This window comes from Melospiza georgiana, chromosome 8 (assembly GCF_028018845.1).
Source record: "Melospiza georgiana isolate bMelGeo1 chromosome 8, bMelGeo1.pri, whole genome shotgun sequence".
NCBI lineage: Eukaryota > Metazoa > Chordata > Aves > Passeriformes > Passerellidae > Melospiza > Melospiza georgiana.
In genome coordinates, this window is record NC_080437.1 from 19,102,102 (window position 1) to 19,216,037 (window position 113,936).

Sequence of the window (113,936 nt, forward strand, 5' to 3'; positions counted from 1 at the left end):
AAATATTTCATCTGATGCAAACAACAACTTCTTTCCATATCTGCTGTGGAAAACCACAATCATTAATTAAAGTGTGGTGCTGAGAACACACAAGTAGAAAACCCGCACATAATAAGGAAAACAGCTTACTAATTATCAGAAAAATCCCATCTATGGCAGTCAATAAGGTGATTCCAGAAAGCAGATAAAATGAGAAATACATTTTATCTTTAAGAATTTTTGGGGGCTCAGGAACAAGAGCAAGTTAGAACAAGAAGCAACTCCCTTGGATGATATCTCCCTGTGCCTTCTTGGTACCAATGCCATGGACATCCCTGCAGCTGGCTATGACCAGTCTGGGAGGAACAGACATCAGAGGGGCCCTCACTTCTCTGCTTGAGGAGGATGAATCAGAGGATTTAATCCAGTTATATATAAATATATAGATATACTTGTGTATTTATATCTATGGAGGTAGATTTAGATACAGATATATACAAGTGGTTATGCTTTCCTCTTCCTAAATGCTAGATTCATCTATAAGGGCCTGCTAGATTAATCTATAGGGACCCCTGAGTAACAGGCCTACTTTTCTGAACATCATTTAAGCAGTTCAGAAAAATTCCTGTACAGATACATCAGTTTCATAGCTCCCCCCATGGAATGAATGTTATGAACAAATTGAGAGTGGCTGATAACGGTGGAAATAGCAATTCTGCTTTAGAAAGAGGTAGAGATACTCACAAAATGAAGCCAAACCAAAGTTCTGTGAAATATCTACAAGGATGCCATGTAGCCCTGATAAACTTAGCATACACCTGGACTATGTATTGTTCCATGGTACATTTTCTCCACATGCTTTTGTCATTAACTGCCTAGTACTATTCTTTATGGATATTGTTTGCTCACTGTTCAGCAGTGCCAGAGAGAGCAGGACTCCAGATGCTGGAACACAATTAGATTTGCTAAATGTACTGTAGCAGAATTGGCCTCTGAAATTTCATGCTCAGAGGAAAGAAGGAGACAGAGTATCAGGGCTGCATCAAGGAAGGCTGATGTGGCTGGAGATCTGACACAGGAATGCTGGAGGAGACCCCCAAAGCATCCAGAGTGCAGCTGTAGTGCCACTGCTGTGACAATGCTGTCACTGCAGGGAAATGCTCAATTGCAGCCAGGGTTGGTTGGTAGAGGCCTTGCTGCCACCATAACCCCTTGCAGGAAGGAGTTATTTGGCCAGAGCAGAGAGGATTATTTCTTCATGCACTGTACCCCCTTGAAAGGCTTTGTCTCCGTGGAGCCCAGCTGTTTTGTAACCAGCTGCAGAGCAAGCAGCACAGTTCTCCTGTGCCTTCTCATAACAGGAGCATGGGCTGTGGGTGGGGAATGGGAACAAGGCTTTTTATTGCTCTCTGGGAGCTGGGACAGCCCCATGACGTGCCAGCTACAGTTTCTTTACCCTATCCCCTATCAACAACAAATGGGATTGGCCCATCGACAGCACTTTACTAGCAAAAGTTGGGACTACAGTACTTCCACACTGCTTCCCAATGTGGAATTTCCATTATTATGCACACCATACAAATATCCTTCTTCATTTCTCAAGACTTAATGGGCTGGGATCCTCACAGAGACTCTCTACAGACTATTGGTCAGTAGTTCCCACTGGGAAGTGAACCATGGCCAGATACAAACCAGCCAGCTCAAGCACCAGAAAGCCTTTTAATGAGGTGCTGAACCCAGACCACCTGAGGGAATTTGCATTGGCATCTTTGTCTTGCTGCTGCTGCGCTCACTCCAGGGTAGCTGCAGCATTGTCCCCTCTGTGCTGCAGTCTGGGCAGCTGCTGCTTAGCAGTTCCAGCCCCGCTGCACCTCTGGGCTTACATGCAACAGCAGGCACTGAGTGTAAGCCCAGATCCATGAATGTCTGCAGGGTTGGAATAGCCCAAGTCTGCTCCCACATCAGCTTACTAATAGTGAGCATTTTCATCCTGCAGTTTGGATACCATGTGGAAAAAACACGTGTGTAATAGGGCTCTAATGCAGCCCCATTCACCTCACCAAAATGGCCAGGACCTGACTAGAGAAGTTCATCATAAAAATCTGTCAAGTCCCAGATGACATAGCAAGATACTGGTAGCTGTCATTTCCTGATCCCTGGGCAGCAGAGCCCTGAGCAGTGTTTCAGAAGCTGTGATACAGCTGTTCTCTACTGATTTGAAGAAGAGAGCAGATGTTTATTTGCTAGCTTGCAAGCTCTGCCCAAACATTTGAATTGAGAGAACAAAAGTGGCCCAATATATCTTTAAATGTTTGGAAGGTGTGGAGGCAAGGCTGGCAAAGGAACGCTGCAGCTGAGGGGAACAGAACAGCTTCACAAATCCAAATATCCCTCAGGAAAAGGCCTGTCTGTTTCCTAATGGTTTTCCTCCTCTTTCTTTAATGCTTTGAACAGCAGTACAAATAAACATATGATAAATAAATTAAGGAAAAAACAGAAGGGTACAAGCCAGCCAAATAAATAATTTCAGCTTCTCTGTCTCCAGTAAGATAGGAAGAATCTTCTACTTCCTGCAAAGCTGGCCAGAAGCTCAAGATTTTTGTGGGCTGGTGCTTTCTCATGCCAAGCACAGCCTGCATGTCCTTTTCCATTGCCAGATTGGAAAGCCTGTCTCCTTCAGAGGTGCCTGGGTGCAGGGGAAATGTTGGGATATGGGTGCTGGTTCAAACTCATTGGTAAATAAAGCCTCTGAAAAGGAGGCTGGAAAAAAATAAGCAACACAAAATAAGAAGCAGCTCAAGCAACCCCTGATTTAAAAATCATTAACTGTGCACAACTGTCCAGCTTACACCATTCATTATATACATTCCAGTTCTATGTTTCTCTGCACCATAAGACATGAGAAATGCCAAAATATCCTATGTCCCTACTTCTGCTTTGCTTATTTCTCTAATGATGAAAGCTGTCTGCTAAGCTCTTGTAGATCACATCTGTAACAGCTGTTACCAGAAAAAAAATGAAAGAAACTGTACCGTATAAATGAAAAACTGTTTTCACATTTAGTTCACATGAGCTTGGACTTATTTTGATATTTAAACATTTTGTTTCTGTTAACATAGCACATGCCTGCAAATAAAAATATCTTTTTGCTCCCACTGCTTATCACAACTTAAGAAAGGCTCCAGAACAGCCACTGGACTAATTATGTAGCTGACCATAGCTTAAAACCAATTTTTATATAAAATACCAAAATTAGGTTATTCTGGTACAGCTGTTGGAAATATTCTGTTTGTGCTTTTTCCCAGGGCATGAAAAATTTGCAACTCTGATTTCTACCTTGATTTTTGATGATAAAGACCTGGGGAAAAAAAAAAATCACAGAAATCTGGCACTTCTGCAAACCCCTTTCCCACCTTTATTTCCACCTTTCTCAGTGCTCTTTCATTTCCCAGCTCTTTTCCTGAGTAACAGTGTGTCTCTTCCCCAGTCACAATCGAAGAACTTTGGTGTGCACCTTCCAAAAGAAAATTTCAACATCTGTCTCTGATGGAATGGAAAATCTGAGAAAACTGGTACTGGCTTCCTAAGATGAGGCAAAATTCTCTTCGGAGCCCTACAGAAATCTTGCCTCAGCAAGGAGAACAGGATTAGGCTCTATGTCTGTATTTTGTCTCTTTGTTTTTACTTGAGATCACACTCGTGCAGCACGGGGGTGTGCTGTGCTTCAGATACTTCACAGCTCTTTCCTGAAGTTGTTATTCCTCCCAAGTATCCCTAGAATTTGTATATTTATACAACAGCAGAGGGAGCCAGAACTTCAAAGTCAGACCATAATCATAGGGCAGAATTCATTGGCTAAGTTGAAGGGAGGGAAGGACAGAGGGCGGGATTCTCTATCCCGCGGGAGAGGGAGAGAGATGCTATCCAAATTACCTACAGAAACAACCAGCAGAGCTTCTCTCCTGGATTGCAAGGGCACAAAAGGTCTGGCTTCACTCCTACAACATTTCTGCTTGCTTCCAGATCAGAAATGTGCACCAACAGCAGAGATTCTCTCCATCAGTAACTGGTAAGAATTTTCTAAATTATCTATTTGAGATTGTCAAGACCTCACATCTCTTTATTAAAGTTATTTATCACCTGTTATTGTTGAAAAAGCAGATAGCTATGTTTGATTAATGAAGACTGTTTGACTTGTCATGAAAGGCCCAACTCTTGTATCTACTGAGTTAAACTTTGCAACCTTTTGGGGTGCAAGAGGGAGATGGCAGCTTCTTGGGGGCCTTTGCAGTTCAGTGTGCTCCCTGCCACCCTGTGGTGTGACACAAAGAACCTTCCTGGGTGCCTCTGGTTGCTGCAAAACACTTCTTATCTCCTAGTCCCTGAGATTTCTTGGTCCTCACGCAACCAAGGCAGCTTCAGACAGGACACAACACATCACTCTTCAGATACCCTGACTGACTGTCTGCTAAGGTGCCCATTGCAATGTTTTATAGATTCACCACTTTCTTTGGTAAAGATCATCTTTGTAAAATGTGGTTTTTTCTCTTGGATAGCAAACATGTCACAAAGGCCATTACTCTTAAGAAATCAAGAGCTAACTACCATTCTCCAGTCTGCTGATTTGCTGTTCACATTTTACCTTTGTGAGCTGGCTCCATGTCTTTGGTAAGGTTGTTATGAATTTAACCAGAAAATAAAAAGTTGGAGTAAATGCTTTTGTAAAACTTCCTTGCTTTGTACACGATCAGAGAAGATTAACTCATAACAGAATTTCATAAGCTCAAAAAGGTTTCCCTCAGAAAACATGCAGATGTGAGAGGAGGAAAAAGAATTCACTTTCCTTGGTATTTATGCCACCCTTTATGTTCTAGACTTGTAATATGTTAATATACACAGGTTTTTATACACCCTAATTATGCAGGTTCTAGAAATTTTTATCCTAAATAGCTTTTTCAATGACCTAAGACAGTTTGTACCAATATTTTTGCAATACAAAGCTAAAAAGAGGTAAAGAGTCCATCATTAACTTTCACTGTACTGGATCCCTTATGGATTTAACACTGTTGTGGGATGTCTGTGCAAACTCAGTGATGTTTCCTCTTCTAGTTAAGTGTTGCTTTCCTGGGGAGCTGTAATAATAGCCAAATGATTTTTAACTTTTCTTTAGTACGTAAGGCTAAACAGGCCAAATCTGCTTTACTGAGATAATGTCATTGGCAGCCAAAGGGGGATACCAATGTCAGTCTGTCCCCCCTACCTCAATATCTGTAATTTAAATTCTGACATTGTGTTGAACCTTTCCATTGCTCCTTTTTTATTTTTTCTTAGCAGACAACAGGCAGCTTTACTCCCAGTAATTGCTGTAACTCTTTAAGTGATACAATCACCACATGTCTTTAGGAATTGCTTCTCTCAGAATGTCTTATGGACTGAAAGCCACTTGTCTGAGCAATTAGTTAGGCTCTGGGGTAGATAAGCAAGTGCTTCTAAGTGTCAGATAGTGAAGCCAGACACTGCAGACATGTTTTTTTCTTTGATTAATGTCTGATGTGGAAATTGGCTTCCACTGTCCATCCCAGATGTGGAGACTGTTATTTGATTGCAGGCAGTGGATGATCATGATCAGCTTTGCAAAAATGACCCACCCTTTTCCAGGGGGTACATAGAGCCCAGCCTCTGTAGCAGCCCCCTGCTTTTTCCTGTCTCCAGGAAAAAAGTTTTTATAGGGGTTTTCATAGGATGTCTTCAAGTCCAGAGGTCTCTCAAAGGAGCAGTCATGTATTAACTACTTGAAGCCATAATGATCTAGCAGTCTCCTTGAAACCCACTGAGTGTTTTATTTTCTTCCCTGACTCATTTCTGCAGAATTCCCTTTCCTTTGAGAAATTTTTCAGGGAAATACAGAATAATGCCCTGGGGCAAGACTTTTGAGCTGACAAGTGATAATTTGGTTTCTTTTTTTTGAGACAAGCTGAGTGACATTTGTTACTTTAGAAGGCTGTGCTGTTCACCAAGACAAACGCTTCAAACTGCCTGCTCTTCCTTGCTTCCAGCACAAATGGAAGAGTGATAAATGTCTACAAAAGATGTATGTGGGGAACTGAACTTACATTAAGATTAATACTGAAAGCTCATTGTCTTCTTCCTTCTGTATCCTGTTAATTTGCTGCAGACTTTTGTGACACTTGCTTTTTAGAGAAGCTGTCCCATACTGCACTAACTAGAGAAGAAACTCTAATGAATATCTTAGTTTTTGTTACTGAACTCTTTCCCAATATTCATTAAGAGTCTGAACAGGATTCCTCTTCCTTCTTTAAAGACAAATGAGCAAAAAGCAAGCAAAAATCTCTCTCCCTCAACAAACAGATATATTTCTTAGTCCTACAAGCCAAGTAAATACTGCTTCATTTTCTGAGGAAAAAAGCTGTTTTTTCTTAGGCCATAATCTCATGGTTTCTGGGGTATCACCAAACCTTCAATACAATGAGGGGAATAACTAACACCCCTGTTCCCACTGCACTGGTGATTCAGTATATTAGCTCAGCTTTGATTCAAATGTCTAAACAGAATATACAGACATTGCTTTTTACTGGCTCTTGGTTTAGAATGAACTGAATGGCAACCAAACACCTTGAAAGCCAAACACATCACTTGGGTGTGCCTGCCCTTGAGGATCTGCCACCCAAGGATACCATACTAGGATGCATAAGTGCAAGGTTACTGCAATAGTTATTTTTGTTATCCTGGGACTGCTTTTTACATTATGGTTGCTGGAACAAGAGCCAAAGAGGACTACAGACACAGGTGATTTATGCATTGACTTTTCCCAAGACATCAGTTTGGCAGGTGGTTTAAAGCACCTCATGGCGCATCACAGGTTCCCCTGAGACACTGGACAACTCATGTCCCAACTCCCTCTCACAGTCCCCTTATCTGTGATAGGAAGGTGATAATTCCTCATTTACTTCTGGGCAGTACCATGACACTGAATGCCCAGGAAGTGCCTGCCATTCATCTGCTGTGGGATACCACAGAATGCAAGGTGATAAAAGAGAGGGAGCTCCTAACCCAACAACACACATTACAGAGATGTTCTTCATCCCCACCACACTTACCATCAGTGACCAACACAAAGCCACAGTCAGTCTTTGCTATTTCTCTTGGAAATGTGCTCCCTAAACCTATGGCACCTGACTTCTGCTTTTCAGGTGGCTCCACCACTCTCTCTTTCTTTCTTCAGCATTATTAGTTCTCCCTATTGCTTCAGCATGTCCAAAAGTGTCTGGGACCCTTGAGAAGGCTTACTCTGTGGACACAGATGTTTGTAATAACTGCACATATTTTCATATTTTTCAAGCAACAAAAGAGAACCATGTGTTTGTTGTTGATGATACTGTAGCTAGGGACATGAGGCTGGGACCTTAGTAAAAAGCTCACGTGTTTTGTTTACAGTAAAGTCTGTTTGTCCTGTCCAAGTGCCAGGACTTATCTCTTCTGACTGGTACAAAATAATATAGCAGGCTGCCCATCCCTTAGCTCTGTTTTGCTTGCAGCATCCCCACTGGCCAGCAATCATTAAAAACGATGGGGCTGGTTGAAGGTTTTTCATTCTATACCCATTTTTTTCACTGAAACAGACCACCATACCCTCCCCATCCATACATCACCACTACTGCCTCTTTTTCTTCCAGAAAGTGTATTGATCTGTCCACATGGATTGGGTAACAACACAAAAATGAGAGGGCAGGAGGAGTTATGCCTATATCCTCAATTTGGAAAATTTTCTTTGCCCCTCTTAATTAAGATTCAAACTACTGAGGGAATGAAAGACGATGAGAAAGTCACACGAGCAAAATACAGCAGCTCTTTCTATCTTGATTGCCTCAGATGGATACAGATAGATGACCGAAAGATAAAGAGAGAGAGAGAGTTAGATAAATCAACAGGTCTAGCAAAGTAACAAAAGAATTTACTGTACTAGTTAATTCAAGCATCCTTTTATTTACTGCACCTTATTGCTTTCTTTAGTTCCTGAGAGTCAACATCTCTAGAAAACAATAAAATTCATAATGGGAAAGACAAGGCAAAAGATATAGGATAGTGGGGGATTTTTGTACAGTACTGGTTATCTTTAGGCATGCAGTTGTTCAGCAATAAACGCTACTCCATTGAAGTGATAAGCTCACCACACCATGTTACTTATGTATTCATACCATAATTAGTTGTTTTTTTTCTGAATCTCAAACATTTTTCGCCACCCCAAAAACTTGTTTGAGTGATATTTAATCATTGAGGAAAGTGTCATGCAGTGGTTAAATAGTGTCATTCCCCAAATATTTATTTACTTTTCATACTACAAGCCCTTGATCAGCATGGAATTGCCTCTGGCCTGATGACAACTCAGAGTCAGATTTTTTTTCTTTGGTTCCTGGACACAGAGGATTTGGACATGAGGGTCAGGATTATAAAGTAGCCTTTGCTATGGCTCACAGGAGTCATCTGGGAGAGTCGAGGCAGTGCTGTGACTGAGATTTCCAAAAAGTATGCAGCGCAAATTAACTCCATGGGTTCGGCTCCCTGAATCCCACTGAAAGTCCCAGCTCGTGGCTTGCAGCAGTGAGTTTGAAGCAGACCTATCTTTGTACAGGAACACTCTCCAGCAGATAGAACATGCTTTTACAACAAATTTGTAAAAAAAAAAGGAAGTAAAATTATGCTGAGGGGGAATCAATAAAAATCTTCCCAGAAGGAATTAAAAGACACTATCAAAATCACTCACTCTTAAAGCCTAAATCAGGGAGCTGGACTGTATTTCTGATAAACCCTGTCATGGTCACATTCGGGGAGATATCAATGCTTTGTGGGCACTGGAGTTCATCCGGAATGAGGAAGCAAGTAATTTGGCTTGCAGTTCCCATGACCTATCACAGCTGTGTAGAAGCTGGAAAACGTTGAAATTATTTTGAATTATTTTAGACTTTTTAAAAATTTTCCCATGATATCCCTCCAGAGAATGAGCCTGAATGTTTGCAGGGTGATTGTCTTGCACAAATGTGAGTTCTGGCTGCAATTACAAATGCATTTCACAGAAGATATTTTAATGTTGGCTTTGTGCACCTAATATGCCTTGCACATTGATGTTTAGCACAGCTGAAGGTAAAAGCAGCCTCACAATGTCCTCTGCCCAGTTTTGGATCAGAACCTTGCAGAACCGGAATCACATGCAATTTTACTCTGGGTGGGTTTTGATCCGGTTTTGTTGTATCACCACTCTACTGCATTAGTGATGCTCAAGATACTGCACTGAGTGAAATAATGAAGTTAAGATGTTCTTAAATCCATGGTACAACCTCACAATGAATAAACATGGTCATAATTCAATAGAGTTGTACAGACTTTCATACCACAGTGTAGCAAAAGGCTCCATTTTATGATCTAATAAACTGTGTAAGAGGGAGCTGCAGAAAATACACAAAATCCCTGGCATTTGCTTCCCTATCTCCCTCCTTATCCTTTTGACTAACTTCTTGCAGCATAACTAAACAGATTTTTCCTTTTCCTTTCCTTTGCAGATATACCCAGACCTTCCACAGCCAGACAGAACAGATATAACACTTTTAGGCTGGCTCCAGAAGACTCAGACTGTGTTTGACTACCACCCTTTTGCATAAATATTTTGGGATTCAAGATGAATAAGACAAGGGCTGTAAATGATGTTTTTCATTTCCTGATCAGCAAGAACTGGAGCTCAAGCCGAAGCTTTCCTATGAACATTTCTAATCAGTGCATGAACATCACTGACCTTACTGTCTTTCTGGCCACCTCCTACAGCTTGGAGACTGTTCTGGGCATTGTGGGAAACATCTGTCTGATTGCTGTCATTGCCAGGCAGAAGGAAAAGGCAAATGTCACCAATATTCTGATTTCCAACTTAATAATTTCAGACTTGTTTATGTGTCTTGTCTGTCTGCCTTTCACTGTTGTTTACACCATGATGGACTACTGGATATTTGGAGAAGTCATGTGCAAAATGACCTCTTTCACTCAGTGCACAACTGTGACAGTGTCAATCCTTTCCCTTGTCCTTATTGCTCTGGAAAGACACCAGCTCATCATAAACCCAACTGGCTGGAGGCCAAATACCTCCCAAGCCTACCTAGGAATTGGAGTGATTTGGACTTTAGCATGCCTCATGTCCCTTCCCTTTTTGACCACATCCATCTTGTCTAACGAGTTGTATGAGCAGCTCTCACACTTCATGAATTTTTCCACTGATAAGGCAATATGTATCAACTCGTGGCCTTCTGAGCAGCACAAACTTATCTACACTACCACTTTACTGCTCTTGCAATACTGCATCCCTCTGTTCTTCATCATCCTCTGCTACCTGCGAATCTACTTACGCCTGCAGAAGAGGAAGGACATGTTTGAGAAGAGCGAGTACAGCAACCGAGCGGTCCAGCTGAGAAGGATAAACATCTTGCTAGCATCCATGGTTGCTGCTTTTGCTGTTTGCTGGCTACCCCTGCACGTTTTCAACACCATCGTGGACTGGAATTACAAAATCATTTCACCTTGCCACCACAACCTGATCTTCTCATTGTGCCACCTGGTAGCTATGGCTTCTACCTGTGTCAACCCTGTTATCTATGGTTTCCTAAACAGCAACTTCAAAAAAGAAGTGAAGTCACTGATTCTAAGCTGCCAGCATAATTCAGTAAATGCCTCAATGGAAGAATATGATCATTTGCCTTTATCCACCATGCAGACTGAAATTTCCAAGGGGTCACTGATGTTGAACTGCAGGCACAATTCTATCTAGGGAGCAGAAAACATTTCAGAAGGTTGCACTGACACCACATACCAACTATTACCTGTGGGTATATAAAGCAACAGGTGATGCCACAGCTGGGATGTGAACAGGAAGCAATCACTACCTGATTTTTGGAAGAACAAGCTAAGTAATGTTGTAAATGTTCACAGTTGCTGCTGTGGTGCACAAGCTTTTCATGTCACTGAGGTGGTACAGACACTGAGGAGACTGCTCTAAAGCAGCTGCTCTAAGATCAGTGACTAAGCTGTGACTGCACAGAGGCTGACATGGGTTCATCAGCAAAAGTCATCTCTACCATGGCTGCAGCAGAAAACCAGATTTCCAGTTTCATCACTGCAGGCTGCCAAAAGTTGTGTTGGAAAAGACTCTCTCAGTTTTCCAGTATTAGTAAGATTTTTATGCACAGCTGACACACCAGTGGAACAGAGATATGTAAATACCAATTTTTTTACCACCTCTCACAGCCCATTAAGTAACAGTAATCTTTCACATCTTCACATAAAACACTGCCTGTTTCTATGAAACTTCACTCTCTGCCATAGGCTTGAGAATAGTCATTGCCTCTGCAAGTAGGGACAAGGAACAGTGACCCCAGTATGTAAAGAAGACAGTCACTTATGAAGGATGGCAGCAAATGAAAATGCTATTTGATGGACTAAACTCAAAATGCATTGAGATGATACTTAGAACTGTTTTTAAGCACATGAAAAACAGTTGTAGATCTACATGGAAATGAATCAAGTTCCTGCTGCTGTCAATCACCAAGCTCTGCAATGCTACAGCTTCATGCCATGGTGGTACAAGATGGCCAGATTACAGGAGTTGTTCTAGGACTTGGTAGCAATATGACGTTCTGCTTCAGCATCTTCTTGGTACTTTAATTGCAAAGTATCTAATTCAGAAGGTCAGAATGAGCATGAAAACCTGTTTGTGGAAATCATGTGTTTCCAGAGTGGCTACACTTCCAAAGAAATAAACATATGCATGGAGAATTTGAGTTTTCTTAAAAAATAAGACCTGATGTCAGATATCAGTCCCACTCACTGGCAGCACAGGTGAAGCTGAAATTCCCACAAATAAAGAGAAGGTCAATGAAAATACACAGGTGGAATCCAGGTCAGGCTGAAGCCAAGCCATGCAGGTGGTACTGTCAATTGCTCTAGTAAAATGAAGGTCATATTTTTTTCACAACTGTGTTATTTGTCGCCTTCGTTCATAAGGCCTACAAACTGTAAACTGCTTTTAGCCTCCGGAGCCAGAGAAATTGCTCAGTGACTACTGAGAAACCAAGGCATGCCCAAGAAGGCCGTACTGAGGTACAGATTTAAAAAAACCAAAACAGGTAGCAAGTGCAAAAAGGAGATCAACCAGTTCAATGCTAATGAAATATTGAAGAATATTCTGTCCTGATTTGCCAAACTAACCTTAGCAGAAGACTGGACTGGGTGGTCAGCTGAGGTAATTTCCAATGTGAAATGTGCTTCGATAAGCAGTGATTACTTGTTGCAGTCAATAGGTTTACATGGAGCTGAAGATACCCAGTGTAAAGTTATGCAAGCAGCTAGAAATTCCTCAGCTGGCAGATCTCTGATCAGACAAATTGGTATAAAGACAGGTGAGGAAAAGTCATCTTCCCATGCTGTGAACTGAAGGAATATGGATGCTGAGCACAGTATCTGAGGACAAGAGCTAACCCCTATGTTATAAGGCAGCAAAAGCTATCCTATCTCCAGTTGGCAGAAATAAGTTAGCCCTTGCCATGAGCTGGGTGCACAGATTTCAGTGGTAAAACTTGAAGTTTGGCCTTGAATTCTTGTGTGCAGAATCTTACAGCAGAACCTTTTTTGATGCAGTTACCCCTGTAATTCTGGCCAGAACCTGTATATCTTAGTAAGAGACTTGGTGTGTGATTACCTTTTGTTTCTTACTCAAATATGTGGCAAGAGATTTTTACTTTTTTCAAATGGATTCCAGCTTTCTTTTATTTTCTTTATTACTTGCTATGCTATGCTGAGAAGTTGTTTCTCTTGATGAGTTTGCATGCAATGTGATTTCTAGACTGGACGTTGAGTCTATTTAAAAAACACAGAACAAGAGGACTCTTATATTAGCTGCATGTTGAAATTTGCTGCTGTAGCCAAAACCACCATGGGATGCTGATTAGCACAAAATACAGCAGCTCCTTCTAATCAGTGTGAGTTATAGCAAAACTGTGTTTTATTACTTCAGGGCTTAAATACTGTTTCAGCTTTGTCATTGTTTTGCATTTAGAATCAATTTAAGTAATCGAGTAATTCTGCCTGTTTTTCATACTTGTTAGAATTCCAGCATTTAGCCAGCTAAAGTGTCTGTAAAGCTATTGTAACAATACTCTGCTAAACACAAACACAGAATATTACCTGATACATGGTCTTAAGTATATAACTTTTCAAGCAACCAGTGTCTTAAATGGAAACACAATTACCTTAGCATTTGCACTTCCACAAGCCTGTCTTTGTCACTAGTTCTAAGTGAAAACTTTTGGTAAAGTGCTTAAAGTACAGCAGAGACCTGCCACTAGAGCTGTGCACTGGCATTGTGCACCAGATTAGAGTTCTTCCTGCAAAGGGTAGAAATATGAGCGAGATCTGATGCTGTTTAACTGTAACTCACATGGCCATTTGTTTCCATGAACACAAGTAGATACATAAAGCAAGCGGATCCAACTTTACAATAACACAGACAAACGCAAACGGATGTTATCTTCCTCTTGTGATTAAGCAAAGTGTCAAGTTTGGAGTCAACTGCTGTTTATTGCTAACTGACTTTGGACTGGATAAACTACAGGATTTAAACACTAAAAGGCACCAAACTGCACCCATACATCTAACTGCAAAAATGCAGATCGTCAGAACTCCCAGCCAGCTGCAGTCTATCCATCTACTTACTATCCTGAGATACATGTTTTTCAACCTCTAAAATTTCCTAAGTAACTAAATAAACTTTAAAGAAACAACAGAAAAATAAATATATCTAGGTACCAAAAGACTGAGCATGTGACAGGACAGGTGCCTGTACAAATTCTTCATTCTGTGCATACACCAAGGCTTATGCTGCTGTGCACAAATGCAGTAGAAGATAATACCCTGTTTATTAAGAACTTTTGTAGCAACTGTTCCCTCTTCCCTTTGAAGGCAAAGTCACAAGGCTGGGTGAAATTATGCCTGCATAATTGAAAGAGCCATTTTATTTGTCACTTTGAGGCTTTATGCAGCCAAGGGAGGCTAGGTTTCTTTGATCCCAGCAGAAGGCAACAGAACAGAAACAGCTTATATACCTCTTATCCATCTGTAAATAACAGATACTGTTAATGTGTAAGAAGCATTGAGCAGTTTTGTGTTCATTGTATACAGTGATAGTTTTGAATATACTCTTTAAAGTTCTGCTACTCAGTCACAAAAGCAATGATGAAAAATAAGCAGGAGTTGGGCAAATCATAAATTCCTAGAATTTTAAGACCTTACACTGCCTTTTTTTAAAAAAAAAGTTTTTCATAATCTTGCCTCCTGTGACACATTATAAGAAGACAGTAACATTTTCAGAGCAAGAGAACAACTTATTCTGTGATATGAATAGCACACTACAGGGAATCTTATAAAAACAAATAAAGTAATGTTGTCTGTGTCACTTCTCTGTGCCTGCTTCTGTAAAATGATGTAATACTCTTCCTAGTATAAAATACTTCAGATTTAGTCCTCAACTAGTTTTTATCAAGAGAAAACAAGTGTATGGTGCAATAAGAGCCACTGATGTGTGAAGGATTAATAATTTGACACATTATTCCAAAGGACAATGGTGCGGTGCAGCCAGCAATGGAAGACAGGCAAGTACCAAAAATTCAACATGGAACACTGGAATATTCTGATGCCAGAACTCAAATGAGTTCTTCATAGACTTTTCAGATTGCACAAGAAGCTGAGTCCTCTATGGCACAGTGTCCTGAACCCCAACCAGAACCACAGCCAGAAAGTAACTAACACTGCTGGGATGAAAACCAATGTGGGATATTTAACAATTTTACTGAACTTCATGAAATGCTTTGACTGGGTTAAAAGTATTGGTAAATTTCTCTGAGTGGGTTACCTGGCTTGACAGAAAGTAAACCAAGGTATCAGAAATGACTGCAGATTGTGCTATAACCATGTGTGGTTTATTACACTTGCACACACAGGGGAAGAGTGCAATAGCAGGGTCTGCCTGCCTGGACTGGTGGTGTGTGGCATGAGCTGCCACAGGGGTTGGCAGCAGTGCTGTGACAGCCACCAGTCACATCTGCATCATAAAAATCTTACTCTGGGTTTGCTGTGTGCGAGCACAGAGTGCACACACATCTGAGGTCTGACACTGGGTGAGAGATTATTGTGAAATAAGATGTCATACACTGAGGACCACTCCAGAGATCCTTTTGCTTTGACCCAAGGGTCTTCTCACAAGATCACCTGGCATTTCATTTTACAGGCCATTCTCTTCAAGTTTCTTATCAATCAAACACTGGCCTGATTTTCATACCAGTACTGATTTCAATGTAAATTGTTGATGTTTAGTATCATGTGTCATCTGAGTTTATTTTGTACGAACATCAAAATCCACAGAGCTTTTTATGCTCTTTCCTCCCTTTCTCAGTTTGTTCTATAAAGTCACTTATTTGAACTCAGCAAGTCATGAGTAGAATAAGCCTGAGATTTATACTTCTGTACTATGCCTTTCCTGCCAGACCATGCTCATTAGGCCTTAATCAGAATTGTTTTGTTGTCCTTCCAATAAATGCTTATATGAAGCCCAGTAGCAGCACAGAGATTTTATGATGGAAACCAGTGTTGAAATTTAATTCCAGAGATGTCTACCTTTTGTTTTTTTCTTTATAGAACTTTAGTTGATGACATCCACCATCCCTTTGTAAAACAAAAATACTCAGTTAAATAGTGCTATAGTAGTCATCATTTATAATAGGAAGTATTTTGTTCTATAGAAATTGCAACCCAGATTACCAGATATAATACTAAAAAAATAGCCATGATACACATAAAATGATGGCATAATAGTAGTATGAATAAGTACTTTTAGAGGAATATCACAAGATGCAAACTGACAGTAGAAAGATGGAGTTTCAGTCAAAAGGTGTGCTAACAGAGAACATGGAACTTGCACTGTAAAACAGGACTAGGATTTGTTCTGTCCTTTGAATATAGTAAACTTCATGATTTACTGTGTCCCTTATCCAGTCCATGGGAATATGAATCCTCCCTGTTGGGAGCTAGTGGGCAAGTACTTCATCATCCATAAGTACTTGTCTTGATTCCGTTTCTACAAGGGGATTGCATGGAAAATGCACTTGTCCAATGCCATGCCTTTAGTAAGGTAATGAGCATTGATTCATCTGGTTGATAGGCTGACTTAATGACTAAAATTAATTACATGCACCACATATTTCTTTATATTAAAGATAGATTGTAGAAAAGTTCCTGACATCCTAAAGACCAATATAACCACTTTCTGAAAGACCCTGCACAGCAGAGAGCTGGAAACCACAGGAAAGTTATGGTCTTCTCAACGTGTACATTAAACTCAAAGGAATTTACACAGTCAAGCAAAGGCTTTTGTTTAAACTCACAAATACAGAGACTGCTCCAGGAGCATAATGCACATGTACCCCCAGGGCTATGTTTTGGGAAGGCTCCCAGGCTATAAAAATAGCAGAAGCTGGCTAGCACTGTGGTAAAGGTTTTTAAAGCTGGTGAAATGAACTAATGCCACAGATCCCATTTGAAATTCAGCGTGTGCTGAAATCCAGCAGGGAAATGCAGCCCCACATTGCGCAATGCCCTTTCATAATAACCCACATTTCCACAAGCCCCACGCAGCATATGACACAGCACACAGGCATGCACTGCCTCCCACCAGGCAAACTCATCTCCCTGGGGAGCAGAAAGGCCTTCTGTTAAACCCACAAACTGCTAATACAGTTCCTCTGCCTCAAAGAGTCTCTCAAAGGTGGTTCTTGAGAGGATGAATGTGTTTTCCATGCACAGCAAGGAAAAGCCTTACAGCATTGTAGTTGCATTCAGCACCTGGGTGAGTTGCTTACAGACACCCCTAAATAAGGGAGTACCTTATTGTTTGTGGGAAGGAAGCAAGGAATTACTTGGCTGGAACAAAAGGAAGCATTCTACCTGTATTTGCAAACAGACTCCTGATCCAGCTCATACTAAATTATTTGCACTGAAAAATGAATATATTACATTACAGATTTGCAGAGGTTAAGGTTTAAGTGAGGACAATTTGAAGTTTTGTGCTTCATAACATTTTCACTGATCAGTTTTCCACAAACCACAGTTGGTTAGAACTACAGTATGCACAGCATTCCAGGATTAAAATATACATAAGACCTATCATAAACATACAGTTTCTCAGGATCTGTACCTTGGAACAAATGTACACAGTGAATTTTAAAAATAGGTCCTCAAGAAAATTGATTTTTTATTTTGAAAAATTTCAAACAAACAACTAACAAGGACAAAAAATAGTCCCTCATTCTGCAAACAGATGTTTACTTCAAATTATGTGAGGAATATGAGTGGTTTAGTGTTAAATTTTCTACCGCGCAGTACTTCCTAAATCAACACATTAGTTTCACTAGAAAGAACAAAAAGTAACAGTAATGATAAACACTGCAAAGCACACATGGGTGCACTGCTGTGACTGGTTAGTGGTAAGGCTTGTGGCAGTTCTGAACTGCTGATAGCTTCTCTTTAGTTCAATAAAAAGGAACGTGCCTTTGTTTTACCCAGCTTAACTCAGTATCAATTTTTATAAATTGAATTCACCTGAAAGAGATGTAGGCAGCATCTGAGCACACAGAGAGAGTATTAGAGCTTAAAGGACAGGTTTAAGACCTTAACCATAATCCTCTTGTATCTAGGAGATCATGCAAAGTCTTTATTAGTTTTTTTTAGACTTGGAAACAAATCAATTGATGCTGTTGCTATGATTCAGCCATCAGCTTGACTGGCTGCATTCACTTTTGTCTGTATAGTCTGTTATTAAAGGTAGGGAATAAAAAGAACCACTCTGGTGCTTATTTTAAGCATACTTATCAGCAGCAATCTCCTATTTTATACTAAGAGCAAACACTGTTTAATATATCCTTTTATAACTAAATACAAATTACTAAGAGGTATGGGGTTAATAAGTGGTACCAGCTTCCAGGAACATCCATTCTTTATCAAACTTTTTTTTTTAATAGCATTTATAATATCTATTCAGGAAAACACTGTCAACTGTTTTAATAGAGGTTTACAAATCACTGCTTTGTTGGGAAAGAATGTCTGTTGCATCCTCTGTTAATATGCTTCAATTGTAAATAACTGCCAGCAGCAGTTATCTCCTGCAATAAACTCCAGGCCTCCCAGTGCCATGAGGATACACAGAAATTAAGTGCAGGCAACTACTCTTAATTTCCACCTACAGGAGCACATGAGCTTGGACACCCCTGGATGTTTTCCTACATGCCACAGGGACGTGCATGGACACTCACACACACCCACAGCGCAGACACAGCCCAGACCTGCTCTTGGCCGCACCAGACAGTAGGCATGTGCAGGTAACTAACTTCTTAGAACAGAGTACACTAACAAATCAAGTAGGTGCACACTTTACCATTCTCTTTTCAGAGCCCTGAAGACACAGGCTGATAATTTTTCTCACCAATGTGTGCTACAAATACAGCAAGAACTGTGCAGGGAGGTGAGGAGGGGCCCTGCCCGTCCATCAGTCCTGCCAGGGAAGGGCATGGCCTTGCCCAAGCTGCTGATGCCCCTGATGGAGCAGGGTTTTGGGAGGCTCAGACTGGGCAGCTCCCATTCTGCAGGCAGCAGCAGGGAGTGGGAAGGTGAATGGCTCAGTGGTGGTGACAAAACCAAGAGTATTCCCACATGGTCAGAGCAGGATTTCAGAGGGACCAGGGAAGCGACAAAGCAGAGGTCTAAGGTTAGGCAGAGCTTTGAGGATTCTTTTCTGGAGTGTAGATGCCCAAGCTCCATCTAAATCCAATATTAAATTCAGCTCCAAGGTAGCATGCTAAAGTCACACAGGAAGCTTGTATCTGAGCAGCTGTCGAACCCAGTCCCACACCAGCACGCTAATCAATAATCCATTTCCATCTTAACCATGCCTGAATCTCTGAAAACTGCAGCTTCAGCATGTTCAATCCAGAATAGACTCAGGGATTATCAGAATAGCCCTGGAAAGGAGATGGGGATGTACAAGGTGACCTGAATAAGTATGGGTCATCACACAACTGGAACAATTAAAATGATTCCCCTTCTTGGGGAGTCGCTTGATTTTATAATTAACTAAGTTTGAATGAGTTTATTTCTTGCAGGCTCTGTAGTACTAATAAACCACCCAGCCCCTGAGGAAAACCAACCTGTGCAGAACTTGATAGATATGCTTTCATGCAGTTTTATTTGGTTAACCATTAGATCACCTCAGCTGCACCTAAAGAAAGCAAAGGTTCTGAATTTGGGTGCTCATAAGCAGAGCACCCAAAATGTACAGTGAGCTGAAGACACAGGTCTGATTTTTTTCAGTTAGTTAACATCAGATAACATAGTCCTGCTTTCTGCAAGAGACAGCATAAGCAGTGTGCAATTATACATGATGGATCCAGGCATCATGCTGGTCTCTTCTGAGCTTTCCCCCCACTCACTTGTTCATCATTTTGTGGGCTGGGATAGTACAGCCCAGCAGAGCTGGGAATTGCATAGCTGAACTGATATGCATTTAAAAATAAAACTTAAAAAAATATTTTAAAACCCTGGTTTGTTATTTTTAACTTTGTCTTATCATTGATCCAGTTAATGCAGTGACCCCATAAAGGATTTTATCATCACAAATAAAGAGACAGTGACTTTGCACATGGGAAAAAAAGCAGAGAAGGATGTTGAGGACTGCAATTTCTTAGATGAACTTTACCACCAAAATCAACATTCTGCCTTACTAAACCCACAGTGCCTGGATTTTTACTTTACCTACACTGAGACAATTATTATGAGAAACTTCACAGTAACACAGAGCAGCTGAAGAGGGAAGGGACCTCTTGATGCTACCTTATCCAACCCCTGAGTTCAAGCAGGGTTGCCACAAGCAGGATACTCAGGATTATGTTTGGATGGGGTATTTAATATCTGCATGGATGGAAATTCCATCACTGCCCTGGCCAAATTTGTTCCAGTGCTGCCATCAGGCACAGGCAAATTATATTGCTGCTTCATCTCACTGTCTTCAGCTAAAATCTGCTGCACATGAATACCAGCAGCAATCGCATGTCTGCAGAAATTGCAATGGGATGTGACTGGTTTACACCCACTCAAAGCCTACCCACTACTTAGCTTTCTTTCAGTCCAAGTTTCTCACTAGTATTTGATATTGAAAATTCAGCCCTAGTTCAGCTGCTGGCTCATACTGCCCATCTAGGATCACACTAGCTTGCTGACAACTGTGGAGTTTTAAATTTTATTACCAAAAATACTGCCTTTGAACTTATTGAAATTTAGACCTAACTTGCATGATTCTGTTTCCTTAAAACAGTAGATTTTGTTTGGTGGAGGTATCTCATTGGACAGCACTGAATGTATAACCACAATGATACGAACTCCAAAACCTAAGATAGAACAATTAGATTTTTTTTTCCTACTAAAATATGAATAAAACACCTCAATGACCAACAGCTTTATTGGGAATGTCTGTTTGAGTAACTCTCCTTTCAAAACCTGTTAATTGTTGCTTTATTTCTTATCCTGGCAAACACTTTCAAGATTAACATCTGGCATTTTCCATTCTGCCATTTATATCTGGCAGATTTTTTTTCCTGTTAGGTACAATATGAAGTCCATGGGTTTCATTTGCTGGAGTATTCTGGTATAAGAAGGTGGCAGCCAATAGGGGGAGTGAAGGTCATGCTGATACTTTCACAACGGAAGAATTGTGCTTGTCTTGTGTTACTTTGAGATCATCACTCCAGCTCCTTGAGAAATGGACTGAACACATTAGACCAGCAAAACACCAGGTTATCTTTTCTTTTGATGGGGTCCTATTTTTTAAAAGCAATTTTTTTTCCTAAGCTGGCCTGTTTAGATAGTACTAATAACATTAAGCTAAATTGGTTCCTTGGGAGATGTCCCAATTAAATGGCTATCCTAATTAAGCACATCCTGATTAAGCAAAAGATCTTATAATTATAATAATAGCATGTAATAAAAACTGGTCCATGGTTCTGCTCAGACAGAAAGCATTTTGCAAGCCTTATTTACAGGAATGACTTTATCCAGTACTGAAACACAACCAGCTCTTGAGTGAAATGCAACATCTGTTTAACCATGTGCAGTAGAACTAGAGAGGCTTTCAGAGCAGGAAAATGAAAAATTCTGCTCCATACTGACAATGCAGACAATGTTATGATAAAGCAGAAGGTACTTAGCATGTAATTTGAATGAAGCATTTTGATAGATCTTAGCAGAATTGCTGCAGTATTTACAATTGCTTCCCATTATCACCAGTTCACCAAAGAGGGTGTTTTATAGAAGCTTCTTACAAATATTTAAGCTCCATACTAAACGGAGGAGAAGTACCCCACGCTGAACTTTTGCCTTCTAAGTTCTGAAAAAAAAAAATGTCATTCCTATACTGCCACAATGTAATTTTTATCAACTTAAAATACCAAGGATAGTGCAGAAAAAGAAGCCAAAGAGTCTGGTAGAAGTACTAGTGTAAAAAGTCAGTTTTCTCCAACGAGCTGTAAAGCTGAGCTCCTGACCCTGTGTAGTTATTGTGAATGTATGGCATGTTTCTTGAGCACTACTGTGCCAGAGGGAATTCCAGTTGTATGTTTTGGATGCTGTTCATCTCCAGCTTGCCTAATTGTATTCGTCTGGCTTAGTTCCTCTAAAGATCGCACTGGAGTAGGACAACCTCATTATTTTTAGTTTGCCCTACACAGCACTGTGGAGAAGATGTTGAGTAATTCTCAGTAAGCAATAAGAGTTGAATAAACAAATATAAAAAAATATATATTTACTTATTAAAATTACCCTTTTTGCCTTCTAATGACAAGAGCAGAACAAGGAATTAACATGAAACTCATACCCCTAAGTGTCAGCTGACAATAACTGAATGAATATAAATGTTAGCCGCCATCAGCATAAGGTAAATTATCACTGAACAGGAAAATTGGTGAAGTCCACCACAAACCATTATAGCAGAGAGCACATAAAACAGCTCCCTACATATTTCCTTATTATCCTGCAGTTGTTGTGTTTGAGCATTTGAGGTCTATAGAGATATTATGTTATTAATAATTCAATATCAATATTGTGGGGATGTAGAGTTTTTAGCTAGATACTTAAACACTGAGGAGCAGAATCTGGTCCTTGCATAAACTCAGGAGTATGTAATGTAGGTGCACCAGCTGCACTGAGGTACTGCTCTGCACAATATCAAGAGAGATGCCCATCTGTGACACTTCTGAGGCACCATTTAAAACACAATAGTGCCCTTGAAGAAACCAAGGGGTGCTGGTGCTGCTGGAGGACGAGGACAATGCTGTCCTCTCAGCTGTGAGCTCCAAACACAAGTCTGTTCTCAGAAGTGCAAATGCAACCTGAGGATGTGTTGTAGAGCAACATAATTGCAATTATGCCACGAGTGACTCTGTACAAGGACATAAGGCAGAACAGAGATCCACATTGAGGAAATATCTACAGAAACCAGCACTAGGATCAGAGAAACAACCAATCTATATACCAAAAATGATTAAAAGAGCTTCACTGTTCAGGATGCAATTGACATTTGTACCTGCATCAAGCAAATTAAATTAGAAAAAGCAGTTGAGGTACAAGGGCAATGTTAAGACAAAAAACAAGATAATTCCGGACTTGAAACAGAAAGGCTTTCCTTGAGGTACCTTCTAACCATGTTAACCTTTCAGAATAAAAGCTTGTTTAGCCAGTAAACAAACTTACCTGGTTCTGTAGCAGATGATAGATGTAGACCAGCTCTTCAAGTCCTGTGATCTGCTGCCAGGTAGTTGGGATATCTGACTGACTGCTGCAGTCTCAATTCCAGCCTTGATTGAAATCTCCTTCCTTTATTTCAGCCTCCAAGTCACTAACTCTCCATGCCTTAGAATGTCCTTCAATGACATATTGCAGAGAAAAAAATGAACACATTTGCAGGAGCTACCTGCAGCCAAGATTCCCCAGGATATCTCTAGCCTAGGCTAAGGAACTAACTTGTCTTCAAGCAGCTCACAACAGCTGCTTCCTGTTCCCTTCAGGTGAAAGCAGAAAAACCAAATCCAAAGCAAAAGAACATTAACAACACATTATAGAACTTCTAGTGAGATCTCCAACAACAACAACACCATGGGGAAATGCACTTCAGTGGCAAAGGCTAAACTAGTTTCTACATGGCAGCTATCCCTGCTTCTTTTCTTATCTAATCTTCCCAAACAACTACCCTGTCAGACTCATGGCCAGTTCCTTAAATAAGAAAAAACCAAGTACCAGTCATCTGGGACCCTCCCTACCATCCCTAAATTGGTTACCTAAGATAGATTTACACAAGGCCTGATGCCTCAGGTGGTGATTTTATACCCAGGTGCCCACAATAAACTGCAATCAGTGTTCTTGAAAAGCTACTTTCAGTGAAACATGGTGCAATATTTTGCAAGCAGTAATAAAACCTTGTAACAGTCCTGAGTGTGGGGCAAAGGTTATGGCAGATGAAGTGGAGTTACCCCAGCAGGGGAGGCTGGAAGAATGTTTTATGTAAAAAAGCCTGTTTCCAGGCAGTAAGGACTTGCCCAGCCTAAGGGCATTAACATCTGCTTAAATTAAAAGCAGATGTGTAGCTGCTGTAAAGCAGCAGAGCACCATAGAGTCAAAGAAACAGGGCTCCTTGTGCAAACTCTGCCAATTCATTATCATGGGGGCAGCTGGGCCAAAGCTCCATCCCCATCCAGGCCTCAGCAATTTTGAACCATCCTAAGTCACTTAGCAGGTCATTTCATTCCTCATTGCATGGGGCATTCTGAACTCTGAGCTCAGGCATGAACAGGCAGGTTGTTTTTTCTACAAACAGCAAGTGCATCTGTGTTACAAATGACCCTTGTTCTGTCAAAAATGTGTGGTCCTTTTCCAGTTATTGTTCTGCTTAGATTTTAATGGCTAAGTGATTCCATGACTGCTGAGAATTTTTCCTTCACTCGGGATCACATTTTCAAAGGATCCTCATAATTTGGAATTAACCTTAAGAATGTTGTCCACTAATCATGTGAATCTATTTTTTTCCTCCAAGCAGTGTTTTGTCTCACAGTACAAAGGTCAAAGTATTGTCCTATCAATAGCACTTTTGTAGGACAGACAAAAGCTAACATTTTCATTATTACACTAGAAAAGGTAATGCCTATTTTCTTTAACAGGCCTTCTGTGAAATTGTTAGAGCTTCAAAATTTGAGGCAAATTTTCCTTCCTGCTTCTACACCTTTGGAAGATTGGACCCTGTTCCTCCTGCTGCTGGGACAGAAATGTTATTATTGAAGTGGTTGAAAGACTAGAAGAAACTTTATGTCTGAATTGGGATCTCAGCCTGCATGAACTGGGCTTTCTATTTTTTTTGAGTGAGCTGGGTTCAGACTCTGGGAGGCCTGGTGCCAAGCCAGGTGGCAAAGTTTTGTTTGTGTTCATGGTTGTGCTCTTCTCCTCATGGACACTGAATGATTGTGTGCTGCTTATTTTAACTATCTTCAACCTGTTTCACCTCTTGGGTCATCTCTGTGGATCATCTCTGCTGGAGGAGCACATACAGAGTATACACAGAGACATACAGAGTTTATGATACAATTTTTACCCAGTCACCAGTATCTCCAATCTCACAACTGCAGCTCTAGGACACCCTTAATTAATACATCAGTGTTAAAAAAACCTTCTGGTGTCCCCAGGTAACAGCAACATTTTCTGATCACATAGCCTGTGCCAGAGCAGTGTCGGAGCAGAAGGAGAAGCAGACTTCACTCTGTACAACCATCCAGCCTCTGCCCTAAACAATGAGAGATGCTCAGCTCCCCAAGCAAGAGAGGCTCAGCTCTCAGAGCATGGTCAAGACTGCAAAGTGGTAAAACACTTCTAGGGCTGTGTCCTCCTCATATTCACATGAAAATCCTTTAGGCTTTTCAAAGTTCAGATCTAGTGTTGCATATAGGGCATGCAAAACACAGACTTGCCAAACCCTCTCATTGCCAGGGTTTGCAATGAGAGATCCAAATGTGTCCCTTCAAAATGCTGTGATTCAGCATCTACTTCTGTCCATTTACTATGACAAGCACTTGATACATGTACATTTATTTATTTATTAGAGGAGCTTAGCTTCTACACTTCTTGTTAAAGGCAGTGGGAGAAGAAAGTTTTGTTCAGCTCTCTGCTCCAGCCATAGGTTGTGATCTCAAGGACATGCTAACTGCACCCCAGAAATCCAAGAGAACTGTGACAAAATCCATGTGCTCAGTCCTACCATTGAATATGTCCAGACAAATCATCTACCAGGATTGGAGTCAGACTCTTATGTTAATAAATGCTTCTAAAGGGAGCTGGGATAACATTTCTGTTCCCTTCACACACAGCATCAAGGTCTCACTGATAGCTGCATGCTAAAATTATCAGGAAACAGAAGTGGTTTTTCTTCCACCAGTTTATTGTAGAAGTACATGCATAATATTTTAAGACCTACATTGCAAGTTCAGTCTTGACCCCTGGGATTATTTAGCCTTAACCCTGGATGTAATAACTTCACCCTGTCTTCAAGACAGAAATGCTATCCTTGGAAAGACATCGGTCTCAGCACAAATTTTTAAAAACTTCATAATATAATGTCTGCACTGATTATCAGGTGAGGGAAGTGTCATAACAAGTGTTATAACAAGGATTAGTGGGACAATGTCCCTCTTTAAACTGACTCATAAACAAGTATTTTTAAAAATAATTTTGGCTGCTCTTTAAAAGGCTGCTGGCTGTTGCAACTCAGGACCTGTGCTAGTGTCAAATTCCAAGTTGCTTGGCTTGTCTGTATGCAGACATATAACTATTTAACAGGTAAGTGGAAGGGAGAGCTTGCAAGTTATTTGTTACATTCCCACTTCATCAGGTAGCTTCATATATCAGGCCCTTACAAGTTACTTTTGCACAGGAGAAAAAAGGTAAGCACAACTAAATTTATTTATACACTATATGCAAATCCCTGAAAAGCATTAGTTGCAAATACAGATGGTTTAGAGTTAAGAGCTGACAGATGGTTTAGAGTTAACATCAAAACTCGGTTCCCAGGGAGCAACAAGCATCAAGAGCTGGTTCCAAGTAGACTGAAAGGCAAATTCTCTGTCCAATGGGGTGGTAGGTTTCTTTAGAGCTCAAACATCATTGCTTGTTTCAGGGAGCATCAAAAACAAAACCAAACTGTACCACATAGTGAATCTTGTCCTGTGTATTTAAAAAAAAAAATTATTTACCTTCCAGCAGAGCAGATTTGGTGCATGTCAAAATCTCCAGCTCCAGGAAGAGAGAATTCCAGCTTGCAGAGAATACAGAGAGCAAAGGGACAGCTTGAACTTCCACTGTCCTGACATTGCTGCTTCTCTTACTCAGAATGGGGCACAGACACACACCCTTTCTTGATCACTTTGACACTGATCTCACCTCAGGACCAAGTCTGATGAAAGTGGTTTGAGGATATAAATATTTATCTGGATCCACAATAAGAGGGAAATGCATTTGGCAGAGTGTCAGCCTTGGACCCAGTAATTTTGTTCCTTGCAGGATCACAGTTTTACCATGTGACATCAGGCACAGTCAAGTCCTGCTGTAGGGATTAGCAATAGGCTCTGTATTCACACAGTTCTATACTCAAAACCAGAGGTGAAATGTAGCAGGATTTTACACAGAAGGAACTATTCAGATACCACAATAAAAGTGGTGTGTAAATGTCTCCCAAGCAAGGTGTGTTTCTTCTGCATGATTATCATAGTGACATCCAAAACTCACTGTGCCAGATTTATGTATCAGCAAGACACAATCATAAATACAAGATGCCTTTCAAGCACTGTGACATTCCCTTCCTGCAGATGGCTGGAAATGTTCTTAGATACAATATTTGCAATTAGCTTGCTGATGAAATTAGTGCTCTGAAATGGTTAGTTTTATAGATGCCCCTGTTACTCCCTCTCTGGATATTACTGCTTTAACCTCTTTGAGACCTTGGCTGAGAGCACTTTCTTAGGACTGCAATATTGAGAGTGCAGGTCAGAAAAAGGATATAGCCCAACACAAGCAGTGAGAAGATGTGGAGTTATCAGGTGGGTGATTTGTCTGGGGCTCTGGTGAACTGCATCCTAATCCCTGCTGGTCCACTGCTGACCCTGAACTGGTCACTCCCCAGTGTGTGTGCTGCAGTGAAATGAGGTACAGCTCACTGCCTGTGGCAGAGGACATGCTGTGGGGCAGCTCAGAGTCACCACTATTCCCAGTGGCCAGTTCTGGCACTTGCTTTTTTAAGCATGAGCAATCACCATTCCTGACATGTGCTGCCCTCCTGCGCTTGTTTTACCAGCAAGATTGTTTGGGGTATGTGATCAGAACATTCAGGAAAAATCCCTCCAACTACTGTTCCAGAATTTCCCAGGAGAACTGTTCAGGTGCACACACTGCTGAGGACACCTGCCCCTTGCCTGTTGACTGGAAGAACATCAGTGATGGGAAGGATCCATGCAGGGACTTCATATCAAGGGTCTTGGGGGGATCCCATACATTCAGGGCACTGTTGCTTCAACCTAGTTTGCCACTGTTCACTGCTTTGTGCCACTGAGATGTGAGACAGAAAAGTTTCTTCCATAGGATGCAAGCAGGAAATTGAGATTTTGATGAAGTTTCTACTCTCTCTGCACCAAAGCCCATCAATGTCTCAGGCTGGTTTTCACCTTTCATGGGCAATAAAGTAATTTGCTCCTAACAGACAGCTGCTCATCTGAAAGAGGACTGGCATGAATCATAGCGGAGGCATGAATCAAAGAGGACTGGCATGAAAAGCTCATGCTCATTTCTGAACACTGCATTATGCCCTGATTAATTGGCAGTGGCTTATGGCTCTATCAATAGGACGCACTCCCTGGAAGAGCGACACATTTCTGAGAAATCCTCAACAGACCCAAACATGTATTATTGATGAGCTAGGAGAAAATCATCTGGGTATTTTTACAAATCCAAGCTTTAAATCAGTTTTGCTGAAAGGCCTGTCAGTCTTTTTGATTATGTTTCGCTCTGAAATAAATTTCCCCTGAGGCCAAATCTTTAGTTATGGCACAAGCCTGCAGCTCAGGAGCCCTGTACTCCCTCCTTGGTTCTGTGTCAGATTTGTGGTGCCCACAGCACTGCGGAGATCAATTTTAGCTCTGTGCCCAGAGTGATGAATCTTTAAGGGGTCTCACCAAAAAATGAAAAGCATTCAACTGCTGCCAACCATCTCGGCTGTCCAGTAGTGCTCCCTCAACCCTGCAGGATTTGCAGACCTACTTTGGAGAACTTTTCCATCTTCTCCTGTTTCCTGCAGGGGTATTATCTGTGCTTGCGAGGATTCAATTAATGCCATTGATGTGGAATGTTGTTCCATTCATCACTGGCCACAGCATCTAATGAATAGGATAATCTAATTCTTCCCAAATAAATATGACACCAAATTAAAAGGGTTCATAAACAGCCTCCAAAACAAGTGAGTTTGTTTCAATTTATTGCCTTTTAAATTGCACTGGATCCCTCAAGTACCAACCTAGCTATAAACAAACCAGTGACTGAGTTTGAGAGTTTATTATCACTAATGTTTGCCTTTATTTATACTAGATTTGAGTGTTAGTATTAGCTGGAGAACAGCAAAAGGAAGGTCATCCAAATGCCACAGTTTTTAGCCACAATTTTCCTAAACTAGTGAGAGAGCTTTAAGGAACAATGTATTCTAGACAATAATTTTTGCTGTGTTTACTGTCACTGAAACATTCAACAAAGTAGTTATGACCTATCATTAGAACCATGCAAAAAGTTCACCAGGAAACCAGAAAAAAGTTGCAATGCCTAGTGGCTGATGTAAAAAGGCACTACTCACCCTATCCTCCACCAAAACCCAAAGCCACAGTTCTAAGTTTTTGTCTGATATAATTTTGGGAGCCAGCTGTTAGAAAATATATTACATATGTAAAGACAGATGATCTTGTCAAATTCTTCTCTGAAGGTAGCCTGGTTTTCAGTATCCTGCCTTCTCTGACCAGTGGTAGGGACCTTTAAAGGACATCCAGTCCAGCCCCCTTGCAATGAGCAGGGACATCTTCTACCAGATCAGGTTGCTCAGAGCCCCATCCAACCTGAATGTTCCCAGGGAGGGGACATCCAGCGCCTCTCTGGGCAACCTGTGCTGCTGTTTCTGTTCTGGCAAGGCCAGAGATGGACATCAGCTGTAGCTGTACTTTTCCTATTTCTTGTTTGAACCTTTGGGGATCTGTTTAAACTCAGACCCCCAACACTGATCTCTTCTGTTAGAGAAGATTGCTAGTGACATTTAAAGCAATGACTCTCCCCTCCTTTTTGAAAAACATCAGCCTTTTTTCTGGCTAAAATAACAAGGAACCTTTCAGCTCAGTGGCTAAACTGAGGAACTGAGGGGAAAACTGTGGTTCTCTGGCTTCAACCAAAACAGAAATTCAGGAGATATTTCAGAAAGTAAAAATTATGTTCTCAGGCAAACTGAATATTAAAATTTTCCCCTCCAAAATGTCATGTTTAAACTTCTGATTAATGAAACCTTTCAATAATTGTTTTTCAGCTTGAATCAGCTTTAAAAATAAAGTTGCCATTTTAAAATCAATAGATGTAAATGTTGACTTTCATTTCCCTCTGTTTTTCTGCCTGACATCAATTTATAAGATCAGTTAAATTTCATTTAGGTCCACCAAATGCTTTTCTTTTCTGTGAATATAGTACTGCCAATAATATTTTGCCCAGTTATTCTATGCTTCCCTAGACCATTGCTACACATGACTCAGTTCCTGTTTGTACTGTAATTCAATTTGAAAGCTCACTGCCATCTATAATTCCAAAGAGCATTTTCAGCTGAAATCCTAAATTGAATTACAGATTCATATTGCATTGCTCACTATTTATTAATAATATTGTGCCTACAACATATCCTGTTTTTCATTACCACAGAAAGAACAGAACTGGTTCCTCTGTGTGATCCAGAGCTATTTATTTCTCCAAATGTTAAGTTCCTGCATGTACAGAACCTACAGACATCTGTGTTTCTTTTGTAATAAGTACTTTTATCTAGCCAGAAATGCAGAAAAGGTTTCTCAGGACTATACTTGGATGTATCATATAACTTCTGTATCACAGAAAATTATCACCATAAGTATTTATTTGCAACTGGAAGAATGCAAAGTATTATGGGATGAAGTCCCTGTGAACTTTGAACTCCCATACAGTGACACTCTTAATTGCTGGGCACACACCTTTCAGTCAGAAATGCCAACTCTGAGCCTCCAACAAGTCCAAGGCATGATACCAACACACCATGGCTGACTGAGATTTGTAACAGGAAATGTTGGGGAAACAGAAACACAGCTTGAACAAGCAATACTTCCAAACAGAGCCCAGGTCCTCAGGATTGGCTCCTTCTGTCTTCTCAAAGGATAGTCAGGTACAAACCCCAAATTATTAATTCTTTTCTGCAGCCTAACATAAAGTTTTTAGTGAACAACAAAAACTACTGTCAATTTCTTGGAATGTCAGAGATGAGTTCTTTGGGTTCAAATATATGACGCCAGAAGACTGAACAATAATTACTTGCAAGGCCAGTAATGTTTGCAGTGAGGAGAGAGATGGAATTGGAGCGACCTTGTTTGCATGTGGTCTGAGGAGAAGAGCTTGCTGCACTGTGTCAAACAAAACATCTCTTGGTGCTGCAGCATCCCAGGCATGAGGACGTTCTGCAGTTATTGACCCCAGACACTAAACAAGTGAAGAGCCTTTGGAGTGAGCTCAGGCATTTGGGCTCAGGGCAGAAGATGAAGGAAAGACTGACAGGTCTTTGGCATACTCCCATCTCAGCATTCTTACAGATTGCTATCTTCCCAGCAAAGGAGATTCCACACAGTAATCTCTGAGGAAGGTGTATATTTTATGATCAGATGGCCACCAGGCTGCTTCAGGATAGCCAGCCAATGAGCCATGACACCAGGACACTTCGCAGTTTCCATTCAGGAGGGCTCCCATCTGCCCAGCAGTGAGGGTGCTCTGCCCTTGAGCCTCCCTTCAGCCCCTCAGAACAAACAGAGGGACCATCCCTGCTATCACAGCCCACCTTCCCTTCCCAGGCCTCACACTGTGCTGGGTTTTGGCCACCCCACCCTCAGCTCCCAGAGAAGGGCTGGCAGGGCATGGCAGCCTGAAGATGCCCCAGAGTCAGCCCCGGTGCCTCAGGCAAGGCTCCGGCCCGGCCCCAGCCCCTCCCAGCAGCCAGGGCTCCCTCTGTGTGCTGCTGAGCAAACCGCAGGGAAAAAGGAAGACTGAACATCCTTCTCAGATTATTTCCTGCCCTTGAAACACTTTCCTTCACATGAGGAGATGGTAAAGACATCTCCCACTCTGCCTGACTAAGGTATCTGCTATTCTCATCTTCCACTTCCTGACAGGAACAATGTTCTTTTAACCCCAGTTTGAACACTTAAACATATTTTATCCAAAAATTACTCCAAACTGTTGCAAAATAGAAATACAAGTGAAGCCAAACCAATCCAATCTTCTCTCCAGAAGTCACAGTGATGACACACCTCTTAAGAAGCAGGGCCTTTGCTTGCCTGTGCTGGCCTCCCGAGCTTCAGGTCACATCTGCTCTGGGTTTCTGGGAGAACTGAGTAAGACTAAATGAGGTCAGTTTTCTCTGGAACAGAAACTCTCAGGGGTTAAACACGAAGTATGTGCTTTAGCATCCTGTCTGGAACAGACTCCTGTTAGTTTTCCACGTCTCAGGAGCAGAGCTAACAGTTGGAGACAGCCATCCCTAGGCACACCTGGGTGTGAGTTGAGCTATGTACCCACACCCCCGAGGCTGCAGCACAGTCCTGCTGTGTGTGCTGTGTGCTGTGTGCTGTCCCCCTGTCTGAGGACACAGGGCAGCCACCCAGGGAACACAGCAGGGTGGCATTAGTGCTGTCCCTGGAGACTCCCTGCACATGGGTCTTTCTGGAGCACAGGAGGAAGAAAAAGGCTGAAAACAGGCAGCAGAAAGCCTACACCAGTCCTGAGCATTTTTTACATTGCCCCTGTTACTTTTTCCTTGCCAAGCTTTTATCTTGGTTTTTGTGCAATAAAATCATGTTAATAAAACTGTGAATGAATAGAAAGGCCCTAAGTCAATATTTGCACTTAGAAAAGACTGGTTAGAACAGCTTAGGAATTGATCCTGATTTATTAAAGCACCTGTTCACCCAGGGAACATTTTAGCAGCAATCAATATGTAATTAAATCTTCATTGATGTTTTACAATTGTTTTGTTTCCCAGCAATTACAGTGATAGAATCAGCTTCCCCTGGTTGTTCCTCTTTCCAGCTTTACTACTGATCTCCTGTGAGCATTCTGGCAACTCACTTTACATCTCCCAGGCTGTTATTAATAAATTGGGATCACAATCACAGTGAAACAGCTCTAATCCACACCCACTGTGCTAAGCACAGGCCAAGAAGAAAAGCCAACCTCTGACCTGAGTAGCGTGCTAACAATAACAACAACGGGAGCTCTGGGGCAATATAAACACAAATGTTTGAGTGAAATCATCACACAACTCTGAACTAAAACACACTTCAAGAGCTGAGCTTTCATTAGGCTTTCCTAGTCAGAGTTTAGGTCCCTCAAAGCTGGGATTGCTTTTCACTTGCTGCCTGTCCAGCTCCAGGAAACAGAGATGTTGTGGGTGCAGCAGGGTAAGTCACTCCTGTTTCCTGCTCAGGCAGGCACAAAGCCTCATCTGGGCTTTCCAAGTTAATACCCCCCACACACCAGAATGGGTCATGCCTTCAGTAAAACCTCCTGGCACGGCTCTGGCCGGAGCAGCGCCTCGCTGCAGAGCCCGTGGCGGGGGCTGCGGGCTGAAAGCCCTGGGATGGCTGCAAGGGACAGGGAGCGCAGCCCTGCGGAACGGGACAAGGGCAAATCCCGCCCGCTCCTCCTGGCTCCCCGGACGCCGTGCCCGGGCTGCTCCGGGATGCTCGGGCTGCTCTGGAATGCTCGGGAAGCCCCGGGATGCTCGGAGTACCCCGGGATGCTCGGAGTACCCCGGGATGCCCTGGGATGCTCGGAAAGCCCCGGGATGCGGAGGGTGCCCCGGGATGCCCGGGATACTTGGGAAACCCCGGGGTACCCCGGGTGCGCGGTGGTGCCGCCGCGGGGCTGGCGCAGCCGGTCCCCAGCAGATGGGGGTGTAAGCGCGGCTTTCACCGCGGCCGCAGCTCCCGCCGACACTCGCAAGTCCCAATAGGCTCAAAAACCCCAAACCAAAGCGAAACCCCCAAACTGACACCCCATCATCGGTGTCAATTAGAACAAGTGACTGCAAAAAACCAAGTGAGAACAGCAGAAGGGACATGCGAGTCCCCGTCCCTTGGTGCCCACAGCTGGCCCACGTCCCTCAAAAACTGGAGAAGAACCCTTCACCTTGATGCTCAGCCAGAGACCTGGCAAGAAACTGAGATATCACTGAAAAGATAATCACTTAAAGGGGCGAGGACTGAAACCTCCTCCTCTCCGTGTTCACTTGAGGTGTGTTGATACCCTGACCCAGGACTCTTGTCTGTGTCCTGGACTCACCAAGACCTTTGGAACTTGCCACTCGCATGGCACTGACTCCTGATAATCTCAGCAGTGCGAGGAAGGGAGCACTCCTCAGCCAAAAAGTTCACTCACTGGATCAGAAAAGCTCCTTTACTGAACACATTTACTGAAAGCCTTTTTGTAACTACACATTTAAAGGACTGGTTTAGGTGTGGAGAACCAATGGTCAAGGCAGACCCAAACTTCTCAGAGTGTTCTCTCTCTATCACTGTCCACATCTGGGGCTTCACTCAGGCCCCTGGTGGTGCAGTCATGGGGGTTGGAGGCAATTTTGGAGGGAGTCCACTGACTGCTGAGAAGTTGCTGTGACACTAGAAGCAGAAACAGGTCTGCTCCCATGGGCAGGGTACCCTGTATTCACCAAAACCAAATCATCCACGCCAGTTTTGATTGGTCTGACATTGATGTGGGGACCTGAAGTTGCTGCTCTTCCCCAACAGACAAGCAAGAAGGAAATTAGGCACACAGCCTTCAACTTTCACATGCTTGCAGCAGCCAACTTGGCTCTGCCATTGACTGCTCCTTGGGGAGCTCCCTGTGAAGTTATCTAGATAAGGCTGCCAAACTACTGCCTCTGGCACTAAGTTCTCTGTTCTGACCCGTGTCCTAAATCCTCATTAATATCTGGGACTCCTTCCAGACCCATCCTTCAAGCATCCAACAGCCCTGCTCTACCAGCTGGTCCTGGTGAAATCAGCATGGCTTCAGGGCATCCCAAGCTTTGTAGGGTTGTTCAGACTTGTGAAAGAGCTATAGAGGATTTTAAAGAACCTTTAATTCCATGTCAAGTGCCATCCTTCACCATAGGTTAAAATACAAAGAAAACTTCAAAGAAGAAAATGGAAACAAGAAATTAACATTCCCCCCTGTGCTTGGGAAGTGGATAGCATTCAGTGCGTAATGGGCATCCACATCCCTCAGAGAGCTTTGGAAATCTCAGCCATTAATTTGATCTTCTTTTCACCCCCACTTGGATCAATGGAAAGATTTTCTACAAGTACATTTTCAGACCCTTGTTCACTGTTAATCTTCTCTCTGTATCCTTTTCAACATCTTCCTCCTAGAGTCCGTCAGTCACTGCCACAGAGATTCATCAAGGCTGTCTTGTAATCGCCGCTGGTGTCCTCCTGACAGGAGAAAACATTAAAATATAGGTGAGTAGGGAAGAGTAGGGAAGTTCCTCTGCACGCTCCAAGTGCTGACGGTGTCAGTCTGTGGAATATGCCCACACAGGAAAAGGACTTTGGAAAGAGCAAGTCAGACCTCAGCAGAGCTGCTGCCAGCTGACACACCATCAAAAGCGAACGGAGAAATGGAGCTTGTAGCTACCACCTGAAATAACATTAATCAAGCCAAATTTTTCCTTTGGAATGCAGGTGAGCAATTGATCAAGGTTCTGTCCCACAGAGCAGCACAAAGTCAGCACAAATGACAACAAGCAAACCTGTTGTGTTCAGATTCTTTGTCCCTGGGTATTTATGTAGAATCTCTTCCCTACAGGAAGGGAAAAGGCAGTTATATAGTTAGCCCTGACACATGGCATTTTTAAAAAGCCAAAAATGTGGTCTAGAAGCACTACACAAAATATTCACTAGGTAAAGAAAAATTCCTCCCTTTGAATGCTTTGTGGTGACAGGTGTAAATCTAGTTCCACTTCTCAGAAGGAATGAATATTCTGTACAGACCCTTGAAGGCTGATCATTAATCAACATGACAGACACTGACAGTGTCAATTATAAGAAGGGCCCTTCATTACAGACCCAGACTTCCCATAGGGACTGCCGAGGACAGGGCTTTTGTGCCATTTGCACAGGGGCAAAGGAATGTCCCAAAGTCCTGGGGACAAATGGTTAAAAACAGCATTTCAGCACTAACAGGGGAGGCACATTCACTCAGAGCTGAAACTCAAATGCTACAATAAGCCTTAACAAGGTTCAGTTTCTGAACTGGTCTCATCACAGTTTAGACAAGGCTTTCACCTGGGATAAGGCAGCAAAACCCCTTCAAACAAGAGACGAGGAAAAGGAAAAGGAAAAGGAAAAGGAAAAGGAAAAGGAAAAGGAAAAGGAAAAGGAAAAGGAAAAGGAAAAGGAAAAGGAAAAGGAAAAGGAAAAGGAAAAGGAAAAGCATTATTTTGATGCATATGGATGGCAGTGGCTTGAGGTAGTTAAGGGTGGCAGAGAGAGAGAGGAGAAAATGGCATAGCTGTGTGGGATAGGTATAACAGGAATGATTAATTTAAGTTAGATTCATCTAGAACAGTCATGCAGTGCATGGATACAGAGACTGGTCCATGAAAATCCTAGTGCAGTGTCTCCTTGGGTTTGCTTTGTCCAAGTCCTTACAGAGAGCATATGGCCTGACTCACCTTTCAGACACAGGTGTCTCTCAAGGACATGGCTTTTAACAGGCCTAGTGAAGGAGAGACATGACCATAGCAAAAATAAGCTTGTTACTGCAAACAACCATGGAAGCATCCCACAGTGCTGGAAAGATTAGGAATACATGCAATGGCTGAGGACATCATACCAAAATTCTGCTTACCGAAATCATAGTGGAGAGAGGCTTTCCTGCAATGCGCTGGAATTCAGGCTTGATAAGATTTAGGTCAACTTCACTTCGAGAAACAAGCACCCTTATCAGAGTCCCATCATCGGTGCCAGCCCCCTGGAAGAACAGATACAGCAGTCTGTGATGCTACTGGCTGTTCAAGGGATAAGCTGTACAAACTAGTCCAGGGCAGGAGGAGTCAGCTTTCAAACACCACTTGGCACCTCTCCTGTGGAACATCTGCATCTCTTTCTGGAGGGCCCACCCCCACACCCCTTCCAGGGGCCACTGCCAACACCACAAACCCACCATGGATGTGTGCACAAGTTTTGCACATGTCAAATGCAAAAGCAAACGCGCTACAGAGGTGGGAGCTGGCACTGAATACAGACTGTCCCTCTGCAGAATCACCCAGGCACTGTTTGGCTTTAGCCAATATTGTTTAATCACTCACAGGAAAATTAAAATTACATGGATAACAAAACTGTAATCTCAGCTTTCCAAAAGATTTGGAGAGCTGACATCTTGTACATATCAGTTAAGTATTACAGGGACACAGTCTGCAAATACCTTATGTGTCCCCATTTGAAAATCTCATTTTATACTGCCATTGAGAGAATTGCTTCCTAAAAAGAAAATACTGTATTCCAGTCTATTTAAATGGAAGGCAAGTCTTCACCATAAACAACCTCCCAGAAAAGCCTCTTTTGTCTGTGTTCCAGAAAGTGGGGCTGGGCTCCCTGCAGACTCTTAAGCCAGAAAAGCCAGACTCCCTTGTTATCTTGAGTTTAAAGGGTACTGGTCTACTCAAGGTGTTTGAAAGGATTCTGCTATTACTTGCAGAATATCTTGCAACAATTGCACTAAACGTGCTGAATTTCACCAAAACCTTGGCTCTTCTAGTTTGAATTGGTGGAAGTCAGGTTACAAGTTAAGTCTGTATGAAAACCAGTGTGTTGCAATGGAGAGTCTTACCTTTAAAGCATTGTACAGCCTCTCTGCAAAATAGCAACGGATGTTCCTGGTGCATTTCACTAGGCATACAAAAAAGCTCAGTAAGAATCAATGGTAATTCCAGCCCAGGGCAGGAGGTGACTGAGATCCTTCAGGCTTCCCATTAATTCACGGTGCTCCTGGAATCTGAGTTTATCTCATCCAGGAGGTACCCCTTACTTCATACCAGATACTTTTATAAAGCAGATCTGTCTAATATAAGTCAACTACTGCAGAATATAAGGCAGCAGACTCTGACAGAGCAAAGGGAAAGGTCGCCACTTACCAATAGCCAGCATGGCATCCTCAAGTGAACCACGAGTTTCACTTTTGATAGAGTCTTCTATGCTCTTACCAGCCAGCTTCTGGTATTCTTCAAACACTGTTTGAAACACAAAGAACTTATATTTTTTACCAAGTAACCCTCAAGGCCTTTTGTGTACAATATTTACAGGCATTACTTGTGTGGCAATATAAACACACAAATCCTGCAAAAGCAATGGCCACATTTGCACCAGCTTCAGGAGGTTTTAGTCAACATCAGTAATCAGCCACAAAGATGGATGTTAACATTTACAAAAAGCCAAAGCATTCATGGTTCTTAATTCCCTGTGCAGTTCACAGCCAATGGACTTTAAAATTATGACAAAACCATTTGGGGAAACTTATTATTTCAACCACAATTTAAAATAAAAACAACTGAGAAAAGATGAGCAAAATACAGGCGCAGATTCCAAGATATTTGAGTTCCTACAGTAACAAACACTCAGCAACAAGGTCATTGCTTGCCTTATACACTTAGGATACTCCAAGGCTCAGAAACACTGATATCTGTTTTTACTCTTAGCTTTCTAGGACTAACAAAGAAGGAAAACTGCTGTGTAATGCAATAGACATCTTAAGAAACTTTGCTCAGCACTCGATATCATCAACACTCAAGACACTTTGGGGAAATGGAATACAGAATAGACAGATGGATACAAACTTCTCAACTCAAACTGCTCTTTCTATTAAAAACCAATTTAAAAAACTGCAATAATTACACTGAGATCTTAATGACAAATAGGTACAGAAGAAATTGCTTAGTGCCACAGTAGGTTCAAAAGACTGGTTGCATTATCACAACGAGATTAAATTCAATTCTTAAAGACAGATACAGACAAATACTATAGTGACCACCTGTTTTTGTTTTGTTTATTTTTTAAGTGACCTTGAGAGATTGTATTTGAAACACAAGGGGGAGCTGGCTTCCAGGACATAGAAACAGCTGAAGAGGACCTCAGCTTAGAAAAAGCTCAGGCATATCGAGTTTATCTTTGGCTAAATTTATCAGTTTTAGGTCCACCTGATTCACACAGTACTTGATATGTTTAGATTCAGCCAACATAACAAAATCTATTATGCCTGAAAAGCATTGAGAAGACAAGGTTTGGTCTCTGCTGCATGGACAGTGGGGAGCTGAGGTCTCAGCTGGAGCAGGGTTTGTGTCCTCCCTCCCAGCAGCCTCTGATGCCCTCAAAAGGACCTGGGGCAGAAATGCAGGCTGCACCCTGTCATTCTCCAGCACCGAGTAACCAGCTACTTTTTCAGTGATTTTTTTCCCCCCAGAGGAACCCACATCCAAGGGGATGTGTGTGTTCAGCACATGCTCTTACTTAATTAGGGCAGGACTCAGTCACTCCCTTCTTGAATTTGTAAAAACAGCCACCCAGTTATCATCACTGTATAGGGACCCCTGGAAAAACCACTTGATTTTCAGCAGAACTAAATCTTCATAACCTTTCACAAAATCTCCTGGCAGCTTTTGGTTACTGGGTGACCAGGGATTAGAAAACAGGCTCAGGTACTTATTTCTGACCACCCATGTCTCTCATCTATAGCCTCTCCTCTTCTTGTCTAGGGTGATTTGTGATTTTGGAGGCTTGGGGGTGTAGTGATGGCAATGTGGGCTCTGCTCCATACCTTTCATTAGGTGTGTGGCACTCCTTTTGCACAGGATGGTGATGAACTGGATCTCATCAGTGCCCCGAATCTTCTCTCCAGCAGCATAGAGAGCCTGGAATTAGCACACAGGTATTAGTGAGCTGTTCTGTGTGTGCAGCTGCTAAAGGAACAGAGTTTGGCTGAAGGCATGGCTGGGATAAAGGGAGTAACCCAAACTTCTGGTTCACTGTGTGAACCAGACTCTAGAAGGGCTGGTTATGAAAAGCTTTCTGTCTTCCAGACAAATGGAACATCCACTGTCTCCATCCTTTCTACCCCTCCTGCAGCAGCTGGAACAGCCAACAATTCACTTGAGGTTTTCTCCCTTTTCTCTGCTCTTCCACTCCACCATAGCCATATCAAAAGCAGATGAACCAAAGCCCAGGCCTCATCACCCCTCTTTGGAAAGGCAGAGCTCAGCAGTGCAGGCAAAATTGAGAAAACCCCAAGTTACTTAAAGATAACCCCACCCCAAATTATTGTGACTCCAACCCTCTGCTGACACTGAAGCACTCTGAAGTTCAAGAAGGTGGGAATGCAGGCATATCTGTGATCTCAGGTATTTGAGAGTACCTCTGCATCCTGAAGAGCCAGGGCTGTGTCCACATAGAGGGTGGCATTGTCCCTCTCACCCTATGAGCAGAAAAAGAAGGGTAACAATTATGTCTCATGAAGATTTTTCCATAAATAAGGATCAGAGCATTCATTCTGATCAAAGATCAATTATCCTCTCAGTTATCTATTCCTGCAGAGTACTCAAGCAGTAATATTTCAGACAGTATGAGTGCTAACTCCTTCACTGAAAGGCGCTGAAATCAGTCATACGAAGCAGAGTAAAAAAATGTTCAGTTATTCTGCTACCAGGCAGGAAAATTCCAAAAATGTGGTAGGGTAAATGCACTCAGGCACTGAGGGCACGGGTCCTGGAAAAGTGGTGAATCCTAGTGGAGTGGTACTGTTTTTTAAGACCCTTGCAGAGTACAAGAGTACAGTGGCTTTACACACAGGTGAAAGTGAGGTGTCTCTGCAGGAGAGCTGGCTGTGAGTTCCCAGCTCTCTTACTGCTGCCGAGGGAGAGAGATTTCCCTGCTTCAGTCACATCACAGCTGAAACAGATCCAGTCCAAGTGACATGGTGGTCTCTGCACTTCATCTGGTGATCATGACTGTACTGGCTCTTCTATTGCACGTCTTCTCCAGAAAAGAAGAGAGAAATGTGAAGACATTTATATCCTCATTTCTCTTCTCAAGCATTACCTGAAGAAGGCAAACCAGAATCTGCTCCAAGTAGCCGCTCGTTTCCGATTTTATGTCCTGCTCCAGATCAGAACCGTATGCTACCCAAGGGAAAGAGAAGGACAAGGGAAGGGTTTGTTATTTATTTAGGTCATATAGTCAGGACATTGCCAGTAACCCAAGCTCACACCATAGCCTGACACTGGGCAAGAGGGTCATCAAGGGAAAAAACAGGTCTGAGAGCAGCTCACACCCTGTGTGATGCCCAGGTCAGCATTTGCATCCAGCTGAGTGACTAGCTCCCCTGATGGCTAAGCAATAAACCCAGAGCTAATTTTAGAGGTATAGCTGAAGGGATTAACAATATTAAATATTTACAAATACATATTTGATAAATTCCCATGTATTTAATGGAGAGAAATGCCAAGTGCACAACTATCATTTTGTCTATGTTCTGACAGTACTCTGTACCTAAATGGAACGAAATTTGTAATTTGCTGACCCTTGGCTGCAGCTGGATGAAGACCTAGAAAGGGATTTTCAAATTCTCTCAACATAGCCATGTTCTGTTTGCCAGCTGAAAGCAGAGTTTATTTCTTTAAGAGTTAAATGCTTTTAGAAAAGCCATTTTCTTGCTGACAGTGCTAGTTGGCAACGCCTGCCTGTTGAGCTCTGACCACAGAAATCTGAGCCCCGGGCATTTACCTTCTTTGTACGCCTTGATTATCTCCTTGATCTGCGCTTTTGTCCGAGATGCCAGGATCTCTATGATAACACTTTCTCTTGTTCCCACGCCCTATAATAGAAAACAGTGGAGAAATAAAGGTGGAGACAGGCGTCTAGTCATGGAAATGATTTACTGCTAGACAAGTATGGTGAAGGGAGGAGTTGGATGGCAGCAAAGTCAGGCTGAACTGTAAGAAACCATCGTGATGAAAGCTGGAGATACAAAACACATTTGGGTTGCACACTGTTTCTTTTACCAAGGTGCCTAATTTGTAAAGGATGACTTTATGTAACCCTACATTTCCTCAGTGCTTTTCTGGAGTCAGATCTTTGGCAATAGACAGCATTAAGGGAATGCAGGGAGACCAGTCCTTAGTAGTCAGTCCATCTTTATACCATTTTAACAGACCACTCTGTATCTGAAACTTGTAAAGATACATTATCAATAGGTAGGATCCCAGCCGACCCCAGCCTGGCCCTTGCACCACCACTCCTTGATTCCTGAAAGGTTTCAGGGCTCAGCTGGGGCATCAGGGCAGCAGGTTTGGGTGTGAATTCAGTTTTGTTGTTGCCTTCCCAGGCTCTTTGAGTCACATATGTATAGAAACTTTCATATAGTCATAAATATTTAAGCAGCATTTTCCCCCAGAACACTAATAGTACAATTAAGTATTTCTCAAAGGCTACTGCTAATAACAAACTTAACCATGCAACAGTCCAGTTATTAACACTTGCACAAGTGCAGGAAATTAGCAGTGTATTTGTGCTACTACTTAAATATCAGCATGCAACATGCTTACCTTCATGGCATCATACAGTTCCTTGGCATCATACTTGAATGGGGGGTACATGAGAGCTACAATGAGCCTCTCAAAGTTGCCACTCAATTCAGACTTCAGGCTTTCAATCAGATCCTGCCAAAAGTGCATCATCACATGGTTACATAAACAGACCCACAGGATCATTCTGCTGCACATGCTGCTTCCATCCCCATGTCCCAAGTAATGAAGCTGAATGACAGCATTGCTGATAGTTGATTAAAAAAGGTCCTGAGACTGAAAAAGGCACCTAACTCCAAAATGGGGTTTGTCTAGGTGCTTACACATTCCCAGTTTTCTTGATATTTGGGCTTTCTCAATAATTAATCCTGCAGCAAATCTTGCTCCATCCTGCTTAAGTCACAGAGCAGAACCAGGTAGCTGAAGGCCTTGCACTGAGCAAGGGTGTAGCTACAGAGAAATTCCCAAAACTGCATCTAAACTTGCAGCCAGGACATCTGCAGAATCAGGACTGCAGTCTGCTTGAAGATACACTTCAAACTTCCCTCTGACTATAGTGCAGGTTTTCCTCTCTCTGTTGAATGGCTCTTCCTGTTTTAGTGGGATGCAAGGGCTCTATTTAATCATTGTTCCATACCCACCACCCCCATATTTGCTTCCCTTTCTTAGGCTTTTGCATGGCAGTCTCCTTTCCAGCAAGGCTCACAGTAAGGCTGAAGGTATACAGTCTGCTGGTGAAAAGATTTTCCCAATAAAAGTAAGATTTAAAAAGAAGAAACAAAGCGAAACAAAGGAAAACATAGTTGTCGATAACCACGGAATTTCTAAACAAGTGTAATTAAATAAGTCTTTAAATTGAACTTTTTTGACATTTAAAAAAGCCTGAAACAAACCAATATTTTACTCAACGTGTCATTTAGATGGGTATTAATTTTTGTTACAGCTTCAAATCAATAAGAAGCTTCACTTCAAATTAAGACTGATTTTAAAAAAGTATTTCTGGTCAAAATGCATTTTTAAAAAAATTGAATTTTTAGGAGAAAAACATTTTTTTCCTGGCCAAACATTATTTTTACACATTAATCACAGGCCTTATAATTGGATATTAGCCTACTTATTTGCAGAAGACCTGCATATAGTTTGCATCATGCTTTCAGAAAGAAGTGTACGCCCATTTACTACATCCTGCATGCAGTAAACCAGTGATTGAATAATATGGCATTGTTTTAGAAGAACCTTTCCAAACTGTGCTTTGAAGGATTTGGCAATCTCTTGACGCTGCACATTGCTCCTCTTGGTTAGGACATCAATTATAGCTTGTTCATCAGTCCCTGTGGAAACCAACAATAAATCATAAATACAGTGCACAAAATAAGCTGAGACTGGTCCAAAGTCCCAATCTGAATATTCAGACAACCTTGTCTTGTTCACTGCCTCTGTGTAGAAGTTTAAGTACATACCATGGAAACTTTAATATTAGTTTTTCACAGTAAAAAAGAGGTGATATCTCTGGATGCAAATTTTCTAAGGAATTGATTTCAACTTAGCAATTATAAGAACATAGAATTTACATATGTGGTTGGAGTCAACTCACCCAGCCCTTTCATGGCGTTGTACAGAGTCTGAGCATCAGGTGCAGCATTAAAATGTAAAGTACCTGCCACAGACCTGCCCTCTGCTTCACTCTGAAAGAAGAAGAAAAATAAACAACTTTCCACCACTGCTTTTCCTCAACTGGAGAAAAAGTATTTGAAAAGTACATTAATGATATTTATAGCCTACACATGGTGAAGTCACAGAAAATAGGAGAGACTGGCCAGAAGTTTCTCAGCAGAGCAAAAAGAGAACACAAGTTTCTCTCCAAAGAGAGCGCAAGTTTCCTGTTCTCACCTGCCTGTACCAGCCTTGGCTGCTGGCAGGAACATGAAGTGCAAAGCATGGCTGACAGTGCTGCAAGCATTGTGAGGTCAGGCAGAGGGGCAGAAAAAGCACAGACTGGACTTTCCTATTCACCCCTTAATTACAGTCCTTCACAGCATGGATGCTGCTGTACCATACTGCATTTCTCAGTGGGTTGGTGCAGGGTAGCTTTTAGAGAGCTTTTTGAATTCCTGAAATTGTCATGTTCTCACAGACCATTTTCTTCAGCAGCTGCTGCTGCACTTCTGCACAGCTGGTTTCAAGAAGAGAGCATCTCCACTGGAAGGATTTGGGGCAAAAGACTACTTTGAAGGAAGAGATCCATCTGGAGGAATGCAGGTTTGATGGTCTTCCCTGTACCAAGAATCAGATACAACTACACCAGAATCCTCCTAACAAACCCCTAAGGTGCTGACAGTATCAGTCCCAGGGCATAAAAGACACACTGAGACTTACTTTAGTCACCACAAGGTAGTAGGGCCATCAACCAGAACACAGGCAAAATTTAACAAAGCTGGTAGTCAAGGAACTGGCTTGAAAATATTGTCATATCCATCACAAACTGGTCCTGTCAATAGGGGGAGTGTGTGGGTGGGTAGGCATGAGGAGTCATCATCACTTTATTACAATAATAAACACAATTGTCTCCTTCCCAGAAACAAGGATATTTAAGTCGGAAACTACCATATTCTCATAAATTTGCCTTTAGATGCAGGGTTAATATTAAACTAATGGTATCATTATTTATCAGTATGAGCTGATAAATATTTTAATGGGGATGGCTTCACAGTGAGATAAAAGAGATCAGAGATTATGGATCAGAAGGAAGCATTAGGGTTGTCCCACATGACTTACATAACATGGACCACCAAGGGCTGCCCATCAGCCTCCTGCTATGATGCAAATCCCTTCTGCTCTTACTTACTTCCCATGTGAAAGAGAACCAGTGGATACAGCTGGCACCTTTGCATGGAGCAGTGACAGTGAGGAGTATTGAGAGAGGCAGAATGTTCAGCAATCAGCAAGACTTGGAAAAGTTTGCTTTACAGCCAGCACAGAGACACCCCTGCAGCACCCCACCTTGCTCCCAGCAGAAAGAGTAGCTGTAAAGCAAATGGTGTCAACAGGAAACTTCACAAGAGATGCAGCTTTGAATCTCAATGGTCACCGAGCAGCAAGTATAAGGCTGAGGAGAAGCTGTCACTGCAGAAAACAGCAGTGACAGAGCAGGGGGCACTGCCACCTCCAACAGTTTGTAATTGGCTTAGAAGAATTTGAGCTGCTTTTCACGTGCTCCTTTTCTAGCCCTCTGCCAAGGCACCACCACAGCTTCCCTGGGCAGTGGGTTAGACCCATCCATCTGAGTCTGCTTTGAATAGGATGGCCAATCCTCTCCAGCTGCATGCAAGGGCCCTGTGAAGAAACCCCCAAACATTCTGGACCCAAGCCTGGTGACTCAGTGAAAGAGGGAGTACAAAGCTGAGCTTTCATTTGGAGGCAGTGGAAACAAATTAAACAATGATCTTTTTTGGTACGAATTCCGATAAACAGTTACGGCCCTTCCTGGCTGAGTAGCACATTTGTGACTCACTCCTGCACCTCATTCTCTGTGCACATAGCTGTTGAAGCACAAGTACAATTGCACCAGCTTTTCAGAGAATCCCCGCTCACTTTGGTCTTGTTTCCCAGATGAATTAATCCTACAACTCCCTAAGTGATGCTGTGAAAAGTTTTACCTATGAATGAAAGGAAGAAGGAATAAAAGTTTTACTACCAAAATATTTTCAAACCTAAACGATATACTCTTTTTAAAAAACTGGAATTTGGGGACAGATTGGGTTACTGTTTGCATTTTGTTCAGTCAATATTTTCTGAGAAAGTTTCACATTTTTTCATTCCTTCTGCTTTTGAACTGTATTTTTTAATGAAGGGTTTAGAAAACCAAAAATTTTCCCCATCCTTCTTTGGACCTCTCATTTTCTTCTCATGCCTCCACCCCCTACAACACCAACTGCTACTGGATCATTGGAGTACAAGAGTTTTTCTCCTTCTTTTCTTGCTCTAATTTACAAATTATTTCCAGCTTGGGGGTAGAAGAGAATAGGTAATCCAAAAGGAAAAAAAATGAAATGAGAGCTAGTCCAAGCTCAAGATAAACATCTATTTTATTATACCAAACTTCCAAAGGAAATAGGGAGACAGAGAAAACTCAGAAGGAAAATTACAATTTGAATCTTTCTGGGGAAAAAAATATTTTGAGACCCGGGAGTAAACCTGGCCTCCCACAGAGGCTGATGGGGGAGCTGGCACATCACCAAGGCTACCTGCTGCCTGGTCTGAGCCAGACCCCAGGTGCTGCCTCAGCACAGCCCATGAGCTTCTCCCCATCCTGCCACATTCCTCTGAGAGCCACAAGCATTTACAAGAGAACATACACAGCATTTCTGGCTCCTGGCAAAGAGACAGGCTGTTCAAGACACGTTATTGTTGCAATATTAAAAACCCACCCAAGACAGACATTGTGGCTTGACCATATCTTCCTCTGTGACCACAGCCTGCCAGCACAACAGGGGACCAAAAATGGGGACAGGCCAGCGCCCTGAACTCACTGCCACAAGACAAGGGAGCAGGCAGGAGCCCACAGCTTCAGCTGAGTAACTTTGCTGTTGCATGGTACCATCTCCATGAACACAGGGACACAAACACCCCCTGCACCTCTCTCAGCTAAGAGTACAGATAGGATCTGCTCCTCCTCCTACAGCCAGCAGCCATATCAATGGCTTCATCAATGTTTTTGAAGTGCTGAATGCTAATATACAGCCAGAAAAACAGTAAAAAGGTCTTGCTGATTTTTAAAGGAAACTGTTCATTCCCACACAGTGCCTGATACAACTTGTAAGTTACCTTATTACAGTGCCAAAAACCCTCAGAGTATCAGTATATCCTCTACTTACCCAGGCCTTCCACCATGCCATTGCGGTCTCAGTAGTGTTACCTGGCTCTGTTGGCAAAGAAAACCACACATATCACACCTCAAAGTTTGGGAATCTGAGATTTGAAGGGAGGCATAGGGAGGAGAGGAAGAAACAAAAGCTCTTTTCAATAAACTCACCACAAGAAAAATGGAATAACTGTACTCCTCTGGAGGCTCGTCCCCTCTGGAAGCCGCAGAATGTAACTGGCCTCTCAGGCACACGCAGGTATAAAGCATCCTTATCTACAAATTCCACAGGGCAACACCCTCCCACATGGCCCAACCTGTTTTCCACGTATGAGCGCACAGGGAGAGTTCAAGTTGCTTAATAAACGAGGCTTCCCTTGTGAGGAGTCCTAAATTCAACCTTGTTGACTCATTGTAATTTTTCCACTGCTTCTCCCAATACACGTCCTTCCCTGCTAACATTTTGGCCTCTGGCACAGATACAACATACAAATTACAACCAGGTAATTTCTCAGCATGAAAGAGACTAGATGAATTCAGCTATAACTGAACAAGCCATTCACTATTACAGACTCTTTGTATCTCTGCTAATGTGGAACACTGCCAAACAGGACTCTAGAAACATAACATACCTTCCTCTACCTCCCTTCAAAATCTTATTTTAAAAAACTCAAAGCCAAATAACCAGAAAATTTCCAAACCAAACAAACCACATACCCAGCCAAACTCCACATCATCCATGTCCTATACCTTACAGTGGAGCTCCATAAAGCATCAGATTGTACAGACACTTAGGAGGTCCCAAATCCCACACCTAGACTTCCACAGCATGAGTCACAAACATTCTCTAGGGTAATGTGGGACCAACACATTACCCTAACAAGTTTGAGTAACAACTACCTCAGCTAAGTGTCATAGGGCTTGCAGTAGCTGCTGTGACACGTTAAGGTTTAGGAGCTGAGTGCAAAACTTCTCCTTTTTCAGAAGAAAAAGAACTGAGTTGAACAGCTTCTCATACTTATATTTGGTGAAATGTTTCTATGAAGTCATCTGAAATACCTTATGGTTGTAGCAATATTTTCCTGTCTAGACTGTTGTCAGAATCTCCCCATACCAGCATTTATTTATTTATTTGCAGTGGAAAGCTGCCCTGCTGGAAGCATTCCCACCAGCTGTATGTTAACACTTGCTATATAGAAGCTTTGTGCCCTCCACATTTACAGGCTCACGTGGGATGCTGGGTAAACACCAAACTATGGGCCTCTCTTATTTCCCTCCACACACTGCTATTTCACTAACTCAGCAAGGCCCCTGATGGCCTGGGAAGTTGCCCTGGCTATTCCCAAGAGAATGAGCTGGGCCAGCCTCCAACACATCCATCATATGGCAAGGGCATGTTGGGAAGGAGGAACGGCATCGCCCTTGGTATAACAAACATGCTGCTGGGTCTGCACTGGCTTTGCTCCCACTCACATGTGAGAGGCAGGTTGATCACAGCACAGAGCAAGGAGAGCTCATGAGTGGTCCTTCAGCCCTCCTCCTCCTGGGGTGGCAAAGTGCTTTTGCTCACAGGCTGCATCTGCTTCTTCTGGATGCCAGTATCTGCTGCCTACACACACATTTCCCTCTGTTGGGATAGAACTGGTCAGCTTGCCATGGAGATCAGCTTTCTTGAGGACTCTAAGGACAAAGAAGCCCTTCTAGGCAGAAAAATCACAGGGTTACAGCAAGCAGCCATAGGGCACAGAGGGCAGCAGAGACCAAGCCAGACAGCAAATGGGAAAAAGTCTGAGGGGTCATTCTGGCCATCATAAACTAAAAAGGCTGTGAAGGAACAAACCAGGGGATTTTAATGCATAGAAACACTGGCCACATTTTACTCAATATGGACAGGCTAGGAAAGGTCTGGAGAACCTGAAATGTGCTGCAAGACCCAGAGCAAGACTGCACAGACTTAATATAGACCAGAGCAGTCAGCACTTGCAGGCTAGCGGAGCAGAGGGCAGACCAGTATCCCTTTTGCTTGTGCAAATATAGTTACCCTGAGCAGCTGTAAACATGAATAGATTTGTCTTCATTGCAGTTCTTGTTCCCCCCTTAGCACTTGTGCTGTGTGAGAGAGCTTATCTGAGGTTCATGGACTTTACTGCTGTGTACCAGAGACACAACAGCTGTTACAGCACCAGCAAGCAATGCAAGGCACAGCCTCACACATAGCTCAGTGATTACCCTCAGGAACATGCAGCTCTTTAGAAAAGGGGCAGAAAATGATGCATGGACTCTCCCAAGCTCAGCTTTCTCACCCTGGCACTGTCCCCCAGCCCAGGGGCCACACCTGCATTTCAGGTACTACTCTGTTTTGGGAAGTGAACCCCAAATGCACAAACCAGACTGTTCAGAAACTCCGCTCAACAGAGTACTAAGGTGGTTAGCATTTGTCTCAGACAGTGATTGTGTGTGTTTACACTGCAGGGCACTGTGGTACCCCAGAAAATGCAGCCCCATCTCTGATCTGTCTGCAGGAGGAGTGCCTGGGCAGGGGGTCAGTCACACCATGGCTGCAGACACCCACAGTGTGTCAGTGCAGTGACTCCCTCAGGCCTCACCCTCCGGCCTCCTCCAGGCTTCCTGCACCTGCTGACACACCCAGCACAGCCAGCAAGAGTGGGCAGCAACCTCCAGCAGAGCAGCATCTTGCACCATAATCAGCTGTGGGTTTGCATTTTTAAGCCATTTAGTCCTAACCAATTTTCATCTAGACAAAATGCAGCAGGGACCAGTACACTTAGCTTTTCTTGACTCTGCCCCAGGACGTCCCAAGCTTGAATCACTGACATTGGAGCTGCCCTGATATGTACTCAGCCAGCACAAAGGGAACAGAAATCACAGTCAGGATTTTTAACTAAAAGGTACCAATAGCCTTGGGAAGATGCGCGACTGACATCACATCAAGAAGCTTTTGCTACCCATTAATCTTAGGCAAGTTTGTTGTAGGCTGAATGACAACAGCATAAAGGATGCTCTAATTTAGAAAGAGGGTGACTAAAGTCTTCTAGGGTATAAAGGCAGCCCCCTTTTCCATCTATGAGCTTGTGAAGTCTGGCACTATGCCTGGAAAGTTTCAGGCCAAGAGCTGACTTCTTTGGAACATGAAAGCCTGTGGAAACCAGGTTCTCAAATGCTCAGCAATTTCCTTTCATGGCTTTCACTTCTAATAAAATCATATCAAGACTAACAAAACAGCACAGTCCATTGGGAATTTCATCCCAAGGTATGCATTTGTTTGATTTTTTTCAGCCAGGAACTTGGAAATCAAGTGGAATCATTGAGGGAAAGGAAGACCAAACACAGAGATGTACTGTTGGGCAAAGCAATAATACTATAACCATAAGTACTCAAATTTGAAGAGCATACCCTTTAGACCAAGCAGGAGAGGGGTATTCTGCTATTGGGCTACAAAATGGATACCTTCCTCCAATCCAGTCTGTAAGCAGAACCCCCTGTTAAACTGGAGCTCTGATGAGAACCCAGTTCAGAGATTCAAACGTCAGAATTGGTTTTGTTCATGTGTAAAAGAAATGACCAAACTCACATAGTTCTGTGCTTTCCAGATCTGAACACTACCCTTACACAAGTCTTTTAGCTTGACACCCATTACTAACAGCACCCGGCCCTCCCTTCCACAGCCCAGCCCCTTGCTGCAGCAGCTGCCGTGCCTGCAGACAGGCTCACACTCACTGTGAAATCGTGGCAGTCCCATCCTGCAGGTTTCAAGTCATTCTGTAAACAAGAGCAGAGAGCAGGCACTGCCTTCTGCTGCTCCATTTCCCTACCCCTACCACCCCCCTGCCTCCGTTTCTTCCTTTTCTTCCTGTTCATCACCCTTAATCGCCTCACCTGAAATCAGATCTCTAAATGGAGAGCTGTGTAAATTTGCCAGCAAGCCTATCCAAACAAAGTTATTATCTTTTTATGAATGAGGTGGCAGCTGGGTGGGGAAAAGGGTCAGATAGGGAAGGCAGAAGTTTAGAGCAAGGAGAGCATCTCTAATGTAAAAATAAAGTTTCTAAAGCCCTGCCAAAATTGTACTACTTGTCAGCTCACTACTCACCCTGCCATTTCTTCCAGTGCCTTTGAACCAAGCTTCACAGTGAAAATGACCCCCAAATAGGTTTATTTCAATTTGAAAATCATTATCACAATTTAATTTTTGAAGTTGTACTGCAAACAGCTATGAGCCAAGCTTAAGAGAAATTTCATATTGGATGTTGTGGGGCATGTTCAGTTACAGAAGGAACAAAAGGGTAAAAACTCAGGGGTAGATTCTCCTCAGCACCTCAGTGTCAGGGTGCCTATGCTGTGGGCTCTCTGCACAGAGGTTAGTGAAGGGTGTGGATCTGGCTTTTCCCAGCAGCTTCCCTGCCCAGGACACTCTGCTGCAGGTGGGAGAGTCAGGGTGAGGCCCCAGCCCTTGCCCTGCCTCTGCTCTGGCACTGACTCTGGCTGAGCATTTTTCTGCTCATTCTTTTCTTAGCTCGTGTTGGTGCCAAGGAATTCCTCCCAGTTGCTCTAACAACCATTCCCCACACAAAAACAGGCAATTGCTGTACTTGTTTAACCCCAAAGGCCAACAAAGAAAGCACCCTGTGAATCAGAATGGTCAGAGGCAGCTCACTTGGGTCTGATGGGGACATGACAAGTGCCAGGAGCTCACATGCCAGCAGAGAGTGGGAGGCAGCACCCAGAAAGTCTTTGACTGCTTGGCTGTGATGTATTTTGTGCATGTACCTACCTGCCTCTATGGGAATTGGTTTTTGTGTGCTTCTCGATGGAAAAATACAGGTGTTTGTACACAATTAAACTCAGTCCTGCTGCTTGAAATGACCCTGTGATGGAGGCAGACACACAGAGCAACCTAAGAGAAAAGTAAAAAATGAAAATTTGCTCACATCCCTGGATGTGTCAGAGTCCAGCTGTTTGTAGCCAGGCAGCCACATACACTTCAGTGCTTGCAGTCTCCCAGTTATTTATGTCAGAGCTGAGCAGCATCCATGGCCTTTTGGCTGATTTTGGCTCCCTTCCCACTGCTGCAGAATTGCAGTGACCCCACTGAAGTCAGTGTGCTTGTGCCACTCACACAGGTAACACTGCAATGGGTACCCAGATCTCTCTTGGAGGGTGTAGAAAAGGCATCCTAAAATCTTGCTAAAGGAAAACAAAACAAAGAGACATGAAATAATGCTTCCCTGTCCTGGGGCCATGGCTATGGGGCCAGCCCTGCCAGAGAGGATCATGCACTTTGCTTGGCTGCAAACACACTGACAGGCTAGTTGTATTCTTATTTCCTGCTGTTAAGCTAGGGCTGCTCCTGAGCTACCAAAAATACTGGAATGCCAAATGCCATGAGTCATGTGCTTGGCCAGGAGCAGGAGCCTCTCCAGCCTCTTGCCTCTGCCCCAGGGGTTGCTGCAGAGGTACCCAGAGAGGAAAGCTGGCAGCTGCTAAGTCTGAGAGCAGCCCCAAAGCTGCAACTGCTGAACCTGCCTGGCCAGGAGGGCTGAGCTGCAGTGTTCCAACAGCCAGAGCTGGGCTCTGTCCTTGCAGGAAGGGAAACTGAGGCACAAAAGGAGGGCAGAGAAACAGCCATAATTTGATTGGCCTGCACTAGCCTCAAAGGAGGGAGGGAAAGGCACTCTACAAAAACAACTGTGCAGAGTTTGTGAACTCCAAGGTGCTCCAGCAGCCCCTCAGAGCCCCTGTTGGCACCAGCAGGCTGCAGCTCTGACCCATGGGGAGCAGACAAGCACCACCCCTGCATGGCTCAGGAAAAGGAGAACAGGATCCATGAGGGATGCAAATCCTCAGCCTCCAAACAGAACTGCCAGGAGACCATGGCAGAGACACTTCCTGAGACCACCTGGGAGGCATCCTGTCTTCTCTTCCAAGGGTGATGCTGGGTCCAGCTGGCCTGGGTTAAAGGCAGGGCTGCTCCTTTGCTCCTGTGTATGGCCCAGAGGGAACTGACATATTTCACATTTTCATTTGTGAGTTACTTAAGCAATACAAATGATTATTATTGGCAGAAACAGAGCTGGGAAATTCCAGAGCCTGCAGAGTTAACAGTTTCTCCCTGCTCGCTTTTTTCCATAGAGAAAAGTGCTTCAAGGCACCAGTAGTCCCTAATCATAACCACTGGCCTGGGAAGAGACAGACCCCACCCGGGTCTCTCTCACTGTCCTGGCAGACAGGACACTCACTCCTGCTGTCCCAGGTACAGGCTGTTTGCACTCCTGGAGCTGGAGTTTCCTGGTGAGCTATAGCAGAGCCAAGTCTGCCATTGTGATTATGGCTTTCAAGGGTTTTTATCTGCCTTCTGAAGGCACTGGCTGCTGAGGACACTGCTGCATTTCCCCGTTGGAAACAACAGCCTCACTGATGTGTTGAACTCCCTTTATCACTGATGATCCAAACATACCTTACAGAGGTGCACCAGAAATCCAGGAAAAAAAACAAAAACCCCCAAAAATAACAACAACAAAAAAAGCTGAACTTGGACCAACCTCTCCCTCTACGCACATTCTCTGATACCTAATATATTCTTGATGCAAAAGGAAAGAGAGGCACAAAGCAGGAACAGTTGTGTTTCTGAAGAGATTGAGCTGCCACATATGCTTGCCATATTTTCCTGTTGGCTTTGATTGGCCAAATATGTCTTTGATGATGAAGGGGAACCTTGAGACTCCTGTTTCCACCTCAAAACATATTTCTATGTACTGAAAAAACCAGAAACTAGAAAACATTTGAGGGCACTAAGTATTTTACCCTAAGAGTGCCCGAGGCATGATTAGTAAGGCAAGAGTTGCTGTATTTGGTACCCTGTGGCAAACACATGGGTATTTATTGCATGGCTATGCCTTGGCAGCTGTGTTCCTGTGCTCACTGGGAAAACATGCTCTCAATCTTGTCCCTCTGCCATTAAAGGGAAAAGTGTACACTCTAGGTGTGAGGTGTTCTGGGTCACAGGACCTAGGGTGGTTCTGCAGGGCTCCTATTTCTACCCTGAAGAATCAGACAGCCTGAGCTCCAGAATCGTGGCCCAGAGGCTCAGCAAGATGCAGGACATCAGTGTGGATGAAGGGCAAGGCAGCTGCTCCATGGCAGGGAGAGGCTGCTGTGAGGAGAGCTCACCTCAGTTACCTCTGAGGATGGGCTTATCTTAGGTGATTGACCCCTGCAACCATGCATTTCTGAAAGCTTAGAAGGAAACATTTCTCAATCTATGTCACAGGCAAAAGCTTCCAGCAGGAAAGTTTTCTTTTAGGGAACATTTTCATATCATACATAACCTCACAGTCTGAGCTGCAGCCAGAAATCAGTGATGTTACCTGGCCAGGAAACTCCAGTGCAGCCTCCTGTGCAGTGAAAAGGAAGGTGCTCTGATGTGCAGGAAAAGGGGAAATTTGTCACAGAAACATGAAACTTGAGATGAGTCCCATCCCAAAGGGCAAAGCACATTCACAGAGCAAAGACCAGACAGCTTCCAGCATGGGCAACATGCTCTGCCTGTGGTTTCTCAAGGAATGAGAGGAGAGGGGAAAAGAGCATTTTTTCCATTCCTGGCTCAAGTTGCTGAAGCCAAAAAAATTCTTGTTGCTGATTTTTCATGCACACAGATAGGGCAGAGAGATTGGTATATGTGAACATATAAATGCCACTCCTGAGACTGTGAAGGACATTTGATGAAAGATTCTAAATCAGCACTAGAGGCTATTTATAGAAAATTCTATAACTAAAGACCTGGATCTGCACATTCCCAGTCTCTGGGAAAGTTCAGGTCAAATCTGAATTTTGTTGTCTCAGGCATGCGTAAACCTAAGCAGCCACAGCTGCAGCCAATGTAGGGTTTTTGTTAATGCAGAATAAAAATGCCCAGAGCCTTGGCTGCAGGAGCACTTTTGTTTATCTGATCTCCTCCAAGAGCCCAAGCCTGCTTTCTGAGTAAGAAGCAGATGGAAGAACAAAACAGAGCGAAGGCCACAAAACCATACTGGGTTACTATTGTCTTGCCAGCTTGGGGTGCAGGGTGAGAGCAAGCCCGGCTCTTTGTCAGAGCCCTGCCTCCATGAGGGAGCAGCTCAGCTCCAGGCTGAGGGTTTCAATTCCCATTAGCAGCACAGCCCCTGGAGCTGCCCAGAGGGCACCAGGCAGCTCCCACCTGCTTTGCTGCAATGAGTCCACGTGGACCAGAGCCCCAAAATTGGGTGCCCAGTGTTTTCTGCAGATGAGGCTCAGGGGATTATGTGTGTGCAAAGCCCAGCTTCCTTTCCCCTGGCACACAGGGCTGTGGCTGCCATGCTGGGCACACTGAGTGCACACCACAGCTCAGCAGCTTTGCAGCAGCCCTGACTGCCCACAATTGCAGCCTGCTTGGTTGGAGATTTTTGTGGCCTACCCCTGTTGAATTTCTTGCCTGCCTTATGTCCACCAGCCCTCTGCCCCCAAGTCCTCAGTGGGGCTGGAACAGATACAGAGGAAACATTAGAAGTAGGGAGGACTGAAAATCTGTAGTTCTGTCTGAAGCCTGGTGACTCCAGGGGTTTCAGAAGTGTAGGATTTCCCATGGAATTTCTCTTTGTTGAAGTCTTGAGCTCTGGCATTTTGTCTTGCATGGATTTTACTTTATGTCTGTGTGTTCTATGACTCCTCTTTAAGACAGCAGCAATTATTTCAGGCTCTGCCCCATGTGTTAATAAATGTCTGAACCCTGAGTCCAGTTCAATTTACTCAGCTTTTCTAGCTGGTTTCAAAAAACAATGGCTTACCTTTGAATTAGACAAAGATCAAAATTCTCAGCCTAGAGACATGAAACTGAGGCACAGAACATACTCTTGTCTCTAATGAAGTTAGTAGCAAGTCAAGGGTGGTAATTGTGACAGCCCAACTCCACATTCCTCTCCTGACCATTAGGTGGCTGAGCTGATTGGAAAGAAGATACAGAAAAGCTTATCACCTCTTAAAATGACCCTGCAATAAAATTCTTTATAGTGTTTAACCAGTAAGCACTTTTATTGTTGATTCTGAAGCCATTAAGACTACATTATGTTGGATTACAAGATTTTGGCTACATCTCCCACATTCGCATGCAGGCATTACATTTGCAAGGTTTTCTCAGAAAAACAGAGCACGTGCCTAAAATGCATGAAGTTACATGATTATAACATGGAAGCAGCATGTCAGTTACAGAAATTTGTACCACATGTACCAGTAACAAACCCACACCCCCATGTAAAGCTTCTTTATCCCTCAAAAATCTTACTGCTTCCTCTGTCCCACATCTCCATGCCCCAGCTGTTGATCAGCCCACATTCCCCACTGTTTCTGAAAACACTATATCTTCCTAAACAAACAAAAACTTAAAAAATTGAGTACAGTACATTTCCCCCCATAAAAACTAAAACATTTCCTAAAACATTTATCCCTCACAACCCTTCTCCTCATCTCCCAAATAAAAAAAAAAAATCTATTGTAATCTACACATTTGTTCAAGCAATGTTATATGACAGGAATCCCTACTGCATTATTCAAAGGTATATCAGTAACAAACTTCTAAAAAAACTAGGATGACCCAAAAATTCCCCTTGCCCCAAAACTACAGAGAACTGAAAATGCTATACTGCATTATCACACTTGCATGCATGGATCCTGAGCCACCTCTATTTATTCACCTTGAGCCCCTTTTAATAAATAACTGTCCAGCAGTAACATCCAGAAGTGTGCTGTCTCCTCCAAATTAAACTCTATATTTACAGAAGTAGGGCTGTTTTCTCAGTGAAATGTTTCTTTAAAAAAAACCAAAAAAACCAAACAAACCACAAAAAACCCCAAAGTAACAACAATAAAAACTGCAAGTGATTAAAGAGAGAAAGCATTACTGATTGTGTTGTCTGAAGACCAACAGGACTAAAAAAGCATTAGGAGCACCAGGTGCACATGCATTTGAACTGGTACAGTTCATGAAATAATGTCATTCATTGTTATGCTTGCTCTTTCACATGAGAAGCTGATTATTTTTCCTTTTTTTTTCCTTTTTCTATTTAGGACCGTCTGCTCTGCAGGCTACTCCCACAGATGGCAACACATGCACTGAGCTTGAAAAATGGCCATAAATATGCTTTGATCAATGTGGTTCTGTATCAGGTTTAAACACACTGAATTTCCCTCCCTGCTGCTTTGCACCTTGTGTCATTTCACATCTGTAGTAAGTGTGAGACCAAGGCCTCCTAAATCCACATTTTCCTCTAGGATTTCGAGAAGAATTAGATATTCACTTTTTTTGCAAGTGTCAAATGGTGCTATATACTGGAAAATACATGGGAATCATTCCCACACGAGAACATTTCTTAGCAGTGTAACTACTGTAATCACAATTGGCATATAAAAGAATGCCAAAACAAACATTGAAATAACAGGCCCATTTGAGGCACTTTGTCCCTTCCTTTATTTCCAGACATTTCTCAGCTGATGGACACCAATATTACTGCCTTGATTTCAGTTGGTCTATTTTGATTTATACCAGGTAAGGTTCAAGCTCAACAGATGATAAAATAACAACTACTTTCTCTTACTGCGCTGTTACAGTGCCTGAGATCACTGCAAATGGGTACATTTCTGTACAATCAAAAGGCCTTTCTGTAGCCAGTGCAGCATATTCACTACTCCCACCTTTGCAAAGAAAATTCAATTTAACACAAAAAAATTTCACTTTTCCTTTCTGCTTTACCAGCAAATTAAACCTGCAGTGTTCCTGTCACAGAGGCTGCAGCCAAAACTTGAGTTACACACCAAATGCTTAATTTTTTACAGTGAGAATGCAGGAAACTCCATTTATGCCAAATCTAATTCTCAAATCCATGGTGGTTCCCACTTCATCATACATGAAGCCATTCACCTGGGATTTGGCAAAGCCTAAGCTGCTCCTATTCCTGCTGCACTTGCAAGTTGTGCAGAATTGTTAGCATGTGTTATCTTTGTAAGTCTGTGTATTCCAGCAAAGACCAATCATCTCAACTGCAAACAAACAGGCATGTTGGATGTGTGACTGTGAGAAGCCCTGCCTGAGCCAACAGCTCCACTGTCACTGGCAGGGAGTCAAATTCCACCAACACTGACATGAGGGAAAATCGCCAACTCAACTCACCTCTCCCAAGATCTCTACAGGTGCAACACAAGACAAAATCTGGCTCCCAGGCTTTGTCATTAGCTAAAATTAACTCTGGACCCACCAAGTCACTGCTTCAATCTCACTGCTGCCTGCTGATAAGAGACTTGGCATCTACAGAGCAGTGGTCTGTTGCAGCCCCACAAGAATTTAAAGCTCTAATTCCCTGCTTTTCCTGGCATGGGCATCAGTTTTATTGTCCTCTGCCATTTCAATTTCTAGTTGGCATTTGCTGGCTAATTATTCTCACACAACCAATGAGAGAAGCTGTTAGGTTCACTGTACATACACATTAAAAATGGTCTTAGACCCAGCAAGGCTATTGTAGGGTTTCCACATTACCAGTATAACGCCCATCAATGATCTCTGTTTGTGAAGCACCTTCCCCACCCTTCCTCCTGCCCTCTCACTGCAGTCATCCAGTTCCTTTCACTGGGGTAAAACCAGAGTTTCACCAGTACTGCAGTGGAAAATAGAACTGCTTTAGTTTCACCTTTCAGCTGAAAGAAACAGAGATAGGTGATGACTCTGTGTGTTACACTGGCTGCAAAAGGCCTTTCTATTCATAGGAGTGCAACACTCAAGCAATTTTTGTAAAGCAAGAGAAACCAAACAAAACCCTGCACAGTTCCCACACACAAGCACAGGCACACACACACACACACACACATACTCTTCTTTCCCCTCCAAACAGAAATCCATTCTCATGAACCAAATTATGCAGACCCTATTCAAGTGTCTAAAAAGAATGAGGATAGGGTTGACTGCATCCCAATTCTCCTTTCTGATCACAATGAAGTCACAGGTCAGCAAAGCACTTGGGCATAAGGAAGTTTCTCTTGACCTGCAGGATATTTTAACACATGCAGAAATGCTTTGCTGGCTCTGGCCTAAATTAGGAACAGCTCCAAGGCCAGCTGGCACTCACAACCATGATTCCACTACCTGCACCAATATACATGAGGTAAGAGCTAAGCTCAAGAGAGCAGAGCAGTGCAAGAGGAGAAGGAGGCTCTGTGGTTCTTCTGAGTCATGTTTGACAGCCTCAGCTGCATACACACGGCATGTCACAGTGATCAGCATAGACTGATGAGAGCTTGGTGGTGTTCTGCAAGTGGGCCTTCCACTGGAAACATTAAGCTTGATTTCTGTTTGTGCCAGCACAACTTTGTATGCCTGTAAAAACTGCATGAAAAGGTCTTAAATCTGGAGCAACTGCACAATACAGTTAGTGTTTTATCCTAGACTTATGTGCCAACAACTCTTGTGATGTGTTACACACCCACACACAGATGGAGAAATAGGTATATGCTGTGTCATAATGTAACATATCATTATTTCTACAACTATCCTAAAAACACAGCCAGTGCCAAAGCAGACCAGCATAGGTTCCCTCTCCAATACAATAGGTAGTGGTGGAGAAAAAGCAAGCTCAGGTGTTATTTTGATTCACTAGGGAATGCTCTGGGCACAACCCACTCAGGTATTGCTCAGTGAACACTAATAATGGGCTGGCCCCCAGTCCCGCGTCAGAAATTCCCACCTCTGTGTGGGCGCTCACATCCCCTTCTGGTGACACCCAAATTGAGGGCATGGGAGAGCAGCCAAGCATGTAAAACAGGGATAAAAGCTCATGCTCACTCTTCACACCATGCCTCTCAGCCACAGGTAGACTGCAGGGTTACATATTAGTGGGATCTGAACTGCCTAAAGAAATAGCTGCTCAAAGAGGAATTTATGTTTTAATCACAAAAGGATCGAATTCTTCTAGGCAGTAAGATCAAAAGGAAATTTATCCAATCAAATAGCAATAGAATCAGTCCCTCAATGCTGCTGATATAAATAACACATTCTGTTTGCTTACTACAGCATCTGTGCTCAAATTCCATGTATGTTTGCTTCCTTTTGGACTACACTTTCTATAAATGAAAGCTAAACACCAAGTCAATTGGTGTTTAGCTTTTTCAAAATTCCTCTGAACTTTGGACAAATATGAACTCAAGTCTTATACAAAATCTGGATTTCTAGATGGAGTATCTCACTTTCAGTGGTTGTCCTATGCAACCACGTCTAAACGTATTCAGAGATAGCAGGCTCAAAACTGATTTTTCTAGGGGAAAAAATATATCCCTCTTCTATGATAGATTATTGAGCTAGATTATTGGCACATAGTCTTATGTTATCTCATGACTGTTATAGACCTCTTAAAATTTCCATGGAAATTCCACCTGCAGAACCAAAGGCAGAAAGTTATCTTTACAACTGTTGATCCATATTAACATCTGGATGCAGTACTGTTGGGAAAAAAAAAAAGCAAATTCCTCAATGAACTATGTTGAACCAACTTGTAGGTGGCAGCTATCGAAGCCACTGATGCACGAGTACCAGCTAAAGTTATTAATGAATGATCTGACACACCAAGTCAGACAACTGTCCTAGCTAAATACATCTCCAAAAGTATACACACAAAAGCTGCTACTGTATCTAGATGATCATTTTGGTTTGTTTCTACACCCCATAGCTCTGAATCTTTCCACTGAATGTTTACTCAGCACGTGTGGTATAAATATATTCATACACTAAAATTGACACTTGGCAATATTTTTTTTTCCCTTTTTCTTTTTTTTTTTCTTTTTGCTGACCAGCAACAAATTCTGATATCTTTAACTGTAAACCAATACTCAATAAATATGCTGTGTTCAGCAAAGAGACGTGTTGTGTCGATCAGGTTTTGCTGCACTCTAAGCCATGGGCTGCGGGGGTGGGCGTGAAGGAGGAGGTCCAGGAGGGGCTCGGGATGGAGGTGGCCCAGGAGGTGGCTGCCTGGAAGGAGGCTGCAGAGACACAGGAGAGGAAGGGCTCCTTGGAGCGTTGTTGAGGGGAGCGTTGTCGCGCAACGGCAGCTTCGGCGGTGGGCTGTAAGGGGCAGAGGTGCCATCCGACTTCACACGGGTGAAGTTTATGCATCTTCCCTAGAGGTGAAGAAAAATTCATGATTAAAAAGTAGGTATTTTGACTCATCAGTACTTAGTCAAAGGTACTATAAGCAGAGAGGTCAGGCTACAGTTCATCTAGTATCATTCTCTTGGTCCTAGAAATTACATTCAAACTGTGCTGTATTAAAGTTCGTACTTTACTTGATTTTCAGAGCTACTGCCTGTAGATAATAGCCTAGCACTGGCTTAAACCAAAAGGGACCACATTGGAACTGTGTTCACATGTGCTCTCTGCTGTGCCACTAGAGCAGAACATGACCAAAGTGACAGCTCCACCCAAATCATGCCTGCCTTGGTGGGATTCCTGACTGCAAAGCTGTGCTCGAAAAAACTCGTACAGGATTATACCAGAGCAACAACATTAGCAAAGACAATCCATAGCTCTCATTTTCAAAGTGATCCTAGCCTGGCTGATGTCTGTGCTTTGAACATTACACTGGGATAGTACATGTGTCTTCTGTGCTGCAGTGTGGAACTGCAGAAACACCAACAAGGTGTGGGACTTGCACAGAGGGCTCTCCAATGAGTGTGTTTTCAGGATGGATGTGGGATGCAGACAGGCAGGACCTGATGGGAGCACTGGGTGTGGAAATGTTTAAATAGGAGTAGCTTGGATTTGAAAAAAAAGCAAGCACTGAGGATGCCCTAGTCAAGTAGGGGCTAAATGCAAATATATCAGGGTTTCCTTTAGTCAAAATAAAGCTTTGCATAGGTTCCCACTATCCAAGTTCCTGACAGGAAGAAAGAAAGATAGAGACCCCAAAGACCACCTAGCCTCTCCTGTGGGAAGCAGCCAGAGGCTCCCAGGTAATGCAAAAGCAACATGGCAACCTCAGTGAGGGACCTCAGATAGGCTGCACGCTGGAATCAACAAACTAAATTCAGCTTGAGGTTATAACAACATCCCCTGAGCAAATCTGGGGAAGGATTCCAAATATAGAAAACTTATCTCAAAGCAGCTGTAGATCATGATCATCCCCAACTACCAATAGCTGTGGCAGCAAGAATACAAAAACCCACATCAGTCACTGATTCTCTTGGCTCAGTGCTGCCTGGCACGAGAAAACTCTGAAGGTGTTTTGAGAATGAGCTGAGTTTCTGTGGCAAACTCACAAATCACAATTTCCTCAGGAAATGAGGCAAAAGCCATCACAGCAGAACCTCAACTGTTTTGTTGAGTGACTTCCAATGTCTGCACCTTTGTTCATGAAAACTATTTCTTTAGAGAGAGGGGAATCACTTATCTATGGCTTCTATGAAGAAAGGAAAACAGTGTTTCAAAAGAAGCTTGTGTAAGCTCCAGAGCTCAGAAAATGATTTTACAAATGTACTAAAACCCAAAGGGTACCACCCTACCACTTACTTGGACTGAATGGCTCTGGGCTTCCAGAGCTCAACTGCAGACACGAGTCGTTTGAATGGACATCTTGTTGCCTGCACATGAGACACACTCAGCAGGACTCTGTCCCAGCTTTCACCATCACAATTCACCACTACACTTAAACAATAGTGTCAATGAGTAGGATAAAATTCTCTCCCTAAAAATCCAGGCTTGCTACGCCAGACTTTGGTTATGAACCAGGTTCATGGCAATACTATACTGGGGCAAGAGCATTTGCATGGAGGCAAAAGCCAAGGTCTTGGTGACTTCTGCAAAGACAAACCATTGCATCAAAAAAGCCAAGCCAATGCTTTGCTCTATTCCACCACGGAACTCAAGTCCTCACCAGCATTGCAGCAAGCAGCCATCCTTTCCAGCTATTTGTTTTCTGCTGTGCTCCACTGTATTCAGAGTCCACTTGGAAATTCAGCAGTATTTACTGACATGCAATGAATGTTACAGATATATTTAACAGCTAAATATTAAATTTCTAAAATTTAATATTTTAGAAAACTCAGCTTTGATATTTATAAAGTTATGAATTTAGAGCAGCTAAATAATCAGTCAGGATGAAAGAAAAAAAAAGACTAAACAGAAAAAAGGTCAGAGGTGCTCAGATGAAATGCACCGTATGGGCAGGGAAAAATTTAGGACAGAACAATCTCCCTCATAGTAAATGCAAAGCTGCAAACCCAACACTAGTGCTTTTGCCTAAAAGCCTTTCCTGCCCCTCTGTTGTGTCTCTCTCACAAACATCAATTCCAAATATATTCATAGTCTATAATCAAAGGGGATCCCATAAATCTGTTTGCATTACTTTCACTTCAGTTAAAGTGATAGGCGACGTCAAACTGCTGCCAGTTTCTGCCACACTCACTGATTTGTCAGACAGATGGGTAATTTAAAGGCCATGCGCTGCATTGTGTCATGAAAAATACGGTTGGGTTAGGAGAGTCTGACAGACAGAGGCCTGGATGATCGATGTATGTATTGTGACACTTCCTCACAAAAGATTATCAGTGTTAGCCTGCAATCTCATATATCAAAGACTTCTGCTGAATACTGGAGCAAATCCTCCTGAGCACTTCAAGCAGCCATTGATAAAATGGGGCCAAACTCTAAGCCAGTGTCAGGATTAACAGCTGAAAAGGGAAAGGGAAGAACAAATGACAATAAATCATAAGTGATAGTTTGGACTTATCAAGTGTATTTTGTCAAAGGATTTCTAGGTTGAAGAATTAAGCCCTCCACACATCACAGTCTCCTTATAACAGAGTGCCTCTGTTTTTCTACCTAACATGCACATCCCTCTGGGGTTAGTTTATTAAAAAAAAAAATCCACTATGTTTCTCAAATAAACATGCTAACCACATGATTTTTAATATTCTCTGCTTGAAAGAATTAAGTAATTTCCTTTCCAAAGGCATATAAAGGCTTTTAAACCCTGGGAACACAGACAGAAATTAAGTACCCTGCACACTTATCTCTGCTCTTCCTGCACAGAGGATTAACAGGGATCAAGAAGCCACCACCACATTACTAGTAGTAACGGTACATATTTTTCCAGAAGCATGGAACACACCAAGCGTTTCAGGGAAGGTGTCAGAGCTGCAAGGTGCAGCAATACCAGGATGATGCCAGGCACCCCAGCTGTGGAAGCTGTGTTATTGTGCTCTGGTGGCAGATGATGTGTGTGGGGCCAGCCCTGCTGGCTGGGCCCCGCGCCGCGCTTGGCCATTCAGGCACCAACCGAAGGGCAGCAGGGCGCCATATGGAGCTACGCCCTTGCTGCAGCTCACATCTGCACCCTTTTCCTCATGCACTATTATCTTGCCTCCCCATATGTCCATCCACTTGTTAGGCTCTTGTTATGCTGCTTGCCAAATTGGCTTTTCAAAAAGTACAAATACTGAAGCAGTGGGATCTGCCCTCGTCCCGACTCCAGCTTTTATCCCAGTGTAACAATCACATGTGCAATTCAGGCACTTTGTACTTCCAGGCAAAGTCTCCTCGACCACCTAGGATGTGTTATTGTGTGTGGTTTAAGGGGAGCAGGAAGGGAGGAGCCTCCTGAAAGCCACCACCTCATGTTGCTGGGCTATCTTCATCACAGTGCTCACTACATCATTTCCCAGCACTCATTTCCCCAAAATCCTTAGCTACTACTCAGCAAGTTTTCAATTGACAGAAATGACTGCTAAAGAATCCAGGCAATTCAAAGAGTGCCATGGGGAAGTCTCTTCACCCATGATACTAGGAATACTTCAGCAAAAAGAATTTTAAAAATCCAGGCCATCTGCCAGTAGCTGTCCCTTTTCCCTCTTCATTTTAATACATGCATTGGTGTTTAACAAAAATCAAATCTAGTTTCATCTCTGTGCATGTCAGTATTCGTGTACACAAAAGTATGCCTGTTTCTTATTTTTAGCTACATTAGTTGACCTAATGAAAGGCATCCTTCCTGTTATAAATTTTGCTTGATTTTCCATTCCCTCTTGGTTTGGCTTACAGAGTCCAAGTGCTGCAATTTGGATTTGAAGAGGTGTTTATCTGACTGAAAGAGTTAGCTTCACTTTACTAAATTTTCTTGTCTTTGATCTTTTAAGAATATGATACTTGCATTTTAGAATGGAATAAAATAAGCTATTTAAAGTTTGAGCATGGCCATTCAAAATACTAGACTAACAAATTAAAAATGAAGTTGCTCCCAGTAAGGAAGTATTAAATTATTAATTATTATGTTATAATATTTTTATAGTTTTATAATTTTATTATATTTTAAGTATTTTAATAATATTTAAATTTAAGTAATTTTAATAATTACTAATGGTTATTTACTATAAGTATTATTTAGGATGCTGAAATCCAAAATTAATATAATTTCCTTGGTCTCTCTCTCCAGTTTTGTTATCTATGTTTGTCTGTGGGATGAATCTGCCAGATTTCTATGGACCTGGTTCATCAGCATGTAGCTTCATTTCCTAAATATCTCTCAATAGTTCAGTATAAAAATGTAGCTCTAAATCTCAAAAGAACAGATTCAGATTTGATGCTACTCACAAAACCACAAGAGGGAGCATAAACAAAAAGTCACAATTACTTTAGCTAAGTGAAGGCTTTGATTCACAAACCCAGAAAACAATGAGACAGACACCATTAAAGACCAGAGACTTTTGGGAAAATTGAATTTTGGCAAAATTAGGGACTACCCTGTCTTCTAATAAAGAACCAGAGTGTTGTAGCAGAAACACCTACACAGAATATGCTAAACCAGCCAGTAGGGGAAACTCATTTATCAGAGGTAGATTATGGATACAACACCCGTACAGTGAAAGAGATGAAGCAAGGTGGTACAGAGTTCCCAATATTTGAGTTCCCTGGGCAAGTGTCAGGATTAGCAGTTGGCTCCTCAGCATCTATGAGCATCAGCCTTTGCCAAAAGCTTCCTCACACTGCACTGCTTCACGCTGACTGTGCACTCAACATGTCATGGCTCATTAAAACCTTCATGGATTTCCTGGGAATTGCACTGATTACCCTCCAGCAGACAGGCTAGAAATTAGGGAGCTGCTGAAACAGTTTGTCACGTAAAACCCAGGGCTGCCTGGTTTTCAGGCACATACAAGTTACTTTTACTAACTCCTGCTCTTACATTTGGGACTCAGATATCATTTTTGTGTTGAAAAATAAAGTATTGGAAGTGCCAGAAATTCCCTTATCACCAGTCAGGTGACTGACCACATTTCCAGGTTAATAAATATGCAATTTGTAATTATTTTCTAATTATATTATTAAATTATTAAATTATAATAATCAAAATTAATTATATGGTGGTTATTTCATTAATCATTAACAATTATTTTATGAAATTGTCTTTAATTTTTATATGAAGTCACTTTAGGTTATCAGGGTTCAAATCAAAACATTAAATATCATCAAGTTAAAATATTTGTTTGCACAACAACCTGACTCTCATACATATATTCCAGTTTAATAAGTCCTCTCTTGTTTATAAAAATTTTCTGGGAAGCTATTTGGCACTCAGGACTAACACCTATAATGATGGTAATCCAAAACTATGAAGAGATAAGAGAAAATGGGGTTGGCTGAAGAGAAGATGCTTTTGTAGGTAAGGTCCAGTGTCGAGCAATGAGAATGTAATAATTTCCTTTTGTGTTGCATTTAAAAAGGAAAATAAATTCACCCATTCTTTTCCCAGTGTATTATCAGGCCTCTTCCTAAGGAAGCTCCTGTCACCTCTGCTCCCTCCCTTCTATGATGGAGTTATTGCAGGGGAGGGAAATCACTGCACTGTGGGCTGTGAATCACTCACTGTAACAGTCAGGACCCAGTAATGCCCTCAGGCACATCAGATAAACTCAAATTGAGAATCACAAAATGAAAATGCAAATGCACAAGGATGATCCCAGCAGCAGCAGCAGCAGCAAACTCTGTTTACAGCACAGCATGAGCAAGGTGATGCTACCAAGAGGTGTGACCTACTGGGCTCACCCACAGTGCTGTTCATTGCAAAAGGAATTAGCCTGAGCTTTAGTATGTGGGAGGTAACCCAGCTTTAAACAGGATACAGATCCTGACCCAGGAAAGGGCAGTGATATTTAAAAGCAGCTGAGGCACGCGTGAATCCTTCACTAAGTCCACAAAAACCCTCTTATAAGTAAATAGCTGCTTTCTCTCCTTTTAGCAACCAAACTAAACCACCCACAAACTGGCTCACAGGAGCAGCCCAGGAGACACAGCACAGAAGTTAATCCCTGCCTCACAAACTCTGACTCCCAAACAATGACACCCTGCACATGGGCCAGGAGCTGGGCACATGGGGACAGTGACACACAGCTAAGCTATTCCTTGGGCTGCTGGCACATTCAGGACAAAATCCATTGTCTTGGCCCAGACATGGCTGAGATTACTGCCCAAAAAGCTCTGGCAAGATCCCTGAGCCCTCTCATAGAGGCAAAGTGGGACCAGCCTTGTTTGTAAATAAGCTGGGAGGAAAAAAAAAATCCTTCCAAGTGTAGTATGCCCTCAGACACCCTGGCTGTGGGGGCCAAATAGCTGAGAAAATAGGATTTAGGGCGTGGGGAAGGGATGAGAGAGCACAGGAGGTCTTCTTTTGACACTAAATGTGTGACAATCCCATCCAGGGATCCCCCAGGGACTAAGGGAGGTAGGTTGCTAGGACAAACTGACAAACAGATCCATGGCATGCACTGCAAATAATAGCAGCAATAAAAGTTCATCTTTTGGCTCACTTGCTAGCCTAAGGAAAAATCAACAGCAACCAAAAGTCTTAATTTTTCAGGTAAAACAAGTATGTCAAAATAAGTTTAATTTAGGCTTGAAACATGTGTTGTTTATTTCAAATAATCCTTGAGTTTCAGACAGAAAAGGTGTTTCAAAACAAAAATTGAAAATATTGAAACTTTTTCAAGGGTATATTTTCAACTTCAGCTAATTCTACTAACATGAAAAAACATTTACAGATTATCTAAAGGAACAGTTTAAAATCAAAATAAAGACAGTAATAAGGAAAACTGTGTTCAATTCTACCAGGCAATTAAAACAGGAGCTGTTTTGCAGTAAGATTAATAGTTGCACTATCCCAGGCTACTGTAGCTTCTTTTACCAGAATACTGAGAGTTGAATACAATCAAGTACTGACAGTTTTCCCAGACACACATTTGCACTGTTCCCAGTTCACAGTCCCAGCTGAGCACAGCACTACTTGAAACAAGGGGTGGGTCTGCTGGGAGCAGTCTGTTCAGTTAGGTTGAAAACCAGTGCAGCAATACACTGAAGACAAGGGGGGCTACTTCCAATTTACCTCTGGAGAAAGTAATGAGGAATAATAATGAGGAATCTGAGAGAGGAATAGCTCAGCCAGGGAAATCAGACTTTTAAGCTAGGACAAGTATCCTTCAGCAAAATAGACTTTGCTGAACACAAGCCCACCATCCAGCTCTCTCATGGCTGATACCACTTTTTCAGCTTAGGCACACAAGGAAAGAGGCATGAAGAGCCCACCCCAGTACAGAAGACAGGGCTATTCAAATAATATGCATCACACTCCATTCAGCAGGAAACTGCATGCTGCTTCCAGCCCTGCCTCTGCTAGGAAATGCAGCAATGGGCTACAGACATCTCCTGAAGGAATGGCCAGAGTCACAAGATATCCTGCAGGAATGCACAAAACATCACATGTCTTGGACCTTGCTGAGGCTGTGGCTGAGCTAATGCACAGGGCAGATCCGTAACAAAGCCTGTTGATTCTAAGCCCTAAAAAAGCAGAAGTGACAACGGGAACAGAAGAGTAACACCGGACATAACCAAGGTCTATCAGGTACACCTTACATTCAGTATGAATCTCAGAGTATGACCAGACGAAATCCCATTCAAATCTCAGAAAAGTATCTTAACCTAAGCCTGCACTCATGTGTTTTACTGCCTTCCCCTCTCCTGACAGCTTTTATGGATGAGGGTCCCAGAGTAGAGGAAGCAAGGAGAGCCACTGTCAGGTCATGTCATCTACGCAAGGTTATGCAGGGGGAAATAATGGTATTTACAAGTTGAGGACTTGTGACTCACATCCCCTGTTTTAACCACAGCACCACACATTTCCAGACTTGAATGCTGACCAGACTAAAATGTGGTTCAAGAAAAAAAACACAACAGTGGTTGCTTTGCAAAAGATTTTCCTCTTTCCTTTGGTTGTTTTCAGGGAAGAGGACTTTGCATTTGTCCATCCCCTAGAATGGGGAGGGCTTTGGAGCACAGCAACAAAGGCAACAAACATTTGCTGGGTGCAACAGCCTCAGCCTTGAGGTATTGGTGGCTTGCTGGGAGTAGCAAATAGGCCACAAAGGACCATAACTGATCTTGCTCAAACTGCAATTAAGTGTCATCATGCTTTCCTCAGTGAATTATTTGACTGTCTCTCAAGAGCAAGCTGGGGTTATTGTGTACACAATGTTATTCACCTGACTAAGGTATAGAATAATGATGGAAACTCAGAGATTCCTGGTGGAAATGGTTATTATTTTGCCTTGCCTCAGTCAAAAATGTAAGATCCTGGCCCACAACTCAGACAAGCTGCCTCTTTGTGTAAAGTCTGGAAACAGGCACAACTATCACCAGTGCTTCTCTGGGTAACTGGCCCTTAAATGGCTCTACTGCTACCTAGAGCAAGCAGATGGTAAATCCACAGTTCTCAGCTTTCCCTGTGCTTATCTCACATGGATTATCTTCTTCTGGGATGGGACTCATACAGTTCATTTTCAGTGCTGGCACCTTGACACAGCACAGAAAACCTCTTCTCCTGCAGATCTAAGCTCTTCTTGCTGTCTAGTGACTTTTTGTTACTTGTATAGTGGGAGATTGTGATTTGGGTTTTTTTCTGGTACCACAACATGAATCACAATAATTTCTACAAGAACAGAGACATCTGGAAGTAAAGCTCCTCTGAGCAAAGTAATAAGGCAATACATTTTGAATTTTAGTTATCATTCTGTACAATAACTTTAGTGTGAATAATAGTGTGAATACATCCTCTTACACAATATTTTTTATTTCTGCAGCTCAAACACCATCAGAAGGTCACAGCATTACACATTCTGCATAATTACTAGAAGTATGCAATGTAAGCTGAGAGCTAAGGAAGGCTGGGGAGGTTACTTTCTGCAGTGTTACCCAACTCAAAGACAATGAGGGATGCACAGATCCCAGCAAATCAACTGAAACAGTCAGATGATGCTCAGCATTGACCCAAGGGTGCTGCTGAGAAACAAATAAACACATTGGCTGCAGCATTCCTGTCCATGTGCAAACTGTGGATCTGTACATGCTGCCCTAGTAAGGGCGTGTGCATTTGTGCACTTTTCCTCTCAAAAGAGGTGTGCCACCAGTACTGCTAAAGCCCAAGGCAGCCTCCAGACTTCAAGTCAGGCCCCTGGACACACTGTAGGATTGTGGAGCATCAGTGAAGTGATGCCTGGAAAACTGTGATAACACAAGAGCCTGTTCCCCCCATGCAGACATGTCAGAGCTGCAGTTAATGAGGGATTAACTCACCAGGCCTTATCCCAAAGACATGTTTCCTATAAAAAGGCCCTGAGAATCAGACTTGATGAAGCTATTCCTTTATCATAAATATCAGAAAAAAAGTGGCACATATGTTTTAAGACTAGAAGAAGAGTCCCCTTTCTACCTAACAGAGTCTGTCTACTAAGTGCGCATAGTACCAGTAGGAACATGGCCTCAGCTCCTAGAATTTACTCTTCACATCACTCATTCACTGTACAATTGCAGTAGAACAGAAGTGAAGCAACTTATGCAAGCTACAGCCAGTGCCTTAACCATGAGGCCAATCCTTCTTCACCCTGTTGCGTGCCAAGTAACACCAGCCCTGGACTTGCACTCATCCTTCACAAGAGCCCCTTGCTCCTGAGCATGCCTCTGGCTGCCAAAGACATGGACAGGCTGCTGGTCTGACCTGGGTGCAGACAGGCAGCATCCATCCCCAAAGTCTGTGAATTCCTCCTCCACAACAGAAATAACACAGTCCTGGCACAAGTGAGGGGTAATGCAGTATGTGGGCTTCTTGTAGGACAGGAAATTCATTAGTCACTGATTACATGTTTCCAGCTGCAGCTCTCAACATGTCCTGGGAACTGTGCATTAGGACATTGGTCCCACACCACAGAAAGGGAGATTTTTCCCCCATGCCATGTCTGCTAAAGCAGGAATAAATCTTAGAGATGCCTATGTCCTTTAAAAAAAAGAAGAAAAAGTAGCAAAATGGGAGCTAAACGTGTCACATTTTCATTGAAAGTGACAAAGTGAGATCACCCACTGTGGCAGGCAATGCCCTCATCTCTTTAACTTTTTCAGCAGCTTATGAAGGTAAAAAGCAAAGGGAGAAAAGCCCCAGGACCAGGCAGCAGCCACTGATAACTACAGTCTGCAGGAGCTCAGGGCTGCTTTTCCAGCCCCCTCTGTAGCTCTGCCAGTTGTTGCACGGGTGATTACAACACATCTCCAAGCAAGAGGCAGGGAAGCCTATTAAAAGCCATTACTGGGTCTGGCAGAGAAGCAATTAGAATAAGCTGCAAATAGCAGCAGCACGTGGGCAGCCAGCGTGGCGTGACAGGTGGGTGCTGCCCTCTCCGTGGGCTGCAGTCAAGCTGCTGACCACCTGTAAGTAGCAGCTAGAGAACAATTATTAGTCATTAATAATCCATAAGCTTGGTGTCCCAAATGCCTGGCAGAACACTAAACCTCGCAGCTGTAAGGAAGGTAAATACTGTGTTCTCATGATTATTTTTGTTGTTAGGAAAACTAAGGCACATAGATGTCATGGTCAGCATTAGAAGTAATCACACAAAACTTGAGGGTAATCAGACCTTCTGAGCTTCAACAAACCTATCAGACTAGGAGTGATCACTCTGAAAGGGATGCACAGAATAAGGAACCCATACACTCCTCATTTCAGAGGCTGCAGTTTAAAACTGCAGCTTCTCTGCCTTGTTCAAAGTCACACCGTAACTCAAGGGTGGGAACTTGAACGGATCCAGAAGTTTTGGCTTCTAAAAGGACCAGCAGCTCATAGTTTGTGACATTTTTGGCTGCACAGCAGCCTGCTTCTAGTCCTGTTCCCCAGGAAAGGACTTTACATGTACAAACCACAGGGTAGTACCACTAAGGCATTGCTTTTTACTAAGTAAAGTCCCAGGGGTATGCAAGGGGATGGTGATAGCAAAATCCAGTCTACACTCCTTGTTGCAGCCACAAAATTTTCAGTGAAAATAATGAGATCACATTTTAAGTCTTTAAAGTAAAGGATCAATTCTGCATGAGGGGAAAAATGTTGGTTTTTTAGTCAAGGACTTTGGTAAACCAAGCCTCTAAGAATTTCCTGCATCAATCAGTACGTGCTGAGAGGCAAACTGGAATGGAATTGCTGAAAGCAGCAACTAACAGACCATTGGAAAGCACCTCCCCTTCCTCTCTGCCTACACTGGGGCTTGCAGTGTTTACCTGCTGCCATTGGTAACAGCCCCCTTCTGAACTGTGAGGCCAAGGCAAAGCTTGAAACTCACCTTTCACAGAAGCTACTGACAACCTGCCCTGCCAGCCACTGGGGTTTGTTTGTATGAAATATTTCAAGATAGCCAGACTAATATTTTCCAAACTCCAACCTTCACAGCAGCTGCTGCAAGCTCAGGAGAACAGCACACAGTGATGAGAAAGTGTTCAAGGAAATCTGAACACCTTGAGCAAAACAGAGCTCAATCAGGCCATGTGGACACTGAGATACCCCTGTGGCTGGATGAGCAGTGTCCCCACCTCAGAGCTGTCAGTCCCTTTCCTGGGCCAGAAGAGTGACTGCTGGTCCTCTAAAACACAGATTTCTGAGCAAGGACGGGAAGAAAGCCTAGCTCTAAGGGATCCATCCACCCCAGCAGTAGCACAAATGCCTATAAAGGCTTCACCTTTGTACACTGCAGCAAGGCAGAAGGTCCAGAAACCCACCACAGAGCCACAAGTCCTTTTTATCACTTCTCTTCTCTGCTGATGCTGTCTGAGAGCTCAGCAGAACTCCATGCCACAAATAACAGCCTAGCTGCTAATGATGGGGTAGAGCTAAGTGTGTTTATCCCCTGTTGTCCCATCCTGGTGCAACAGAAATTCCTGCTAGAGGTGACCTGAGGAAGTCAAGCCGGAGGGATCCTGTGACCCTTTACTGAGGAACTTGCCAAACCAAAACATTTCAGTGCTGGTGCTATGACATGAATGATACACTCTTGAATGGAGACCAAGAGGAGGAGCTGTCTGCAAGAGCCAAGCAAAACACTGTGGGCACACAGGAGAAGGAGCACCAGAGCTTGTGCCTGCATGGTTTTCTCTAAATAGGCAGTTCCAAAAAGCTCCTGTGATTTTCACAAGGATTAATACAGTCCTATTAATAAAATCTTGACTAATACTAACAAATCATCCATCCTGAGATCCTTTTCTTGCTAAGTTCATGGAAGACATGAGCCAGGGCAAGGGAACTCTCAGAGCTTCAGCCAGCTCTGCAGCAAGGCCACAGCCCAGAGCATGGTGCTACCAGCAGCTCAGGTCCTGCAGTGTGAGAGGAATAGGCTAACCTGGGGATCAGCCACTGCTCCCAAAGACAGGAGTGCAGGGAATAAGTCTGTCTCATCAAGGGCAAGGGCATGCAGACATCAACTGAGAGAGAAAACGAGGAAGGAACCACAGAAGGAAACAGAAGGCAATGTCTAGGGCAGGAGACCAAGCAGGGCACAGGTAAGGAAAAGAGCAGAATGGGGAATGGCAACAGGACCACGATGAAGGAAGAAAACTAGATGGATGGACAGCTATGAAATGACTTTTTTAAAATTTAAAAAATGGTGCACTTGGACCCCACCAAGAACTCTTTCCCCCGTTCCCTCCCCTCAGTCCCTCAAAACCACACAAACCAAAGCAACCTCTCACTCCAAGATCACCCTACACTCCCTGGCCTGTGGATGAACACCATCTCCCCAGCCCCACGCTAAATGCCGTGCCTGCTGCCAGCACAGCTGGCCAAAGAGTGACCTCGTCCTGCCTGGGCTGGGGCAGAGCTGTGTCCTTGCTCCTGGGGCTGCCAGAGCTCTGTGCTGCTGCTCCCTCCCAGCCCTGACCTGATCTCCCAGTTCTTCCCCCACCATGATGAGTGTGCACCTGTGTGTGTATGCTCACATTTACTGACTTGCACATACAGGTGGATTTGTACACAACCCCCAGCAAAAACCCAGCTTATAAGGAGGCAGTTATCCACTGAGAGACTGCTACTAGAGATGTTACTCAAAGAACAAATAATAAACTTGTTCCTTTCTGTGCTAGTTCTCTCCATGAAACACAGGCCTGTGATATTTTTTTTAAACAGCAGAAGGCTGTCTAGTTATATTCTTGTTTCACTTTCAATATTCTTCAGCCTTAGTTAATTTCACAGGCCAGAGAACAGAGATGATTCTATGATTCCACTGGATCTGGCTCAATAGGATTCTTTCCACCCTATTTCCCAGATGTACATTTGATTTTTCTTATGTTATCCCTGATACAATAATCCTTCAGCTTGATGTTTTACATTGCCTCTTTTCAGCCCCTTGTTCTCCCCACAGCAGAGCTGGAAGGCAAGGAACTGAGGATCCCTGTTCTGAGGCAGCTCCCTGCATGTTTCTTCACCATGCTGGCTAACAGAGGCTCTGTTGTGCTCTGCACTGATAGAAATGTCCCAGCCAAGGGAGTGAAAGGCAGAGGACAGATTCATATTATACAATGTTAGTGCTATCAAAATACAGCTGGACCTAAAGAGCCTATTCAGAAGCTCTAGATCGTGCTTAAAAAGTAAATAAGGTGTCTCAAGCACAGCTGCCTTGAAAATGCAGCTTAGTGAAACATTTAAGACCATTTTACAAAGTAGTATAAGAAGCTGGGTTTGTTCTCTTGGTTTCCTTATGTGCCAAAAGAAAAATGGATGAGATTAAACTTTAAATACTGATGCAGCATGGTTGAGTAATGACTAGACAAATGGCATAATATTTTGCCAAAAGCATAAGACATGCAACTTACTGCCCTAGCTGATGCAAATTAGAACTACTTTTAAAGTCTGTCATTAGGTGTGAAAACTACCCAGGCAAACAAGCCTGGGCATCTGCACCACTCCTATCCCCAAAAAAGCACTTTATGGACCCTATTGCTATAACTCTATAATCCCCTCACCTGAGAGCCAGGGTGATGAAATGCATGGACTCTGCCCACAGGGAAAGAGAGATGCTGTTGTGTCTGCTTCGTTCTCACATTACAAAGAACCATTGCAGAAAGCAAAACCTTGATGGTGAAACAGCTCAAAGCAGCAGCACTCAATTCTTAGGGAGTTGTTCCCTCAGAATAACAAAATAGAGACAACCATAACAGTGCCAGGCTCACATAAACTGTGAGAGCTCTGAACCAAGCTATTGCCAGTGACCTAGGGACAGTACACAGACATCTTTGTGGCTCTGAAAAACACAAACTCCCTGCTGCCTCCCAGTACTCCTGACCTACTTTTGGCCAACAGACTTCACCAAGGCAGGACATACTCCTTGTCTATGTGTAGGAGATGACTGAAAAATGTGCCTGCACACAATTCAACCAACTTGTTCTCCATTAACCTTACTATATCTGGTTTTTTCATCATCTGTACAATTCATGATTTTGCAATAATCATTGAACTCCATTACTAAATCCAAGAAACATTAAAAATGTTTAGTTTTTAGCTTTAGGGCATTGTGAAAAGAATCAAGCTTATGAAAATAAAAGAGACGGGCTGATTGTGAGAGAAGAGCATTGCTGCTACTACCAGAGGAGTGATGCCAGTGCATTTGAGATGCCTTACCTTATCCCCTGGCTGTGGTCTCATAAGAGAGACTTGGTCATAGCCTCGTCGAACCAAAGCCCACAGTGCATCAAGTTTACCCTGCAATAAAAAAAAAAGAGACAAGTTATGACCAAGAAATGTGGTAAAAATAGCATGAGATTAAACAACAGGTGGGTTGCTACAGCTTTTCTGCATTAGGCTGTCTGCACACACACTGGTCCTGTACCCTGGCCTCTGTACCCTTTATCTGGACAACCAGAAGAACCTCAGTGGAGAAATACCAAATATGCAGGCAGGATAAGAGGAGATTATTGTGAATAACTCCCTTAAGAGGCACAATTAGACAGGTGTTACTTTAAAGCACTAACCTTTAAATGTTACAAAAGGCAGAACAAAAGTACGGTACAGATGGGAAGAGAGAGAACTGAGGCACAGATGAACAGCCAGAAGAATACCTGCCTAGGCAGGCTTTAACATTCACAGATGATTTCCAGAAACATTCAAGCACTGTTTAACTGATCTGTGAGTAAGCAGGGAAAGGGGGAACTCATCTCACAAAGCACTGTTTTGGGACATGGTCATAGATTCCTGGGATGAGCAGAGTATGGCAGCCTTGACTGTGCTAGCCCTCCAGCTTCCTTCTTTGCAAGCAGAGGTTACAGCTCTTCCCTGCCTTTAGGGTTGTGTGAGGATACATACATTAAAAGACATTGAAACACCAGGTATTATAATGACATGGGAGAACTGAGGGTGAAAATATGGGGAGACTGAGTGACTTGCCCAAAAACCAAACACTACTGTCTTGTGGTTGAACTAAGGGGAAAGAGATCTGCATCCCAGCCCAAGCCCTTAGCCACAATGCAGTCAAAGCAAGGACAGTGCCCTTTATCTGATCCTTTTCTATGCTGCTTTCAGATGGCAGAAAACAGCATCTGCCCTCCCTAAGGTTCAAGGGGTCTGCTGTTGCACCCCAGGCAAGAGAACCTGAAAAGACAGTGTGAGCTGAGGAAAGGAAGATCTCTGCTTGTGCCCTCTACTCTTCTCAAAAAATTATGGCAACACAGTGCCAAGTGAAATACACATTCCAAAACCAGGCAAAGGTGAGAATTAATGGCCACTTTTCTAAATAGTCTCACTCAGCTCTGCTGAAAGAAAGGCTGTGCTAAGGAAGTGGGATACAGTATCTTGCAAGACACAAAAGACTTGCTAAAACGGAGGCTCAGACACATTACCTTGATTGGAGTGTACCATTTTCGCTGGGAAGGTGGTTTTCTCACATGGGGCTTCTTTGGCTTGGGTTCCCACGGTTCATACTCCTGTTCTGGCAATTTAATAATAGCATTTTTGGGTTTCTCCAATTTTGCTCCTTCCTCTGTCGACCCCTTGTCTCCCCATCGCACCTGATGTCAGGAGAGCACACTGTAAGGAAACACTTCAGCAGTCCCCACCAGCAGGTGGTTCCCACAGGTAATAATCTAGTTCCCATCAGATGACCAAGTGCTACCAGAATTAAGTCAAATTTACGAAAGCACCAAACTCCTACCATAATCAGAAATACACATTTAAGAATAAAACAGTCTAATTCAAAAACTGCTGGAACTACCAGCCTTTGCACATTCCAGCAATGTAAGGTGTTGTGGGAATTCACAGCATCTGGGGCAGATGAGAATCATTGAGGTTGGTAGGTGCTCTAAGATGATTGAATTAACCCAGCACCTACTATACCATACCTCAAGTGCCATATCCACACATCTTTTCAACACTTCAGGGATGGTGATTCCATCACTTCCCCAGACAGCCTGCTCCAACTCCTAATCACCCTTTCAGTGAAGAAATTCTTCCCAGTATCTAATATCTTAATATGTGATTTTGTTGTCTGACTTAGCTCAAGCAGAGAAGTGACTCTGCATTCAAGAACAGTATATGATCCATGGTGTCACAGTCAGCATACATTCTCAGCATCAAGGATAAAATTCTTCCAAGAAAAAAGTTAAGGATATTAAGATGCAATACTTCATCTGCAGTCCTGCAGGAAGTTGCTGAGAAGCCACAGAAACCAGGCACTGCATAGACAGCATCCTCAAAAATAAAACCAGTGTAGTTTGCCTGAATTTCCTCTGACAAGAGAACTGGTTGCAACTGCACCAAAGGGTTTGACTCACGAGATTAAAACTTCTTTTGGTGCTTATCTCATTTCTTAGCCTTCAAATTTTCTCTGGCTCTTAATGCTAGATTCATTTAATTATTCATGCAAATGACAGCAGCTTGAAACCTGTTACTTGGACAGCAGGTGTGAATTAGGTACACAAGCCCTGATTAAATCCCGGACTCCAGTCCTCTTCAAGAATCACATGAAAACACAGTGGAACAGTTTTCAATTCAATGTGCTGGGGTTTATAACACTAAAGAATAAGTCAAATACCTCCATCCTCTTAATCCCACCAACACCTCGGCCTCCATAATAAGATGCATCCACGGTTGGCCACTTCTTCTTTGGCAATCCATCTTCATCATCTGAGTCCTGTGGGAAACACAGGGAGATATTAATGCTGCTCTCACATATAAAGCATAAACTGCAGAAAACAGCTGAACATCCTATGGTCCAATCCTTGGATATCTGGCTTTGTATTTTATGCTTATTGGCTGACAAAAACCAAGGAAGTCTCTTGTCTCTGCAGCTGCAATTTTAATAGGGAAGCCAGAGAGGATTGCCTATTCCTCTGTCCGGGCTGCTTTTATTTAATCAAATATGCATTGAGCTCCAAAATCTCCACTGATTTGTAAGGAAAGGCAAAGTATAGATGAATTGTACATAAACTGGCTTGCCACTGTGCTATGCAGAAAATGCAGTGATGAGTTGGCCCAGAGAAATAAATTCTTAATTGCACTTTTAGAACTTAATGTCACTTAACAGAGGAAAAAAGTGACCACTGTTGAGTTTTTTAACATATGCATCAGATCCTTTTCTCATGGCAGCTGTAACCAGTAATTCTACACTATTTGATGCTTTGTGGAGTCTGGCTCAAGTTGTACAATTTGAAAAAGGATTCAGACAGGAGCATTTCACAGTTGTTAGGGCCATCAGAACCAGAGCAATCATAAAGACAAAGATTCCTTTTCTGGAACATGTGAGAGTCTGAATCAGGAATTAACTTCAGGTTCATTTTTCTGTTCTTGCCTAACTAAAAGCTGGCAAATGGTTCTAGTTCAACAAGCCTGGGAACACATCTCCAGCTCTATCATCTTGACGATTTCTCAGACTCCATATCATTACACTAAGTCAAGATACCTGAAAGCCCCAGCCTGACACTCTCCAAGTACACACATAGCTGAGGAGAGGGCACAACAAACCTCCTACAGTATTTCCTTCATTCCTCAAATAACTGTACCTCATGCTTATATGCAGACATGCATGCTGGTCTTGGACTGGCCATGCACAGTGCTCATTGCTACTGTTCCTCAGTACAAGCATGCTTCTAGAAACACTACCTGAACTTATTTTTTATTTAAAAAAACCCAAAAAATTAACTAAAAAGCCAAATACTATAGAGAGATGTAAATTACTGTTACATCACTAGATGGCATTTTCACAAAATTGCCCTACATGTTTCTGTTGGAATGGAAAAGGAATTAAGAGCTCAAAAGACAATAACAGCTTTTTGAAACCAGGCTTTAATTTTTGTTTGTATTTACCTCTTAGATTATGCCTTGGAGAAAAGTTTTTCAGTGGCCTCTCAGGTACAGTTCAACAGGTCAGCTCCTCCAAAAAATTCTTTAGTATGGCCGGGCAAGACTAGAGCTGATATTTGCATTAACAAGTAAGGGGAGTTTGAGTTTGGGGCTTTTATTGTTGTGGTTTGGCTTTTTGGTGTTTGTTTTACCTCTTTTTTTTTGTTCCTGTTATTTTGTTTTATCCTAAATTGGGAAAATAAACATACAATGAAAGTATTGTGGTTTGGTGTTGGGTTTGGTGTTGTTTCAGTAAGCTTTTTTTTGAGAGTACAACAAATACACAAATTTTATCCCACTTTATGCTAATCTAAACCAGTACCCAGTGAACTGCATCAGTGTTTTAATATTTGATTTCACTGTGAACATGAGTACTATTTACGCTATTCTGCCTCTTCCGTGCAATGTAACACAGATTGCAAGTGTTCATGTCTAACAGCTCTTACTGCTGGCAAGCCCGACTCTAGCAGGACAGAGCCAACAGCAACAGCTGATACTTTTCTAGTTGATAAAGGATTTATACCAAATATCCCCTACACTGTACACACAGCAAAGCAACATTAACAGCTACCACATGGAAATCGAATGCTTGTGCTTTAGAACAAGTTTTACACACGTATATTCAGTTTAATAGTAGCAATACCACACTGTATCAGCTGAAGGGCAGGTCACCATACCTAGGGAGCCTAATAAATACTAAATGTAATGGAATTCATCACACAGTTACAGTTATTACAATGCATGATTATTACAACTCATGCTGGATAAAGACAAGGCCAAGAAAAGGGATGGATAACATCTGTTTCTGTGTTGTTCCTAGAGGCTTACATCAGTTCATTCTCTTTGATTGCATTTAAAATTGCAAAGCATCTGGAACTTCTGCAGGGCTGTGATGCTCTCTGAAACCTCCTCCAAATGCAGCATGGCTGCAACTGCAGGCTTTGTGATAGCACTAATCACACAAACCCCAGCATGAATTCTGGTGTGCATTCTGAAGTTAAATTGTCACAGTGCTGCTGCTCAGGACAAGTAGCAGGATCACATACACGCTAGTGGTGGCCTCTAGCAACCTCAAACAGCAGCTGTGGTTGCCTCCCTACATTCATGCCAAGTTACAGCAAGTTAACAGTAAACTATAAGCTTCTCTTGTGGCTTAGGCAAGTATTTTTCCATTATTTCATTGTCTATGCCTAGGAAAGAAATTAAGGCAGGCATAGGTTTTCTCTGGAGGTGCTTTTATTTGCTACTATTATTTTCATGAAACTAGTATGGTGAGACTAAACTGAGGTCAGGGTCAGTGAGTGACTGTCCCCAAAAGAGCTAAACACAATCCTGCCTCACACAGCTCAAAACCTAAATGGAGAAAGGCTAAATGTCCTTCCAAAGGTCACTCTGCAGAAGAGCCACAGCCAGGGCAGGCTTTGTCTCCCCTCCTGTAGCAAAGCCACAAGAATGTGGCCTTTGCTGTCCTTTTTTCCAGCTGCCAGACTGTTCCTTACTACCAATCTGGGCTAAACTCCTGCTGAAAACAATGGCAGCTGTACTGGAGGAGGGACAGCTGTCAGCACAGCTTAGAAGCAGAGATTTGCTTACACACCTGTTTGATGCACAGCAGAAGGAACAAAATACCGTAGGAACTGCTGGCCTGTGGATTTTTGAGCTATGCAACTGTTTTCACCCTGGATGGAAGCAGTTTTGCTGTATGTATATAAAGAGGCCAGGAGGCAGAAATAACTGTCCTGACCCAGAGCACTTCCTCTCACAGCCTTTAAGGTGTCATTAGTACACCTACAGGGCTGCCATTCCTGGGCAGCATGGCACACTACAGTGCTGCAGGCAGTGCCACAGCTCAGAAATAGCACACTTACAGGCTCTGGAGGTGGTGGTGGAGGTGGCTCCTTGATCACCTGCAATAAACAAACAATGGAGAAATCTGAGACTATGGCAGGGTTCATCCTTCTCAATAACTATGTCCTCCCTGCTTTCTTGCCCATGTCACAAATGAGTCACTCTGCTTCATTCCCCCCATTCAATCCTCTCATTAGCCCCATGGAAAATGAGCCCAGATGAGATGAAAAATACCATATAATTACCAAGTTAGTGCAAAGATATTATCTCAGAATCCGCAGCTCCTCTGAATAAATTAAAGAAACCCCAACAAACAAAATGCAAAAAAACCCAACCCTAACTCTTGTCTTTAAAGGGGACCTTAACAGCTTGTGCATACATTAGTAAATCAATTCCATTACACTTTTATGCAGCAGGTTTCAAAGCTGGTCTGAAGGAGGTCTCGATCCCTACAGAAACTTAAGTCACATCCATGAGCTTATTTAAAATTCTCATTCAATGTAAAAGTCACAAAGGCCTTGAAACAATCAAAAACCCAGACAAGAGTAACTTCAACATGCACTTTGGGCAAATTGTTGAACCAGGGCTTTACAAATGTGGCAGTTTTTTAAAGCAAGGTTAACCACCCACTCCAACACTTTAACTGGCAAAGACTATATGAAACCAAGTCAAGAGAATAAAAAGACTTTACTTACCACTGTGCAGCAAAGGGGCCAAAACCACCACAGAAGAGCCAGAGCCAGCAGCAGAAAGAGAATCAGAAGAGCAATGAAAAGGATGGTCCCAGTCAGCTGCAAACAAGATGATTATTTCTGAGTTACCTTTATATGCCTCAAAGAAGGCAGGAGTCCTGAGGTTACACACTTAGAGTCAGCTTTCCATCATTATGAGGTCTCAGATGCCCTATCCTCAGACTGTACTGGGTTCTGGAATGATACTAACTTTAGCTCTGATGTTTAAGCCTTTTTTTTTTTTAATATACACTGGGAAATGAAACTTCTTCAATGGTAGATTTCCAACATTTGAGAAGAGGTTCAATTCACCAGCAACAGAGATATCAGGGAACAGGAAAAACTTATCAGGAAACTGGAGGAAAGCGTGGGGCCTGTCAATCAGGCTGAGGAAGGAGGAGGAAGGAGGCATTGGCTAGAGAGGAAGCTGTAAGAGATTTTCAAAGGATAGGTGGAAGGATAAAGGGAAAGAAGCCAAATTCCAAAAGTGATTTCTATGTGATAAAGTCAACGAGATTCACCCTATTATACTGCAACTTGCTGAATTTCCATGACACCAGAAACTGATGCTTAGCCCCTTCTTACAACAGGGATTTCCTTCACTATTCTAAGTGCATTTGTTTTCCCCTCACATAATGAAAAAGCTCAGAGTGGAAAGCACCAACTGGTAAGAACTTTGCAAAGTCTGGGTGAGATCCTGAACACCCTACTTAGATGGTACCTAGTTCTCTCTCAGGCCAATTCCTAGAGCTGCTAGGACTCACACATTCAATAAGGGACTAACACAAACACAGCTCCTACTCCATGCTTTTAAACAGGTAACCCAGCATCCCATATCTGAGTCACAGCATTGCCATCCCCACTCTGCTCTTTGGCTTTTGGTTAACGATGTAACAAACCCACCTGTGTCAGGATATGCTGTTGGCTCACCTTCGTTTGGCCAGGGAGCAGCTGGATTGCCCAAAATGTGCCAAATGTCCTGCTCAAACAAGTCCTGTTAGAGGACATAGTACCCAGCTGCAGTTCAGTGCTAAGCCCCCCTCTCTGTCCCTCCCATGGCCCCATTTTCAACTGATGCATCTGGAAAGCAGATACTTACAGAGAAATGAATTCTCAGTAAAGCCAGATTGCTGAGTAAAAATCAAGCATAACTTTAAGAAATATTGCTGCACTCCTTAAAAACAAATCCAAGTACAGTAGCAATGCAGTACCAGTGCTACTATTACTCCAAACACACATTACCTCCTTGTTTTGTAGCCTTTGTTTCCAGGCATTGCTTTTCCCATGCTAACTGCACATATAAATTGCTGAGACATTTGCCAGCAATAGCTCAGGAGCTGCTGGCAGCAAGAAGCTAAAGAGTCTTCTTTTAATGATTTTAATGACACAAAGCTCCATAGTGAAGCTGGACTTTGAAAAGAAAATAGCAGACTTCATGCAGCTGAACAGAAATAAGCAAGGGGATCACACAGAGGCTTTTGGATTATAGTGAAGATACTTACTGTACAGAAAAGACAGAAGGACCAGCTGGGGAGGAGAGCTGAGCAGGCCAGCTGACTGCCACCCACAGAAAAGGAAACAGGAGGGGAAAGGAAATGGAGGCAGTCTCTAAAACGAGAAGAGTGAAACGCACGAAATTAAGACAAAGTTGGAAACTGAACTGCCAACCTAGCTGCTTATAGGACAGAACAGGAGTAAGACAGTATTTTTCTATCAGCTGCAAATCAGGCTTCCTGCCTCCTTCACATTCAATCTGCAAGAAGGCTGGTCAAAAACTGTCAGATTGACATGACTGGAGATTGGATTCCTCTTACTATCCTAAGGCTACCAAAAGGAAAAGCTTCCTCCATCCATGCTCTGGCCTTTAGGAACCCTGGTTAGGGTTGACACTTCAGTCTTCATCAGAAATAGATTACATATGGGTAACTAAATGCATCAGTTAACACTTGTGCAGACTTGAAAGGTTTTACTGTACCTGAGGTAAAAGAGTGGAATTAAATGTGAAAATATCAGTCCTCAGTATGGAAAATTTGGAAGAAAGTTTTAGCAAAATAGAAATAATAGCATAAAGAAACAAACACATCTCTGCTGTATTGTGTCCCTACAATCCAAGCTGTTCAGGATTCTGGTGTGATATTTCTCACCCTCATTGCTGCAAACATCAGAAAATTAGATTTACAAATTACAGTCGCCTCTATGTGCATTCCTGCCCTCCTGTTCTCCAGCTGTCAAAATGGCCAACAATGATTACAAACCAATATGACAGCATTTGGCACAGGCTATAGAAGTCCTTTTGACACTAATAACAATGATACAAACTGCTATCAGGTACTTCAGCCAGCTTGATTTAGACCACAAGCACAAGGTCACATATTTAATTACTACTTGCTCACACCAGCTCTCAGCACTGCCTTTTTTTACCCCAAGGCAAGGAAGACAACTCCTCATCTATTAGTCAGTTTCCTAATTTTGTTTATTTGATTCTAAAATCAGATTTTGATAAAGGATCACTTCTAGCTGTTTGTCCCTGACACTCTACCTGGTCGTTTTGACCACATGATGCAGGACAGGCATCATGTCCTTTCTCTCTGTGGCCTTTCCAGATAGAAGTCCTAAGAGTTGTGCCTTTTACCCTAAATCCCCTCATGGACCCCAAGGCTCAACAGAGTGCTGCCCCCTGATGCTCCTGTTATCATTTTCTCAGGTCTCCTTCTGTTAAGATCCTAGTTTTGAGGATCTCACTCCTGAGGTAGGAATGGGCAGGGTGCCTCTTACTCTAATTTTTTACTCAGAAAATCTATTATGATCTATCCACCATCAATAACAATTTGACCTTAAGCAGCCCTGGTTATTTTCCCAAGAGCTGCTGGGATCAGTCAGTAGCAGTGACACAGAAGCTGCAAAGAGGTCAGGCTCACTCAAGGAGGCTTTGCCTGGAGAAGAACCATTTCTTTGCAGGGTCTCATGGTTCCTCTGTCAAGCCCCATTGGAGTTACTCACACAATGTGTGCTGGTGATGCTGACAGAGCTGGAGATGAACGTTAGCCCGTTGTTCATGCTGACTTGTAGGAAAACCACCCTAGAGCACAAAACAGATATGTTTATTTTTAGTGTCATCTTTACACCCATTCTTACCTTTATTCTGTCTCTGTTTTAACCACTGGTTTATGAGTCTGCATGGATAGTGGGTCCTGATGAGTCAGGGCACTTTTATGGCCTCAGGCACTTACCTGCATTTACCTCCCTGCTTACCCAGGAGCCAACCTTTTTATGTTACCTTAGTTGAGCAGGGACATATGCTTTTTATTAAAAAAATGCATCCCACCTGCAGCAAAGGGCACCAGGACACTGAGTCATAACAGAATGCCTCAGACAACAGCAATACTACTGTACATAGCACAATAAACTTTAAGACTTTTTATTTATTTAAAGAAACCCTTCTGTTAATGAAAAAGAGTGTGTTCTTTTGAATCCAAGCAAATCCAGAACCCTTGCACTGAGATCAAGAAGGGTAAAACCACTGAAATGCCAAGTGAAATTCAAGAAGAATCTTCCCTAGCCATTCTCCAATATCAGAGAAAAAAAAATTAAAGTCATAATAAAAAAAATTACAAAACCCCACCAAATTAATTTCCTTCATCTACAAATACAAAAGGCAAAGGAGCCATTCACCCGTAGCCCCAGTATAGCATTTAAGCACCCACAAGATCACCTAGGGAAAAGGTAGGTTGGACATTCTGCCATGTCTCCCAGAAGTCTACAGGATTAAAAAGGCTGAAAAATATCAACTCTAGACATAGCAGAGCAAAATTCGGGAAACAACATATGCAAAAACATAGCAAAGGAATTCAAATCAAGCATCTCCTTTCAATCAAAATTAAATGTAATTGTCTTGAATGTAATGAACTGTCTTGAAACAGTCTTTGGTCTGAAACAACAGGATATAGGAAGAGAGAAGGAATCACCATTCTGTGATTCCACGGTATGGGGCCATGGTCCAAGAAGATCTTTGGTTAAATTGTGCTGAAGACCCAACACTGAATAGAGCTATGGTGGCTCATATTAGGAAAGGATTTGGTACAAAGGAGATGGCTGCAATATGACACACACACAGAAATTTATGACATCTTCACCCAGAAGTCCACCCTCTCAACACATGCTGAAATGCAATACTCACTGTCCAGCATCTTCTATCACAGGGGCAGGGCAAAGCAAGTATGTATCATGAATATAAGTCGGCTTTTCATCTGAAAGGAAATGGATATAACTCTCAGGGATGAAAAAATTAAACTGTTTCAAGCAGGCCACCCCCTTGGGAAGTGCTGACACCAACGACAGCCACAGATAAACTCAATATATTGGCAAGTACCAATACTCCCCAATGGTGCTGATTACAAATCCAAGTACTAGAATAACCATTCAGGTTGATGCCAACATGATGCTATCAGGCTAGAGATACCACAGCTAAGAACTGGACATTTATCTCTGTTCCTGACAGCAGTGATCAGCCACTTGGAATTCAGCTTTGAGCAGCATTCATCATGCTTTTCTGAAAATTACGTGCAACCTCTACTCACACTGAATAGTCCAACCCCTCAAGTTATTCAAGGGCTCAAAAGTGAAGGCTCAATTTTTGTCTACCCATGTTCAAATACACAGAGAAGAAAATCCAAGGCTGCACTGTCTGAGCCTAAGAAAAAGAAATGAGAGGGATGGGGTGGAGTTGAAATGGAAAAATACTGGGGGGGAAAAAACCAAACCCAAGAGATGGTTGGTCATTTACAGGAAAGAGGCAGAGAGGGTCCATGACTGATGTTATCATGAGGATCTGCTCTGCTTCTCCTGAAGCCAACCTCCCCTCTGTGGCAGCATCATCTGTAAACAGCCCACAGGTTGTTTCTAAGGGTTTGGCGCAGGCAGGGTCAAACACAAGGACACACATCTTCCCACCTAAGGAGGAAGCATTTCACTGCTCCAAGATTCAGCAGTGTTAATCCTGTCACTTTCAAAAGTCACATCCAGAAAGCCAAGTCCTATGAATACAGACAGGAGGCCCAGCAGTAATCCTGCACTGCCACTCCACCAAAGGTGTGTAAGCTGAGGCACAAGAGCAGACACACCACCGCAGTGACTGCAGCTTAGCTCTGAGTGGCCAGTAAACAACTGCGCTGCCAGCCTGGACAAAGAGTGGTCTACCCAAGGGAATAAAGGGCTGATAAAGGCTGCCATCTTATTTATCCTTTTGAGAACTGTTTACTTTTTATGTAGGAAAAAAATTAACTCAAGCAACAACATATGTAATAATTGTTCCTTCATGCTTCACCCACTTCAAGCACACCTGAAGACAGAACTCATTTCCCTTCCATGCAGAGATAAGGGCATGGAAATCAGTAATATGTTTTAGGGAGGGAAAAAAGGCACCACAGATCAGTATCTCATCACAACATCTGTTGCAGATTTAACTCAAGGAAAACAGCATGGATTTGGAATGGAATCAGAGTAGCATTCCTCCTGAGTATTTTTCAGGTGAGCACTCACTGTGTGAAGCTCAGTCAAGGTGCTAATGATTGGGGTCAGGGAAGGAAAAGCAAAAAGTCTAACTGATAAACCACAAAAAACAAATCCTGGTTAAAGCATATCTGTAAGTGGAATAAATGCAAGACCACCAGAGCTGACTGACTGCAGCATCAGCATAGACAACTGGGATGGGAAATGAAGGAGCAATTCATGTGTTCCCTCTTGTAAGTTAATTCACTGCTTGGGAAGGCACTAGTCTGGCCACGACAGCATATGAAAGCCTCCACTGTGCTCAGGCCACAAGGGCAGCATATATGAAATAGGAGCAGAGCTCCTCTCCCCACACCATATTTCACTCTGCCCAAAATACACAGCTTCTCAGGAATGAGAGAGGACTGCTGAGAAACTGGACACTCCATCTTTTTTGGCCATTCAGTCCTTTGCCTGGCTGCTGAGACAGCAAACAAAAGATCCTGTTCATCACAACAGGACAGGGGGTTTCCATGTTACACAGTCACTGTGATGGGACCAGAAACTGGAGTCAGAGAGGAGCAGAGTGCCTGGGAGGCCTGGCTTTATGGCAATTGTCTCCTGAACTGGTGACTAAAAATTCTGAAAACACCACCAGGGGACCAAGATAGCAGTATTTCATTTTACTGCTGATGGATAAGGGAATAGGAAACAATTTTAAGTTTCCATCTTAAAACTGGATCCCCAGTCCTCTCTTGCTGCATGCAGCACCCACGAGGATCACTGCAACAGTGCTAAGGTCACTGTACAGCCCCATGTGCTATGTAAGTGCTCACTACACAGTGCCCACAGGTCACTGCATTGAACAAGGGTGAATTTCAAGCTCCTTTTAAGTGCACACCTCTACCCCAGCTCCCTCTCACATCTGCTGCAAGGGCTCCCCTTAACATGGATGAGAATTGGCCTGTGAGGCGACACAGCCACAGGGGGGACTGCAGTCCTCCAGCCTGCACACTTACTGATAGTAAGGCTGTCATTGAGCTTGAAGCTGCAGAGCACCTGGTCGATGTTTCTCGCATGATAAAAGCCGTTGCCTCTCACCACAACTTGAAAGGATTCTGTAAGCAAAAATATAGAAGATTTATGATTTATTTATGAGAAATAACTCAAATACAGCCTTTCTGTTCAGAGTGACCCAAATTAAAACATGACAGCTGCTGTTCTCTGCCCTGTGCCTGAAATAAAACATCCCCACAGACACTCCCTCTATTCAGCAGCAATGTCCAAGAGTGCTGCAGTGGCATTAGTGCTTCAGAGTCTTCTTTGTCTGTCTTTGACTCAAGTCAGCTCCCACAAGTGTAACACACAACTGCAATACCTTAAAAGTGCCACAGCAAAACTAAGTCTGACTTGACTGATGTCATCTCATGGTTCCTCCATGGCTTTTGGGACAGACACCTTTGCTAACCACCTGTACCAGTCCTTCCTCCTGGCACCAGGCTTTCAGCAGAGCTCTGCTCAGGAAGATGCTGACAGACAGAACTCCACTCCTAAACCTCCTGTGACTCAAAGCTCTAACACAAAAACAGTTTGCTATTCTTCCCTCCCTTTACTGTGCACAGGTGAAGCCCAACACAGAGCCACAGTCCCCTTTCTGCTGGGGTGAGCCTGAATTGCCAAACTAGGCACAAGATGCACCAGGAAGGGACATGGCAAGGGAAACTTCCCTCTAGGACACAAAAAGCCATTGTGGCTGCCACGCTGGCCACAGAGATAAGACCTTTTATGCAGGCAGGTGGAGAGACACGTTACAAACTTGTTCTGTCCCCAGCACGCTTTTGAAACTCCCTTTGACACTGCAGACAAGCAGCCAGCTGACAGCTGAGACTGCTGGCACACAGCAAGGGCACAAAGCACTCAAGTTGCACTTTCATGCATCAATGTCCTACTTTAACCAAATCCTCCACAGGGCTCTCACACCAGCCTTTGAGCAGCATTTGAGATCAGCCCAATGTAAGGGGTATAACAGCACAACACAAGAATAATTTGTCTTCATGCTTCACATTGATAAACATGAACAAATTACATAGTACGCCATGTATTGAGTAAAACCATGAACAGATCAACATGCATCATCATCTATACTTTGATGAACATGCTCAAAAGGAGAACAAAACAATGTTGGTAGGATTGAAGGGAGCTGTATATGATTTTTAGTGATATAAGATTTGGCTTTTAGCAACATTCCATACAAGGCACTACCATGTCATTTGCATGCTTTGGAGGAAGGCCTCGTTATTGGCTCACACTACATGAGGCCCAAAGGTGGCTGCAATACATTCAGCCTCATCTGCCTGTGCTTTTATCAAGCTACTGCAAGGCAAGCTAGCACAAGGACGTGGAATGCTTTACTTTTCTGTACAAACAGCTTGTTTCTGTCAAAACCACTGTCACTCATTGCCATTATCACTGTATTGAGATCTAATGCAAGTCCAGGTGAATGGGACTGGGGCATTTACAAAATACAATCATGCACTGGAAATCCACACTCTGGTCTTCATCATGGTAACTTGCTCTAGAGCAGGGCTCTGAACTGACAAAAGCCACAAGGTTCATGGGAATCAAAGAAGGTATTTTGGGAGGAGAAAAAGAAAGTATCTACTGGAGTGCATTTTGAAATGAAACATGTGCTTAGGTACCTTGCTAAAGAAAAATGATAAAATTTGATATCTCAATGAGCACACCAAGAGCCAATACACAAATCCAGCATCATAATTTGGCCTCTTTTTAGTGGGAAGAGTTTTACATCCTGGTTCTCACTGGGGGTAATGAGCATTTCTTTAAACAAATGAAAATGTATTGTAGAGTAGATTCATCTGCCTCTTACTCCAATAAGAATCCTGAGTTACTCTTAGTCAGATTTGTGCCTTGAGCCATTCCACATCTAACCCAGCTGCTATACTGAGAATTATGAGCATGCCCTTCTTTTGTCAGCAGAGCTGAGAGTCATGACCAGCCCTGAGGGCAACTGGGCCTCTGCCCACCCACCAGAACTACCTGCCTGGGACCCCACACTGGCAGACTTGCTCGTAACCAGTCCACACTTCACAGGGGCTTGAACACCCAGACAAGATGGTAATTTCTCCCCATCTCAATTTTGTATTTTAAAAGAAGCTTGCTGAAACAAAATTGCACTTAAATTTTTCTTCTCATGAATTACTGGCCTTAAAATGCAGAAATCACAAAAGCTTAACTGGTGGCTGCTTCAGTGGCTTTAAAAAGATGCCGCAAGTAAGAAAAACTCAACACAAGACATCCAAGGTAAAAGCTACATCTAGAAGTTTAGTCTTGTCAGGACTATTTACCTCTCCTGCCGTTCTTGTCACTGTGACTGCCACTCTGCACAGTCAGTTGTGAACAAGTGATTGGGTAGTAACCTGTCCAGCAACACAAGCTGAAAATATACCAGGGAAACGTAACCAGCTGGTACCTCAGTTGCTCTGGAGCATCAACGGGTTCTGGGTGATGCTCTGTTGAAATGGCTAATTCCATTTAATTTTGTGCCCTGGCTCTGGCTGCGTCCTTTTCCTCCTTAGTTACTGTCAGATCATGGATTGCAGCTTTTGACAAGACAGCGAAGGGAAAAAGGTCAGCACTGAAAGCACCGGGCGGTGCTGGCAGCGAGATGCTGGGTTGGAGCTGGTGTGCACTGGCTGGGCTGTCGGCTCCGCTTCTCTGCCTCTGATGAGAAGCTGACTGCTTGCATCCACACCTGGTACTTGATGTGGCCACTAGGATGCCACATCCAACAAAACCTTTCAATCACGTCTGCGTACCATAAGCATAATCAAAGCAATGATGCTGTCAAACGGGATATGAGGCACCTCCGACTCTGCACTGATAGCCTGTTTACAGGCTGCATGTCTTGGTCACTTTAAATCACAGGGAGCAGGAAGGACCCAACTACACTGCTCCACATTGGGGACAATGAATTTGCAGGGTCAAAAAGCATTAAACATCAGATAGCTGTCACCATATGACGAGATCAGTTTGTAACTGGATTTGCCATATAGCTTCGTCACAGAAAGCCAGAGTCCCAACTGGAATTGTCAACACGCACAAATTGTTCCATTAGCATTTCACTAAACCTCTGGCAAGTCAAAAATGAAGCCAAGATCACCAGCAATCACCAACACAGTAGTAACTATGAGAACACTTACAAGGAGTGGCTCAGACCCTGCTTTCAGCCGTAATCATCCCTTGTTTCCACTGAGACACACAATATCCTCATGATATCATAGCAAATTGTAAAAATTACTAGCAGTGCCAAGTAAAGGCTAAACCAATTATCCCCTCCTTGCTCAGATAAGTTTCATACAAAAAGCATGGACAAACACACACTTCAATTTCTGTAAATAGACAAGTATCTTTGCTGGAGAATGTGATAATACATTGCACTCTCTCCAAAGGTCCATTATGTTTGAATCATAATTTTGAAATGAAAAATTCTATTATGTATTTAAACAAACAAACACTCCTAACCTAAACAATGAGGAATGGGGAATTTCTAGAAAATGTTATGCTCTAATTTTCAGCCAGTGAGTACGTACACCATGAAAGTGTATGTATACGTTGATGCAGGTTTCAGGGGCTATAGATCTTGACAGAATATATTATCAGTAATTACCTAAATTTAAAATGCATAAAAATTCTGACATTAATGCAAAAATTAGTGAAGCCTATGAAGTAAAGTCCAAATGAAGCACATGAAAAAAATAAAACACATTACGCACAGAGTAGCACTATAGCTGTCCAGTGAACTGAAGTCAAGATCTGGATTCACACTACCATGAAAAAAGTTGTTTATTCCCAGGAGATTCCTTCCAGGAGACAGTGGTGCACAAATCTACACAGATGAACCTCTAATTATGTTGAAGTAAGTGGGATAATAAAGGATAATAAATCTAAGCACAAATGTAAATATTTGCAGCCTCATGCTGTAAAACCTCTTGCAGGAGGTAATTCCAGCTGTGGCTTGTAGGATAATGATAAATGCTATCACAGGCGTGTTTATTGGTGCTCAAGGTTTTAATACTTTAAATACCATGGTATACAAACAGTTCACATCATGTGGAGCTGCAGCCTTGGTTTCCTCCTCTTTTCAAGCTCTCTGCTGCTCCTTCAAGCACAGAGATTGGGCAGCAAAGCTTCACCATGTGCCAGCCCTTGCTGGGCCAACACAGACAGAGGAAACCTCAGAATTCAAGTGAAAGAAGCACCGATACCTTGCCAAATCAGCACCACCAACCAAAAACTGATTCTCCCCAATTTATATTGGTCTTGTTTGAAAGTCACAAAGACAATGAAAAATTCTACAGATCCAAGTAAGGTAACAATATTGTTTGAGGTTTGTTGCCTTTTTAAATTTTTTTTTTCAGGGCAAACTATTTTAAAGTGTACTTTAATATATGTGGAATTTTAATCATATTTGTCAAACTGATTACCTAGCAAGCTTAGCAAAAAATGAAGTGATTTGAACACATTATCATTTGGAAAGACATCTTCTCTTTTTGCTGAAATATATTAATTTTGTTGAAATAATATTTTTTGAGATTTATTTTCTCAAATACATCATAAAAATATTTTCAACATTCCATTTGAAAAACATTGTTTCCAGTTCAACTTGCCCATATTCTTAACATTGCCCCAAACAGTTTCAAGAATACTAAAATCCCTTCTATTGGAACACTCACATTTTTATGTAGCTAAAGGCATTTTTGTTGAGCAGGATGGTTTGTAATAAGCTTTGCACAAAGAAATGTCAGGTATACAATTAGTAAGCAAAAATATGACAGTATCATTATGAAATAAAAAGCTTTAAGTGTCAAAGCTTTAAAACTGTTTTTTTCTACACAACTCCAGAACACTTTTAAAAGTAAAATCATTGCTTTAAATTTTCTACAGATGAGATTTTACATCTAGACCACAATAATATACTTAGGAATAATTCAAGAGACACAATGATATTCATGTTAAGTTGAAACATTCATGGTAAGATCATATTGAGATTGACATGTGGAAGTGAAGAGTGAACAATTTCTCTTCTGTGATACTAAATTTTTCCTGAGTTCCATATTTTATCTGTTTTCAAGGTCAGCTTTCATGCATCATTGCCATTTTTTATGTGCTCCTTTTTACATTGTATAAGGAAATGAACACAAGACACTAACACTAGAGCTAAATAACCATGCTGAAAAACTGTACCTTCCAGCAACTTATGGTGTCACTCTTACTCTGCTGCAATAGCCTCTAAAGTAGAAAAAAACTCAACAAGAGAACTGCTAACATAAACCAGAACAAATCCAAGTTAAATATACTAGACATGAAAGGCATGAAATTATCAACAACTCCTCTGGTTATCCTTCATGTTTATCACAAAGAATAATGTTTTTTTCAGATAAATAAAACATTAGCATTTTGGAAATCACAAGAGGTATCTTGGCCTATGCAGCAAATTATATTTGGTTCAATAAAGCTTAAATTTCTGTAAACATTTTGCAAAGTCTTGTTCTAACTGCTGACAAGTCCCAGCAGATGCCAGGAATGCAATCTTTCCAGAAATTTGTGAGATATTGCCTTTAGACCCTGAAATACCTCTGTCAATCTGGCTTTACATTACTTTTCTTGTCTCTCCCTCTCTGATTTTTTAAAAATGTATCTCAATTGCTCAGTTTTGTTGCCCCTGTCAGCTCTCCAAGCTGGTACTCAGCCACAGCAGCTACATGTTTATTGTCAGAATGCTTTTCTCAAGATGAGAAGGAAATGTAGGGCTTTAGCCATGGCCTGAGAGGATGCTCTAACACATCCACAGGCTTCAGCTCCAGTACCACATTAGGTACTTACTGACATTTCATCAGTGTCATTCATTTGCCTAACACACTGTTCTTGTGGAAACTTACCTCCTGCACAAACACTGGATGGTTCAGCTGCCAGGATCTCAATGCAAGACTTCTTCAGAATCTGAAAGATTTAGATAAAGGCATTTTTTGGTAACCATTTTCATCTATGCTGTCTTAATGCAGGGAAGGGTAGCCTTTACTGTATTTCAGAACATCCAACTTACTGAATCAATGGTTCCTCTTAGGGCATAAAAGCCTCCTTTAACTGGAAAAACATGATCGATGCTGTCAGCAATCGTTGACAGCTGAAAGAAAGACAATCATAAATCATGAGGAAAACAAAATTACAGTGAACAAAACTGGGCCCTTTCATACTTGCTAACAGACATCACAGTGACACGAAATGATTTATGCCCCAAGTGATTAAATAAATGCCTTCATCTGATGCTGTTCCTTGTGCAGTAGTGTAACAGAAAAACACAAGAGAAAATAAGCAAGTTACCTGAGTTTCATTGAAATCTTTCACTCCAACACAATAAACAGTAGCTCCAAAGCTTCTGGCTCTGTTGGCCTACAAAACCCAAGAAGTGCCATTTAGTGCAAAGCTGTGTAATCAGTGGAGTCAGCAGTAACTGTGCACAGGTGTTGGAGGTTTAGATGATAAATTAGTTTGGATAAAGACAGAAGTGACTTACTTCTTGCTCTGCATAATAGAACTGAGCGTCTTGCAGCTCGCCGTCCGTCAGGGCAATGATCACACTGGCGGTCCGAACTCCTGCGTGGAGGACAGTCAACAACAGATTGCACACACATGGCACAAGATTCAGCAATGGAAAAAAACCTCTGCAGTGAGGCAATCCTTTTCACTGACAAATAAATACAAAGCCCTAAGCCAGACTCTCAGCCTGGTCAGTATGGACTTGGTGAGACACCAGCTGAAGGCCAGATGCAAGGCTTGCAACGAGCCAAAACCTGAGCACCTTCACACCACAGCATCACTGCAGGGGGAGTGCTGCTCTAACCAGGTCCACACACCAGCTTTTCTGTTCTGAATAAAATAGAGCAGCTACCAAGATTACAGACACGTGGAGAACTGACAAAAAGGGTTCACACAGGAGAGGTTTCCTCTCTTCTCTTGACAAACTTGTCTCTACATAAACATTGTCCAGAGATTGCGGTAAGAGGTACTTCTGCAAGAGGATCTTTCCTGCCGTCCTACCTTTCCCTCCAGCAGGCTCTGAAACAGCAACCCCACAGAACATGGCATGAAATGGGCTTCTACAGGGAGCTCAGTCCTACAGTTCTCCAGCAACAAGAACTTCCAGTGAAATTCATAGGATTCTGAGCATGTGGAAACCTTAAGATCAGGTTCATTAGGGAAAAAATAATGTATTGTCATACAACATTTTATATCCCAACCCTTCACTTAAGTGAAAAGGTTGCATAGACTGCAGAGATGTATATATGTAATGCAGTATAGAATACAATGCTACCTACAAAAATGCAACCAGTTAACACAATTAAACCAAATTAACATTCAAACTATGGTTCAACCAACCATAGAGTCCACAGTTCTTAAGCAGAGTAACAAATACACATACATGTTACTTTCAGGCAAGTATTTGCTATCTTTTCAAAATAATCTGTTACAATTTCAAATGTCTTCCTCCATACTGTCTGAAATTACAGACTGATTAGTTCTGACAGGTTTCTTATGCCACACGGTCCTTCCCATGCCATGTCAGACACAGACATAAATCTTTAAAAAATGACCTGCAACTTGAGGGGAAAAAATAGCTTGGATTTCTTTTTTTTTTTTTTTTTTTTTTTTTTTTTTTTTTTTTTTTTTTGTGCCCAGAACACTTGAAATATGCTTAAAAAACTGGAGTTCTTATTTTGTTTTCTTTTCAATGCTTGTTTCTTCCCAGGTAGCTTAGCTTCTAGATCAAGATCTCATCTACTCTTTTTCCTTCCTAATTCAATTTACAGAATACTTGATTAGTTCTTAGCTATATGTTATGAAGTAGAATTGTTTTCAGTTGGACACCTCAGGACTCCTGATTTTACTGGCAGAAATGCTGCAACACTGTGCAGAGCTGCTGCTCCTACACTCGCAGTCTATTTTAACAAAAAGGCACTGACCCATTTCTCCATCTTCCTAAGAGACCATGAGCCCACAAATGAGAACAACCTCACACCAGGGTATGAACTAAGCAAGTCTTGTTAACTAACTAGGTCTTCTTTTGGCACAGACAAAAACCACAAATACACTTTCCTCTTAAAATCTAGTGAAAATGCACATTTTAGCAACTCAGAATCTGAACACAGATCATTCATACTGATGCAAAACTCTCATTCACACTGATGAGGACAAGGATGTGGGACCACAAAGCAGAGAGGGCTGAGTGCATCAGGATAGAAAGGACCAGGAAAATGTGGGAATTCCTGTCTGCTGGGTGCAAGATAGGCAGCTCTGACTGCTATGGTTTGGTCTGCATTCTGCAATGGCCGGAGCTGGGATCATACTGGTCTTCTCTGATCTCAATAAACCATGAATCACCCATTTAGGAGTAGGGCTGCAGTCAAAATGGAATGTGGTGTTGCATAACAGCCCTCCTTCTCCAGCACTTCTGTCAGTGCATTTACTGCAGGTCACAAAAAGAACCATAATCCCTCAGTCTCCTCAATGCAGAAATTAACATGAACACTGCACAGCACATACCTCCATAGGTCTCATGGTAAATCTGCTCATTTGCCTGCAATGAAGTGCAGAACATGGTTAGCTCATAAGAATACCAGCAGCAAAGTTTCTAGGTGTAAAACAAAGGAAGTAGGTACTGTGATGTGTACCCTTTTAAATCCTTCATGCATGAACGTGTCTCCTCCAGGCAATTCTTCCTTAAGAATGTCGAGTCCTCGTCTTATGGCTTCCCTTTGGATTGAAAAAAACCAAACACAAATAAACAAAAAAAAATCCCAGGAGAATGTTTTATTAGAAGTTTTTTTTTTCTTTTGTTGAGATATTCCTGTACCACAGCTAGATTATGAAGCCTGTCAATCAATTGCACAGAGTGCATACACATCTGCTGCAACACTGGCTGAACCACGATTTTTTTCGAAGTCCACAATTTATCACCCAAACACCCATGGGAGCACAAAACCAGACACAGGGTACAGCATTAGGGCAACATGTTTCAAAGATGAACTTCTGTCCCTGCTCCCTCATTCTTGTATATTCTCAGCCAGGATAAGATTGAATTAAAGCCAATGCCAGATATTAAACTTTAATAAACTGGAGAACAAAACATAGTATAAAAACTTATGACCCTGTCACAAAATTGGGACAAATTAAAGCTCTGTATTGAATCAGTCATCAGGACAGTCTGGATTAGGATTTTTCCATTTTAAAAAAGTGGCCAAAAGATAAGAGACCAGGATGGGAATGAGGAGAATTTCCTATCCTAGACCAGGGACTCATCAGCCTTCCTGGGCCATAGATTACTCCTGGACACAGAAGCACTTGCATGCCATGACCCCTGTTGCATAGCTTACTCCCCAAATACCTATTAACCAAAAAGATTGTTCAGGGACATTAATAATTTAATTGATCGCTGACCACCAAAAGACCCTGATCCTTGACAAGGGTTTTCATCATATTAACGGAACACAAGGCACAAATATTCAACAGATAAGACACAGGCAGCTCAAACATCAGCTCCAGATGCTGTGGGGCAGCCTTTAAGAGAACAGTGAGAACCTTCCTAAACTCCATTTTGCAACCGGGTATTTTAGGTGGCACAACCACAATTACAGAGAATACAGGAGGCTATATGGGATGAAGGTAAAAATCAGGAGCTTGGATTGGGGATGCCCTTGGATTGGGGATGCCCTAAATGTGCAAAAAGCACATTTTTTCTCTTCTGAAGCATAAAATGAGCTGAAAAGGCACACTGTGATCCGTACAGAGAATAGGATTTAAGGACAGAGAGCACTCCAATACCATGTTCAACATGTTGAACTTTCTACCTTGCAAAGAGCAAATTCACCCAGAGAAAAGTAAGCAAGTTTGAGCTCTGCCACCAAGATACATGATGGAGACCTGAAACGAAAGCTCAGGAAAGCCAGCAGAAATGCAAGAGCCCTGCAGGGTGTCTGGCTTAGGATTAGTCCCTGGACTACAAAGTTGAGGGAGGAGCTGCTCTTCCTGCTCCAGAGTTCCCACGACTTATAGGGTGCCCTGTACTACTGAGGCCCTCTCACACAGACAGGAGTAGCAAAGGTGAAGGCTTGAAGCTGAAATGAAAGAAAATACTTAGAAGCACCGATGACAGGGATTTGTATATGTAGAGGAAATTCAATTTAAAAATAACCTTTTGGGGTGGGGGTGGGGATTTTTTGTGTTGGGGCTGTTTTCAGTGGTGGTTTGGAGGTTCTTATTCACTTATTTTTTAAAGAAAGAAAATTTGGTTATCAATCTGGCAACCAGAATTTTGCTCCACTTTTTGCTTACAAAGATTGTCACTTGGCTTTGCAAAGCACCTCTGGCATGGGTGCTGTTTGCAGGCAGTCCAGGAGAGGGGTGCCACAGCCTGGTGAAGTCCTGCTCCAGCACTGGGGACTGCCTGGTGTAAAGGTCAGGGCTCTGAGTCCCTTCCAAGGGCACTGGGGATCTCTCACACACTCCTTTGCTCACCAGTTCAGGGTCTGAGATCTCTTCCACAAAAGCTTCCTTATTTGGGTAGCTGGGGATAGCAAGTATGTACCTGGATCCTCAACTGGAAATGCAATTTCTCCCTGAAATACCACAGTAAAGAACAGACAGCCCAATGCTGCCTTTCTCTCACAAAGCTGAAAAGAAAATTGAAATGGGACACCCCAAGGCCTTCTAAACATTCCTCCAGCAGGGAATGGAGGAGAGAGTTTCAGCTGTTGCCACACAAGGACCAAGACAGACCCCAAACTCTGGGTGTGGGGCCATGTGCTGTGTGAGAGGAGGGACAGAGGGTGTCTCTGGAGCAGGGCAGCGGGAGGAACTTGCCTGTTCTCTGTCAGCTTCATGATCGTAGTGCCCCGTGAAGAGAACACAATGAAGGACATCCGCAGCATTGGGCTGAAAGAGAAAAACAAGCCAGATCCACATCACACTCATTACCTCAGCAGAAATTCATTTGCTAATAAGCACTAAACATAAAAATAGATCATTCGCAGGAAATTAAAGATTTTAAAAAAACTTTACCTTATGAATTTCTCAGCTAGGCTTTCCACAAAGGAGTAAATCTCAGTCCAATGATTTTTGACGCTTCCAGATCTGCATACAAAACATAACAGATTACATGAAGTTTTCTTTGCAATGAAATTCCTTGTTCCACTTTGAATTTTAAGCCTGGCCTACTCCAGAGCTGGTTAGGGACACAAATTACATAGAGTTGTGGTGAAAGCTGTAATAAGAACCATGATGACAAAACCCACTGACTCCAAGACAAGGAGTAAAAGGTCTGAAATGGCTTGCCATAAAATTTTGAAACAACTCAGTAGTCCTTCCATTTGCTTTTGTTCCTCTTATAGCATAAAATATCAATATTTTCTTCTAGTTTAATTAATTTTATTTGACTTCATTAAGTTATCTGCTATCAGATTATTTGCTTTTCTAGAGCACAGCTCTGCCCTTGCACCACACACAGAGAATCTTGACTGATCTTCTATTCTCCCAGAATGCATGGGAGAATTTTTTCCATGAATTACTGTTTGTTTCAAAAGAGAAAGCAATAGTCTTGCCTAATTTGCTGGAGTAATGTTCTGGGCAGTCAAGCCCTGGCTTCATTATGGATTTCTTGTGAAAACTTGCACAACTTAGTTACAATGCAGAAGACTTACATGCCAAGACTTACTTCTGCTGCAGAAGACATCCATTATATAAAACTACATTACTGGCCCTCCCTGGCTTTTTTCCAACTCTAAGCAGAGACCCCCTCAGTCTGATGGGACTGAGATCTCAAATAGAGCCTTGCACACAGCAACCCTACAGTAAATTATTGATTTCTACCATGTTGATTTTACCATACACTTTCAAGACATTAAAAAGGCTACAAAGCATCAAAGTCAATCGTTTTTAAAGCCCTCCCTAGGACTGTGGTGTTTATGAGAGAATGACCCATTTGCTTTCCTTGCTTGCTGAACTCATTTATCAGGTGTCTCAGGCAGATGAAAAGAGAGATAAATGAAACAATGGCACACACACAAAATCACAGGGGCTTTGATGCAGAACTGAAAAAAAGTTCTGAAATTCATGTACTATATAGCAGTAGGATTCCTCAAACTGCTGTTAGGCATTTTTCTGTGTAAACATGAGGAAAAAGTACATTTTACTATTCTCAGTTCTACTATGGGCTTTCCAAGCGATCTTATGCCAGTTCCTCCTGCCCTTGTATGTCAGGCACAAAGCCCACATGTGCAATGCAGGATGGCCCTGCCTGCCCTGCAGCACTGCTGGTGGAGTGGAGAAGGGGCAGACAAAGGGACAGGACCAAGGGAACCTCCTGAAGTGCACAAGCTAGAATAAATTGGCTTGTGTAACCCTGTGCTTTCATGCTGCTCTTCTGGAGAACTGGTGATTCATTCACAGAACAAACTAGTTAACAAAGAATGAAGAAATTTCCAGGCAGCAAGGGAGGGCAAGGAAACACTGGGGACTGTGGGATTGTGGGACAATCAAACCACAGCTCTGGATCCTCTGCAGTCCCCAGTTTGTATGTGCTACACAACAACAGGTTTATCATTTGTGAACAGCACCAATAAAATGTGCTGGCACTATTACCTAATTAATGCCATCAATACTCTATAGCTCTCCAGGATTTTTATTAAAGTCCCATGCTGAATATCTAAACACGATGAAGTCAAAAATTCCTTGAATCCATCCAAGATGCATCTACAGCTCCCAAACTTCTCTAAAATACTTTCCCCCTCACCCCGCCCCGAAGCTGACACTTTCAATTTCATTCTCAGCTTGTCATCTGACTTCAATTCAACTCCTGAAATCTTCAATGAAGTCAATGCCCCTCACAGAATAACCATAATTTCTTACTTGGTAAAGACTGACCTACTTTACATGAACTATCAAATTTCTACTGCCAGCTGCAGAGGCACTGATGCAATCCAGAAAAAAGTAGCAGCACATTTTCTTTCAAACTGCAACAAACCAACATTTCCAGTACCTTCTAAGGACTGTCAGAATTTCTTTTTTTTTTTCTTGGAAAGGGTACAGCCAGGAGGACAACTGACTGTAATAAATCAGTAGGTGCCCCATCCCTGAAAGGCTAGGGAGGTCTGTGTCATGGATTAGTCCTCACTGGAAGCATAGTGGGCTCTCAGAGTGCCCAGCTCTACATCTCAGCGCTACAGCCCTGCAGAGCAGTTACCTCAGCACAGCAGTGGGTGCCCTTCACCCCCAAGAGGAATTCTGCACTCACATGTTGCTTACTGGCTGGGAAGTGTCAGAAGTGTCTCAGTCTACCAATAGGGAAAAGTCAAGGCCAGACAAAAATACTAACAAGAAAATGTTCGTTTCAAAATCCCATAGAGGGAGTACCCGGGAAGTGGTCAGCATTTAACCATTTTTCCACACTCCTCCAAGTCCAGGTGTCACCTCCCACCACAAGTGGTACCAAAATGCCATCAATGCCAGTCATGTCAAAGCCCTCATGAACACCACTGGGAGTGGCCTGGCTTAGAGAAGAACCTGATTTACCCTCCCTTCTTACCCAAGTATCCCTCTAAATATCCATGTTTGTAAAGCTATTTGTAAAGGACTTTTATTTGCCACTTTGTGTGTGTGTGTGTGTGTGTGTGTGTATATATATACACACACACATAAAATATACGAAGCTGTCAAATGTCATCAAATATAAGTTCCACCACTGACAAACAGAACTGCCCCACACTATTGAAAATCCTGAGCCATTTCACTGCCTTTGGAACCTTCCATACTGCAGAATCACTGTTATTATCAGCATAAACTAACTTGCTGCTCTTTGTGGCAGGACCAGACCAGGAGAAGAAATGAAGCCTGCCAAAGACCAGCACTGTGCACAAAAACATTGGGGTGTGACAGACACTCACCAGCATCTGGGACAAGCCATGGGGAAGTGACACAGACAGGGAATCTCATGTATGCTGTTGTGGAGGTTTGCACCAGTTGGGCCACAACAGCACTGTGGCTGTCTGCACTGTGTTGCAGCAGATGCATCTCTGACATTTCCTGCCTTTAGCCATCAGAGACCTGATGATCAGAGCCCCTCACATTGATCAAAGGCTGCCACCACCCCGCTGAGCCCTGGCCCTCCTCCCTGCACTTTCTCTGCTAAGAAGCCCAGCCAGCCTAATACTCTCTGCAAAGCAGTGGGGTAGCACAGGAGCTCTGAGGGTAGTGACTTAGCTGACCAGCTGTTTGTGCACCTTTCAGAGTCAAAGCAGGATGGTGAGGCTTTAGCCCTCAGAGGTGACATAATTCTCAGGGTAAAGGAAAGTACACAGCAACAAACAGCTGCTGTGGGAAGCTGGAATGTTCCAGAAAGCATCTCAGAGCCTGTTACTGCTCCTGCTTTCACTGGGGTAAACCTGGAATGGGACCAGAGAAGCAGCTAAATTTCCCCAGGTTTATCCCTATGCAATTGGGACCAGAATTCAGCCCAAGTGAAGATAAGAAAAAATCCCACAGAAGCCCTTTGCCTTGAGCATGCTCCCTGCTCTGTGAGCCCCGTTCCCATTACACACAAGACAAAGAGAAAAGTCAGCAAACCACAACACAGGAAAAAATGTCCTCCGGGCCACATCAGGACTGAGCTCGGAGGACCAGCTGCTGCTGCTGTTTTCCTTAGTTTTATATTGCTACTGCTGGATGGGAGGGGAAAAGAGGAGGTCAGTGAGTATTTCTGGGGGTGGAAGGAAGTGATGTGATTCCAGGGCTTGATTCCACTCCTGCCAACTTTGGAGTGATTCCTTCTGGTTTAGCAGAGCTCTGTGTCAGCATAAAAACCCTGAGCATGTTAGAATTGTGCCCACCCAATCTGAAGAATTTCACTGATGTTTGTGAAGACAAAGAGCCAAGATAGGTTGGAAACTTTGTCTTCTTTCCTGACAGACTCCCCCAGCAGCAGTGGAAGCTGGAGCCTGGAGAAGTGAAGCAGCACAACCCCGGCATAAGGGGTGCCAATTTCAGCCCAGCCACTTCAGCAGGCAAACAGCAGGAGGGTCAGTTGTGTCTGTCCTAGAGCACATGTGTTCCACAGCCTCTGCTGAGTTCACTGTCAGGAGCCTGTATGGATCCACCCAGTGCAATGTAAGCAGTCACCTGGCTTTGCAGGGAAAGTTAAAACCCCAACACTACCCAAAGGGTAAACATTTTTATTACCATATGTACACAGAGAAGGCAGCAGGACCCAGAGCCTTTCATCCCTGCTGAAAGTGACAGAGTGAAACTCCTTGAAAGCACAGAGCTGCCCCTTGTCCTGTTTCACACACACACACACACACACACACACACACACACACCACACACACACACACACACACCATGCCCATTTGCCTCCATTACAGATTAGCTGAAGGCAGTAATTCCAGACATCATGGAGCAAGTAAAAGAAACATTATTACTGATGCTGGTTTTAGTCTGAATATGGTGTCAGGGGAGTACAAGACCTCCTAAGTTTGTAGGTCCCTGTAAGTCTCTACCCCCCTGAGCTAGTGGTGGCCCTGTACATGGTCCATTGCTCACAAATGTGACACTGTTGTTATTTGGAGGGCTCTTTGTGGTCACAACCACATTGTACAACAGAATTCTTGCACATGGCTAATAATGGCTCTGCAATAAAAGCAAACCCTGGGGCACTGAGTTTGTTGTGGTTTCAGACATGCATGCCCGAGTGTTCATCCACCCCTCTGCTCCCTTCTGAGCCACCAGAGCATTCAAAGTGACAAGAATCCTCCTCTCCCAAACAATGCATCTTCCATGCAGGGAAGGGCCCTTGACTGGGTGATTCATCCAGGCAAGGAAGGACGAGTTTCCATCATCTGCTCCAGAGGCAATTAGAAACACGGGCAGAGACAGCCATTCTGAGACAGTCCTTGCCTCAGAGTACTTGTAACATTAATGGACAAGACAAGCGCTGGAATGGGGAGGGGAAGATGCAGAGAGGTGGCTGCAAAATGGCTTTTAATCCTAGGCCAGCATCCAAGTACACGACCCAAACTACTTGAATCCAAAAATTTCATGACCAAACCCATGAATTTCATAGCTAGTTTTTGTCCTAGGGATAAAGTCTGCAGCAATATGACAGATTTCTATGAAATCATGTCTCAAACAAAACAGTGCCCTTTGATCCTACAGTCATCCATCTCATTCACAAATCCTATCCACCTGGTGCCATACTATAGCTCTTGATAAGTCCCTCACCAACAACAGGGCACAAAGTGAAATTCAGAAGCCATGCTCACACTGCATTCAAACACTTCAGATCTCCCTGAAAAGCTCCAGGGATGCTCTGAACAGCATCAGGACAAGAAGACCCTCTCTGAGCATCCTGGTACTCTTCAGCACAGCACAGGGAGCAAAGCAGGGCACACAGTCCCAGCCATGATGCAACACTTAAAAAGGTGCAAATGATAGACAGGACCAGGGATATAGAACTCTTGAGCTGTTAATAGCTCACCGGAGTCAATTCATTTCTACATTTGAGATTAGAAGATTCAGTTCTACTACACCTCATACAAATTCACAGTTTACACTGCATTTGGCCTGCAAGCCCAGACAAAAGTAATGAAATTCTCAATCACTGAACACACAAATAAAAATCCTAGGTCAGTGGGAATCTCACAGTTTACTTCCTTGGCTCAAGCCCCAAATAAATCAGATTTAGTTATATGCATAAATAGACTGCAAATGACAAGCTGCCATGGCTTTTTCTTCCCGTTAACTGTACATGTTTTATGTCAAATAATCATTACCCGTTAGCTTTGCCTTGTGTTTCATAAAGAATTTTTTTCTTGGACTAAAGGGAAGAGAACTGGTTTTCCTGAATATTTCTTTTTTCCTGACAGAAGTCAGAGCTAGCAGAAAAATATCAGACAAAGTACAAACAAATAAAAGCTGGTTCAAATAACATAGGTATGTCTGAAATAGAATAAAAATTTGCCTTGGAACATTCCAAGCAATTATACCTGGTTGTAAGCAAATCATAGCACTGCTGCAATAAAACCACAAGAAAGAAAGATGCAAGGCAAAATACTAGCAGATTACATTTTGAAAGCAATAAAAAAATATTGCTTACAGGCAGCTGGAGATTATGAGAGGTGTCATGTAGATGATGTGGTCAAGTTATAAGCAAGGGAAGTCAGACAGAAAAGGAGGAAGACAGATAGTCACTTTTGAATACACACACACAAAACAATGCTATTAAAGGAACAAAGCTGATACTTTTGTTCAGACAGCAACTCCTCTCAGCTGACCTGCATCTGGTTCTACATCTTACAATGAACTGAAGTCTGACCGCAGTAGGTAGATACTCCTACCTAGACAAAACAGTTCAGCAGTGTTTTAAAAGTCACTCAATACCAATTTTTCTGATATATTTAAGGTAGGTAATAGAACACGTGTTCATTTTTTGCCAGCAGTCTGATTTTCCAACCACAACAAAGTTGTTTGGCCACTCATCCCCTCTCCACACACTGTGCAAAACCAGCACCCAGAATGGCAGTGGCCTCAGAGCATGGAGAGAGAAGCTGCAGGAGTTCCCACAGATCCAGCTCCATCCCAATGATCTTAGGCTGGGACTACACGAGGCAGGAAAAGAAGCACAGGGCTGCAGTGAGACCCTAAGGCAAAAAATATTTGTTCTCACTAGTACTTGTAATTCTTGAGTACTAAATTTATTCAAATCATTGGCAAGGAAACAAATGGGGCAGAGGGCAAATAATGTGTTTATCAAATGCTATTTGTTTGCATTAAATGCAGCATATTGTGAAAAAAACCCCAAACCAACATACATGGAGATCAGCAACTCCCTCTAGTTATCTTAAAATTATAGAAGGCGACCTTAAATAGCAGCTCCTGAAATGCTTTTGTTCTGAAAGCTTTTGGCAAATCAGGAAGGATGAACCTGTTTCCCTCCTGACATTTCCCACACCCACTGCCTTATCAATGGCAAGCTGAGAAAGGGTATACAGAACCTAAAAAACAAAATCAGGAAGGATATTGGACAGGGTAGCAAATTCCCACCTAATCAGAGGTTGTGCTCTCCCCTAACAGTGACATTCACCTCTGGAGCAAGGCTTACCACGTTGAAAGAGAGGCAGCTGAAAAATGGATTACAAGTGAGAGACTGGGCACATTTTACTGATGTCTCTACCAAAGTTGCTGGTGACATGGATGCTCTTGCGAAAACAGGAGACAAAGTAAAATTGATGTGAAAGGCAATATTGTTGTGGGTCCAAGGAGAGAAAGAGGGACTACACAGAAGTTCAGGGGGAAGATGAGGATTGAAGAAAATGTAGTTAAGCCAAACTTCCCAACATAACAGTTACAATCCAAGAAAACCAGCCAAGACTTTACTAATACATTACTGCTGGCGTGATCTGTGCTTTAGAAAAAGGAAGCATTTTCCCAAGTCTGTAAAGCTCATTTTTCCTCAAAATCCAAACAACTTTTAGCAAACTTCCCAAATAGGAAAAATAAGAAAACACTTCCGTCTATTTTACAGTCAAATATAACCAAAAAGTTGTTTCATATTTGGAAAATTATAACACAGATAGCTCAGCAGTTCAGACTTGTCTTGTCAAGCATTGCCAGCAGCAGATATTTATGCTAAGTATAACTCCTTACTTTAAAGGAGTTTCTATTTGTTGCATTAATAAACAATCATAATGATGCTACCAGGCATTGTTATAATTAGGAAACACTAGAGGTCAGTCATCCTTTCTTCTCATCAAGTGCAACTCAGTATGATTACAAACAACAGCTGGATGTTAACAGCAAGGCAGGATGAAAGGGAGTTATTTACATTCTCAAGCACAAGTATGTCACTACAAGACCTGATGGTCAAGCAACCAAAATCCGTAACAGGGCCTGTCCTCCACAGTTTGAGATGGGACAGAAATAGGTTCTCTGTGCACTGGGACAACCTAAGCAAATGAAGCAACCAAAGCAAGTGAGAACTACTCAAAAATCCATAATGTCTGGCTTAAAAGCTTTTTACTTTGTTTAAAGGTAAAACTGAGAGCTTTGCTATCACAAGTGACTTGATCTTACTGCATGCCATGGGAGAGGTGGGTGTGCCAATGGCAATGTATGCTGCCTTACCTCATGCACAGAGTGACTTAGTTACTTACAAAAGAACTTTTGCTGCTTCATTATGATATTTTAAAGTCTTCCACTATGCCTCCAAACAAGCTCAGGCCTGCACAACTCATAAAGCACAAGATTCAGACAGAGCAAGACTGCAGACTTTAGGCAGCCGCCTCTGCAGCCAGCAAATGTCCTGCTCTCCCAGCTTCAAGAGATTTCCTCATTTAAGCATCCCCAGAGACAAGGAAGTCCTAATGTAGCTCTGGCACAGTCAGCCAATCCTAAGGAGGATGATGGCTGGTCTCCCTCCCACACACACTGCTTTTCCCTTTCATTATGCCAGCTTTTTGGGGCATCTAAGGTTTAGTGGCACTCTCCTGATCTTGCTTATCCTGTGGAGTTAACATGAAGGACGGCAGTCAAACTCAGGCAAAGAAAAACTGCAAGAAAACAGCAAGTTTCTTTTTTCTAATTGGCAGCACATATATTATACCAATAACTTCACCAGAAGATGATCGTTTCCATCTGATGGTTGTTGCCTGCAGGATTAAATCCTCACAGACTTTGCCTGGCAGAATGGAAAGGAAAAATCATGCCCCAATAAAGTCACTGCAGTAACACACACTGCATAAGGAGAAAGGTTTGTTGTCTTCTTCCAGATTTCCTCCTACTGATCTTTCTATTGGGAAGCAAAGCAAACCAGACTTAAAGTCATTTTGGTTCAGCCAGGCTGATTTTAGAGACAGGAGCTGTCATTCAGCTCACTACACGGTCACAGGATTAAAGCCTGGTATTTTCACACAACCAATACTTCAATCCCACTGTTAGACAGCTAACTAAGACTGAATGCATCCAACTCCAGACTGGCAGGGCACCAATAAAGAGAGGCAATCCCCAAGCTATAGGGGTGTACTTCATGCGTATGGCTGGGTTTTTCTGGGGTTTCTCCCACTTGAAATTACAGACAGAATTCTTCACAGATGTATGTCAGTATCCAACCCTAAAAAAAAAATAATTGTTCACTGTGTTGACAGATTTACCAGATGCTTCTGACAGGCTTCCTGCCTTCTCCCTACCTGAAATATGCTGTCTTCAACAACAATGAATTCTCAACACTACCTGGAGTTCCTTCCTGATGAGCTGTCCCAAGACCCAGGGTGTATCCACTAAATCAGTCCTTCCTGCCTCCATAAAGCTCCTTGTGTTGTGCCAGATGTCACAGAATACAGCTGGGATAAATACATCCTCAGCCAGCACAGGACCTATGGCTCCCAAGATCTGGCACTCTTATATTACCCATATGGACTGTAATGCAACCTCATTGAGACCAACAGCAGCTTTGCCACCCCACTGTTACAGATTTGGTGGGAGCAGGGATAGATTCTAAAACCACTCAGGGGTCCAAGTAACTCAACACAGCCTTTACCAAAGGAGAGTTATTTGGTGTAACTCTCAAAGCTCAAAAAGACTCAGTTTGCAATTGAAGCTAAAGAGAATTTTCCCACTAGAACCCAAATGACATTTTACTGTGATCAGGTCCAATTTCCAGTGGACCACTGTAGTGAATGGACAGCACCTGAAACAAAATGAAAGACCTGTGGCTTGCAAAAAGAGAATACATTACTTCAGGCCCAGAGTACTAGAGAAGAACTTGCTTAGATGATCAACTTCCTACTGTTTGAAGATCAGTATCTCTGAGCAAATTGCTCTCTTCTCTGCTTTTATCTCCTTGAATACAATATAAATGGTAACAGCACAGGCAAAAAAGGGCTTTCTGAAATACTGATGAATATAAATATATACATATATATATTCTGAAATATAGATGAAAACAGTGGAGATTGCTAGGGGTACTCAATGTCATTGTAACAAAGGAATTGTACTACAGAAGACAGAGGAGCCATACTGCTATCACAACATTCATTTTTACAGGGAATTCAGTGTGGGAACTGGGCATAACAACAGTGTCAGTCACTTCTAGGAAGCCTGGCAGGAATGAATTCGAGAACTAACACTAGCCCCCCACAGAGCCCATTCTAGACACAGAGGTTACTTCAGGAACAAATTCCAAGCAAAAGAAAAACAAAACAATGACCACATGGTGCATTAGTGTATCTTTTAGAACAGCAGAATGCCTTTGATCTTCAGCTTCTTTGGCTCTAAAAACAGAATCACTATTTAATGATACTTTTTCCCTTCTTGAATACAGAAATATACATCTTGAGTGACAGTGACTTTTTGCCTCTTGCAGGCTGTACCAAGGGCCTTATGGATTGATCCATTCTCCCAAATGGGAAATAGAACAATGCAGATTTATACCTGGCTTGAGGGCAAGAATCACAAGGTCTTCCATCTTTCATAATACTCCGTCACACAGGTAACCCAGAATGCATTAGATAACACAGTCATCACACTGCAGGACGCTAACAATTTACTCCTTGAGTTAATCCCTTGGCTTTAATCCTCTGTCAAGCCAGAGCAGTACACAAGAAGAAAGAGAAATTTGTACATTCTGAAAAACACCTGTGGGTGCACCAGTTTACCACTTGCTCTGTTAGTGCTTGCTAAAACATGCCTACACACATGAGCTTAATCATACCCCCCATACCTGAATTCAGCTGACAAAGTATCAAAGAGAAGTCGTATTTTAATAGATGCAACTCAAACACAAGTTTAGACAACTCTGAAGAAGCTGAGCAAAAATAAGTTTTATAAAACCTTCTTATAAGTGAATTTGCAAAAACACAGAGAAGCAGTCTGGTCTTATCTTTAGGTAGGTCTGCATGGTCCTAGCACTGATAAGTCCCACAAGTGACATCTCTGCACACAGCCCATGACACAAAACTCCAGGAACGATGTGGGCACTGACCAACACCCCCTCAAATCCAACACTCTCAGCCCACACCCCACATGCTACAACGTGAAGGCAACCCAATTTCCCAGGTTTCCATGCACAACTAACCCAGCATAAAGGACACTGCTCCCCTAAATGCTCCACTTGGAAAATGCGCAAGTTTTGGGAAGAAAAAATAAGGAACGAGACCCACACGTTGTATTTGGTATCAGGAGAAGTCGTCCGGGAAGACGGGGGAAAGAAACAACATCCCTGCTGCTGCAAGGAATCACTGAAGGGTGAATAAACGTTTTTAAATGCGACTGTCACTTACTTATCCAGGACGAAGTAGAGATCAAAGGCACCGTGACAGGAGCGCTGCTCTTCTTGCTCTTCCTCCTCTGCCGGGCGGGCGCAGCAGATGAGACTCCCCATTGCCAGCAAAAGGCAGCACAAAAATGCCGCTTTCTCCACACTGCTCCAGCAACTCGCCATCTTTTCCCTTTCCTTAATTCCTCCTCCCCCAGTCTCTCTCTCTCTCTCTCTCTGCAAATCTTACAGGCGCTTCGGAAGCACCGAGAGCAGAGAAAAAAAAATCAAAATAAAACAACAATAAAAAAAGAAATAAAAAAAAGAAATTACTATCTTCAGGATCTCAGCTCAACCCTGAGGGCTCCAGGCAGCCCTGCCCGCGGGCGCCGGACCGCTGGCTCCGGGCAGGGGGCTGAGCCCAGGCGGATGGTCCCCAGAGCCCAGTCCCCCTTCCCTGCCCGCTGCCCCCAGCGCCCCAGCCCCGTCCCGCGAGGAGAGAACAGGCTCCTCTCGCACGGGCCAAAGGCAGGAAGGGGCAGAGGGAGGGGAGCGGGAGGAGGGAGACAGGATCTTAGGGGGGCAAGATGAACCGGGACTTTCCTGTTCCGGGATACCGATATGGCAAAGGCTGCAGCTAGCGAGGGACCGAGCTTAGGGACCACTGCCCGCCGCCGGCGAGGCACAGGGCGGGCGTTCCTGCCTCCTTCCCTCTCGGACTGCCCTCGGGGCAGGACAGCGGGCAGCGGGCCGGGCACTCCGCCGCCGGCGGGCACGGAAGCCGGCCAAGGGCCGCGGCAGCCCAGCTGCATTCCGGAGCATCGCTGCGCGTCCTGCTAAGCCTCTCTCCAGCAGGCTCGGGAGCGGCTGGAGCCCAGAGGAGGTCAGAGCACAAGGCAGAGAGAAGTTGCTGTTGGAGATGGGCGTCGTGGCAAAAACCCGTGACAAAGCGGAGGTGGGGGGCACAACGCGAGAGGGCACTTAAGAAAAATCTGTTTGTAGCTGAGTGCAATTAAAAAGATTATTGCTTGGGGGCGGGGGTAGGGGCATGTTTTCACGGCCCTCTCGTGCCACAGCAAATTGTTTCTCTTCGTGGAAATCTCGGTTTACTCACACTGGAGTCTGAACACATCCTGCAGGCGATGAGTAATGATGAAATGAAATCTCTTAATGGAGGCTTTGCACAGTGGCATAATCACTCCCCGCTTGATACACGCAGGTTACAAAGCGGTGCCCTAAAGAGATTGCCCAGCTCATCTGGATGGTGTCTCCAAAGTTTGAATAATTAGTGGCTCCCAGCCGCTTCCCCCTCCCCCACACTCTTTGCAGCCCCTAATTAATGAAAAGAGCCACGGGGAGGGATGCGAGCGGAGTCACTTTGCATGACAGAGTGGGGGCTAGACATTTCTCTCTCGGGGCGAGGCTCCCATCGCGAGCCAAGGAGGAGGGAACCCATCCCCTGTGGGGTCTGGCGCGCTGTCCCACCGAGCGCAGCCCCCCGAACACCCAGCGCTTCGCCGGGGCAGCGACTCCACGCTCCAGCCAGGAGTCGCTTCTACGCTCCAGCAGCAAAAACTGACACCTCCTGTCCCCGACAAAGGTGATACCCGCGGGGAACACGGCCCACCCGGGCGGGGCTGCGGGCGTGGGACGTGTGCTTTGTTTCCCCACGCACACAGCAGCCCTGCCCGCTCCACGCCGAGCGTGCGGCTCTTCGGGGAGCAGTGCGATGCCGGCGGGCCCTTTCCCTCAGCGCCCGACGGGGACACGCGTGGGCGCGGCGCGCCTGGGAGCCCGTGGGAGCCCGCGCCCCTCCAGCAAAGCAGCCTCGGCGTGCTTTGTGCGGTGTGGGCTGCCGCCCGCCAGTCTGAAATCCCTTCGGGAAAGGCATCTCGATTTCAGTTGCGTGTTTCTGTGCTGGACCGAATTCAGACCCAGCCAACCGCGGCGGCGGTCGGGGACTTATCAAGGAAAGATTAGAGGGTCCACCGGCTTTCAGCCGCTTTGCCTGGTTTAACTATGCACAGCTAAAAGCTGAATGCACTGCTTGAGCTCACCACTTGAAAGGTTTTTTGAGCACTGGCCAGTTGAGACCCAGCGATTACTTAGATCATGGAGAAATAGAAAAAACCCACATCCTCCCTGGCGACATTCACAAAAAATGAGCAAACGGCTGCTGAGCAGCAGGAATCCCCCGCTTCCCCTCAGCCGCCGGGCTTCTGCCTCGCCGGTGCCCACTAGTGTCCGCAGCCCGCGTGGTCCCGGGAGCCCTCGGCACCCCCTGCCCTCCACAGCTGTCCTTCCCCGCACACACCGCAGCCTTTCAAAACGAAATAAAAATGCTCATAGCGTCAGAGTCCCTCGGTGCCTCGAGAATATCAGATAGTACTGTAAAATTACCCGGCAGACTTCAAGGTATTCTCCAAAGCAATGTAAGGCACTGCCGAGAAAAAAAGAAATCACTATTTTTCGATAATGTGCACTGCCCTTTTCTAGGCTCTGATACATCCTGCGATTCTGCACAGAGAGATGACCTGCTCATCTGCCTCCTCCAAAGGGCCCGGCGAGGGGGCACGCTTAGATGCTAGGTGGGCGTATGCAAAAGCAAGGACTTGGCTGAGTTCTGCCTCGGTCGATGCTGGGCAGAAACACCGTGGGGAATGTGTGGGCCTGCGTCTTTGCCAGCGCCCCTTCCGTGCTCCTCCATCCCGTGTGAGGAGGGCCGGGCACGGTGGGAGCTTTCGGGCCGCCTCTGCAGAGCCAGAGCCTTCTGTTTGAAACAAAACAGGTTTTCCGATCG

General features: G+C 43.1%; 3 protein-coding genes across 4 annotated transcripts; 1 reads left to right on the plus strand and 2 right to left on the minus strand.

Annotated features, from left to right (window-relative positions):
- The first annotated feature begins 9,670 nt into the window (after nt 1-9,670).
- Nucleotides 9,671-10,804, plus strand: NPY4R2 (neuropeptide Y receptor Y4-2). The gene has a single exon (XM_058029507.1). The coding sequence runs from the start codon at nt 9,671-9,673 to the stop codon at nt 10,802-10,804; it is 1,134 nt and encodes a 377-aa protein (XP_057885490.1).
- A 23,774-nt stretch (nt 10,805-34,578) lies between these two features.
- LOC131086247 (annexin A8-like) lies at nt 34,579-47,186 on the minus strand. Of its 2 annotated transcripts, XM_058029178.1 has the most exons (13): nt 47,124-47,186; nt 46,966-47,012; nt 43,686-43,776; nt 43,328-43,422; nt 42,113-42,226; nt 41,292-41,382; nt 40,608-40,687; nt 39,925-39,984; nt 39,331-39,424; nt 37,655-37,750; nt 37,351-37,409; nt 36,370-36,492; nt 34,579-34,952 (listed from the first exon to the last, which is right to left on the minus strand). In XM_058029178.1, exons 2-13 carry the CDS (start codon nt 46,984-46,986, stop codon nt 34,896-34,898), a joined length of 981 nt encoding a protein of 326 aa, XP_057885161.1. In that variant the 5' UTR covers nt 46,987-47,012; nt 47,124-47,186; the 3' UTR covers nt 34,579-34,895. The 2 variants fall into 2 exon arrangements, with proteins under 2 accessions (XP_057885161.1, XP_057885160.1); XM_058029177.1 differs by lacking the exons at nt 43,328-43,422; nt 43,686-43,776; nt 47,124-47,186 and having other exon boundaries at nt 46,966-46,986.
- An 8,811-nt stretch (nt 47,187-55,997) lies between these two features.
- Nucleotides 55,998-111,446, minus strand: ANTXRL (ANTXR like). The gene is made up of 18 exons (XM_058029133.1): nt 111,162-111,446; nt 99,898-99,969; nt 99,700-99,771; nt 97,512-97,593; nt 97,384-97,417; nt 95,357-95,436; nt 95,164-95,232; nt 94,886-94,966; nt 94,722-94,782; nt 88,782-88,880; nt 86,453-86,522; nt 85,276-85,354; nt 82,240-82,335; nt 81,565-81,603; nt 78,390-78,488; nt 77,200-77,367; nt 75,986-76,066; nt 55,998-61,142 (listed from the first exon to the last, which is right to left on the minus strand). The coding sequence occupies exons 1-18, from the start codon at nt 111,320-111,322 to the stop codon at nt 60,912-60,914; spliced, it is 1,674 nt and encodes a 557-aa protein (XP_057885116.1). The 5' UTR covers nt 111,323-111,446; the 3' UTR covers nt 55,998-60,911.
- Between the last annotated feature and the right edge of the window lie 2,490 nt (nt 111,447-113,936).

Excerpts from the sequence above, each read along its gene's own strand:
- NPY4R2 (XM_058029507.1), top strand. The coding sequence starts at position 9,671 with ATGAATAAGACAAGGGCTGTAAATGATGTTTTTCATTTCCTGATCAGC.
- LOC131086247 (XM_058029178.1), bottom strand. The coding sequence starts at position 46,986 with ATGGCATGGTGGAAGGCCTGG. Across the intron at positions 43,777-46,965 it reads TGGCATGGTGGAAGGCCTGG|AGTGAAGCAGAGGGCAGGTC; the intron begins GTAAGTAGAGGA and ends TTCTTCTTTCAG. Across the intron at positions 43,423-43,685 it reads CAACGCCATGAAAGGGCTGG|GGACTGATGAACAAGCTATA; the intron begins GTGAGTTGACTC and ends TGGTTTCCACAG.
- ANTXRL (XM_058029133.1), bottom strand. The coding sequence starts at position 111,322 with ATGGCGAGTTGCTGGAGCAGTGTGGAGAAAGCGGCATTTTTGTGCTGC. Across the intron at positions 95,233-95,356 it reads TCTATTATGCAGAGCAAGAA|GCCAACAGAGCCAGAAGCTT; the intron begins GTAAGTCACTTC and ends TGGGTTTTGTAG. Across the intron at positions 86,523-88,781 it reads CAATGACAGCCTTACTATCA|ATGAAAAGCCGACTTATATT; the intron begins GTAAGTGTGCAG and ends ATTTCCTTTCAG.